General features: G+C 33.2%; 7 protein-coding genes, 1 long non-coding RNA gene, 2 other non-coding genes and 2 pseudogenes across 13 annotated transcripts; 2 read left to right on the plus strand and 10 right to left on the minus strand.

The window, feature by feature from the left end:
• Positions 1-7,466: 7,466 nt before the first annotated feature.
• LOC146949989 (putative BOI-related E3 ubiquitin-protein ligase 3) lies at positions 7,467-8,804 on the minus strand. The gene is made up of 2 exons (XM_085745967.1): positions 8,401-8,804; positions 7,467-8,166 (listed from the first exon to the last, which is right to left on the minus strand). The coding sequence occupies exons 1-2, from the start codon at positions 8,656-8,658 to the stop codon at positions 7,654-7,656; spliced, it is 771 nt and encodes a 256-aa protein (XP_085602093.1). The 5' UTR covers positions 8,659-8,804; the 3' UTR covers positions 7,467-7,653.
• A 7,045-nt stretch (positions 8,805-15,849) lies between these two features.
• G18F (autophagy 18 F-like protein) lies at positions 15,850-22,566 on the minus strand. Of its 3 annotated transcripts, none has more exons than XR_015027411.1 (8): positions 21,560-22,566; positions 19,845-20,312; positions 19,075-19,494; positions 18,443-18,676; positions 17,511-18,338; positions 17,247-17,413; positions 16,640-17,059; positions 15,850-16,123 (listed from the first exon to the last, which is right to left on the minus strand). XR_015027411.1 is itself a non-coding variant. In XM_085745968.1 (8 exons), the coding sequence occupies exons 1-7, from the start codon at positions 21,788-21,790 to the stop codon at positions 16,693-16,695; spliced, it is 2,715 nt and encodes a 904-aa protein (XP_085602094.1). In that variant the 5' UTR covers positions 21,791-22,566; the 3' UTR covers positions 15,850-16,123; positions 16,691-16,692. The 3 variants fall into 3 exon arrangements, 1 of the variants encoding a protein (XP_085602094.1); XR_015027412.1 differs by lacking the exon at positions 21,560-22,566 and adding an exon at positions 20,449-20,627; XM_085745968.1 differs by having other exon boundaries at positions 16,691-17,059.
• Positions 22,567-35,791: 13,225 nt separating this feature from the next.
• Positions 35,792-48,500, minus strand: LOC146949991 (F-box/FBD/LRR-repeat protein At3g14710-like; annotated as a pseudogene).
• Positions 48,501-53,046: 4,546 nt separating this feature from the next.
• On the minus strand, positions 53,047-80,789 carry LOC146949992 (F-box/FBD/LRR-repeat protein At1g78750-like). The gene is made up of 5 exons (XM_085745970.1): positions 80,641-80,789; positions 54,985-55,932; positions 54,350-54,874; positions 53,905-54,051; positions 53,047-53,635 (listed from the first exon to the last, which is right to left on the minus strand). The coding sequence occupies exons 1-5, from the start codon at positions 80,665-80,667 to the stop codon at positions 53,384-53,386; spliced, it is 1,899 nt and encodes a 632-aa protein (XP_085602096.1). The 5' UTR covers positions 80,668-80,789; the 3' UTR covers positions 53,047-53,383.
• Positions 59,250-61,178, minus strand: LOC146949993 (F-box/FBD/LRR-repeat protein At3g14710-like; annotated as a pseudogene).
• Positions 68,979-69,085, minus strand: LOC146949994 (small nucleolar RNA R71). Its single transcript, XR_015029412.1, has one exon. It is a non-coding gene; the product is annotated as a small nucleolar RNA R71 (small nucleolar RNA).
• LOC146949995 (small nucleolar RNA R71) lies at positions 75,643-75,749 on the minus strand. The gene has a single exon (XR_015029399.1). It is a non-coding gene; the product is annotated as a small nucleolar RNA R71 (small nucleolar RNA).
• Positions 80,790-85,684: 4,895 nt separating the features above from the next.
• Positions 85,685-88,731, minus strand: LOC146949996 (uncharacterized). The gene is made up of 4 exons (XR_015025459.1): positions 88,152-88,731; positions 87,837-88,038; positions 86,943-87,136; positions 85,685-86,102 (listed from the first exon to the last, which is right to left on the minus strand). It is a non-coding gene; the product is annotated as an uncharacterized LOC146949996 (long non-coding RNA).
• A 408-nt stretch (positions 88,732-89,139) lies between these two features.
• On the plus strand, positions 89,140-99,845 carry LOC146949997 (uncharacterized). 2 transcript variants are annotated; one of them, XM_085745973.1, is made up of 20 exons: positions 89,140-89,383; positions 89,599-89,687; positions 89,791-89,900; positions 90,477-90,531; positions 91,516-91,604; positions 92,451-92,517; positions 92,595-92,657; positions 92,834-92,989; positions 93,088-93,181; positions 93,276-93,355; positions 93,495-93,570; positions 93,707-93,750; positions 94,024-94,091; positions 94,505-94,590; positions 94,689-94,846; positions 94,952-96,266; positions 96,419-96,705; positions 98,021-98,227; positions 98,308-98,464; positions 99,264-99,845. In XM_085745973.1, exons 1-20 carry the CDS (start codon positions 89,272-89,274, stop codon positions 99,560-99,562), a joined length of 3,612 nt encoding a protein of 1,203 aa, XP_085602099.1. In that variant the 5' UTR covers positions 89,140-89,271; the 3' UTR covers positions 99,563-99,845. The 2 variants fall into 2 exon arrangements, with proteins under 2 accessions (XP_085602099.1, XP_085602100.1); XM_085745974.1 differs by having other exon boundaries at positions 91,523-91,604.
• Positions 99,846-100,856: 1,011 nt separating this feature from the next.
• CRR41 (potassium/sodium hyperpolarization-activated cyclic nucleotide-gated channel protein) lies at positions 100,857-101,814 on the plus strand. Its single transcript, XM_085745975.1, has one exon. The coding sequence runs from the start codon at positions 100,982-100,984 to the stop codon at positions 101,627-101,629; it is 648 nt and encodes a 215-aa protein (XP_085602101.1). The 5' UTR covers positions 100,857-100,981; the 3' UTR covers positions 101,630-101,814.
• Positions 101,815-102,472: 658 nt separating this feature from the next.
• Positions 102,473-108,284, minus strand: LOC146949999 (pentatricopeptide repeat-containing protein At4g04790, mitochondrial-like). Its single transcript, XM_085745976.1, has 9 exons — positions 107,995-108,284; positions 107,743-107,790; positions 106,404-107,030; positions 105,688-105,867; positions 105,307-105,371; positions 104,012-104,119; positions 103,548-103,675; positions 103,376-103,454; positions 102,473-102,855 (listed from the first exon to the last, which is right to left on the minus strand). Exons 1-9 carry the CDS (start codon positions 108,167-108,169, stop codon positions 102,691-102,693), a joined length of 1,575 nt encoding a protein of 524 aa, XP_085602102.1. The 5' UTR covers positions 108,170-108,284; the 3' UTR covers positions 102,473-102,690.
• Positions 108,285-136,481: 28,197 nt separating this feature from the next.
• LOC146950000 (protein NDR1-like) lies at positions 136,482-137,501 on the minus strand. Its single transcript, XM_085745971.1, has one exon. It carries the CDS (start codon positions 137,377-137,379, stop codon positions 136,717-136,719), a length of 663 nt encoding a protein of 220 aa, XP_085602097.1. The 5' UTR covers positions 137,380-137,501; the 3' UTR covers positions 136,482-136,716.
• Positions 137,502-144,179: the final 6,678 nt, after the last annotated feature.

The following is a 144,179-nucleotide window of genomic DNA, read 5'->3' on the forward strand; positions in this document are numbered from 1 at the left end:
ACTAACTCTAAAGATGCTCTAAAGCATAGCATTAGTTTTTTAATACTCCCTCCGTCTCACAATAATAGTCGTTTAAGGTTTGTGCGCGGTAATTAAGGAAATGATTAATTGTGTTGATTTCAATGGTAAAATCAATATTATTTACTAATATACCCTTATTAATTGTAGTTAGTTGAGTAGTTAAGTTAGATGAAATTCAATAAATAAGGGTATGGTAGTGGAAAAAAGTAATAAATGATGCATTGATATTCTAAAGTGACTATTATTTTGAGACAAGGAAAAAATGCTAAAGTGACAATTATTTTGAGACGGAGGGAGTAATCTTATTATTTGTGTTCACATATTTTAAGATCCATTCTCTGACACATTTTAATTTTCCATCGAAATAATGATAGTCACACGTACATATTTTTAGGAAAATCCATTCTTTCTCTCTCTCGAATTTTAACTTGTGTTTTTTAATATCTCGACTAACACTTTCAAAGATAGAAGAAGATTGATCAGTAATATTGAAATAAGACTATAAATTGAAAATGGCAAAAGGAAATAAATTGTAAAAAATGATGATATCTATATTTGTCTCACATATACCACTCTCATTTATATATTATTGGAATTTGAATAATAATCATTTGAAAAGAAAAAAAAATGGACAACAGGAGCTATGAGAATGTCTTCATCTATTCATTTTGTTCTCCTGCTATTGGCACCACCTATATTTGGAGGAAACTATTAATAAAATTATATTACATTAACACAATTTTTTTTGAGAAAAAAAATGAACTTCACTTATATAAATTAAGAAAATGAAGTGTGTATTCCCTAATCTTTTTTACACTTTTTTTATACACACTTAATCTCACTTAAAAACAACAAAATATAGTATATTGGAGGAGCATAGACATAGTTAAACTTTTTTTTAGAGGCAAATATTAGTCAGGGGTTATGATTTTATTTAAGGTGAACTTTATTACTCACTACTGGCTAGCACAAGAAATTCCAAGAGTAGACACAACATATTACAAGAGTGAAATTTTGTAGGCATCTCACCAAACAAAATTGGTCAACTAAATCTATCCAATTCCCTCACATAATGATTATATAACAAAATTTGAAAAGTAAATAAAATTGAAACAAATTTCAAAAGTAAATAAAACATGGGATAATTTAAGGGGAAATTACATTCACCTCCTTGAGGTCTCTTTAAATAACACTTCGACCCCCTCCAAGTGCCGCTAATTGCAGGGTGGCACTCATCTCTCACATATTTAAGTGCCGCTGCAAAAACTAGGTTGAACCATGTAATTGATGTTATTGATACCATGAAACCAAAAACTTACAGTTAATTTTTTTTAATCCGCAATTATGCAATTGATAAGTTACGTGTTTGGATGGGGGAATGTTTTGAGGGAATGTAATGTTATGAGGGAATTCAAATACTTTGAGGTGAATTCCATTGTTTGGATGGGGGAATGTAATGTAATGGTGAGGAAATGTAATGTTATGAGGGAATTCAAATACTTTGAGGTAAATTGCCTAGAATTTTAAATTCTTTAAAATTTCCAAATTACCTCATCCAAACACACTCTTAAATTTCATTGTAAATCCTAAATGTGATCGGTGGTTCTCTATGAAGTTGCACTTTTTTTCGAAATGTCTAGGCATGTAAACCCGGTTACAGATTTTGGCTTAATATTAGGGAAATATCAATGTATTAAGATTGTTAGTATTATTTCTTGCATCATAAGAAAACTTCATGTAATTTGAACCTTCTATAATTACTGTTGGGATGTAACAAAAATTTGAAAATAATCAAATAAAATAAAATAAGTTCACTTATACATATGAAGATAATAGGTAAGGATGAAGATAAATGATCTAAGATTTGTACCTGTTCTATGAAAATATCATCACTTTCTTAGAAGTGAAACATGGGAAAAAGTTGTTGCTGTTTCTAAGGTCAACAAGAGGAACAAAGCTTTGAGTAAACAAAAGTCCTTTCCTATCTAATTCAAGAAACTAAATTGAAGTATACATGTTGCAATTCATGTGTTGTTGTCAAAATCATTTTAATGCAGTTTATAAAGATACTATAATAATGCAATAATAATAAAAAAGGATAAAAATGAATTTGGAATTTCCTCACCTTGGAAAATTGTGTACTCAATTGGCCATGCATGGTATGCTTTTGAGGAGGAAATTATTATTGTTACAAAGCTTGCTAGTTTGCTTAGTCAAACTTTAAAACCATAGAATGTTTGGCTCAAGGAACATCATCCCAGTATTGTTACCACATTCTAAGTACATGTATCTTATAGTATTTGGATCCGGAGATACTAATTTAATGCATCTCAAAGCCACTAACAAAAATTGGAATATATACATATTTCTATATTATGATGGTTGAAAATTCTTGGGAATTTTCACCATAGTATATATCATGACAAAATTTTAATGAGGAACTCGAGTCATCTACATCTACATGATGCAACATTTGTACCTAGGGATTGTTATATTTAATGGGAAAACTTTCTCTCCCTAAAGCAACAGCCCCTATAGTTGTTGCACCATACAATAGTTGTAGAACTATACAACAACCATAGTACAGGTTGATTTGAAAGTCTGTGTGATTAAGAAATTATTGCAGATTCTCTACATCAGCTTCATAGATGTCACGATTGTACAACTGTTGTACAACTATTGAATCCATAACTACTCGATATTACAACCGTTGTAGAGGATTTATGTTAGTGTAGTCACTTCATTCTACTAAAAATCCAAGTTTGCAACACATTTGTATTATATATTTTCTTTGGTGATGCATGTTTAGTCTTCTATAAATTTTCCATCAGAATCTTTAATCTGTTAACTTTTCGATCATCATCTTTTGTCCTTAAAGATGTTACAGAAAAATGTTACATGCACTATGTAATGAGATTTTTTTTAGGGACTAAAACAGAATTCTAGATATTTATTTATAGAAATCATAATTAATCACATATTAAATTATGTGGCGTTAAATATGTTTTTGGTCCTTATAAAATTGGGACCGTTTAATTTTAGTTCTTATTTGATTTTAATAGTTTTTTAGTCCTTATAAAAAATTTCTACACTCAATTCTCGTCCCTTTTAAATCCAAACTTGTTTAATTATGCTTAAACTCTCAAGTTTTTGAACAATTTTTTGTAGCCGTGTTAAGAAAATTACTAAAAGTTCCTTCGCGAAAAAAGAAGCTAACATTTTGATTTCTACATCCAATTTTTGCTACTTTTATCTTGAAATTTTGTCGTTTAAAAAAATTCATATTTATTTCATCTCATGTTAAAAAAATTCTAAATTTTAGTAAATGAACCTTTTATAATATTCTAAACATGTCTCTGGAAAATCGTTCAATAATCTAAGAGTTTAAGGATAATTAAACAAATTTAGTTTTAGAATGAATTAAAATTACAGGCAATTTTTTTTGTAAAGACTAAAAAAACTAGTAAAATTATGTAAGGATTCCAAATTTTATAGGGACCAATTGTGTTGTTCATATTTTAATGTGATTTAATGAAATTTTTAGCTAACCCCTACTTTAAGAACAATGCTAAATGTTGTCTTGGGACATTGGTTAAATAACCAAAACAAGCAAGTTTTTATAGAAAAGTGACATAATTATTTCTTGATCAAAAGTAATAACTTATATTTTCAAGACAAAATTTATATTTATGGATTTCTTAACCAATGACTGGACTATGATTCACTGCAGTCAACAAATTGACACAGTCACACACTCAATCATAGCACAACCATCCAATTAAATCAACAGTTCAAATCCATCTTCTCCAATTTTTCAACTTTAAACCCACAACATAGGAAAGCAAAAAGGAAAAAGCTCATGAAATTCATCATATTTTCATTACTCTATTTTCATTTGTCCACTCTAATTCGTCTTCAATTTTATGACCCAGTCAAAACACATAGTTCAGTTGAGAAAAATTGAAAACTGAAAATTTGAAACAGTTTTGATTATAGTCACCTCAAAAGCTTTAACTTTGGGGTCAACCGCATCGCCAGGTTTGTCACCAGAATCTGAATAAAAAAGTTATGACCTCTCAAACAGTGGTTACTCCGACGCAACCCGCTGAGAGAACTTAACACTCTAAGTAACGAAGTTGGTTACGGGTCAAAGACCAGAATCACGTCAGGGTTTATGACATGGATGCAAGATGAAGAGATGAGATATAACACTGGATTAACAGTCATGTGAATGGGAGAAGGATAAATCTACACTGTTTATTTGGGAATGATTTCAACCATGGAGCTTCTAACCATAGAGGTTCCCCTATTATACCTTTCCTGTGTTGTGGGTCTAGAGTGGAAAAATTAGAGAAGATGATTATTTATTGTTGATTTAATCGGACGGTTGTGCTATGATTGATTGCGTGACTGTATTAATTTGTTGACTATAGTGAATCTCAAATCCCCAATTCCCATTAGATAGGTTAACAAGACCCATACTTTAAATTTCTATTGTAGTGGTGTTTTTCCTATTTCAATGAGATATAACATTTTTACAACTATCTTGGCCAAACCTTTCAAGATGTGAAAGGAGAATTGGTTGTCTACACTAAGATTCCAAAGATCATATTTAACTTCAAACACTTTTATTTTTTATTCTCATTCTACACAACATCATTCAAAAGAGACACACTTCCTCCACCAAATTTGACGTTTATTACTTGTTGTATATCTTCATTGGCAAAATTGTGGATGTAGCCAGAGTTTATATCAAATGAGATACAAGAGATTGCACTTTCTGAGCCAAGTATATATCAAATGCCATGAAACCATTGGTCTTTCCAAGATTGGTCATGGGACTTTTTTGTGCTGCTTGAGTATCAATTCTATCTCAGGTTCACATCAGGATTCCCAGATAGATTGACTAAGACTATGTTGAGAGACATTGCAAAGAGGGTGGAAGATGTCGTTAAGCTGATGCTCCAGTGCCACCACCTCCCACTGCTTCTACCCCTGTATTTTTTTAAAAGGATGATATGCGTAGCTTACAGTTTCAGCTCCAACACACGAGCTCTCAAGACTACCCATTGGTGGACACGAGCTCTCAAGACTACCCATTGGTGGACCCTCAAGCCTGTATAACACATGTTACTTGGACTGTAGTTGGGCCTTTTTAGCAGAGAGGATGAATTTCAACTCTAGATAATTATTGTTGTGATAATTATTATGAAGAAAAGAAAATGTGTATTATTAATATGAAAATCAGTGAGTACAACAGGTATTTATAGCTTTTGATGTTGTACAATAAGAAAGTCTAAGGTGGCAAGCAACAGATCTATGTAAAGTTGATTAAACTAAAGTGAAGTTACTTGTACTCTAAGCTAACTCAGTCAACTGTATTGTTGACTTCATTCATCTTATCATGTAATAGTCTCCCACAAGTTGGAGATTGGTAAAGGTCTGGGAATCCCAACTTGGATAACAAAATGTTGAATGGCTGGGGAAGCAATGACTTAGTGAAAAAATAAGCAACTTGATCCTGAGATGAGATAGGGAGAAGCTTTAAAATGCCTGCTTGAAGTTTTTCTCCGACTATATGATGAATAATTATAAGATGTGATTGATTTTAGAATGTTTCATGCAAAATCTTGATGAAAACTACAATGAAACCTTTAATTTAGTCATAATACTTAAATGTGTTTAATTATACATGACATTGTTGTATGTTGCTACTATGAGTTTGACTGGAATGACCTCGCATATGTATTTGGCACATATAGGGTTTCGTTAATCAAAAGGATGCTAGAAAATTATATAAGTTACAAAATTCATTTAAAAACTAAAAGAACCTTTATGGAGTCGAATTGTTTGTTCTTATAGATAAAGTTTTATGAAAAATTGGAATTATAAAGGAGAAATATAAATATTTTTTTACACATGGAGATTAATGGGAATATTTATATTAATATGGTATAATCTGTGGATGACATATTGATCATCAAAAACAATTTATCTGCACATGTAAGACATGGTTAGGTGATTGTTTCTTAATGAAAGACTTTGGCGAGATTTCCTAAAACGTTAGGAATCAAGATCTATAGAGATAGATTATTGATGGAACTTGACCTTATCCTAGCTAAATATATTGAAGAAATGTTCTAACAACTAATATGCTTAAGTTCATACTGAAATTATTGCATACGTCACATGATGTGTTTTGTTCGAGCGACAATGTTTGGTCTCATTGGATGAGAAGGGGATACATGAAATGTATATCCATATGATTTGGTGATTGGGTCAATCGTGTACACCACAATATGTACTAGACCAAAATCGCTATATGCTATTAACATAAATAGTGAGTTTCAAAATTGGTAAGTGTTCGTTATTAAATCAATACCAATAATATTTGCGGTTGCCTTAAAAGCGTTGATGATTATTTTTTGAAATCTTTCTTGTGTTAGTAGTTTGGTCCAATTGGATATCGTTTGATATTTTAATTAAATTTTCAAATTTAAGGTACGACCATTGAAAAAATTGGATTTTGGGACTGCTTGGGTAAAAACTCTTCCTAATTGTGTTAATTGTTTATCTCCTAGAATTTGCTTAGGATTAACTTTAATTTCACGACTTGAATGATTATTGTGACATGATTTTTAGTGTTAAATAGAAATTAGTAAAAGTGGATGTATAGCAAAGAAAAACAATTTTCATTTGATGGCCAAGACAGTATTTCAATAGATAAAAATTATAGGTTTGATCAATGAATGTGTTGTTGTTGGTCACACTAAGATAAATAATGTTTGTTAAAGAAAGAATCTTGACTATTATAAGTAAATTATATGATTGATCATTAACTACTACATTGTTGGTTAATGTAAAGTTATTGTGATTATGATAAGTGTGTGATTTTGCCTTGATAGGAATAAATTAAGTGTAAATAAAAGACTATTAAAATTTTGTGAGAGAAATACTTCAGGTATAAATTCCACCCGATGTGTTACTTGCAATCAATGAAATCTGGAGTTTAGAATTTTCAATATAAATCTTGTGTGTTACATCTATATGTATATGTATGGGAAATGTTAAGCACAATAGGGCAAACCTGGATGAGTTAAAATATTCAGTTACAAAGGCAAATCCTTTTAGGTATAAGAAGATTTGACGTTAGTCGGAGTCAAATCACAAGAGTCTTAAATTGTATTAAGTTCTAATTCATTCACTTAAATTTTGAGTTTTCAATTATTTCAACAATGAAAAATTTCTTATCGTAAACTTTGAGAATAAAACTACGATCGTTACTATTGTGTTTTACACTTGAGATGCTAGTTCAGTGGTAAGATTCTGACCTTATTATCTTTTTTTTTTTTATGGAATTCTGGCCTTATTATCTAAAAGTCTTATTCAGACAAAAAAGTATTAATTACCATTTTAAATATAAATGGCATCTAAATAAATAGAGATTGAAACAAAATAACATTATTTTATTGATATAAAGTAACAACTTTGACAAAAACCAAAGTAACAACATTAAACAAAATAAAATAAAATATGAAACAAAAGTAATTTTAGAAATATCATATAGATCACCATTACTCTCCTCATACTTTTTCTTAGGATAGATAAGCTAAAATATTGATTTTTCCCAAATCAATATGAAATTGAACTCTGGATCTCAATAACATCCTTCTTTGCCATTCCACATATTGGACAAGTTTGGAGTAAAGCTTCACATTGTTTGCATGAAGATAGATGCCTACATGGAAGAAATAAGACACCAACAGATTTTGTCTTACACTTTGAACAAAACATCAAATTGTCGTCGCGTCTCATGCGCTTTTCAGCTCTTGCTTCTTCACTTTCACCGCAACATGATTCTGCATCATTTAGCACAACCATCCTCGCTCTCTTCTTCTCTTCTTCCAACTTGTTATGCAGAGCTATTGTTGTGGCTCCCCTTTCCTCAGCTATTCTCTTCAAAAATCCTTTCTCTATCTCTAGGCTTCTTAAGAGATTTTCCATCTCTTGATTTTTCTTTACAGCTTTTGCAATTTCTTCATTTGCTTTTGTCATAATTTGCCTTGAATAAATTTCCATGTTTTTTAGTGTAGCCACTTGTAACTCCCTAATTTGATGTTGTAACATGAGTTTTATTTGACCATTCTGTGACAACAAAAATACATTAAAAAGAATCAAGTAAACAACATTTTCAAAATAAATAAATATAGTTAGAAAATTATATATAAATTGGGATCCTCCTAAAGGGCCCACCTTAGAGTGAGTAATACTCGTCAAATAAAAATATATTATTTTAAAATAACATTACTTTATTTTATGAGTCTTTCTATCTTTCGAAATGGACCTTGATTCTAACTCTTGTTACATATGAATTTTTACCTGTATATTGATGAGTTGGTCTGTTTCTTGCCCTTGTTTCTCAAATAGACCAACAAAGGTTGGAGAACTTAAGATGTTTGAAGCATGAATGTGAGGATTGGGAACAGGGACAAAATTTCTTTGCCACTGTTGTTGTTGTTGTAGTTGTTGTTGATTATGTTGTGGATGTTGATGTTGTTGTAACTCGGCGAGTCCAACTGAGAAAAAGTTGTTGGTGGAGGAAGGAAGACCATGATTATCATGAGAGTATGGATTCATGACTATTATTTTCAAACTAATCTTTCTGAACCACTCTTCCTAAAATATATCTTAAAACCTTGATGAAGTGAATGCTCAAATCACATTTCATTAAAGGTCAATTTTTGAAGAATAGATTTTGACATGATAAAAGGAAGAGGTTTTTCTGATAGTGTGTGGATGGTGTGAAACATATGCATATATATACCTAAAAAAATGTCCTAAATAATAAATTCAACTTTTCAATTTTATATTTAAAATAAAAAAATTAATGAGAAAAAATTAATACCTAAATTAAATAATACTATATTTGTTCCTTTAGTAAAAAAAAAATATATTCAATTTGCTCCTTTTTAGTTGTTATTTTAAGGTTATTTATATACCAGGGCAATTAATAATTATATTACTTTTCATAAATTTACCTTCCCCCCCCCCCCTATAATACTCTTAACTGCTTATTATCATATACCACCTATATTTTTTTTACAATAAATATTTAAGGGTATTATCGATAAAATAATAATTAATTTTGTATTAAGATTTAAAAATGAAAACTACATAGAAACAAAAATCTTCCACAAAAATGACAAATAAAAAGGAACGGACATAGTGTTTCAATGAGTCAAGAATAGAAAAAGTTATTTAAAATTTGAAAAGGAGAAGAGAAGCCTAAATATTGATGTTAGGAATTAGGAGTATATCTTCGATTTTTTTTTATATATATTCTTATTTAATCTTTTTAACCTTATATAATATTATATCTTACCTCCGTCTTTAAATATTGGACCCTCTTGGCCATATCACGTACGAGAATTAAAGTTGATAGTGGTATTAAATTTGTTAGTATCAATATTGTTTTTATAATTTATACTTGACGAAAAAACATTGTTTTTATATTTATACTTAACGAAAAAACAATTAGTTTGTGTTTTTAACATCATATATATTGTTAATTGAAGATGAAGATGTAAAATAAATAGGGATATGTTGGTAAAGAAATAATAAATGTAGTTGAAAATTCAAAGAATGTCTTAAGAAAATGGACAAGGAATTTTCTCAACAGGGTCCTATATTTAGGGACATAGGTAGTATTATTTTTAGTATTTCAGTCTACATACATATCCTATAAGCATTAAAGTTGGTGCGTAATACGGTAAACAACAACGCACTACATATATTTTCTATGACTAAATTATCGGGTCAAAGATTTTAAAGGCGCTTTTATGATTTTGAATGAATAAAGTGATTGAATTTAATAGTGAATATCTCATAAACTCAAAGTTTGCGAGTCAAATTTCATTGATTTTCAAAGAAAAATACATTGACTAAGATTTGTCGGTTTTTTTATTTAATGGATTTAATTCAGTGCGTTATTATTTGGTCAAAAAAAGTATTGTCCTAGAATACATTGAACTAGTATGGACACATGTGCCAAGCACGAGTTAAAATGTCATCATACTTGAAGGAAATAATATTATGATGTATCATGTGTTAGTTAAAGTCAAATATTGGATAAAATAGTGGAGGTTTAACAACAAATAAGTGGAAAAAAAAAACTCATATACTTAAGTCTTACAATTTTGAATGAAGATGTGGTATCATTTTCACTTGTATGGTTGTTCTTTCTATAATGTGTCGATCCACACCAGTGATGGCTCCCCTATAAGGTCCAACGATAGTATCATATCTCGGTTCAACATTAATGGGAGTAGTTTTTGGTCGATGACATTGAATGTCTTCAAAACACAAGACAATTGTTTGAATACATAATAACAAATTTGGCAAGTTCACCAAACTCAACAAGTCATAAAGTAATATAGTCTCCACAAGGATTGTCGTCAACTCGACAATTTACTAAACTTATTAAATTATAAAAATAACTAAAAGGGTTTAAGGGTTGCAAGTTTGAATTGATTGCACAATAAGAGTAGTAGTTTGATTGCAGGAAAGTAAATGTTTTGATTCAGATGTTCGACATTGATTAGAATTCTTCAAATTTCCTCTATCTTCTATATTTGATTAATGCAAGGTTCAATATTGAGTATGATTAAGTGCTTGATAAACAATGTTTTGTATTATGAAACCATGATATATCTATATAATTGCTTATGACAACTATGCCTAGACAAGGGCGATACGAAGAAAGTTCTCGAAGGATGAATCATAATCTTACAATCATACTAAAAAACCTTATTTGATTATTATGATTGAGCCATTTTCAATATGTTATTGTTCGGGCTAAAGCAATGTATGTTAGCCTTATATCATAACCTAGGGATCATACATAGACATCTAGGGCTTATTTCTACCTAAGGTCTAATAGATTCGTTTAGGCCTTATCTGTGCCTAGAGTCTAAAATCATTATGTTTGACTGATCTTGTTCCATACTTTCATATTGGAACTTTGGATATTTCTTTCATTGCATTCAGGGGCGGAGCTACCACAGGGGCCAGTGGTGGCCGTGGTCCCCCCAAGATTTCCATTTTTTTTGACACAATGCTTGGTGAAGTAGAGTAGAGACTACATGCTGATTAGTTTCCACATATTTCACTTGTTTTGCATTATTTAGGTAGTAAATTTCGTTTATTATAAACAAGGCAGGGAGGCACATCCAATTTTGTTATGCATTTCTCAATATTCAATCATATATGTTACGTGGTTTTTGATATAATTATGTTTATTTAGCAATGTTATAAAAAAAATTGTATATACTCTTACAATTTTTAGACTTGGCCCCCCCGGCGTGTAATTCCTAGGTCCGCCCCTGATTGCATTGTCTCCAAAAACCTTTTTGAGCTTCATGTATCTTTATTTTCCTTCTTTCAAAACTCCATGTGATGTTGTGATTTGCCGAATTACATGATTTCTCATTAAAATGGCTCAAAACACCTATGTACTTGCTGATTTTGGGAAGAAATATACTTACAAGGCCTCAAATAAAAACAATACAAAATGTCTCTTAAACTATAAGCAACTCCTCTAAAACATCTCTAAAATGACCTCAGACTCTATGACTCAAAAATATAGCTAATATATCATCAACTATCTTGTCATCACATAATTTATTTATCAAATCATTTAAATTCAGTTGACACACTTAAATAAAATGTGATGTTAAACCTTGAAAAACTTGTGCAAAGTAATAGAGTAAGAGAATATAGAATGACATTGTCTGTTTATACTGGTTCACAACTGATATCTAGTCCAATCTACCCCTAACAAAATGATTTGGCTTCCCTTGAGAAGGAATTAACACACTAACCAAGTATTCATTTCTTTTCGTCTCCAGGCACTATGTGAATTGGTACTTGGCCTACGATGAATATACTTCAACAACCTCTCTAGGCCTTATGAGTATTCTTGTTGAAGTATATCCAAGCCAACATTACTAGACATCCTTTCTAGTTTTATCAAAAAAATCATGCCCCCTTATTTGATGAAAACCTAAGTGTTTAGGTTTGTTAACAAAAGGTTGTTCTCACTACTAGGAAAAGTACATGAATCAGTTTGTATCTAAGTGATTCAAAGTCGAATTGGAAGTTAACTCTCTTCGAGATTATATTACAATTCATTTTAGAGATAAACTCTCACAGAGAGGCTAACCATTTTATATCTTAAACAAGTATTGATCTTTTAATGTAAATTTATATCACATGTGTATTTCTTTCTAACATAGAAAAATGTGTTTCTCTAAAAATATGTGATCTTTTCTGAGCATTTCTTGTGCACTTCCTGAGTTTGAATATTTCTTTTGTTCAGTTTGGTTCTTTGCTAAGTGTTGGAGAGCTCCTTATATTCCAAGGATGATTGGACCATTTTCTAAAATTGATTTGAACGCTGCAAAGTATATCCCTAGGAATAAGAGTCATTGCATTAACTTGTACTACCGTTTAAGATCAGTTGTTTAAATCTGTGCCTTGTTGCTACAAAACTATCTTAACAATCTTTTACCATTTGTTGTGCATAACTTTCAATATATGTTGAAGTTGTCACCAAGATCTTGTACAATTTACAAAGGTTGTGGCACATCACTAATCTATCGGACCTTGTGTACTTTTTTTCTAGTTGTCTCTTCACTTGAATTTCAAAATTCTGGTGGGAAAACCATAAAATAACATATTTGTTCATTAGAAAATAAGGTTTGAAGAATCCAAGACGTGGTCACTAGACGATAAGCTTTCATGACATCAAAGTCTTGGTCATTAAACGATAAGTTTTGTCTTGTTGATCTTGTATCAGAGGATGATGGATGATTAACTTTGTGTAGTGTTGACTGGAGGCAGCGCCCTAATGATTGTGTGCAGGCATTACGAACAAATGATTATTTTACTAGAGGTAGAGCCTTAAGGATCGTTTGTAGGTAGTACGAGCAGACGCTTGTTCTTTCAGACGCTTCTAAATGATCAAATTGAAGAAGAGGCTAAATGATCAATTCTGGGCAATATGAACATATGATTCTTTTTATCAAACGTTTCACTCTCCGATTCTAAGCATATATGCACACGCTTTTCAGAGGATAAAAATTCTTAGAATGATTCAATTGACTTTCTATTTCTACGCATGAAACAAATGTTAAAAGGATTTGTTCTCTTATACTTTGTTATCATCAAAACCAAAATTAGAGGTCACTGTTCTTCAAACCACTTTGGTTCAACAATCTCCCAATTTTTTGATGATGACAATCATAAGTATTCTTTGCTTTTTAGGGCTACGGTTTGCTTAATCTGGGTTTGGTTGGTTGCTAATGTACCTAATTGGTTGGTGTTGGCTTGAAATTGTTGATTAGTAGTAATAGCCAATTGATTTTTGTAGAGTCCACATGTGTATCAGGTGTAGTTTCATTAGTATATGCCATATGTGTAACCGAACCATAAGCATTTCTTGTGTGAAGCATAATCTGATTGTTCAAATCAATGTCAACAGGATATGGTTCCTTTAGAGTTGTTTTAGTCAGAAATTTTATGTGATGAGCATTTTGTCCAACTTTGAAGTATTCTTTGCATAAACATTTCCTTTCTTCTTGTTTTCTTCCATCTTGTTATTAACTAATGCTTGAACAACATGCATTGAGAAGAATATCCACTAGGATTTTAATTCTTCATGAAGTTTTTCCATTCTTCTCTGAAATGATAAATCTAAGACATGGCTAATTGAGAAGATTCAGATTGAGGTAGAGACCTTGATGGTGATTTAGAGATGCAAATTGGTCAAGATTGAGAGTTGCCTTGACACTGATGAGATTAAAGAGGACTACAGATAACATCTACAAATTTTTGGAGAATACTATTGTAGGTGATGTTGCATCAATTAAGTCTGATAAAGATGCAACCAAACTCTGGCACTTTTGTTTGGGTCACCTTAGTGAGCTTGAGATGATAGGAATCTATTGAAAGGTGTTCTCAAATAGCCGAGCGTGAGTTAACTCACGCAAATGTATTTTCAGCGTAAGTTAACTCACGCAGGTGTATTTTTCGGCATGAGTTAACTCACGTAGGACGAGAATGAGCAAAAACAGATGGGAGAAGAGCAATTCTCGTTCTCAATTGTAAAATGGATTTATGCAAGTATTGTATACTAGGGAAACAATGTCGTTTTTAGTATAAGCCCAAGAAACACAAAATTGAGATGATCATAGACTATGTGTGGTTGCATTGTGATAGTGAGAGTGTTATCTATTTGAAAACTAATCAAGTATATCATGCCACAACCAAGCATATTGATGTGAGGTTTTACAAGATTAGAGTTACTTGCATATTATTTTGGTACAATTGCAAAAGCACGAAAAAAGAAAGAAAGGGAAACCACTAAGGTCGAGGATGCATCACCCTTGAGGCATCAAATTGAAGTAAAGTCTTCAAATCTTCAGGAGGGTGATTCCAAATCTTCATCTTGATGTCATTTCTAGACCCAAACTTTGCAAGAAAATCTGCACATGCATTCCCTTCTCTAAGAGTGTGAGAAAGATTCACTTCCCAATTCAAATTCAACAACTCTTTGATGTTAGCAATCACAGCAGCATAACAAAGATACTTATTGAAAGGTTTAGTGATGAGATCAATAACAGTTTTTGAATCAGAGTAGCAGCAAAGATAAGTGCAACCATTATTCCTTGCTAGGCTCAAACCATGAAAAATAGCCATAAGGTCAGCATAAGTGTTATTTGCTATCCCAAGAAAGCAGCTGAAACCATTCACCCAAGATCCATCACCCCTTCTAATTAAGCCTCCTGCTCCAGTCCGACCTGGATCACCAAGGCAGCTCCCATCCACATTTAGGACGAAATAATTCTCTCTAGATGGATGCCAAGAAACCTGTCTGGGAGCATTTTGATGAACATTCAAACTAGGGAAGCAAATCGAAATGAGAGTAGCTAGTCTTCTAGCTTCCGCCAAAACTTGAAATAAATGAATGGTGTTATTTCCCACACAAACAATATTCCTTGCTCTCCAATTCCACCAAAGACCTGCTAGGATTACTTGAAAAGGCTCATACTTTAAAGAATGTGTCTGATATGTTGACCAAGCCAATCACTGATAAAAAGTTCGTGTTAATAAGGAGTTGTATCGTTATTTATTTACATCCCGACATTTCTTTTTATCTTTTGTAACTTACACATGTTTCAAAAATACACAACAAAACCAAACATTATATTTAACATCAAAATTTTGATGTGCAGTAATCATTTTGTCCTTTTTGTTATCTAAAAATACATATTTTGAATCATATACAAAGATGGAAGCTCGGTTGTCCTATATATTTGGAGTTACACACCATATAAGCTTTCTCTTTGTACACTTAAAAGAAAATCTGAGAGTACCAATTAAATTTGGCTTTGAAAAATTGTTGACTCTCAATCTCTCATTATTAGAGTAAATGTTATTAGTCAAAAGCATACGACATTTCTGTTAGATAATTTCTCTTCGAACATACTGAAACGCCTCTGCCTCCTGAACTATGCTCACAAGGATTAATTAGGAAGTAGTTAGAAAGTTAACTCAAGCTGTTAGGAGTTAACCAACTAGGATGGTTTAGCCTATGTATAAATTACACAATGTATCACTTTACTCATAAGTAAATATACGAAGTATTTTGACTTTGAACATTTAAGATAAGTTTGATATTGAGTATACATATTACAAGACTATTCTTTTAAAATACTTTTTTTTTTGTTTTCCTATAAACTACAATATCTAATCAACCCAATATGATAATGATAGGGAAATCAATTTAATTAATAGAATAAAAAGAAAAGATACAAAGAAGTGATGATTCTATTATTTACAAATTGAAAACTAATTAATTATTGATATACATCATCTGTCTGTCATTTACAATGTCAAGCAGAAAAGGAAACTCAAAGCAGTATCCACAACTTTGCATAGTAGTCATCAAGCTACTACTCCTCAAGCTTCTCTACCTCTTCAACCATTAATATAAACAGTGTTAATTAAGCCTCTTGTGCCAAATGAAAGAATATTTCCATGCCTGAATCAAAAGGGACCAAAAAAAACATCAAACACAATATAATAGTATATTTACTTATATTTTAAGTAACATGTTATACATTAAAATAAAAGTGCTGCTGTTAATTATTAAGTAGTTTTTTAATTGTATGAAATTTGTTCCCTTGATCTACAGATTCTACTTGATGAAAAATTTGAGGTCAACAATTTTGGAACCGTTTAAGTTGACTTATTTGAGCTTATCTACCGGCATAAACACTTGAGGAACTGGTTGGAATAGCTTACAAAACAATTTATGACGTGTCCATACCCTGTTTTCAGTTTATTCTCATAAGCTCTCCAGAATAGCTTATGAAAACTGTATAGCTTGTATGAAACAGTTTGACAAGTAGCTTATGGATAAGCACTTATACAAGTGCTTTGTTAAATTCTTAATCCAAACAAAGGCCTAACTAGGTTAACTTCATACTCAATTATTCTACTAGATGTCAACAAATCTTTTGTATGACGATTTATAGATCAGAAATGGATAAATTACCTTCAATCAAATTCATCTTAATTTTCTTCAAGATGTTCCTGAGGAGATTACCTTCAATCAAATTCATCTTCATTTTCTTCAAGATGTTCCTCGTTTTCAGGCCTTTTGTCGCTATTTACAAGCATGAGCTGAGCCCCCATGTTTAAGTGCTCTTTTCTATTATTTACAATCTCATGCTGAGTATTTGATTTAAGATTGTCATTGTTATTTACAAAGCCAATAGTTTCTGATGGCATCACATGATTACCCCACTCAGTTCCTTCTATGTGATTTTCATGTTCAGTAATAACTTCACCACCGTAATTATTCATGTACTCGGGAGATTCCGAAACACTCCTTGGTGAGATCCTGCCATTTCCATAGGACTCAGAACGGTGATGTAACACTTGTTCATTTATCTTTCTGTCCATAACAGGAGCCCTGTAAAACAGTCACAGTTATTAATTACATAAATAAGCAAAATTTTACAGGGACTAAAACTAAATTTCATTGTATTCGCATGGACTAAATGAATAATTAAACCTTAAATAAAATATTTAGCACGATGGCCAAGATCGAAATCTTTTGATCTAATTAATCTAATTACTTAATCAATTTGTCATCACACCTTGTTTGTTGTAATTTTGGGGCATGCATATAGTTGAAAATTGGAACCAAGTCTTTTGGTCTAGCCTCAATCATGCAAGTTGGAATCCTTTCAATCTCGAATTCTCCTCCTGAAACATCTTCTTCATCCATTATAGTAGACTCTTTCAACATTGGATTGAAATATATCTGTTTGGAAACAGAATTATGCAGTTCAATATCACAAACTAAAGAGTGTAATAATAAGCACTAAATGCACAATTTCCAATTATGAAATAATATATACCTCTGGCTTCACCCACAACGGAATCTGAGTTTGATGCATTTGTAGTTCAGCTTCTGAAATATACAAATGATGCTCTTCCTTGAGATATGGATTCACTTTTGTGACACCGTTTCTCATTTTCGGGCTAATGACGTCCTCCTCTACAACTTCAGGATATATCTTGTTGCTGTCTGCAATTCCATTTTCGCCATATATATCAACATTATCTTCTCGCTCTCTACGACTATGACTGTGACATATATTCCATTTATGCATGGCCTCAACTACTAATCTTGCTTCGGCCTGTGGAGTGGATTCATAAGCAGGGGATAATCCAGAAACAACAGCTGAATCTTGACCAGTTATTGTCCGAAGAGCATATTGTATCATCGATCCACTAGGTGAAAAGACTAACAAGTGATGATTTGCCTTGGAATTGTTCCCTTCACCGTACACGGCTCCACTTCCTTTGCAGTTACGGAAAGACGAAGCAATAGCACCAGAAAGGGGACTTTTTCTACCAGTTGCAGCTGCAGCAGCACCACTGACAGTGCCTCTCCAACCATTACTTCCATTCCTAATTCTGCTTACTACAGAAAGTGTGATTGGAGGGCCGCCTACATACAGGCTCTGCTGTTTAGGCATTTGTACAGCCAACATAGAAGTCCGGCGGACTGATTGATTAGTCAGAGTGCTTAATCCATTAGTTTTTGTATTAAAATTATCATCATTAGACTGAATATTTACATATCCTCCTTGAGGATTTATGGCAAAGAGATGGCTTGTGCCTCTAGAAGAACTAATCATAATCCACTTGCTGTCGTCACTGAAACTGATATCTTGTATAACCTGAGAAGTCAAAAAATGATTGGTAAAGGTCTCAGCTTCTTGTAAACAAATTGCAAAAATTATATAGCAAATCAAAGGACAAGTGAGAATGAAGATGCACTTACCGCATTTGTAAAACCACGTTGCAGCCTGTATAAATGAACGTGAGAAGGACCGGCATCAGATGCTGATGAATTCTCACGCAGAGGCATTATCTTAAAAACATTTATGTTATGACCCTGAACAGAAGCGGTCACTAATATGGTACCACTAGGATCAAAGCATAAGGCTGAAATTGGACTTTTGTGGGCCCGGAATTGGGCAACAACGTTTTTAGTGACAATATCTTTAACAATGACCTGAAATATAACAATAGCAAAGTTAACTTCACATAAAATATTAGTATGAAATGCCAAAATACCAGTTGACTTATTAAAGAAATATAGTATCATTATCATAGACCAAAATTAAAAACTAAAAAAATAAAAAATTGATATCCTCATAACCTATGATAAAACAAAATGTAAGTGTTAAATTGTGACAAACTATTATGTCCAGAAAGAGATTGCCATGTTCAAAACAAGATTTTGGTTAGTAACAATATAGATATATTTTTATGCACTATCCCAATTCTTAAACCAGCCAATCATGACTAAATTATCACATGCACTTCTCGAGTCAAAATAATATTCAAGTGCAATATATAAAATTCCATTTATAAAGTAACACAATAAAATAAAGAAAGAATAGTATTTACCATTCCAATGTTATCTAAATCTGCTGAATGGCCATTAATGCTTCCATTGACCTTTGATCCGGAATTTACAGATTGTATTGAACCAGTGTTATCAGAGCAGTATCTAGAAAGTTTCTTATATCCCATATCTCCAAGAGTCACAATCCCAGTAGCAAGATGCTTGCTTGATTCTTTGGCATAGTGTGCAATCAAGCTACTATTTGAAGAAAAACCAGGAAAGCTTGCAGAAGGCGTCAAATGCTGCGGACTAACATGGCTGGAAGTGGAGACCGTAACTGGACTTCCACTATAAGCTAGCCATCTTGGACCCACCGCAAGTGGTCCATAGCCTATGCCTCCAGAACCAGGACAACTCAAGGCTATTGGATTGGTAAGTAAAGTATATTCCCTTTCTAATGTGGTAGCATTAAAACAATGTATCTACAAAATAACAACAACTCCATTCAACATTTCAAAAACGAATATAGTAAAAATGAGGTTTAATTTCTCCATAGACCCCAGAACTAAAAAATATTTAAATAATTTCAATCAGGTCCCTGAACTTTTAAATAATGTGTATTTGGGTTAATTATAAATTATTTAAATTTTTTGAGACTCCACTAAAAACTGTTTAGTTTATGGACTTAATTACATACAAATGACTAACACAATCGGTGATCCAAATAGAGATATTTTTAGTTCAGGGACCTATTTAAAAATCTTCAAATAGTTTAGGGACCTACAGAGTAATTAAACCTAAAAATGACAGGCAAAGATATTAGACAGCATACCTGAGTGGATTGAGAAACAGCAATTACTCGAGAACTGCACCGTACAGAATAAACAACAGATCTAAACTTCATTACATGAACATATGAGTGAGATTTCATAGAATAAAACTGAACCGTAGTTGGCATGTAGTTGCCATTCATTTGATCATGGGAGTTTGAAGCGGTTCCATTGGGAGGACCAGTCAACCCATCCTTAATATTATTGCTTCCTCCTCCGAAGAATCCATCGGCACAAACTACCAACAACGGGCGGCTGCTTGCAAACTTGTCTTCTGATTTTTTTGATGCAATTGGATTTGGAACCATTTGCATAAAAGAAACAGGGCCGTCGTGTTTGGAAACCATGTCGCGGACATTATTTGATTCATCAACATGCCAAACCTGGAAGCCAGACCGATAGCCTAGAAGAAGTACTTGTTGAACGATATCACCCTCCCCCTCCAACTTATCAAAACCAGCCCAAATTACCTGTACAAGTTGAGCATTGAAATGAGTAATCACTCCAAACAACAAATTGGAAAATATCAAAGAAAAGGAATGGAAATCACTTCACATACAGAAGTCTTATTAACTCCATTAACATGAAAAATAAACATAAAAGCACCTTATTCTTGCAAATGATTGCGACATTCAACATTTAGCTTCACATCAATAAAATGCATAACATCAAAATTACACATGCAATTTCATTAATGCCTCATTATACATATGAATTCCTAAAAGGTTCATAATCAAAAGATGTTTGTGACCAAAACATAGAAAAGCATTTGTTTCAAACACTTAACAGTTAGCATACATGCCAAGAAATATATAGAGCTTAGCACATCAATACCCATTCAAATGGCTCAAAAGACAAAAAATCCAAATATTTAATACATTACATTAGGCCGTGTGATGTGCCCCTACTTGCATCGAACAAACATTTATTTTTCCTCAATAGAAAGATGCTCAAACACAAATATGCTGATGTAACTATCCAACATAAACAGAATCTTAATTGACAGCTGAAAACTAATGTAACATCAAACAATCACACGGAGCTTGACAAGCGGCGCATATAGTAGCAAAATCATAAATATAAAACCAAAAATGTACCACAAACAACCACCAAGTTCCCTGATTTTAAAGCCGGCTGAGACACCTGAATGTCCATATTGCCAGAATGCATACTTTCTTAAATACAACCTACATTGAAAAATTAGCCACTAGGCATGCTCAAGAAATTCACAAAATGGCAGCTATAAACTGCACCAGAAAGTGCACTCCACAAGCCTACCCTTCCCCGAAAGAAATTGCACATAATATAGCTCAAACTTCACTAAAAACAAATGCACCACACCTTCTCAATTCAAAACTTACATGGAACATATTCAAGCAAAGAAATAAGAATAAAAATTACCAATTACTAAAAGAACTGAAAACCAAAAACACTCATCATGCGTAAAATACTGAACATGAAATGAACAAAGTAACAATAACTACACAGAATTTGCCTTCTACCACCTATCATTTACAATTAAAAGAAACCTAATCCAAGCATCTAGATAAGTAATCAGATTTTATCTCTTCCATAAATGCAATCATGAAATTATATCTAACCAAAAATAAAAAATCATTAAAATCTAAACCAATACACACCACAAATTTACAATGATAACCATGAAAGTTATTATCTTAATATCTCCTAAAATCATATAAAATCTACTCTCACACACCTGATCATGATCAGCAACATCATCCCTATCGACAATCGATGAAGCAACGGATGCAGCAGAGCGCGCAACAGTAGAAGCACCGGATGAAACAATCCTCAAGTAACTCGAGATAGCGCGAAACGAGTTAGGTAAGAAACCATTGGTTCTTCCACCACCACCACCAACAACTCCAACACCAACACCACCTTGTTGAAGAAGCTGTTGTTTTTGTCCATCATTTCTCATCCCCATCACCCAAACAAACCAAAATATCACCAAACCACAACACAAATTTCAATGATTCTTCAAATTCACCTTCAAATTCAATCATAACCCCCCAAAATTCTCTTCCCTTTCAATCCACCACCACAATTTCACCCTCTTCCACCATCAACAACAACATCAATCACCAAAAGTTTCCAAATTTCAATCACAAATTCTTTCCCTTCACCCTAAAGTTTCCAAATTTCAATCAACACCACAAAAATCACAACAAACCCAGATCAAATTTCTTCCCTTTTTTTCACAATTTTTGTTTGGAACCACAAACAAACAAAAAAAAACCACCAAACGACAAAAAAGGGGGATTTTTTTTTCTTTTTGCAATTTTCTTTCAATCAATCAACAACCAATATTTTTTTTTCCTTCGCGTTTTTTCTCTAAAATATAAACAATAATAATTTGATGCTAATAATCACAAATTAAAATTAAACGACAATGATTAAACTAATCACAAAAACAATAAAAATGAAAACTTTATGAAATGAAAACGTATATACGAATCAGAAATGAAACAATCGAGATGATTGAAGAAATGGGTCGAAGCCAAAAATCACAGGTAGAAGAAGAAGATCTGAGGAGAGAGAAAAAGTTAGAGAGAGAGAGAAAGAAAGAGATTAGAATTGGTAAATGGATAACGAAGGAAAATAATAAGAGTCTTCGTTTACGTCTCAAAAACTTTTTTTTTTTTTTGAAAAATTTAATGTTATGATGTTTTTTTTGGTTTGTTTTTTGTTAATGTTGTTGTTGTGTTGTGTTGTGTTGGTGTTTTAATGTTGTTGTTTCTTCCAGTTCAACTTTCTCTCTCTGACACGTTTTGTCCTTTATCATTTTCTTCTGTCAAAACAGTTTTTCTTCTTTTTCATTTTTACCATTTTTATTGGTTTAATAAAATATTCACCAAAAATAATAGCCTTTTTTTTTGTCAAGAAATAATTGCTTTTTAAGGAGTTACTAATAAATGGTCAATGAGAAATTATAAATTATTAATTAATGTGATTAAATTAAATGATGTTGTTTGATAAAAAGTGGAGATTATTGGTCTGTGTTACCATCGTGGTTTACAACTCGCGAAGTAGCTAACAACAATGATGACATATGAGCATCACTTTAACCTTTTTTATGGATTCATCATAAAAATTGTTTGGTATGTTTGTGAGAGTTCGATTGAGCATAATTGTTATGTAATTATTATGGATTCATATTCATATGAGCTAGTACACATTTTGAAAGAAAATGCTAAATTAGTCCACTAAATTAGTACTGAAAGAATCGAACCCAAAAGCTAAGGAGGAACACACTCCCAGGTAGGGATGGCAAAACGGGCCCAGCTCGTCGGGCCAACCCGTTTAACCCGTCATTTTAGGCGGGCTGGGGTGAGATTTTGAGCCCATCTCTCTAGTTGGCCCGCCCCTGTTAAGCCCGCTGAAAAAGCGGGTCATAGCGGGGTGGGGCGGACTGACCCACGGGCTTATTAAACTTTTTTTTTCCTATTAGTGACCGAATTATTAATTTACACACCCCATAAACAATTGGGTCAAATGATACCAACCCAACCTCAAATTGTCCCACTCTCTCTGATAGTGATAAGTGATAACTGATTCACCACTGGTTCACTACCTCTAGAAAAAAACTGATTCACCTCTAGACTTATTTCATGTTGTTGGATTTATTTTGTAATTTGTTTTATGTTGGATGTATGGTGGATTTATTTTGAGATTTGTTTAATGTTAGGTTCTTTAAATTGAATTTATTGTTTTTATATTAGCAGCGTAACAAAAAAAATCGACAAAAAAATATTTAAAAAACTAGACGGGCTAGTCCGCCAGCCCGCTAGTCCGCCTTTAGGCGGGGCGGGGTGTGAGTTTGAGCCCACCCCCTCAAGTTGGCCCGCCCCGCCCCACCCCGTTTTTGGTGGGCTAATAGCGGGCTGGGCCTAAACGGGGCGGGCTGGCCCGTATTGCCATCCCTACTCCCAGGTTCCATGCCAATACCACAAGATCAACCTAAATGAATTTTTTTGTTTTTAGATTTTATAAATAAATAAGTTTCTTAATATTTTAAAAATGTTAATTCCATTGAGCATAATCGCTGTTAGAGCAATGAATGGTATGTTTGAAGGGAGAGTTTTGAAAGGTTAAGTTCACATTTTAAGATGTGTGATATTTTTTTAAAAAAAAATATATGATAAGTGATAGTATAATGTTTCAATTACACTTGATTGGTTTTAAAAAAAAATTATATTGTCCTTTATTTAATAGAGAAAAGTAAATATTTCCCTCCCCCTTCAAAATCCTTCATCTAAATTGTCCTAAGGATTGTTAAAAGTTTAACCAATTGTTTCTTACATTTTTCATAATTAAAGTGTTCTTTTGTGGGAGTCATGATTGCATAAATTCAAGGACAATTACTTATATAAGCAAAAGTTTCTTAACAATAAAAAAATATATCAAATAATAACTAAGAATTAATCATCTCATACGTGGTTTTAACATAAAATGTTAAAACTGTGATCCCTCTTAAAACTCACTTCATTTGAAAGGGAGTTGCTTGAAATTGTAGCATTGAAGATGTTCTTACAACACAGATTAAAGAAGACGTTTTTTCATTAGGAAGTGGAATTTTATATGTGATATATAACCTTGTTATTGTTAAGGTTGATTTTTTTTTAATATACTATTGAATACTTAAGATTTTTGCTTGCTTTGGATTGATCCTACAAATGAAAAACAATAAACATTTTTACCCAATGGGTGTTTACTTAAAAAATAATATAGTTGAAATTAGGCAAACATGGGTGGTTTTGCAATTATAAAATTAAATGAAACTCGTGACTTGCGGAACGGATCAACTACTATATATGAGTTGTGTATGACTTTGCATATAGCTAATTTACAAAGCAACAAATTTTCAACTATGCTATCAACATTTTCAATACCTAGCTAGTTCTTCTTTTCTGCCTCTCTTTCTTCCTTGATTGAGCCATGAATAAGAAAGGAAGTTAATGTTACCAAAAATGGTTGAGTAAAAAATCTCTAGCATGTATTTTATGTTATTATAGCAACATTGTTACAGCATGTTTCCCCTAAAAAATAATGATTATCTAAACCTAGTTATTTCTTAATAAATATGTAATTCCTTGCGTACTTTAATAGCTTAAAGTATCATTTCCTTCTACACAAGAAAGGTGGGGGACCAAAAAATTTAGGCCACCCAATTAAGGGAATAGGACATAACGTGTAAATTATTGGAGAAAACTTACTAATATCAAACAAACTCATCTGTTTCACAGCTTGTGTGTATCAAACAAACTCATCTGTTTCACAGCTTGTGTGTATGATACAAATGCCAAGTCTAAACAAAAACAGACCTCTCAAAATTTGGAATCCTAACGTTTTCGACTTTCATATGATATATACGTAGATATATATATTTTCATCACGAGCCAAAATTAAAGAATAATCACATACAAACAAAAAAATAAATACAATCATATATACCTACCTACACGTTACTTTTCGTTATAAAAATGCTTTGTGATACAAATTCATTTTAAATTAAAAAAAATATGATTTTTTTATTTTTTATTTTTTATAATATGGATAATTTAATTTGAAATTGGTGCATAGTATATAATTTTGTATTTTTCTATTTATACTAAATAACATTGTAAATTTTTTTGAATGGGAGTTGTGTGCATAGTAAAAAAACTATCATGTGGTTGGTATAAGTGCTAATAGACTTGCGCAATTTAAACATGTATCATGAGTTCAAGTTTAAGAAAACTTAATTTTGAGGCCAGGGGATTTAGACGGAGATTAATCACTATTAAAGGTGAAAATAAGTTAGACCGAGTAAGGTTTTGCAAGATCTAAGTCTGATTTAATTAATTTAAGGTAGGACATTTTTTGAAAGTCTTATACGACTTGTTAGTCTACTTAAAAGTTTATTCATATTAATGTTTTAAATAACTCTTAGCATAAATATGGACACTAAAATGTCTCTTTTTCTGTTGTATGATAAAATGGTACTGTAAAAAAGAAGTAAATTAACAAGTCATACTAGACTTATTAGTCTACTTTTTTTGAAGGATTGTTAATTAAATATAATCTTAAAGGGTTATTCACCAGATTGTGTTGTTATGATATTTGCTGGATACAAGCCTTAAAGAGTTCAAACATCTTTAAGGTATATCCTTGAGTCCCAAGTTTCGGCAACAGTTTGCTTCCCGAAGACCGTGCTACCTGTACGCTAATAAAGAGCAACCAAATCTCCTTTCACACAAAAGAAAGAAAGAAAGAAAGAAAGGAAGAAAAATAATCAATTTCATTTCTCATAAATTGTTTGAGATTCCAATCTAATTCCTGATATTTGTATATGGTGGATAATACTAAATTTTCACTCATGTTTAACTATTTTGTTGCTACTGTGTTGGATTAAATCAATTTCATTTCTTATAAATTGTTTAGTTCTGCGGTTACAATAATTGATTTTTAGTGAATTGATTATGTAAAATTGATTTTGACTAAAAATTAGTTGAATGCAAACTAATTTGTGTTTGGAACTAATTAGAACATTTATAGTAGATATTTTTTAATTTAAAAAGAAAACATAGGAGGAACTAATCGACCTCAAAAAATTATGTGTAAGCAATTTTTCTAAGGTGACACTAGTATTTTACCTTCAATTACTTTTAGTTGTAATCAATTCTACAAAATCAATTCATTAAAACTCAATCTCAAAACCAAAATATACACAAGAAAACATATGGGATGAAGAGAGAAAATGCTGGCTTGGAGTACAAGAAATAAAGGAATATAGTTGGCAACTTTAATTTTGCCTTTTGTTATTGTTTTTTAATTTCCCCAAGTTTGAGAAGAGTTATGAATGAGACGCAAACAGACATGTTGACCGTATTACACTTCTCTGCCACGAAGTCATTCCGCAAAAAAACTTTCAAGATATGCATTTTTTTAAAACATCTCCAAACTTCAATCTATACACTTCTTATTTTTCTTCAAAAATAATATAGAAAAGGATTGTGCTTTATTGACTTTCAGTTGGTGCTTTTGAATAATTTAATTTAATATATCAAGGAATACTTTGGTAGAACCAAATTAATTAAAATAAAACTCATAATCATTAATGTTAATATTCTTCAATTGGGTCAAAAAAAAATGTTAATATTCTTCAAAACAAAAAATCAATAATGTTAATAATAAAAAAGAAAAAAAAATGCTAGTAATAGGAAACGCACATGAATTCATGATGACCAATTAATAACACAATTTCACTTAGTCTTTTTCTCTATCACTTTGTGATAATTGTACGTCAACAAAGACAACTACGAAGTACTACTACAAAAAAAAAAAAAAAGACACTAGCTGTTTGGGCCCACGGTGGGAGAGAGCAAAACCACGTTTTCCCCAACTCCACAATTCCCAGCTTCAAGAAAGTCACGGCAAATTATGCATTGGGAAGCGAAAAATGCCACTCCACCGCTATTCCAAACAGGTACTAAGAAGTACATGTGATCTAAAAACCATAACTCATTATTCATAGAACACTAACCAGGGTTATCTATTGATATTTTTATTAAGCACATCATCAAAATCTTTAAAATTTCATTTATAAGTTAATAAATATTATAAATTCCGTTTATAAACTTTAAAAATTATAGCTAAATTTATTTAACCATATGACTGAATGCATTACTATATGATTCAGTGAGCACTCACTTTGAAGGTTTGTCTATAAGTGTCTCTCTTAATCCGCGATTCTTATACATATCTACCGTGATACAAAACATGTCCTTATAATAATCTTCGGGACAAATGGGGGTCTTTCTTTTCTAGGTAGCTTTTCCAAGGTCCTTTTCTCCCATCCTAGACCAACGAACTCACGAGTCTTTTATTGCATGTTATGGGTTTCCTTTGCCATTGGAAGTTGGCTTCCCCTATTGGAAAGATTTGCGAGAGATATGCATCCAAGTAATTAGGATTTTTTTACAATATATTGGTTTCATAAAATATTTTTCCACAAACTTCAGTTCTTTAATCAACTATGGAACTAATGTTCACTCACTCGGATGTTTAGGTCGCAACTTAAATGTCATTTGTGAGGACATATAATCTAGTTTACGCCAATCGTAAGATTTTAATTAAATTGGTTTATCCACAAAATAATTTTAGTCCAACTTTTTCAAAAGGCTTACTTGATTAAAAAAAAAAAAATACAAAATTAGGTCATTAAAGTCTTTGTATACCTTCTAAAAAAAATATAAGCATGCCCAGTAAATTAATTTATGTAAATCTTTTTTTTTTGACAAATAATTTATGTAAATCTAAATAGTATAATAATATTTACAGTGTTCGGAAGAGACTTTCCAACATACTTTCTAGCACAATCTTTTTTATTATTCAAAATTCATATAGGTTTCACAAAATTATGTGGGTTTCATATAAATGTGGTGTGACTCATATGAATTTTAACAAATAAAAAAGAGTGTCTTAAAAATGTTTGATAAAGTGTGTTTTTCTAGCATTATTGCTAATATTTTGGTCGTCACTGTTATTATTATATTAGAGACAGAAAAGTTCTACTTAGGAATAGACTAATGGACTAATACTGTATAAATAATATATAGCAAATAAATCTTCAAAGTAAGTTTTAGACTATACAAGGCTTTTGAGAAAGTTATGTCATTAATAGAATAAATTTGTTTGACTGAATAAATAATAAAAGATGAGTATTAATTCATTTTCCTTGTTTAATATATAAGCATTTTGTCCACTCTTTCAAAAAAAAAAAAAAAAAATACCAAAGATCTAAAGTTTTAAATAATCTATACCCCATTCTCTACATTATCCTTCAAATCAAATAGACCCTGAGAGTATTGCTAATTAATAGGAATCGAAAAGTACTAACAGGTCAAGGAACTTGGAGTGTATCAAGTAACTTCTCAAGATTCAAGAATCAAGTTTTTTTTTTTTTTTAATATGAAAATGTTAGTAAGGATAATGCTAACAATAAATAAATTTGGTAGGACGGACATGAATTTCAACCAATAAAATGAGTGAGTTGAAAAGTTTGTGATACACACTTTAAGTTGGAAGACAACTTTCATGACGACATATTGGTACTTGTGGAAGTGGAGGAATAAAACTATTTTTGAAGCTGATTTTACTAGGCCGAACAACCCAATTTCTTTAATTTGGAGATTTGTCCAAGATATTGAAGATTGTAACCTGGAGCTTGTTCGTAAAGGTCCAAAGTTGAATGAAATCATCTATATAGGTTGGAAGCGGCCTCAAGAAGGTTGGATCAAGCTTAATAGTGATGGTGCTTGCAAGGATATGGGGGTTATTGCTGGTTGTGGCGGCCTTTTTCGTGATTCAGACGGTAGATGGATCAAAGGCTACACTAAGAAGATTGGAGCTTGTGATGCCTTACATGCTGAGATGTGGGGGCTATATTTGGGTTTGGACGTGGCTTGGAGGGAACATTACTCTCATCTTATAGTGGAAAGTGATTCAAAGATTTTGATCGACATGATTTCTGATAATTTCAAGTTCAATGGGAATATTCCTGTTTTAGTTCACCGGATCCGGAAGCTGCTGAAGATGAGTTGGAATGTTCAACTCAACCATACTTGGCGTGAAGGAAATAGGAGTGCTGATTGGCTCGCTAATTTAAGCATTTCTACATATCACTTTAATTTTCTATTGTTGGAGTCTCCTCCTTGTGAGGTCAAAAGAATCCTTTTTGATGATTTATTCGGGGATCGCATGCCTAGGAATGTTCGATTAGCTTCTTAGTTTTGTTCTTTTTTTTGGGCTTTGCCCTCTCTTGTACCAAAAAAAAAAAAAGAAAAGTGTGTGATAGAGAGTGAGATGTAACACTCCTCTAGTAATTATAGTTGTTAGGTTAATTAATATTTTTCTCCTTTGTTAAGTTTTGAAATCAAGTCTTCCAAATCCTTCAATATTTAGGTCAAACTAGCCAGAGCCGGACTAAGGGTAAAGCCACCAAAGCCCTCGTTTTAGGCCTCCCAACAAAAAATTATTTTTCATTAGATTGAAAAGTTATTGATATGGCTTATATTTGTTTCTCTCAACAACAAAAAACTACATGTAGCAATTGCATACATTCTCTCAACAATTTTTTTACATATGAATCAAAATATGAACCAACATTGTATTCCTCTTACTGTCAAACAAAACTGTACTTCATTTATTTTGACAGCTATGGAAATTCTAAAATCACTGAACTAGATCTTTTCTTAAATGAGAGTAGCTTCTTTTGAATTTTCAATGCACATAAGGTAAAACTAATCCTCAACAATATCTGAGCATTTTCTATAAAAAATTTTAGCAAATACTTAATCCATGCTCATGACCAACAAATTTTTCAAACTTGAGCACTTTGATAGTAGATAGCAAACAATGAGGCACAATTGCAGAATTCAGAAGCATTCCATCATAATATATCACCTGGAGATCAGAAAGAGAAAAGTTTCTTATTGTTTGGTAACAACCAAATAAGGACTTGCATTTGAAAAGGGCATTAGATGAAACTGCAAGTTCTTTCTGCAAATCGACACAAAGCTTTTTGATTCTAAAACTTAAAACAACAGATATCAGATTGTTAATATAAGAAGAATCATATGTTCGTGCAAATGCAAGAGAAAAACTTTGGATGTGTGCACTATTCAGATGAAGCAGTACCCTATCGACAAAGTCTACAAAGCTTTTTTTTCGTATCTTCTTCAAAGAAAAATGGTTCATGTCGTCAAAATCTAGTTTGGTGATAAATTTCCAGAGGTACATCCACCGCTTTGAGAAAACGCTGGTACGAACTGCTTCCTTAGTAGGAAGAAAAGAAAGAATGCAACCAATAAAATGTGGTCAGGTAGGTTGCTTATCACCCTTGCTGGATTTTTGCATCTTAGAAAGCTTACCTTACATCTACCCAACACATCAACGGAACTATGGTCCATTTTTGCAGCAAGTTCCTATGAAAACAATTAGATACATTGTAAAGCTCTATATATTTGCAAACATATCATTGCTTAAAAATTAATGAAATTCTCAAAATGCACAATTCTCATTGTTTAAACCTATGTTGTCAATCGCGCCGCTTTAGCAGGCGATCATGGTATCGCAGAGTGGAGGAGGTGTTCACTGCAGGATGCCGTGGTGGCTGCCCTGAATTGCTTCCAAATCTTATGCCGCTATCCGATATTAACAACATAAATAAACACGAGTCTTATCTCAACAATTAGGAACAAAAAGTAATGCAAATTAAATTCCCAATTTGCATAACAAAATAAATCCACCAATTAATATACCCAATTGGTTCATTCTAATCTATAAAATTAATGGTTCCATGAGAGAAAGAAAAAACTTACAGGTGGATTTAATAATGGACGATGCAATACTAAAGCTTGCACCAACCAGGGTCAACCCTACTGTGCGCTGGAGTGGAGTCAGGGGAACCGTCCTAACATATTAGTAGGAAGTACTAAAACTTCAAAGAACAAAACTCAATTTTACTCTATCACAATTTTCTATCAACCAATTTCTCTGTGTTGGAGGGAGGTTGTGAAAATTCGTGATGGAAGAGACGGGGTTGGAGGTGGGTGGTTTGAGGAGAATATTGTGAGAAGGGTTGGTAGTGGCGGGGATACTTTTTTTCATGGACGGATCCGTGGTTGGGAGGTTCTCCCCTGCGTGTAGTATAGACGGCCTTTTTGACTTAGCTGTGAATAAGTTGACTACGGTGGCGGCGGAGATGTGTGACCTAGGATGGGAGGATGGTGGGGCGGCCTGGCAACGTCGTCGTAGATTATGGGCTTGGGAGGAGGATTTGTTAGGGGAGTGTAGGATTTTACTTCACGATATTTCTTTGCAGCATGATTCTACAGATATGTGGCTTTGGCGGATCGATCCGATTGATGATTATTCGGTCAGGGGTGTGTATCAGATGCTTACCAACCAGGAGCCTGCGATCTCTGATGCTACTATAGACTTCATTTGGCACAAGCAAGTTCCCTTGAAGGTTTCGATTTAGGCTTGGAGACTCTTTTGAAACAGGTTACCAACAAAGGATAATTTGGTGGTGTGCGGTATTCTTTCTCATGACAATCAGTTACATGTATGTGACTGGGTGTGGTGGTCTTGCTATTTACAAGATTCATAAGTGAGCCATTTTATTTCTTCTTCTTTGGTATGTATGACTTGCTATGAAGCACAGACACTACTCAGATTAGGTGTGTCTCGGTGTCGGACACACATCAGTTCCAACACCGACTCCTATGATTACACTGGATAATGTCATTTTATCAAATTATTATTTGTGTCGACGTGTAGGTGTTTGTGTTATGTTTATCAAATTATTATTTGTGTCGACGTGTAGGTGTTTGTGTTATGTCCAGTATCTGTGTCTATGTCCGAGCTTCATTGACTCAAATTTTGGACTTCCTTCTGTATTTGAGGAAGCTCTATTCTTTCTTCTCCTTCTTCTACTAATACTAAGCCCTTCAATTTTCTCCTAGTTTCCTTTCCTTGTTATTTTCTCTTAATTTGATTTTTATTAATTAAAGTACAAGGAGTAAAGTTTTCTTTTAGGGTGATGTTAACTTGTGCCCTAAGGGCACAAGTTAAGGAACTTAAAATAGAATTAAGTAATAAATTTTAAGTTAAAAAGATAACTTTTGAAACTTTCAAGACATTGAATGCACAATTTTCAAGAAAAAACTTCTATTTTTGGTTCCTTAACTTATGCCTCAAGGGCACAAGTTAACATTTCCCTTTCTTTTATTATCCCGTTGTTATAACCTAGTGGTGTGATTGTGGGGACATTTTGAATGGAATCCCAGATTCGAAGTTCGAACCTGTGTCACCTCAATCTTCTCTCAACAATTAGTTCATTCTGTATAGGGTTCAGGCCCTTTTCTGATTTATAGTTTTATTTACTTGATCAAAAAAAAAATCAAAAAATGAACCCAGTGTCTTAATAAAATCAAATAAGATTAGTCGACTTTGATTAGTTATTTCATGAGAGATAAAAACTAACAGTTTTAATCATGGGAGCTTGCTACAGCGATGGTCAAGCAGTAGCCACTAGGGCCGAACTTTGATTACTAATTTGTCCTAATGTAAAAATGAAAATGACTAATTTAAGTATTATTTTTTGTCGTAGAATAAATTGGAGCGTGGTCTACAAGTGTTAGCTTGAAAGATAAAAATACGGAAATTGTTAGGTTAGATGCGTAATGCGTTACGATTGAGGTTCAAACTGACCATTGTTATTTTGTCTGTCTATTAAGAAAATGGATTGCGAGAAAATAGTAAGTTGGAATTGGTTCTTCGTTCTATTTAATTTTTTTAAAGAAAGATCATTCTATTTAATATTAGTGTTGCTTTAGATTTTTTTTCCTGTTCACGTGAGCATAACTCAGTTGGTAAGGACAATGCATAATATATTCAAGGTCCGGGGTTCAAATCCCGGACACCACAAAAAAATGAAACTTTTTTTCTTTCTATTTATTTGTCATTTTTTTAAATAATATAATTAATTTTTAATTTCAAAGGGAAAAAATCATAGAATAAGTACAAAGTTTTCACCGTTGTTTTACAATTACTAATCTTTTTCGAGAAACATGTTGGGTATACAAGGTCAAATTTTCTTTCAACCAATTTTTCTCAATACACAAGAGTCAGATATTGAACCCTCAACCATTTGCTTAAGTGAATTAAATCTCTTACAACTTGGATCAATTCATTATATTAGAGCAACGCGTAAATGTTGACAAAATACTTTATAAAATCTCTTCATTTTGAAAATCCTTCAAATTTTCCTTCAAACTAATAAAATTTACATAGAAGAATTTGAACTGGCCTCTTAAATTACATTACATCAAAAAATCATCACATCGAAAGACACTAGGTTAAAAAGTGAACAAATAAATCACTAATTTTATCCTCAAAATTGTAATGACCGATCATTTTTGTATGCAAAAGTTGCGAAATAGCAAGAACGTTCTTAAATTTGAAGAGCATCCATTGAAATCGTCCCTCAATTTTTTTCCTTCTTTTAGAGGATATGCTTATCAAGTCTTGACCCTTGATGGATTTTTGCCTCTTAGAAAGCCTATGCTTACGTCTACCAATCGCATCAACGAAACTGGAGGCCATTTTTACAGCAAGTTCCTACGAAAACAATTAGATACATTGTAAAGCTCTATATATTTGCAAACATATCATTGTTTAAAAATTAATGAAAATCTCTAAAAATTAATGGTGATTGGAAGTCGGTATAAACTATTTTCCACTGACAATGTATGCCTGATTTTACATCGACATCCAATGAGAGATCATACTACCAATTTCAAATCAAAATACCCTTACAAAGGTCGGGGGTGATGTCGCAAAATTGTGGATTTTTATAAGATGTAGGTGTAAAAAAAACTGACAGTGCAGCCCTTAAAAAAAATTGGGGAATGGGAGAATTTCTTTATTATTCTAAATGGCACTAATAGTAATAACTGTCCTCGTGAGCTTAGCTCAGTTGGTAGGGACAATACATATGTTTGGGGTTCAAATCCTAGCCACCACAAAAAAAATGGCACTAATAACTATTTTACAACCCGTAATACTAATACAAAAAGATTCAGAAAACAGTCAATACTAGTACTAGTGGCACACAACACACAGAATAAACCTATGTTGTCAATCACGCCGCTTTAGCGAGCGATCTCGGTATCGCAGAGTGGAGGAGGTGTCCACTGTGGGATGCCGTGGTGGCGGCCGTGAATTGCAACCAAATCTTATGCCGCTATCCGAGATTAACAACATAGATAAACATGAGTCTTATCTCAACAATTAGGAACAAAAAGTAATGCAAATTAAATTCCCAATTTGCATAACAAAATAAATCCACCAATTAATATACCCAATTGGTTCGTTCTAATCTATAAAATTAATGGTTCCATGAGAGAAAGAAAAAACTTACAGGTGGATTTAATAATGGACGATGCAATACTAAAGCTTGCACCAACCAGGGTCAACCCTACTGTGCGCTGCAGTGGAGTCAGGGGAACCGTCCTAACATATTAGTAGGAAGTTCTAAAACTTCAAAGAACAAAACTCAATTTTACTCTATCACAATTTTTCTATCGGACCAATTTAATCGCCTACAAACAAATAATACTCAACTTCGTCTCCGATATCTTTGTACTGAGGATAAATTTGTCTTTCTGTTTTTAGTATTTTGGTGTTTAGCAACATAATATCGCGTCCCTAGGCATATTGAACATGAATTTTAAGAAGCTCAAGATTGTTGCTTCTTGTAGATGTGCGGTGGGAGGGAGATCCACCGCAATTCCAAACAGGCTTATAATAAATCATAAATTTATCTTTTGTATAACTAATTTGGATATTATTTTTAGTTAAAAATTAAATTGGATCTTGAGAAAATTGTGATGTTCAAATTGTTTTTTGCAAAGAGTTTTTACCATATTATAGTTAAAAGTTTTCACCATCCTTTAGAGGCAATGAATCATACGCTGAAGAACCGGTTGGATACACAAGATTGAAATTTCTTCCATACGCAAGAGTTAGTGATTGAACCTTTCAATTAAATTTTCCTTCGCTATTAAAGTTATGTGGGATCTTCAAGGGATGAAAATAGGCCTTTCCCTATTGGAAATATTTACAGCCGAGGATATATATATCCCCCGTAATTAGGGTATTTGACAATTCATTGGCTTCACAAAGTATTTTTTCACAAACTTCTGTCCTTGGACCGACTATGAAACTAAGACTCATTTCATGAGTTTGTATCTCCTCCATGGCCATACTATCAACTATCCAGGATAATAGATATCTTGAAAAAATTCCATGTTCTGTTGTAAGAACTTAGAACATAATTGGAATATATGCAAAATTAGATTAATAAAACTGCATGTAGCAATTACATATATTCTCTAAATAAAATATGAACCAACATTGTATTCCTCTTACTTCAAAAAAGAAAATGGTATTCCTACATTTTAAAATCTTACTAAGATAAAAATTCTATAATTGCTGAGCTAGAACTTTTCTTAAATGATAATAGCTCTTTTTGAAATCTGGAGTCACAACGAATACTGATTCTCTCCAATACCTGACCATTTTCTATGAAAAATTTGCCGACACTTAATCCACACTTGGAGCGACCAAAAATTTCAAACTTCAACGCTTTAAGAGTAGATACCTATTGGAAAATACACCCTCCGATCACTATTATAAGCAAAAATCAACATTATACTTTCATTCATTAAATGATGTATGTGGTCTATAATAAAGACTACATACATCATTTAATGAATGAACCTAGAACGTTGTTTTTTGCTTATAATAATGACCGGAGGGTGTACATCAGTAATTGATTTTCCTATGTTATTGTTCCCTATGATATTATTTTCTAGTCAAGTCTAGAGAATTTCATTGTCATTTTTCCAATGTAACAATTTTCTAGGCTAGTCTAAGTGAACATTAATTGTATTCTCTCTATAAAAACCAACCTTTGGCTGAGAAATAAATCATCTGTTATAAAACTAAGTAAATAGAAACAATAATAGAGAGAAGGAGAAGAAGAGAGAATAGAGAGAAGTATTCTTATTCATTGATGTTTTTCTGAATGTTACAATGAGCTCTATTTATAGGGAAATAGAGTAGCATATGAACCAAGCCCAATAGTCTAGTAGTATGGTCCATTAACCTATTTGCTATATGGACATCCACTTATAATATTCATAACACTCCCCCTTGGATGTCCATCGAGGATATGCCTCATTAAAACCTTACTAGAGAAAAACCCAGTGGGAAAAAAATATCTAGTGGAGGAAAAAGAGTACAATATCCCTTATGTGTGATAATCTGTCTCGTTAAAAACCTTATCAGGAAAACCCAATGGGATAAAACCATGGTTAAGGGAAAAAGAGTGCAGAACACATTTATGTCTCCCCCTCATAAAGACAATCATATATGAGATGAAGAAAGTCAAATAATATATGTTCTAGTTTCTCAAAAGTTTTGCTTGCAACGACTTTGTTGAAAGATCTGATTATCTTCATAGTCTTCTTCGAATTAGTAGTACTTGAGAAGTTTCTTCATATTGATTTGTTGCAAGAGAACCTTTAAGAAATCTACAAGCTTCTTGTATTTGTAAAATCATCATCCGTAATTGAAGATCATTCTTCACTTCCTTGATTATGTTGTTTCTCTAAGATACAAAATGTATGCTTGACTTTGTTCTGATATCTGTATTGATAAAAACAAAATACCACAATACATATAATTAACAAAATATATTAATGTCCTCGTTTGAACTAAGATATGGTACTTCAGGACCAATTCAAGTTGTTTATCATTTTCTTGAGGACATGATCTATACTAACATCAAGTGACATCATAATCATTTTAGTACACAATCAACTAGATTTGTCCATATCAAATACAAGTGCTATATACGTTTCTTGATGCACAAAATCTCATAATAAATATGCCAATCCAAACAAATTTTGCGCATGCAATATATTTAATTTCAATTTTCAAATATTTCTATCATCGATAGATGTTAGAATCTCTTCAGGAGTTCAATAATATTTATACCATCATCATTAAAAATGATTATAACAAATTAATTTACAAATGTTTAGCATGGACATATGATGTCATTTCATCAATGTCTCATGAAAATTAGCTCCTTCATGGAGTTTAATATAATCATCGATTTCAAGTGAGCCATACAAATACATTGTAACATATCTTTCATAAAAATTGAGCCTTTAATGTGCTACTAAACTTAACCAAACAATAATAAGTTCTTGAATTCACTTCAGGTGAATATGTCTCTTGAAAATAAAATGTAGACATTTACCATTCACTTCTGGTGAATATATCAAACTCTATATGTATTTTACAAATATAATTCTCTTTCGCGCGAAACATCATACATATCCAATTAACTTCACATCTTCAAGTGTGCGGATTACAAGTTCAAAAAGTTTAGCTTTACAATGCGAGTTTGATTTCACTGAAATTGTCTCTTTCCATTTGCAGATATTTTCTTTATCTATAATCTTTAATAAACTTTAACTCATGATCCTCATCATTAATTATCACATATAGCGCTATGTTATATACAAAAACACGTCAATGTTGACTTCATTTTGGTTCCATCTCATTCCATTGAGATCTTTCATTAATGACATAATTTATCAATATTTCATAAATTTCAGGTACCTCATCAATTCTTCTGGAACTTAAAATTCAATTTTGTCAAACGACTCTTTTAGAGTTTCCACATCCTCATTTGGGTTATCTTTCTTTTTAACTCCTTTTATTGTTCGAGGATTTTTATATTTGGAACCGATTGGTCTACCACACTTCATGCTTGGTTGACACTCATTTGCAATATTATATTATCCGACTGGGACATCTATTTTGTTTGGAGTATTAGCAGCTGCTATTTTAATTTCTTAACTTTACAAATGAGTTATATCTTGAGGATCAAGAAGAGACAATGATATTTCTTTTCAAATAATTTATTTGAACTTCAGGTTCACATTTTTCAGCTGCTTATTCTCTCCCCCTAATATTGGGAAAACTAATTCATCAATTGATAATCAGTCTACTGCGCTGTAAACAAGTCGGCTCAATATAATTTATAATAGATGAAGATTCATATCGATATATTTTCCCAATATTCTTTCAAGATCTATCTAAGTGCATTATATTGGAGCAATTGTGCTATACACAACACATCCAAAAATTTACTTAGATGAGAATAATAAGTTGTTGACCTCAAATAAATTATAAATTAAGGGGAGGGCTTACATGTAGCTACTTGTTGGCTTGATGCAAAACAATATCTTAACATACAAGAATACATTTTCCCAAAGTAGAATTTAGAAGTTATTCTCTCATAAGTATCATTTACACAATTAACTTTAGACGTCTAAAGAATGGATCTTCAAGTCCATTTTTACGAGCATATGCTAGCACTTGTTCAATATCAATTTCGATTGACAAATGATACTTATCAAATGCTTTCTGAAAAATTCAGAAAATAAACTCTTTGTCAAATTTGTTGACAGAACAATCTCACAAACTTCTCGTTTGTGAGTTAAGAATAATCATACATGTCTTTTAGTTGATCCACACTTTCGGTGTATTGATTCACAAACCTTATATGCATTTACATATATTGAAAGACTAAAATTATCAAGTTTTCTACTTCTTGAAAAAAAAATTAAGACACATTTTTTTTTATTAAAGAATCTTCTGGTTCTTCAACACAAATCCATTAAAATTTAACTATTTTCGCATCATAATGAATCCGGGATAACCCAACCGGTCTTGCCAACGACAAACTTAATATAATATGTAAACTTCTGGTTTACATAATATGTGCTTCCATTGCACTAATATAAGCGTATTACAAATCATAGACAACATCACTTTTCCATTACACTTATTTTCACCAGAGTATATCTCGTAATAGAGATATGTAACATATATTTTTCAATATGATATCCATTTGGATGGATATTTTATAACTCAATAAAATCATATTAATTAGAATGCAATCTCAACGTGTAACTTGGTTACTTTATGTAACAATACATTAGCTCTTCAGGAGCTTCGAGTAATCTTGTAGTTCTTCGGGAATTATATCACAAATAATCAAGAAAAACAATTTTGAGCAATTCTTCTGGAATTGTTATATATTTTTTAAGAATTACCATTTGAAAGATGATTTGTAAACTTCTGGTTTACAATAATATTCGCTTCATTTGTTTTTATCAATTTGAAACAATAATAATAAACAACAACAAAATTCTACCCAAATAAAATTATATAAGGAATATTCTTAAAAACTTGATTTATCTTTTGCATAACCATCATTTTATCAATTATAAAATAAACTAAACACGAAATTTCTCGAAGAAGTAAAAGTTTATAAATCATAAAGCTTTTCTTTCAAGGTAATATTTAGGCAACACAAATTGTCAATAAAATATCCTTTTCAAGTTTGATATCTCCACAATGTAAATTACATGTGAGATCAAGATCAAATAAATGTATTTCATAAGAAAATATACATATCTAACATGTATTGTTTATGAGATAATAATCTTGAAGGATTTAGAAGTAAATAAGAGAACGATAATTCATAGAATATATTTTCAAGAATTATGTAGAGAAAAATGTGTGCTTACCTTGTAATACAAGCCATCTAGAAGTATAAGAAAGAAGAAAATCATAACCAAACTTTGATAATGCAATAAGAAAACAATCTTGCCAGATTCAATCCATATAATAGAAATATGATCGTATCAAGAAAATCTTTGATCAAATAGTAATTTTCTATCTAATCTAAGTTCATACTAAAGGAATTGTATGACCTTGGCATGTATCATATCAATACTAATCTTTAGTAAATCAATTACCATAACCATGATATTAGTTATATAAAACAAATAGTATGAACCATTCACTTCTGGGAATGACATTCAATGTGACTTTTCACTATTTTGATCAAAAACCACTCATTATTCAATTACAAATGTGAGTAACCTTTCAAAAATATTCTTCAAGATATTCACTCATTTTGCTACTTCAGGAGCATATTCGAGTGGTATAAAAACATCTATTGTCTCATATTTTCCTCCTTTTTTTCATGATAAAATAGATCTTATAAATTTGTGTTATGTTATGATTTAAATGTGTAGTTCTTCAAGAACTCAACATCAAATTTACATAAACGGTGACCAAGAAAAATCACCGTTTTTTACGGCCCATAAGGGTGTTTATTAAAGCATTAGTTCTTCAGGAACTGTGCCACAAATCTTCATGAACAATGATTGAGATAATTCATTCCTTAAGTAGTCCTTCAGGGATGCTTTCAATAATATGTTTATTTTAGTTCTTCAAGAACTATATCACAGATGTTCATAACCAATAATCTTTGAAAATTATTCTTCAAGTAATCCTTCAAGGATGCATCACTATTGAATTTTTCAAGAATTCATTGAAAATAAAAATTTGCCTTTTAAATTTTCAGAAACCAACATATTTAAACAAAATTTGAGACTTTTGAGTTCTTCTGAAACTCATAGAGAATAAACTCTAGACTTTTGAATTCTTGTGAAATTCATATAAAATTTGGTTTTTAAGTTCTTCAAGAACTATATAACCGATCCAATCAGTTAATTGTAGGATCCTTCTAGGATGTATCATTACCGAATTCTTCATGAATTCATAGAAAATAAAACCAAGTTTTTAAGTTCTTCAAGAACTATGCAATATATTTAAACAATGAAATCAATTCTCTAAGCAATCCTTTAGAGATTAACACTTTTGAATTCTTCAAAAAAGAGTATAGAATAAATAATCACAGTAACATAAAACAATTCACATAATAATGATTTAATGCAACCATAATGACATAACATTTTAATATGGTAATTATTCGTGAATATTAAAATACTAATGATTACAATATTAAAATACAATAAAATTCACATTAAAGAAAAAAATACAGTTACTACTCTTGCACATTAAGATATTATTCATCAAGTGATTAAAATATACACTAAAGATGATCATACTAAAACAGAGCAAATTTACGATAAAAATAATGAAAATTGTGCTACTTTTGCAATCCTTCAGGGATATTAAAATACTTCTTGAATTCTTTGTGAGTTCTTTCGGAACTATATAATAAATTAAATCTTGATCAAAAATATATAATAACTCTAATTAATTCATTTGTACAATCCTTCAGGGATGCATCTTTGTTGAATTCATTAGGAATTCAGTAAAAAAAATTGTGTTTTTAAGCAATCCTTCAGGGATGCAACATCTTTGAATTCATCAGGAATTCATTGGAAAACAATTTGAGTTTTTAAGCAATCCTTCAGGGATGCAAAACCTTTGAATTCATCAGGAATTCATTAGAAAATAATTCGAGTTTTTAAACAATCCTTCAAGGATGTGTTCCTTTCTGAATATAGTTCTTCAGGAACTATATTATAGATTTGATCAATCTTTTATGCAATCCTTCAGGGATGCTTGAATTTTTAATTAAAAATAAACAAACAGTATATAATTTGCATAATAACGATAAAGTGTATCTATAAGGCATTGATTCCAAATTGATGGAATTACAACAATAGCCTATAATCATCGATACAAAATTACAATCTACTATAATAGATTAAGAAGAGTTATGTACCTTCTTAGTTGATTAGAGCGTGCTGATAACGTGTTATAAAACTAAGTAAATAGAAACAATAATAGAGAGAAGGAGAAGAAGAGAGAATAGAGAGAAGTATTCTTATTCATTGATGTTTTTCTGAATGTTACAATGAGCTCTATTTATAGGGAAATAGAGTAGCATATGAACCAAGCCCAATAGTCTAGTAGTATGGTCCATTAACCTATTTGCTATATGGACATCCACTTATAATATTCATAACATCATCAAAGTATTAACCTATTATCTTTCAATATGGCATCAGAGCTCCCGGTGTTTGGGGGTCTCTCTTCCGCGTAAAAAAAAAAAAAAAACTCTGATTAAGCCACTGTAATTATAGGTACTTGTGTTGTACCTCTATTACCAAGTATATCACCACTGTGTGTCCGATCACCATCCTATGCTAATAACTGGCCAGACCATCAGAACCAGAACAAAAAAAAAACTGAGTCAAACGCCGAAAATCCCGCCGCCGTTCACTGCTACACGCGCCTCCATGCACTTCTTCTATACCGGCGTGTGAGGCTTACTCGCAGCAACGTTGCCGACGCGTGCCTACCACGCACCGCCTTCCAGACTGCCGTTTCTCATCGTATTACATCAGTTTCTTCGTCGGCGCTTTCCTTTTCTATTTGAGCGGTCAAAATTCAGATTGGAGACACTTGGTTTTTTAGTTTTCTTTGGTTCACACTGTTGATTATAGTGTTCCAGCAATTTGACTTTGGTGGCTGTTTGTTTCTCTCTTCTTTTAAAGATGGCAGAGGTTATTCATGATAAAATGTTAAACAATCCTTGGTGTGATTACTGTAAACTTGAATGGCATACGCGTGAAAATTGTTGGAAGCTCAAAGGCAAACCTCCTAACTGGAAGAAGAAAGGTGATTGTGCATTTCAGGCTAGTAATTCTGATCAAGCGCAACAATCCTCTTCAACTCAGCTTCAACTCACTACGGAACAACTAGACAAGTTGTACAAACTCCTCAAGTCTCCAACTCTTTCTTGCTATATAACAACAAAAGGTAATTCTGCTTTTCTTAGTGTCAGTCCTAGTCATGCTTGGATAGTAGATTCAGGTGCCTCTGATCAGATGACAGGTGAGTCCACTTTGTTTTCTTCATATAGTCCATGTGCAGGTAATTAAAAAATAAAAATTGCAGATGGCTCTTTTTCAGCCGTTGCAGGTAAAGGGTCAGTTGTGTTGTCTCTAGAGTTATCTCTTGAAAATGTTCTTCATGTTCCAAAATTATCATGTAATTTACTGTCTGTCAGTAAATTAGCCGAAGATACAAATTGTCAAACAAATTTTTTCCGATCTCACTATGTCTTTCAGGATTTGAACTCGGGGAAGATTATTGGCAATGCTAAGAAGAGTGGAGGACTCTACTACCTTGACGTTGGATCTGCATCACAACTACCTTCAAAACCAATAAGTTCTTGCTTTGAATCTTTTCTTGTTTTGAATAATAATGATGACGACGTTATGTTGTGGCATTTACGATTAGGTCATCCTAGTTTTCGTTACTTAAAACAATTGTTTCCTAAATTATTTCATAATAAGAACTTTTCTTTGTTTAAATGTGAAGCATGTGAATTTGCAAAGCATCATCGTTCCCAATTTCCAATACAGCCTTATAAACCATCAAAACCTTTTTCTATTATTTACAGTGATGTTTGGGGCCCTAACCGCACAAGTACACTTTCTCTCAAAAAATGGTTTATCACATTTATAGATGACCATTCCAGAGTATGTTGGGTGTACTTGTTAAAGGGGAAATCCGATGTTTGTAAAGGATTTTATTACAATGGTGCAAAACCAATTCCAAACAAATATTAAAGTCTTTAGAAATGATAATGGCAAAGAATATTTTAACACTATTTTGGATGATTTTTTTCTTAAAAATGGGATTGTACATCAAAGTTCATGTCCCAATACTCCTCAACAAAATGGAGTTGCTGAAAGAAAAAATAGGCATTTATTGGAGGTTGCTAGAGCCTTACTTTTCTCAAGTAAAGTACCAAACTACTTGTGGGGCGAAGCTGTTTTAACAGCTGCATATTTAATTAATAGAATGCCTTCCAAAGTTCTCAACTTTCAAACCCCAATTAATACTTTCAAAGAATGTTTTCCTAGTACTCGTGTTTCAACTGATTTGATATTAAAAATCTTTGGTTGCACAGCCTTTGTTCATGAACATAAAAATGTTGGAAAACTTGAACCACATGCTATAAAATGTGTTTTTGTTGGATACTCTCCAACCCAAAAGGGATATAAATGTTTTGATCCAAAAAACAAGAAAATGTTTGTCACTATGGACGTTACATTCTTTGAAAATAAACCTTTTTTTGATGACACTCATCTTCAAGGGGGGGATATAAAGGAAGACTCGTTTCAAGATGAGGACATGAGTTTTTCAAATAATTTGTCTTTGCCTATATCACAAAGTTCTAAGACTTATACTTCTGCACCAATAGAAAATGGACATGATTCTTTATCTGATCCTACTCCTGTTATGAGTAAGGAACTTGGTGAATCCGAGCCTACATTTTCTCATGTAGAAAACAATGAGAATCTTGAAGCACTTGATAATGATGATCTAATTGAAATGCCACAAAATAATGAGTCACTTAAAGAGAACATATTTGAACTAGGAAATGGGATTTGGAAAGGGGAGGTTTTTGTGAAAAAGCACCACAAAGAAAGGGATGAGTCCACATCTCAACACTGTCATGAATCTGAACCGGGGAATAATCAACCTCCTAAGAAAAGGAAAGGTAAGTATATCTCTGTTTCTGAGAGTCATATTTTGTATCCTGATATAGATGATCATGTTGCCATTAGAAAACCTGTTAGATCTTGCACTAAACACCCTATGTCCAATTTTATATCATATTCAAATTTGTCTCCATCCTTGTCTGCCTTCACCTCAAAATTGTCTAGGGTAGAAATTCCAAAAAATGTACAGGTTGCTCTAGAAATTCCAAAGTGGAGGGAAGCTGTATTTGAGGAGATGAAAGCTCTTGAAAAGAACAAAACCTGGAGTGTCACGACATTACCAGATGGCAAGAAGACGGTTGGATGCAAATGGATGTTCACTGTGAAGTATAATTCAGATGGGTCAATTGAAAGGTACAAGGTTCGCTTGGTGGCTAAGGGATTTACTCAAACCTATGGTATAGACTACTCTGAGACATTTGCTCCTGTTGCAAAATTGAACACTGTTAGAATTCTCTTGTCTCTTGCTGCTAATCTGGATTGGCCTCTACATCAGTTAGATGTTAAGAATGCCTTTCTCAATGGCAATCTAGAAGAAGAGGTATATATGGACATTCCTCCTGGTTTTGAAAACAAATTTGGATCAAATGTATGCAAACTAAATAAGTCTTTGTATGGATTAAAGCAGTCTCCAAGAGCTTGGTTTGAAAAATTCACTCAATCCATGAAGAGACAAGGGTACATTCAAGGACAGGCTGACCATACCTTGTTCACAAAGTTCTCCCGCGATGGAAAAATCGTTGTCCTAATTGTTTATGTTGATGATATTGTCCTTACTGGAGATGATACAGTAGAAATGGCAAAAGTAAAAGAGAAATTAGCAGCAGACTTTGAAATCAAGGACTTGGGATCCATGAGATATTTTCTTGGTATGGAGGTTGCTCGATCAAAGAAGGGTATTGTGGTTTCACAACAAAAATACATTTTAGACTTATTAAAAGAAACAGGAATGAGTGGATGTCGTCCAGCAGATACCCCTATGGATCCTAATGTTAAACTTTGGGGAGAAGGTAGTGTTTCGGTTGATACTGGAAGATACCAGAGATTGGTTGGGAAATTGATTTATTTGTCACACACCAGACCTGATATTGCTTTCTCAGTTAGTGTAGTAAGTCAGTTCATGCATTCTCCTTTCGAGGAACATCTTGAGGCAGTCTATAGGATACTGAGATATTTGAAGGGAAATCCCGGAAAAGGCTTATTTTTTAAGAAGACTAGTGAAAGAAATGTGTCTATCTTCACCGATGCTGATTGGGCAGGTTCAGTCACAGACAGAAGATCAACCTCGGGATATTGTACCTATGTTTGGGGTAATCTTGTGACATGGAGAAGCAAGAAACAAGGAGTTGTAGCAAGAAGTAGTGCAGAAGCTGAGTTTAGAGCTATGGCTCAAGGTATTTGTGAAGGATTATGGATCCATAGAGTCCTAGAAGAACTTAAGATGAAAATTGAGCTTCCATTAAAGTTATACTCTGACAGTAAAGCTGCTATTTGCATAGCTCATAACCCAGTTCAACATGACAGAACCAAGCATATTGAGATTGATCGACATTTTATAAAGGAGAAGTTAGATGCTGGAATAATATGTCTACCTTTTGTTACTTCGAGTCAACAAACTGCAGATATCTTGACCAAAAGCTTGGCAAGACCCACCTTTGAGCATTTGATAGACAAGTTGGGCATGATAGATATCTATGCACCAACTTGAGGGGGGGTGTTGGAAAATACATCAGGAATTGATTTTTCCTATGTTATTGTTCCCTATGATATTATTTTCTAGTCAAGTCTAGAGAATTCCATTGTCATTTTTCCAATGTAACAATTTTCTAGGCTAGTCTAAGAGAACATTAATTGTATTCTCTCTATAAAAACCAGCCTTTGGCTTAGGAATAAATCATCAAAGTATTAACCTATTATCTTTCAATAATACCAAACAAAGAGGCACAGTTTCTAGGCTCAGCAGCATTCCTTCATGATACTTCTCTTGGAGACCAGAAAAATAAAAGATTTTTATCGTTTGGAAACCTACAAAAAAACTGGATGAATTGTTTAGCAACGTCCAAATAAAATTCGATGAAAATACACAAACAATTAAGGATAATCACTAAAGTCTACACAAATAGAGAAATTGTCAGCGACAAACCTCTAAAATTAGAGTCTCCAGGCAGGGTGACTTTAGGAGTATGCTTAACATATATTCGCAGCCAACAAAGCTTAGTTCCAAATGTCTTAACATTTCAAATGGAGGAATATCTGCAAAAGAATGTTTCCCTCCTGCAAACATGACTAACTACAAAAAATTGTAGTATAATTGTTGCTGTTAGGACAATATATCTAAACTATGTCCATAAGATAAATTTAATGAAAAATTACACAATTCTGAACTGTAAAATGATCAAACTCATGCTCAATGTTTCAAATGACATAGACCTTTATCTATCACACAAATAACACAACTTTTGAAACGTCCACATTTTTAATTTTGCTCACTCATTCATTATGTCGAGACAAAAATTACAAATCACACTTAACTTTGGTAATTATTTACATTGACTTCAATATCGGAAGGTAGAAATACTTGTCAATATATGCATTGAAAATATGCCTGCGAAATGCAATCATGCACATAGTGAAGCAAGAAAAGTAAAAAAAACATACCTGCAAAATGCAACCATGCACACAGCTTTAGACATTCTGGATTAATACTGAGAAGTTTAAAAACAAAAATCCCAATTTCTTGCGCACTCTTCTTCTTATTATTATATAGAGTAATATCAGCAGATGCTACACTACGTGCCTCTAACAAAATTGTATCTGACATATAACCATAATAACAAAATGTTGCAATGCGCGAAGCATGAAACTTAATTTCAGCATGCGACGTGCGATAGAAGGGATGATAGCTTATTGAAACTACTTCAAGCAGAGGTACTTGTAAAGTGACACTCTTCACACCTGACCAAATGCAACCAAATGTCACAAACTTTCTAAGAACTGGGAAATTAAGTGTCAACATTTTGGAGTCATTAGAAGAGCCGCAACTAATTATGATGCAACACAAGTTCAGAACCGTAAGGGATGAAAGACAAACAAAAAGGTAGAAAGTGTGATGGCACACCGACTCAACACCAATTCCTCTAAAGACTGGTATTTTAAAAGAGGATCAGACGAAACTGCGAGGTCATTCTGCAAATAGAGACAAAGCTTTCTGACTCTCAGATTTATAGCCACAGATATCCTCTTGTTAGTATAAGAAGAGTCATACTCCTCTGACATTTTAAGAGAAAAACTTCGGATGTGTGCGCTATTCAGTAGAAGCAGTACCCTATCTACAAAGTCTACAAAGCATGTTTTTCTTATCTCGTTGGAAGAACAATACCCTTTGTCATCAAAATGTAGTTTTGTGAGAAATGTCCATAGGTATATCCACCTCTTTGATAAAACACTGGTAGAAACTGCATCTTTAGTAGGAAGAAAAGCAAGAATGCAACTAATGATGTGGTCAGGTAGGTTGCTTATCAAGTCTTGACCCTTGCTGGATTTTCGCCTCTTAGAAAGCTTATGTTTACGTCTATCAAACGTATCAACGGAATTGGAGTCCATTGTTACAGCAAGTTCCTATAAAAACAATTAGATGCATTGTAAAGCTCTATATATTTGCAAACATACCATTCTTAACATGCGCAATGACATGACTTTGAGGCTTTCACTATCTGAGTTTTTTTTTCTTTTGCAAAAAAAAAAATGAAATAAGGAGGGGGAGTAAACTATATTACATGCTCATTGGTTCAATTCATTCAAAGGTAGAATATTAATCTCAACCAAAATGAAAAATACAAATTAAAGAGTTTTGATTCTACCTCGAATATAGGGCACTTCCCTGAAAGCACATGTACTCAATTAAGGTTTTGAGGAGCAGGGGCTGTCCAATTTTTATGGTTGAATCATGGGCTGTCAACAATGGTAGCTTGAGTGATGGTAGACTACAGCCACCTACAGATGAAGAATGATGACGCGGAACTTGAAGGTCACTTTCAGGTGGTAGCGAAAGGAGGCGGAAGCTGAAATAAAATCAAAACCAATGTCAACATACTTGGATTGACCATCGACTCATTCAATATATTGTCACTGGTCAAACCAATGAGTAACTCAATGAACCGGCAAGTTACCTGTTTAAACGCATGAACAAATATATATCAAAAAGATTTTAATGGGTAGTCGAGCATGCATTATCAGTGTAAAATAGTTTTACACTTTCATCAAATGAGAGATCACCATATTTCCATGTCATACTACGAATTTCAAATCAAAATACCCGTACAAAGGACGTGGTAAAATAGTGGATGTTTATAAGATGTCAGTGTAAAACAAACTGATAGTGGATATCCTTTAACAAAAAATTGGGGAATGACCTAAAGCAAATAAAATAAAAAGGATTTGGCAGTGCATATCCTTTAAATCCAACTAAATAAAGTAAAAAAAAATTACAACAATGTAATATATTTTCCTAAAAATTATAAAAGCTTCACACCACACTTAAAAAAGATTCAGGTAAATTCACTAAACAATTAATACTAGTACTACTGTACTAGTATCACACAACACATAGAATAAACCTATGTTGTCACTTGTATTAAATTATCACAAACATGATGTGAGTGAGAGAGAGAAAATTATCACAAAAGTTGTAAAAAAATGGTTGTATAAATATCATTTCTCTTTTGATTATTTTAAGTGAGCTATTTTATTTTTTCTTTTCGGCCATGTATGATTCGCGATGAAGCATAGACACTCCTTAGATTAGGTGTGTCTCGGTGTTCAAACACGGTTCCGACACCCACACATATGATTACACTGAATAATGTCATTTTCTTACATTATTATTTGTGTCGTTTGTCCGTGTCGTGTCTGGTATCCGTGTCTACGTCTATGCTTCATTGACTCGTATTCTGGAATTCCTCCTGCATTCGAGGAAGCTCTATTCTTTCTTCTCCTTCTTCTACTAATACTAAGCCCTTCATTTTTCTCCTAGTTTCATTTCCTTGTTATTTTCTCTTAATTTGGTTTTTAAGTTTTCTTTTTGTTTCTCTCAACAATTAGTTCATTCTAATATCGAAAAGCGAAACACAAAGTCTTAATAAAATCAAATAAGATTAGTTCACTTTGATTAGTTATTTCATGAGGGGAAAAAAAGAAAACAAACTTACAAGGTTTTAATTATAGATGATGCATTCAGTATTCAGTTGAAATACATGAAGCTTGCTGCAGCGATGGTCAAGCAGTAGCCACCAGGGCTGAACGGCGGTGGAAATCCCCCCGGAGGAACTGATTTAAAGAAGTCAGAACCCTAGTGCCATAAACAATTAATTATTTTTTGAGGAAAACAATTAATTTTTTTAACTAAGAACAAATTAGTTTAGGAGTCAAATATTAATTTGTCCTAATATAAAAATAAAAATGACTAATTTAAGTATTATTTTTGGTCATAGAATAAATTGGATCGTGGTCTACAAGTGTTAGCTCGAAAGATTAAAATACGGAAATTGTTAGGTTAGATGCATTATAAGTGGGGTTCAAACTGACCATTGTCATTTCGTCTATCCATTCAAAAAATGGATCGCAGGAAAATTGTATGTTGAAAATGGTTTTTTTTTTTTTAGGTAAAAAAGGTTCTTCATTCTATTTAATTTTATTATATGAAAGAAAGATCATTCTATTTAATATTAGTGTCGCTTTAGAAGTACTCGTGAGCTTAACTCAGTTGGTTTGGACAATACATAATATATGCAAGGTCCGGGGTTCAAACCCCGGCCACTACAAAAAAAAAAGTGTCGCTTTAGAAACTTTACCATGCAAGGTCTGGGGTTCAAACCCCGGCCACTACCCAAAAAAAAAGTGTCGCTTTAGAAACTTTACCCAAAAAAAAAGTGTCGCTTTAGAAACTTTTTTGCTATTTATTTGTCATTTTTAAATAATATAATGAATTTTTTATTTCAAAGAGAAAAAAACCATAGTATAGATATAAAGTTTTCATCGCCGTTTTACGATTACTAATCATTTTTGAGGAACATGTTGGACACACAAGGCCAATTTTTCTTTCAACCAATTTTTCTCAATACACAAGACAAAGATTGAACCCTAGACCATTTGTTTAAGGGATTTAAATCTCTTACCACTTGTATCAATTCATTATATTGGGTCAATTTATAAAATCTCTTCATTTTGAAAATCATTCAAACCAATAGAATTTACACAGAAGAATTTGAACTGACCTCTAAAATTACATTACGTCAAAAAATCATCTCATTCAAAGGCACTATGTTAAAAAGTGAACAAATAAATCACTAATTTTATCTTCAAAATTGTAATGACCTATCAATTTTGTCTATAAAAGTTGTGATATAGCAAGAGCGTTCTTAAAATCGAAGAGCATCCATAGAAATCGTCCTTCAATTTTTTTTCTTTTAGAGGATATGAGGTGATCGTTTAACTACCTTTAAAAATCACTTTTAAATTAAAAATCACTTTTAAAAAAATAAAAAATCTACCATTTCCCTCTCTCTCTCTTTATCCCTCTCTTATTCCTTTCCATTTACTTTGTTGAAAAAAAATCTTCTTTCCATTTACATCTTCTTCCTCATGATCTTCATTACAGATTTTAGAAACCTCACTATCATTCCTAAACTTTAGAGATTGTTGCTTGAACTCAAGTTTGTTTCAAAGCTAACTTTTTTCCTTGTTTGTTGAAGTAGACTCTCAAACCATAATATTGTATTATGCTTAAACTTCTTCTTGTATACTTATGCTCTCTAGCCCACTCTCTTTTTAAAAATCAACTTCTATTAGAAGAATGAATGTGAGAGAGGATTAAAAGTTAAACTAAATGCTAATTTTGATACAATATAATGTACCATCTACACCAAAAACTATTTTTTGACGGACCTATTAAGCCTTGTAATTATTTTCTCTATTTTCAATTAAGCCTTGTTATTCTTTCTCTAAATCTAAAATGATTTAGCTGCTAAAAGTTTGTTAGTAAATTCCAGTGATAGTTGCAATGATTTAGCTGCTTACTGATAGCTGCAGTGAAAGTTGCTTCTTGAGTTGGATTGTGTGCTGTGAACCCTGATATTTCAAAATGGATGACATATCGTATCCCCTGCGTATCCTGCACCGATACCTGCCCGATACTTCCTGATACGTATCAGAAGAGTATCCAAAGATTAAATTTTATTTTTTTTAAAAATAATTATCCGATACTTCCCGATACGTATCAGGAGAGTATCCGATAATTAGCCTGCACTGATACCTGCGCCGATATTTTCCACTTAATGTTAACTAAAATAACTTAACTCTTGAGTACTAATGTGTTCTTTTTTTTGGATATAGTGCTTCCTTTTTTGATAGATATAGTATAACACTAACAATGTTCATTTTGAATATAATATAGCAGTGATGGTGCTCTTTTTGAGATATATTGTTTATGTAATTGACTAATCATCACTCTTTAATCGTCAATATTATTTATATTTATGTGCTACGAGCCTATGACTGATTTCTTTTGTTTGTTAATATATCTGCATATTAAAAAAATGGTTATAATTATATTGTACATTTAATTATATAAGTTTTTTATTAACGTATCCCAGCCGTATCGTATCTTGATTTTTGAAATTTTTCCGTATCGACGTATCGGTGCAGTATCGTATCCGGGCTTCACAGATTGTGTGGTATTGTTGTACCTCGATTAGGAGTGGAAGTGGTTACTGACAGCGGAATTTGATCTGCAGAAAAAATGTTCATCACACCAAATAGCATTCCGCAACCATTAAATTGGATCCAATGGAGATAGACGACTCCTCTCTTCTCTCATTATAACAATTGTCGAATCTTAAATATCTGAGTGAACGTACTCAAAAGGTCTAGTAGAATGATGCATGTCACCCACAAACTTAACTTTACGTTATTTGACCAAATATTCAATTATCACAAAATTCTAGTTTCTCTAATTTATCTATTCCTAGCAAATCTTGTTAAACTAGTTCAACTAAACCCCTTGAACATGCCCTAACCATGAATGACAGAGTTTGGTTAACATGAGAATCTTGACCAACTACGGTAAAACATTCCAATTACTTCAACAACAAAAAACAAAAAACAGTAGAACCATCCAAAATATATAAACTACGCATCTTGACACCTATAACAATTATCAATGCACCATGCATGTCAAGTACACCTTAAGAGGTTTGCTATTTAACAGTAAGGGAAAAGTACAAACAAAATTATCTATAATATATGAACCAACATTGTATTCCTCTTACTAATAAAATAAAAGATACATGGTATTCCTCTTTTTCACAATCTTAATGAAGATAAAAGTAAAACGAGAAATGTTATGAACACTCTTTTTTTAACACTCTCTTTATCATTCATTTTTTTATTGCGTAATACTCATAATAGAAAGAGAGTGTCCAAAGCACTCCTCAAGGTAAAAACTCTATTATCGCTGAACTGGACCTTTTCTTAATTGAAAGTATCTTCTCTTTATCTATCTTTAGATAGCCAAGCCGAAAACTAATCCTCTCCAAAACCTGACCATTTTCTATAAAAAATTTGGCCATAAATAAGAGATGCTTGTAGTGACAAAAAATTTCAAACTTGAGCACTTTAAGAGTAAATAGCAAACAATGAGGCACAATTGCAGAACTCAGCTCCATTCCATCAATACATAGCTCCTGCATTTTAGATATATAAAACTTTTTTATTGTTTTGCAATGTCCAAACAAGACTTAATGGAAATGCTCAAATTATTAAGGTTAATCACTAAAATGTTTAAAGATACAACTTAAGACAATATCATTATAAGTATGTTGTAATTTCCTGTTTTTATTTTAAAATCACAGAATTAAAGGCATACTTTTTCTTACCAAAGTAGATTTTTTAAAACAAAAATACTCATATATCAACATATTTTTTGAAAATTAGAAATTGTCTCCAGACAAACCTGTAAAATTAGAGTCTCCAAACAGGGTGACTTTAAGAGTATGGCTAACAAATTTTTGCAGCCAACAGAGTTTAGTTCCAAATGTCTCAACATTACAAATGGAGGAATATCTTCAAGAGAATCATCTATTCCTGCAAACATGACAGACTACAAAAGTCGAACAATCGATGTTAGGACAATATATAGAAACCATGTCCATAAGATAAAGTAAATTTAATGAAAAATTACATAGATCTCAACAATAAAAGGATCAAATACATGTTCATAACCATATTATGTGTGAAAATGTTTCGAACGACGTAGACCTTTACCTATCACATAACCATTTTTTGCTCACTCATTATGTTGAGATAAAAATTACAAACCAAAACTTAACACTTGTAAAAAAACTTGTCATGATATTTATTAAAAATAAAGGGTGACGCAAGAAAAATATAAAAGATACCTGCAAAGTGCGACCAAGCATCTTCAACTTTAGACTTTCTGGAATAATACCGAGAAGTTTACAAACAAAAATCCCAATTTCTTGTGCACTATTCTTTTCATTGTTATATAGAATAATATCAGCAGATGCTACACTACATGCCTCTAACAAAATTGTATCTGACATATCACCAGAATAACCAAACTTTGCTAGACGCGAAGCATAAAACTTAATTTTAGCATGCGACGTGTGATAGAAGGGAGTATAGCTTATTGAAACAACTTCAAGCAGAGGTACTTGTAAAGTGACGTTCTTCACACGTGAAAAAGTGCAATCTAATGTCTCATACTTTCTAAGAGCTGGGAAATTAAGTGCCAATGTTTTGGACTCATTAGAAGAGTCACAAAAAATATTGATGCTAGACAACTTCAGGATTGTAAGGGATGAAAGACAAACAAAGCTAGGAAGTGTGAAGGCACATCCATTCAGCACCAATTCCTCTAAGGACTGGTATTTGAAAAGGGCATCAAAGGAAACGAGTTTTTCCTGCAAATGGACACAAAGATTTCTGACTCCCAAATTTATAACCACAGATATCCACTTGTCATGATATTTATTGAAAATAAAGGGTGACGCAAGAAAAATATAAAAGATACCTGCAAAGTGCGACCAAACATCTGCAACTTTAGACTTTCTGGATTAATACCGAGAAGTTTACAAATAAAAATCCCAATTTCTTGCGCACTCTTCTCTTTATTATTATATAGAATAATATCAGCAGATGCTACACTACGTGCCTCAAACAAAATTGTATCTGACATATCACCAGAATAACCAAACTTTGCTAGACGCGAAGCATAAAACTTAATTTCAGCATGCGATGTGTGATAGAAGGGAGTATAGCTTATTGAAACAACTTCAAGCAGAGGCACTTGTAAAGTGACACTCTTCACACATGAAAAAGTGCAATCTACTGTCTCATACTTTCTAAGAGCTGGGAAATTAAGTGCCAATGTTTTGGACTCATTAGAAGAGTCACAAAAAATATTGATGCTAGACAACTTCAGGATTGTAAGGGATGAAAGACAAACAAAGCTAGGAAGTGTGAAAGCACATCCATTCAGCACCAATTCCTCTAAGGACTGGCATTTAAAAAGGGTATCAAAGGAAACTAATTGGATATCTAGTTCTTTCTTCAAATAGACACAAAGATTTCTGACTCTCAAATTTATAACCACGGATATCCACTTGTTAAGATAAGAAGAGTCATACTCAGACATTTTAAGAGAAAAACTTTGGATGTGTGCACTATTCAGATGAAGCAGTACCCTATCGACAAAGTCTACAAAGCCTTTTTTTCTTATCTTGTTCGAAAAATGGTCCATGTCGTCAAAATTTAGTCGGGTGATGAATTTCCAGTGATAAATCCACCTCTTTGATAAAACACTGGTAGAAACTGCATCCTTAGTAGGAAGAAAAGAAAGAATGCAGCCAATGATGTGGTCAGGTAGGTTGCTTATCAGGTCTTGATCCTTGCTGGAAAGCTTATGCTTACGTCTACCAATCGCATCAACGGAACTGGAGGCCATTTTTACAGCAAGTTCCTGTGAAAGCAATTAAATACATTGTAAGGATCTATTAATACCAATACTAGTATCACACAACAAAAAGAATAAACCTCAAACTTCTCAATAATTAAAAACCCATTAATGTTTTCTATGTGATTGAGTACTGAGTAGGACTATGGTTGTTTCCACGAGAGGTTCTTTTCAGCACTTGAATTCGTGACCTTTCAGTCACATGACAACAAGTTTACAAACCAGCAAAGTCAAATAATCCATAAAATTAATTGTGGGATGAGAAGAAGAAAAAAACTTACAGGTTGATTTAATTCTTAATTCTGATGCGGCAGATGGCTGTGAGAGAGGTAGAGAAAAAAGAACCAAGGCACAAATCAATAGTATATATATAAAGTAAGGTTTTTTATGCCACGTGTCGCTTCCACATTTATTCTCAATATTTTTATATTTTTTTCTATATTTTATTTGACATGAAAATCTCAGCAAACTTTTGATCTTATCCACTAAATATTTTATTTAATTTTATATTTAATTCCTAATATTTTGTGTAGCCAAAATATCTCAACAAACTATATATAATACTTTCAATACTATCCATTAAATCTTCCTTTATTTTTTTCTTTCTTTTTTTTAGGAAAAGAAGTTTCAATTAGTTTTTTTCATTGAGGAAAAAATGGCTTCGATTTGTTTTTTTTTAACTATAAATAAAGGAGAATTTTTTAATCACGTAAACACATATTTTGAGCAGAAACTGAAACTCAAACCTTCTTTTGATCTAAGCTTTTTCTTTCTTCAGGTTTGACGAACACCTATATTATTGTTTCTTTTACTTATGCTTAGATTTTTATTTTTATATATAATATGAGAGGGAACTAACACCTACGAGTGAGTTTACCGATTGTTTTTTTTTTACTTTCAGGTCCTTGAACTAATGTTGCTAGCATCCATTACAAACATCTACGAGTTTCAGGTCCTTGAACTAACACCTATACTATTGTTTCTGTTTCAAGTCCTTGAACTAACACCTATACTATTTTTTTTCCTTTTCGTTTCAATAGAAGCGTTTTAATATTATTAATCACCTATACTATTATCACCTATACTATTTTTTCAGGTCCTTTTCGTTTTAATATTATTAATCAGTAGCGTTTTGATTTTAATAATAATATTTCAGGACCTGAAATATTTTTATTTAATTTTATATTTAATTCCTAATATTTTATGTAGCCAAAATGTCTCAACAAACTATATATAATACTTTCAATACTATCCATTAAATATTTCTTTTTTTTAGGAAAAGAAGTTTCAATTAGTTACTATCTCTTTTAGCACTATATTATTCAATTAGTTTTTTTCATTGAGGAAAAAAAGGCTTCGGGGTTTTTTTTTAATTATAAATAAAGGAGAATTTTTTAATCACGTAATCACATATTTTGAGCAGAAACTGAAACTCAAACCTTCTTTTGATCTAAGCTTTTTCTTTCTTCAGGTTTGACAAACACCTATACTATTGTTTCTTTTACTTTTACTTATGCTTAGATTTTTATTTTTATATATAATATATGAGGGAACTAACACCTACGATTGAGTTTACCGATTATTTTTTTCCAGGTCCTTGAACTATTATTGTTGGCATCCATTACAAACACCTACGAGTTTCAGGTGCTTGAACTAACACTTATACTATTGTTTCTGTTTCACGTCCTTGAACTAACACCTATACTATTTTTTTTCTCTTTTCTCTTTTGTATATCTAAACTAGTCTAGTACCCGTGCGCATACGCACGGGGTGGATATCGTTGATGATTTACAACTCAATACATCAACACATGATTAGCTTCAAACTACCCAAGACAATAGAACAAATTACATAAGCTAAGGACAAAATGGTGTCAAAGATATGATTGCATTAGTTTGACATTGACCATTTATGTTTGGAATGTTTTTTTTGTCAGTATTTGATTATTAGTTAGACATTGGGTAGTCGGTCATTCAGTGAACCATTTATAGCTGTTTTATTACGACTTATTATTTGATTCGTTTGATGGTTTCTGTGATAAATTAGTCTTTCTGATATACTTCCTCCGGTCCTATTTATAAGAAAAAGTTGACTTTTTAGATTCATTGATTAATTGATGTATCTTGTTTAGGATATAGACCAAATACATCATTTATACAATGAACCAAAAAAGTCAAATGTTTCTTATAAATAGGACCGGAGGGAGTAGTAATAAATCATAGAGTAATTTATCTTTTGTATAACTAATTTGGATATTATTTTTAGTTTTTGGATAAATTGGATCATGAAAAAATCTTGATGATCAAATTGGTTCTTCACTTTATTTCGTGTCGATTTAATACAAAATTTATTTCCTGTTTTATTTTTTAGTTTTTTCTATAATGCAATTAATTGTTTATTGCAAAGAGTTTTTACCATGTTATAGTTAAAAGTTTTCGAGGCAATAAATTTTAACTGAAGGACATGTTGGATACACAAGACTGGATTTTCTTTCATATGCAAGAGTCGGTGATCGTGCCTTTCAATTAAATTTTCCTTTGCTATTAAAGTTACGTGGGAGTCTTCAAGGCATGAAAGTTTGCCTTTCCCTATTGGAAATATTTAAACCCGAGGATATATATCCACCGTAATTTGGGTATTTGACAATTATTCACAAAGTATTTTCACAAATTACCGACTATGAAACTAAGGCTTTGTTTGGGAGTTTGGAGGGGAGGGGAGGGGAGGGTTTTGGAAAAAAGGAAGGAGCAAGTGGAAGAAATAGAAGACATTGAGAGGAGAGGGCTTTGGAGGTTAATTTTTTACTCATAATAAAAAATCCCCCTCATTTGGGGGAACTCAAAAATTGTATTGGGGGAAGGTTTTGGGGGTTTATGGAGGGTTTATATGAATTTTTCAAATCCAATCTATGTTGTTATTATATTCTTAAAATTAAAAGTATATTAATCATAAGTATTAGTTTATCATTCTCTAAAAAACTGTTCTTTCAAAAAATGTGAATTTTTTTTGTCCATTTTTCTATATATTTCCAACCCCCCAAAAGTCCTCCCCTCCCTTCCCCTCCAAACTCCCAAACAAAGCCTAAGACTCATTTCAGGAGTTTGTATCTCCTCCATGGCCATATTATCCAGGATAATAGATATCTTAAAAAAAAATGTCCCAGTTCTGTTGTTAGAACTTAAAACACCACTGCAAAAAGTCTCTTCTGTTCATAAAAATGTCGAAGAGTATGAAATAATTGGAATATATGCAAAATTAGATTAATAATTAAAACGGCATGTAGCAATTACATACATATATTCTCTAAATAAAATATGAACCAACATTGTATTCCTCTTACTTCAAAAATGAAAATGGTATTCCTAAATTTTAAAATCTTACTAAGATAAAAATTCTATAATTGCTGAGCTAGAACTTTTCTTAAATGATAATAGCTCTTTTTGAAATCTGGAGTCACAACGAATACTAATTCTCTCCAATACCTGACCATTTTCTATAAAAAATTTGGCAACGCTTAATCCATCCTCGGAGCGACCAAAAATTTCAAACTTCAACACTTTAAGAGTAGATACCAAACAAAGAGGCACAGTCGCTAGGCTCAGCAGCATACTTTCATAATAATACGTCTCCTGGAGACCAGAAAAATAAAAGATTTTTATCGTTTGGCAACCTCCAAATAAAACTCGATGAAAATGCTCAAATTATTAAAGTTAATACTAACGTCCACACAACTTTAAAGACAAAAATACCTCAAATATTTAAAAAAAAAAATTTGAAATTTAGAAATTGTCAGCGACAGACCTTTAAAATTAGAGTCTCCAGACAGGGTGATTTTAGGAGTATGGCTAACAAATTATCGCAGCCAACAAAGCCTAATTCCAAATGACTTAACATTCCAAATGGAGGAATATCTGCAAAAGAATGTTTCATTCCTTCAAACATGACAAACTACAAAAGTCGAAAAATTGTTGGTGTTAGGACAATATATAGAGACCATGTCCATAAGATAAAGTAAATTTAATGAAAAATTGCACAATTCTGAACTATAAAATGATCAAATTCATGCTCATAAGCCATAACCATATTATCTGTGAAAATGATTAGAATGACATAGACCTTTACCTATCACACAAATAACAACATTTGAAACGTCCACCTTTCTAATTTTGCTCACTCATTATAATAAGATAAAAATTACAAATCACTAACTTGGGTGCATAGTAAAGGTAGAAACACTGGTCAATATATGCATTGAAAATATGCCTGCGAAATGCAATCATGCACATAGTGAAGCAAGAAAAGTAAAAATACATACCAGCGAAACGCAATCATGCACACACAGCTTTAGACATTCTAGATTAATACTGAGAAGTTTACAAACAAAAATCCCAATTTCTCGCGGACTCTTCTCGTTATCATCATATAGAGCAATATCAGCAAATGCTACACTATGCGCCTCTAACATAATTGTATCTGACATATAGCCAGAATAACAATATTTTGCAAGGCGCGAAGCATAAAACTTAATTTCAGCATACGACTTGTGAAAGTAGCGAGTGTAGCGTATTGAAACAACTTCAAGCAGAGGCACTTGTAAAGTGACGCTCTTCACACGTGAAAAAGTGCAATCTAATGTCTCATACTTTCTAAGAGCTGGGAAATTAAGTGCCAATGTTTTGGACTCATTAGAAGAGTCACAAAAAATATTGATGCTAGACAACTTCAGGATTGTAAGGGATGAAAGACAAACAAAGCTAGGAAGTGTGAAGGCACATCCATTCAGCACCAATTCCTCTAAGGACTGGTATTTGAAAAGGGCATCAAAGGAAACGAGTTCTTCCTCCAAATGGACGCAAAGATTTCTGACTCCCAAATTTATAACCACAGATATCCACTTGTCAATATAAGAAGAATTATATTTCTCTAACATTGAAAGAGAAAAACTTTCGATGTGTGCACTATTCAGATCAAGCAGTACCCTATCGACAAAGTCTACAAAGCTTCTTTTTCTTATCTTCTTCAAAGAAAAATGGTCCATGTCGTCAAAATTTAGTCGGGTGATGAATTTCCAGAGGTTTATCCACCTCTTTGATAAAACAATGGTAGAAACTGCACCCTTAGTAGGAAGAAAAGAAAGAATGCAGCCAATGATGTGGTCAGGTAGGTTGCTTATCAAGTCTTGACCCTTGCTGGAAAGCTTATGCTTACGTCTACCAATCGTATCAACGGAACTGGAGGCCATTTTTACAGCAAGTTCCTGTGAAAGCAATTAAATACATTGTAAGGATCTATTAATACCAATACTAGTATCACACAACAAAAAGAATAAACCTCAAACTTCTCAACAATTAGGAACAAAAACTAATGCAAATCTTCTCGATCTGCTTAACCAAACATAGAAACCCATTAATGTGCCCAATTAGTTCATTCTAATATGTGATTGAGTACTGAGTAGGACTATGATTGTTTTCTAGCATAAATCATATTAGAATTAAAACAAAACACCCCATCAAGCAGCTGATGCAATTACTCTGTTTCCACAAGAGGTTCTTTCCAGGACTTGAATTCGTGACCTTTCAGTCACATGACAAGAAGTTTACAAACCAGCAAAGTCAGATAATCCATAAAATTAATTGTGGGATTAGAAGAAGAAAAAAACTTACAGGTTGATTTAATTCTTAAGATTTAATTCTTAATTCTGATGCGGCAGATGGCTGTGAGAGAGGTAGAGAAAAACGAACCAAGGCGCAAACAAAGAATCGTGAGAACCCTACTTTATCTTTTTTCAAAAGGAGAACCCTACTTTTTTTTTTTTGTTTTTGAGGAAAAAAAGGAGAACCCTACTTAGTTCTGCTAACAAATTTTTTGTAAAATATTTTAGGTTCAAATATCTATACTATCTATACTATATATAAATAAAACTATCCATTTTAGCACATTTTTGGGTTGGAATTTTCTTTCCAAAAATACCCTTAATCTTAATTTTAATTTTAAATACAAATAACACATGTAACAAATAGATAAGAATAAATTTAATTTAAGGAGAAAACTTACGCACAATTCCTTATGAACTGTTTTTACTGTTAGCTAATTATAAAATAACACGTGGATTATTAATCTATGTCACTAATCGTCCCCGTTAACTCTCTTTTACCTCCGTTAACCACATATCAAACTCACAAAAAACTAATACAAAACAAAAACTCATGTTACTTTTTTATCAGTCGATTTTGTGTTGTACATCTGTGTTGTTCCCCTCAATACAACTGACAAAGATTTCCAAGTATTTTCATATCTCTTCCACAAAAAACAGTATTTCCATATTATTTTATTTACTTCCGCAAAAAACAGTATTTCCATATTATTTTATTAATTTATTAATATAAGTTACTCTTCCTTAGCTTTTGATCAATTGTAACAAACGTGAGCAAAAAATAATGGTAAAGATTGGACTTTAAATCCACTAAAAAAAGATTAGTAACAAACATGAGCAAAAAATAATGTTAAAGATTGGACTTTAAATCCTCTAAAAAAAAAGATTAGTAACAAACGTGAACAAAAAATAATGTTAAAGATTAGACTTTAAATCCTCTAAAAATATATTAGGACTCAAAATATTTTAGAAACAGATTTGTTAGCACTATATTAAATATTAATAAGCAAGGTTCTCACATTTAATAGTTTGTTCCCGCATTGTTTTGTTTTTCTCAACCTCTCTCAACCCTCTGCATTAGAATTCAGACTTAATCTGTTTAGTTTTTTTCTTTTTCTTTCATGTTACAACTAATCAAAGTCGATTAATATTGTGGATTATATATCTGACTTTGCTGGTTTATAAGCGATTATGATTCAAATTGTTTACGATTAATTTTAAGAATTATTTGACTTTACTGGTTTATAATTGCTTATACAAACTATGATAATGTCATTTTTTTTATATAAAGAGAACCGTGGTTTTTTTTTAAAATTATTAAATAATGGGAAAATAAGCAATAACATTCCATGTCGTTAAGCTCCTTCCATTGCCATTTAAAGGAATACAAGCATTGCTTTTTTCTTTGTGATTCCAAACGTTTTGCATGTATACAATTGATAAACTGCTCCCATGGCTCAAATCCAATATCCAACAAAATACAATGAAATCAAAGTGTTAAAACCATTTAAACAATTCAAAATTGTTAAATGATAATCACACTCATTTTACCAACAACTAAAAACTGAAACACTAGAAAGATTCAAACCATCATCTTTTGTTTTTGATTACATTCAAAGCACCATCTGAGAGGCCATAAAAAGAGAGGACCGCTAAGAAGTATGGATACGAACACTGACACCAGATACAACACGGATACTGACACGCCAATAACGTTGATAATTTGAGAAAATCATATAATTTAGGGTAATTATATTCGTCGATGCGGATGCAACACGTGTTCAGACACATCTAATACGAGGAGTGTTTGTGATTCATAGGCGAGGAGTAATATCATAATTCATATATGGTCGAAAGAGCCATAATCACACCTACAAATGATGATGTTTAAAAATTGAATGACATAATTATCAATTAGTTTCCAGGAGAATAACATAATTTGTTGTCATTTAACGAGGTTGAAGGGGATACTCATAACTTATATAAACAGGAATTCCTAAACTCAACTGCTCAAGGAAGTATCCCACCACATATTTTAAAGGTAAAAAAAGGTGCACCTTTGATGTTGTTGCGAAACATAGACCCTATATATGGCCTGTGTAATGATGTTGTTGTGAAACATAGACCCTATATATGGCCTGTGTAATGGAACATGATTGTTATATCGTGGTTTATTTAAGAATATGTTGGATGTGGAAATCCTAATACGAAGCAATGCTGGAAAAAGAACATTCTTGCCCATAATTAAATTAAAAACAAATGCGAGTTCATGACTTCCCTTTGTGCTTAGTAGAAAACAGTTTTCCGTTAGACTAAGTTTTGCTATTACCATAAATAAGTCACAAGGGCCGACCATTTCCAATGTCGGAATCTATCTTCCATTACATGTTTCAGCCATGGTCAATTATATGTAGCTTTATCAAGAGGAGTTTCTCAAAATTCAACAAAAGTTCTCTTTAAAGAAGCAAAAATAGAAGGAGAAGATGCAGACTTTACGAAAAAATTTAAAGATATTCTTTTATCGCAATCATAGCATTGTTTCTTTTACATAACATGCCATTTATACATTTATTTATGATGTTTCTTTTACACAACACACACATTTATGTTATGATGTAACTTATTACTATTAGAATAAACAATAAATGATCATTATTTTATCTTAATTATATATGCAAGCAAACTAAAATATGTTGAGTTCAAAAATAATTTTGTTATATGCCTTGACAATATTTTGTCTATAAATCAATACATCAATAATGTCCATAATATTTTAAAATTTTAATCAAAATTATACAAACAAACATAATAAAATAATCACATGCGTTAGCGCAGTAGAAAGAGCGGATAGACGGGCACGATAGTGCCCGTCTTTCCGCTAGTAATTAGAGAAAGATAATAGATTGTAAATTGTTTTTAACTCCTTAGATATTTAGAAGTTGAATTATAGAAAAATTTATTTTGATTGAGATTAAGATTAAGTTTGTTTGTTCTTTTAATAAAGATTAAGTTAGAATCAAGTGTGTTTGTTTTAATTTGTTTTTAAGAGAGAAAATATTGGAGGAGGTTGAAGCAAAAGACACAAAAGGATATAATTTTGATAACGACTCAAAAAATTAAGAAGGGGTAAGATTGTATTTTTGTACACATTAAGTTTCATAATTAGAGAATAGATAATTAGAAAATAAAAGATTAAGTTTGTTTGTTATTTAAAAAAAGATTAAGTTGTCCCGTGGGCATAACACAATTGGTAGGACAATGCATTATTATATGCAGGGGCCGTGGTTCGAACCTCGGACACCCCACTTATTCTCCTTATAAGGTGAATTCTAGCCACTAGGCTACCCGACCAAAAAAAAAAAAAAAAACTAAGTTAGTGTGTTTTATTGAATGAGTTTGTTTTAATTTGTTTTTAAAAGAGAAAAAATAGAGGAAGGTTGAAGCAAAAGACACAAAAGGATATAATTTTGATGACGTGTCAAAAAGTTAAAAAGGAGTAAGATTGTATTTTTGGTAGACATTAAGTTTTATAATCAGAGAATAGAAATAGATAGAGAATAGATAGAAGAGAATAGATTGCTGACGGTTTTGGAAAAATATATTTATTCATAATTATTTGTTTTTTTAGGGGTGCAAGGATTCCTAATTATTTGTTACTTTTATCAAGATTGTGCTCGTCTATCCACAATTTTATTGTAGTTGTGCATGTATTTTATCTTTTTTTTTTTAACGAGTGTACTGTATCCTATTTTGTTGTAATATAGCTTTAAATTTAAATATGAACAAATTTGAGTTGTTAATAGTAATTTTGTCTAGAAAAAGGTCTCACCTTGTTAAACACAAATGGCTCTTTTTCCGTTGGTAATGAAAAGAGTAGTTTCTATTTTATTTAATTTATATTGATGTGTGAGGTCTCTCTAATATTCCAAATATATCATGTGGTTGATGTTGGTAACATTCATTGATGAATGTACTCACAACACTTGTGTTTACTTACTAAAACAAAGGCCTATAGTTAACTTTGTGTTACTACATTTGTTCTTAATGGTAAAAAGATCAGTTTGGAGTGATTATTAAGAGGGTTAGGCCAAGTAATGTCAAAGATTACTTTAATCATGGGTGCAAGAAAATAAGCTATTATTCATGATTCTTCTTGGGTCAAAATCCCCTAACAAATTGGGATCGGTGCGAGAAAAAGTACACTTACTAGATCAAAATAAGGTTTTCAAAAAAATTTTAGGGAGGAGGTTTACCTTATAGTGTCCTTGCTATGGAGGTTTTGTCCTTGTTCTATTCTGATGTGTCCTCTAACAATTTTACTTTTAGGTTTTAGGCTTTATTTTACCTTATAAGGTTATATGCATTATTCAAATTTAATCAATGTTGTTATATTATTTTTAAAATTAAAAATATAGTAATCATATGCATTAATTTATCATTTTCTAAGAAACTACTCTTTCGCTCAAAGCCTTCCTCTCCAAACTCGCAAACAAAGTCTTAGGGTGTGTTTGGATTGAGGGGGGGGGGGGGGGGGGGGGGGGGGCGGGGGCTAATAAAGTTTCTAGAGTCGTAGCGTTCCCAAACTCCCTTGAACTTTATTCTTTTGTTTTGTTTTTATAGCAAGAGGCACGACTAAGTAGCTTGTTTTTAATGTAAAATATGGCATAAATTTTTTTTTTGTCTCTTCTTTAAAGGTTGTTTCTTGTACATAAAAGTAGTTTCTTTTGTTTTTGCTATACTCATATTATGTTTTATTGTGAAAATCTCCAATGAGAAAAGCACCCGGTTGCAATCCTTGAGTAAATGTATGAATAGGTATTTTAAGGAGCACGTTCTGTCTTTAGTGTTAACTTAGACCCTTTAAAGTCTTAAGAGTAAAAGTAGTATAAGTTTGTGTGGGAAAATAATAAATTGCTCTTAATTGTTATATTCTTCTTAATTTGTCAATGATAAATGGGGCGGGAGAATGGCACCAACATGTGGGGGGAAGGATAATCCCTAACTTCCTAATTGTGGTGGTGACTCCCTAATTTGAACTTAAAGTGAAACAAACTCATCAATGCTAGGGGGAAAGGACAATTACATCCAAAAAGACTTCCTATGCGGAGATGAAACAAATAAATAATTTTGCAGCACTGTTTAGGGTGATTTTGAATCTAGGAGGAAAGGACAATTACATCCGAGAAGACTTCCTATGAGGATAGATAGCCCCTAAGCATCTGCAGCCCCTTGTGCTTAATTGTTAAATTAATTTAATCTTAACTTAAATTCCCATCACTCTTATATGAAATGAAGAAAGGACTTTTCTCGGTTACTTTAGCATTAAGGATAGAACCTGTTCCTCATAATATCTGTCTTATACAGGAGCAAGAAAAGGGTTGGACTGCACACACACACACACACTCACTTGAGACTTGATGTTGGGTAGAATAGGTTCATGAGAAATGTTTGAAATTGTAATTAGTGTACTTGAAGCAAAACCTTTCTTTTGAGGCATGTGTTCTTAACATTGCCATGATTAATCTTTTGTTGCTGCTATGTCTATTGCCTTTTGCTTGAGGACAAGCAAAGATTCAAGTGTGGGGGAGTTTGATGAGTCATAGATTAGTCTAATTTAATGCTTTATTTAGTTTAGTTTTATTAAAGATTTAGTTTTATTTTATTGCATTTTATTTCCTTTTAGAATATTTTACTTTAAATTGCTTTTTATTATATTTTAGGAACGAATATATGGTGGAAGGTGTCTTGGAGCAAAAGAAAGAGGACTGGAGCAAATACGGTGCAGAAATACGAAGATACGTGACAAAAATATGCTCCCACCAAGTCAGAAGCTTGGCACGGCCAGTGCCAACATGTGGCACGGCCGTGCCACCTCCAGAAGCCACTTTTGCTGCTTTTCTTCAAGCCCAAGTTACCATGTTGCAGCTTTACTGTTTTGCCCTTTTAGTTGCTTAGTTTCTAAGTCAATTGTAAAGCTATAAATAGAGTAGCTCTCCACCATAAACATTCACCTTTTACTTTGCATATTTTTAGTATTATTTCAATAAAGTCTTTATTTCATTTTACTTTCTTTTCTCGCAATTTACTTTATCGCATTCTCTCTTCTTCCCCCATGTCTACGATGAACATGAGTGAGTAGACTTCTTTGTCTTAGGATCGTTGGATAAGTTTAATGACGTAATACGGATCATGCCAAGCCTTAAACCATAACTATTTGTTACCTTAATTCCTAATCTAAATTCACCGTTTTAACATGAATTAATTATTATCAAACTGTGGAAGCGAACGCGGAGGGTTTGATAATGGTTAATTCATCATCACAGATATCAATTCATAAAGCGAATGCGGAGCTTTGATATCCGAACAAGTGAATTTAGACAAGGTTTGCGAAACATGAGAATAGTCTAGCAAACCTTGGGACACATAAAGTTTCGATCTTCAAGGGTCCCAAAGGCAATCACCCATGAGAATAGGTGTGGTTGTTGGAGGGATACACTCACTGACTTCGAGAGGAGCTGTGATATGCTAAAGAGAAACTTGTCCTTAGTAATTAAGATTAACGCATAATTATAAGTTTAAGGCTTGCTTGTGAAAAGATTCGTTGTTATGATGAACCAATGATCCCAAGGCTTTTTATTAATATTGTTATTTACCTTCAGCAAACAAACCTCCCTTTTACTAAACTTTTTCCTCCTCTAATCATTTTCTAAAAGTTAATTAGATTGACCAACTCCCTAGCGGAACGATACTCTACTTACTACTATTAATTCGATAGGCCGTGCACTTGCGGTTTGACCCTATCAAGTTTTTGGCGCCGTTGCCGGGGAGTTAACTAATTTAATTAGCTTTTCTTTAGTGATTAGAATCCTCTCTCCTCTTCTCTCTCTTTTTCTTTTTCTCTTTTTATTTTTCTGTTATCACTAACTTCTTGGGTTCTCAATTTTTTATGCGAAAAACTAGAAATCGAGTTGTAATAATCAACGAGATCGAAATGTATTTGCATAAACGAAAGAGAGACGCACAAAATAATAGCATCATGGCCAATCGCACTCTCAAAGAGTATGCAACGCCGTCTACTGCTGAGCCACAAGCTGTTATTGTGTACCCAACGGTTGAGGATGACAACTTTGAAATAAAGCCTGCCCTACTTAACTTGGTGCAGCAAAACCAATTCTCGGGATCCCCCACTGAGGATCCCAATCTTCACATCTCTGTTTTCCTACGAATTAGTGGAACCAAGAAGAAGAACCAAGAAGTCGTAAGACTTCATCTCTTTCCCTTTTCCTTAAGGGATAGAGCTAGCGCTTGGTTCCATTCCCTCGAAGTCGGTTCCATAACTTCATGGGATCAGATGAGGCAAGCATTCCTTGCCCGATTTTTCCCCCATCCAAAACTGCTAAACTTAGGGACCAAATTACTCGGTTCAATCAAAAAGATGGGGAATCTCTCTATGAGGCGTGGGAGTGTTTCAAAGAAATGCTAAGACTTTGTCCCCACCATGGCCTAGAGAAGTGGCTTATAGTCCACACATTTTATAATGGCTTGTCTTATACCACTAAGATGTCTGTTGATGCAGCTGCAGGTGGAGCACTTATGAACAAGAACTATACGGAGGCTTACGCCTTGATTGAAGACATGGCTCAAAATCACTACAAATGGACCGACGAGAGAGTCATCACTAGTTCTTCACCCTCCAAAAACGAGGCAGGTATACACGAAGTCTCTACCTATGATCACCTTGCTTCTAAAATTGATACACTAACTGAAAAACTTGAAAAACTCAATGTTAGTGCTATCAATTCTGCGTCTACTCCTTCTTGTGAAATATGTGGTATAACTGGTCATGCTTGTGTTGATTGCCAACTAGGTAGTGCTATTAATGGTGTTGAGCAAATGAACTATGCTCAATACAACCAAGGGATGAGACAAAATCAAAATTTTTATAAAAACCAAAATCCCTATGGACAAGTAGCACCACCCGGTTATGCAAACAACCAAAGATTCACTCAGAAATCCAATTTGGAAATTTTGTTGGAAAATTCTATTGCCAACCAAAACAAACAACTTCAAGAACTTAAAAATCAAACCGGATTTCTGAATGATTCTCTTTCCAAGCTCAATACCAAGGTCAATTCTATTGCTACTCACTCTAAAATGCTTGAAACTCAAATCGCCCAAATAGCCCAATAAGTGGCTACCTCTTCCCAAACACCGGGAGTCTATCCTGGTCAAACCGAAGCCAATCCCAAAACCCAAGTTAATGTCATATCTTTTGGGGGTAGTAAGTTAGGCGAAACTTTTGCTAAGGTTAAAAATATTGGGAAAGAAAATGTCAAGCCTTTAGGTGATAAAGTGGTGATAGAAGAAGCAAAACCACTTGAAGAAAACAAAACTCCATCCCCCTTAAATCTTGATAAGCTTAAACTAGAGGGTAAGTTTGAAAAATTTGTTAACATACTTAGAAAGATTTGCATTAAACTTCCCTTTGCTGAAGCTTTGTCTAGGATGCCTCTATATGCCAAGTTTTTAAAGGAAATTTTTTCAAAGAAAAGGGCTATAGAGCATAATGAGACAATAGCTTTGGCTAAGGAAACTAGTGAAATCATTCAAGAGACACCCCCTAAGCTTAGAGATCCAGGTAGCTTTGCCATACCATGTGAAATTGGGAATGAAACCATAAACAAAACCTTATGTGACTTAGGAGCTAGTGTTAGTTTGCTGCCTTTGTCTCTTCTTAAAAGGATAGGGATAGGAGAGTTGAAACCTACCGAAATAGAATTAAAGTTAGCTGATCGTTCTACCATGAAACTTGTAGGATTTATCGAGGACATACCTGTTAAGATAGAGGGGATATACATCCCCACTGATTTTGTAGTCGTTGACATTAAAGAAGACGAAGACGTCCCGATAATCCTAGGTTGACCTTTCTTAGCCACTGCAGGAGCTCTTATAGATGTTAAACTTGGTAGGATTGTCTTTCAAGTGAGTGATACTATGGTAGGATACGAGTTGGAAGGTGTTATGAAAGGTCCCGCTCTCTACTCTTGTTGCATGCTTAACGATCATGTTGTGAAAGAACGTTTTATAGCGTCATCTACACAATATGATATCTTTGATCCATTCTAAGGACTCTTTCTAACCGTCAAACTAATGACACTAAAAGAGCGCTTCGTGGGAGGCAACCCACGCATTTATTTGCTTTATTTTGTTTGTTTTCCTTTGTTTTAAGTGTTTTGTAGGTAATTGTCCGAGTGTGATTCGAGAAAAGTTGAAAATTTTGAAGCCCCTATGTCCAGAAGGTTGGCACAGCCCGTGCCACGGGTGGCACGGCCGTGCCCGACCTCTAGCCCCTATATACTCACCTTTTTTCTCTTGTTCTCCCTCATTCACAAACCACAACCTTCTTTCATCTTCTAAACCTCTCTCTAAACCTCCATAACTATCAAACCTCAAACCTTCATATCTCCATCAAATCTCCACCAAATCACTCCATTCTTTCACTAAAACAATCACAAACTTCATTCCCAACACAAACCACCAATCAAAAACAACTTTCATCCGATCAAACACACAATTCACCAAAACCCTAATCTTTCAAAACCTAACCCAAACACCACAAAATCCTACCCAATCTCCACATCTAAACCCATAAACCTTACTAAAACATTAACCCCAATCCTAAACCAATCTGTTCCACCACAAATCTTCACAAACCCTAAACCTTCATATCACCCACAACCAAGGTCAAATGGCTTCACGAAGAAGAAGTGGAAAGGAACCAGCAAGCTCTTCCGGTCCTCCCCCAAAGAAGCAAGCACAAGTTAAGAATCATGGAATCCAATTCAGAGACAATAAGCAAAGGGACATGTATAAAATTCTCATCTCTAAAACCTTGCATCCTTCTCGGTATCCTGATTCTCATACTTTAGATGTGCTAGAGCTTTTAGATAATGTTTCTAGGTTGATAGGAAAGTTAGGTTGGACTGATATATTGAAACTTATGAAGGGTTATGAAAACTTCACTTATGAATCTTAAGCTCAATTGTTTTTACAAAAGATAAGTTGAATTTTGATAACCCCAACCATAGAGTTTCTTTCCGGTTAATGAATGTCAATTATGATATGTCTCTTCAACACTTTTGTGAGGCCTTAGGTTTTGCAAATGAGGGGTATATTCATGATCATTGGGATCCTAGTCTAAAACCAGATAACTATGAACCAGCTGAATTTTGGAAACAAATCACCGGTCTTTACAAATACGAACCTAGGGCAAACAAAGCTAGCAACATCCACAACCCCGCACTTAGGTACCTTCAGAGGGTAATGGCTTGCACTATTTGAGGTAGAACCGAGCTAGGAAACACTAGAACTGATGAGTTGTTCATGTTATGGGCAATGCTCTACAACCACCCCGTCAATACTTGTTTTTATTTGATTAATTACCTAGTCTTCGTCGGTACTAGACCGGCCGGTAGAGGAGACATAGTGGTGGGTGGCATCATTACATACATAGCTAGGTGTTTTGGAGTAGGTGAAGATGAGGGGATCAAACCAATTGAGGGAAACAATAGGCTTAACGTGGAAACCCTCATTGCTATGAATTTCATTAAACATCGTCCGCCTCTCCATTACCAACTCAAGCTAAATATACCAAAATCATGTTTTTACTTCCTAACCCATCTCGGACTACCACCGAGGTGGAAGAAAATTGGTTGTATGTTGATAATGTGCAGGTTCTTGGTGAGCAAGATGATGAGAGAGATGGTGCTAACTTGCACCATGAAGAAGGAGAAGGTGCTAATTTGCACCAAGAGGAAGAATACCATGGCCATGAAGCCGGTGAGCTTAATGAAGACCAAAGATGGGCATGGATTCATACTGAGATCGAGAGGATGAGCACCGAGCAACAAAGGCAAGGTGTAAAAATCTCTGGCCTTCGCAATGAAGTTCAAAGGGGCAACCGTGTTAACGATGAAAATAATGAGATGCTCCGTCGGATGATGCACCACCTTCACCTCCAAGGTCCTCCTTATGGACCTCAATGAGAACATGTGAGCTTTCCTCTTCCTCTCTTCCCTTCTCTCTTCTCTCTTTTCTCCTACTCTTCTTCTACTCCTTCTTTCTTCTTCTTCTACTTCTTCTTCTGTTTTTAATTTCTTTTTGAACCATTGAGGACAATGCTTCCCCAAAGTGTGGGGGGGGGGGGCCTAATAAAGTGTCTAGAGTCGTAGTGTTCCCAAACTCCCTTGAACTTTATTCTTTTGTTTTGTTTTTATAGCAAGAGGCACGACTAAGTAGCTTGTTTTTAATGTAAAATGTGGCATAAAATTTTTTGTTTTGTCTCTTCTTTAAAGGTTGTTTCTTGTACATAAAAGTAGTTTCTTGTGTTTCTTTTGTTCTTGCTATACCCATATCATGTTTTATTGTGAAAATCTCCAATGAGAAAAGCACCCGGTTGCAATCCTTGAATAAATGTATGAATAGGTATTTTAAGGAGCACGTTCTGTCTTTAGTGTTAACTTAGACCCTTTAAAGTCTTAAGAGTAAAATTAGTATAAGTTTGTGTGGGAAAATAATAAATTGCTCTTAATTGTTATATTCTTCTTAATTTGTTAATGATAAATGGGGCGGGAGAATGGCACCAACATGTGGGGGGAAGGATAATCCCTAACTTCCTAATTGTGGTGGTGACTCCCTAATTTGAACTTAAAGTGAAACAAACTCATCAATGCTAGGGGGAAAGGACAATTACATCCAAAAAGACTTCCTATGTGGAGATGAAACAAATAAATAATTTTGCAGCACTGTTTAGGGTGATTTTGAATCTAGGAGTAAAGGACAATTACATCCGAGAAGACTTCCTATGAGGATAGATAGCCCCTAAGCATCTGCAACCCCTTGTGCTTAATTGTTAAATTAATTTAATCTTAACTTGAATTCCCATCACTCTTATATGAAATGAAGAAAGGACTTTTCTCGGTTACTTTAGCATTAAGGATAGAACCTGTTCCTCATAATATCTGTCTTATACAGGAGCAAGAAAAGGGTTGGACTGCACACACACACTCACTTGAGACTTGATGTTGGGTAGAATAGGTTCATGAGAAATGTTTGAAATTGTAATTAGTGTACTTGAAGCAAAACCTTTCTTTTGAGGCATGTGTTCTTAATATTGCCATGATTAATCTTTTGTTGCTGCTATGTCTATTGCCTTTTGCTTGAGGACAAGCAAAGATTCAAGTATGGGGGAGTTTGATGAATCATAGATTAGTCTAATTTAATGCTTTATTTAGTTTAGTTTTATTAAAGATTTAGTTTTATTTTATTGCATTTTATTTCATTTTAGAATATTTTACTTTAAATTGCTTTTTATTATATTTTAGGAACGAATATATGGTGGAAGGTGTCTTGGAGCAAAAGAAAGAGGACTGGAGCAAATACGGTGCAGAAATACGAAGATACGGGACAAAAATATGCTCCCACCAAGTCAGAAGCTTGGCACGGCCAGTGCCAACATGTGGCACGGCCGTGCCACCTCCAGAAGCCACTTTTGCTGCTTTTCTTCAAGCCCAAGTTACCCTGTTGCAGCTTTACTGTTTTGCCCTTTTAGTTGCTTAGTTTCTAAGTCAATTGTAAAGCTATAAATAGAGTAGCTCTCCACCATAAACATTCACCTTTTACTTTGCATATTTTCAGTATTATTTCAATAAAGTCTTTATTTCCTTTTACTTTCTTTTCTCGCAATTTACTTTATCGCATTCTCTCTTCTTCCCCCATGTCTACGATGAACATGAGTGAGTAGACTTCTTTGTCTTGGGATCGTTGGATAAGTCTAATGACGTAATCCGGATCATGCCAAGCCTTAAACCCTAACTATTTGTTACCTTAATTCCTAATCTAAATTCACCGTTTTAACATGAATTAATTATTATCAAACTGTGGAAGCGAACGCGGAGGGTTTGATAATGGTTAATTCATCATCACAGATATCAATTCATAAAGCGAACGCGGAGCTTTGATATCCGAACAAGTGAATTTAGACAAGGTTTGCGAAACATGAGAATAGTCTAGCAAACCTTGGGACACATAAAGTTTCGATCTTCAAGGGTCCCAAAGGCAATCACCCATGAGAATAGGTGTGGTTGTTGGAGGGATACACTCACTGACTTCGAGAGGAGCTGTGATATGCTAAAGAGAAACTTGTCCTTAGTAATTAAGATTAACGCATAATTATAAGTTTAAGGCTTGCTTGTGAAAAGATTCGTTGTTATGATGAACCAATGATCCCAAGGCTTTTTATTAATATTGTTATTTACCTTCAGCAAACAAACCTCCCTTTTACTAAACTTTTTCCTCCTCTAATCATTTTCTAAAAGTTAATTAGATTGACCAACTCCCTAGCGGAACGATACTCTACTTACTACTATTACTTCGATAGGCCATGCACTTGCGGTTTGGCCCTATCAAGTTTTTGGCGCCGTTGCCGGGGAGTTAACTAATTTAATTAGCTTTTCTTTAGTGATTAGAATCCTCTCTCCTCTTCTCTCTCTTTTTCTTTTTCTCTTTTTATTTTTCTGTTATCACTAACTTCTTGGGTTCTCAATTTTTTATGCGAAAAACCAGAAATCGAGTTGTAATAATCAACGAGATCAAAATGTATTTGCATAAATGAAAGAGAGACGCACAAAATAATAGCATCATGGCCAATCGCACTCTCAAAGAGTATGCAACGCCGTCTACGGCTGAGCCACAAGCTGTTATTGTATACCCAACGGTTGAGGATGACAACTTTGAAATAAAGCCTGCCCTACTTAACTTGGTGCAGCAAAACCAATTCTCGGGATCCCCCACTGAGGATCCCAATCTTCACATCTCTGTTTTCCTACGAATTAGTGGAACCATGAAGGAGAACCAAGAAGCCGTAAGACTTCATCTCTTTCCCTTTTCCTTAAGGGATAGAGCTAGCGCTTGGTTCCATTCCCTCGAAGTCGGTTCCATAACTTCATGGGATCAGATGAGGCAAGCATTCCTTGCCCGATTTTTCCCCCCATCCAAAACTGCTAAACTTAGGGACCAAATTACTCGGTTCAATCAAAAAGATGGGGAATCTCTCTATGAGGCGTGGGAGCGTTTCAAAGAAATGCTAAGACTTTGTCCCCACCATGGCCTAGAGAAGTGGCTTATAGTCCACACATTTTATAATGGCTTGTCTTATACCACTAAGATGTCTGTTGATGTAGCTGCAGGTGGAGCACTTATGAACAAGAACTATACGGAGGCTTACGCCCTGATTGAAGACATGGCTCAAAATCACTACAAATGGACCGACGAGAGAGCCATCACTAGTTCTTCACCCTCCAAAAAGGAGGCAGGTATACACGAAGTCTCTACCTATGATCACCTTGCTTCTAAAATTGATACACTAACTGAAAAACTTGAAAAACTCAATGTTAGTGCTATCAATTCTGCGTCTACTCCTTCTTGTGAAATATGTGGTATAACTGGTCATGCTTGTGTTGATTGCCAACTAGGTAGTGCTATTAATGGTGTTGAGCAAATGAACTATGCTCAACACAACCAAGGGATGAGACAAAATCAAAATTTTTATAAAAACCAAAATCCCTATGGACAAGTAGCACCACCCGGTTATGCAAACAACCAAAGATTCACTCAGAAATCCAATTTGGAAATTTTGTTGGAAAATTCTATTGCCAACCAAAACAAACAACTTCAAGAACTTAAAAATCAAACCGGATTTCTGAATGATTCTCTTTCCAAGCTCAATACCAAGGTCGATTCTATTGCTACTCACTCTAAAATGCTTGAAACTCAAATCGCCCAAATAGCCCAACAAGTGGCTACCTCTTCCCAAACACCGGGAGTCTTTCCTGGTCAAACCGAAGCCAATCCCAAAGCCCAAGTTAATGTCATATCTTTTGGGGGTAGTAAGTTAGGCGAAACTTTTGCTAAGGTTAAAAACATTGGGAAAGAAAATGTCAAGCCTTTAGGTGATAAAGTGGTGATAGAAGAAGCAAAACCACTTGAAGAAAACAAAACTTCATCCCCCTTAAATCTTGATAAGCTTAAACTAGAGGGTAAGTTTGAAAAATTTGTTAACATACTTAGGAAGATTTGCATTAAACTTCCCTTTGCTGAAGCTTTGTCTAGGATGCCTCTATATGCCAAGTTTTTAAAGGAAATTTTTTCAAAGAAAAAGGCTATAGAGCATAATGAAACAATAGCTTTGGCTAAGGAAACTAGTGAAATCATTCAAGAGACACCCCCTAAGCTTAGAGATCCAGGTAGCTTTGCCATACCATGTGAAATTGGGAATGAAACCATAAACAAAACCTTATGTGACTTAGGAGCTAGTGTTAGTTTGCTGCCTTTGTCTCTTCTTAAAAGGATAGGGATAGGAGAGTTGAAACCTACCAAAATAGAATTAAAGTTAGCTGATCGTTCTACCATGAAACTTGTAGGATTTATCGAGGACATACCTGTTAAGATAGAGGGGATATACATCCCCACTGATTTTGTAGTCGTTGCCATTAAAGAAGACGAAGACGTCCCGATAATCCTAGGTTGACCTTTCTTAGCCACTGCAGGAGCTCTTATAGATGTTAAACTTGGTAGGATTGTCTTTCAAGTGAGTGATACTATGGTAGGATACGAGTTGGAAGGTGTTATGAAAGGTCCCGCTCTCTACTCTTGTTGCATGCTTAACGATCATGTTGTGAAAGAACGTTTTATAGTGTCATCTACACAATATGATATCTTTGATCCATTCTAAGGACTCTTTCTAACCGTCAAGCTAATGACACTAAAAGAGCGCTTCGTGGGAGGCAACCCACGCATTTATTTGCTTTATTTTGTTTGTTTTCCTTTGTTTTAAGTGTTTTGTAGGTAATTGTCCGAGTGTGATTCGAGAAAAGTTGAAAATTTTGAAGCCCCTATGTCCAGAAGGTTGGCACGGCCCGTGCCCGACCTCTAGCCCCTATATACTCACCTTTTTTCTCTTCTTCTCCCTCATTCACAAACCACAACCTTCTTTCATCTTCTAAACCTCTCTCTAAACCTCCATAACTATCAAACCTCAAACCTTCATATCTCCATCAAATCTCCACCAAATCACTCCATTCTTTCACTAAAACAATCACAAACTTCATTCCCAACACAAACCACCAATCAAAAACAACTTTCATCCGATCAAACACACAATTCACCAAAACCCTAATCTTTCAAAACCTAACCCAAACACCACAAAATCCTACCCAATCTCCACATCTAAACCCATAAACCTTACTAAAACATTAACCCCAATCCTAAACCAATCCTTTCCACCACAAATCTTCACAAACCCTAAACCTTCATATCACCCACAACCAAGGTCAAATGGCTTCACGAAGAAGAAGTGGAAAGGAACCAGCAAGCTCTTCCGGTCCTCCCCCAAAGAAGCAAGCACAAGTTAAGAATCATGGAATCCAATTCAGAGACAACAAGCAAAGGGACATGTATAAAATTCTCATCTCTAAAACCTTGCATCCTTCTCGGTATCCTGATTCTCATACTTTAGATGTGCTAGATCTTTTAGATGATGTTTCTAGGTTGATAGGAAAGTTAGGTTGGACTGATATATTAAAACCTATGAGGGGTTATGAAAACTTCACTTATGTCCTTAAGATATAGAGACTATGTCCTTAATATAAAGTAAAACACTTGTCAATATATTCATTGAAAATAAAGGGAGACGCAAGAAAAATATAAAAAGGAATGCTAGCAACACTCTCTTTTGGACACTCTCTCTAACACTCACTCTTTTATTGGATAAAATTAATGTATGTCCCACCACTTTATGTGGGTTCCATTTTCAAAATGTGTGACCCACATTGATTTAACCCAATGAGATAGTAAGTGTTAGAGAGAGTGTCCAAAAGAGAGTGTTGCTAGCATTCCTCAAATATAAAACATACCTGGGAACTATGCATGTGCAGCTTTAAAGTTTCTGGATTAATACAGAGAAGTTTAGTAACGAAAATCCCAATTTCTTGCAGACTCTTCTCGTTATCATCATATAGAGCAATATCAGCAAATGCTACACTATGCACCTCTAACAAAATTGTATCTGACATATAGCCAGAATAACAAAATTTTGCAAGGCGCGAAGCATAAAACTTAATTTCAGCATGCGACGTGTGATAGTAGCGAGTATAGCTTATTGAAACAACTTCAAGCAGAGGCACTTGTAAAGTGACGCTCTTCACACGTGAAAAAGTGCAATCTAATGTCTCGTACTTTCTAAGAGCTGGGAAACTAAGTGCCAAAGTTTTGGACTTTTTAGAAGAGTCACAAAAAATATTGATGCTAGACAACTTCAGGATTGTAAGGGATGAAAGACAAACAAAGCTAGGAAGTGTGAAGGCACAACCATTCAGCACCAATTCCTCTAAGGACTGGTATTTGAAAAGGGCATCAAAGGAAACGAGTTCTTCCTCCAAATGGACGCAAAGATTTCTGACTCCCAAATTTATAACCACAGATATCCACTTGTCAATATAAGAAGAATTATATTTCTCTAACATTGAAAGAGAAAAACTTTCGATGTGTGCACTATTCAGATCAAGCAGTACCCTATCGACAAAGTCTGCAAAGCTTCTTTTTCTTATCTTCTTCAAAGAAAAATGGTCCATGTCGTCAAAATTTAGTCGGGTGATAAATTTCCAGAGGTGTATCCACCTCTTTGATAAAACAATGGTAGAAACTGCACCCTTAGTAGGAAGAAAAGAAAGAATGCAGCCAATGATGTGGTCAGGTAGGTTGCTTATCAGGTCTTGACCGTTGCTGGATTTTCGCCTCTTGGAAAGCTTATGCTTACGTCTACCAATCGGATCAACGGAACTGGAGGCCATTTTTACAGCAAGTTCCTGTGAAAGCAATTAGATACATTGTAAAGCTCAATATATTTCCATTCATGTCACATAGAACACATTGTAAAGTTCTATTAATACTAGTTCTGGTGCCACACAACACATAGAATAAGTGTCAGACTTCTCAACAATTAGGAACAAAAACTAATATAAATCTTCCCAATTTGCTTAACCGAATATAGAAACTCGTTAATGTGCCCGATTAGTTCATTCTAATATATCCGTGAGTAGGATTATGGTTGCTTTTCAGTACAATTCATAGACTGATTATTAACCCATCCATTATTCTCTTTTTACTCAATAATAAGCAAAAGTAACAAACTAAAGACCAATTAAGAACATTGGTTGTCCTACAAGTAGTAAAAGGCTGCAAAGATATTTGATATACTTGGTCACGGGTTGAACCTGCAATTCCCCACTTCTTAGTACTTGGAGTTTGACCGATAGGCTCTTAAGAATAATAGTATTAAATAGGGTGAAGAGTATTCAATTTTTGTTCACCAAATATGAATACTTTTTTATTACTATATTTTTATTCAAATATTATGTTCACCAAATTTATTTTTTATTATATTATATTTTGTATTTTGAATTAAAATATAAATTTGTTAACTTTTTCAGTAATTTAAGCTTATTAGTATAGATGTTCATATGGTATAGGCTTTTAAATAGGCTAGTAGACCGAATCAAACATTCAGATAGTCAGGCTCAGGCCTAAAAAGTAAGCCTCGACAAACCGCAGACCAAACATAGGCCTTAAAAAATTATGTTCATATGGTATAGGCTTTTAAATAGGCTAGCAGACTGAATCAGACTTTCAGATAGTCAAGCTAAGGCCTAAAAAGTAAGCCTCGACAAGCCGCATGCCAGACTTAGGCCTTAAAAAATTTGACAGACTAGGTTTAGGTCTTCCAAAGCCTAACTTGGCCTAGCCTATTCTCACCCCTAAAAACTGGTAACACTATGGAAAACATTAGGAAAGTGCAAAGCAGGTTATTAATCACACGAACTTAAAGTCTGGAATTATTATTACGTTAAAAAATCGATTCATAATCACTTACGGGATAACAAAATCAAATAATATGTAAAATCATTGACTTTGATCAGTTGTTTAATGAAAAAAGATTAAAGCTTACAGGTTTGAATTCTGATGCAGTAACCATCAGGCGGTAGAGTGGTGAGAGAACTAGAGAAACAGAATAAGGCGCGAAATCCAACCGGAAAGAAGTGAGAAAGTGCGAACCCTCTCCTTAATAATTGTGGTAAGTGGAAACGGGCTGACAAACTTCAAATCTTTAATTTAATATTTGAACCCTACTTATTTACTCCTATTTTCTTAGTGGTCTTTTTCTTTTCAATTTTTTTTATCAAGTAACATAGTGGCTAAATTCACACACATTATGTGTGGAGAAGTGAAAAATATGGGGTTCAAACCCCGGCCCCTACACAAATTATCTCTAGTAACTACCAACTGAACTACACTTACGGGACTCTTTTCACTTTCTTGTTTGTTATCAAAAATTTAGGTCGAAGAGAAAGGCATAGGAGATTTTTATAAGTATTTATATTTTTTATTTACCTCTCTTGAAAGCCTAACGTAGTTAGAATGTATAACTTTTGTGTGTAAAATATGTTTTTTTTACTATTATATAAAACTTTTAGAGTTGTTAGTATTATAAACAAGGGAAAAAAGCTAATAAACATTTTTTCAATGATAAAAAGCAATTAATTCATCAAAAAGATAATAATTAAAGATATTATTGAAAAACAAAACATGATATATATATATAGTAGTCTCTTAAATGAATTGTATGCAAAACATTTTTTTTTTGAAGGAAATATAAGTAAAATATTAATTTTTTTGCTATTTAATGATGTTATCTCTAAAATGCACATAATTTAACTTTTTTTTTTTTTGAGAAAATGTTAGTAGTTTCTCTTTCAACCTAAGATGATCTACTTTAGCTATGACTTAGCTTTTAGACTTTCTTCATTGGTTTATATGATCATATCTTAGAAGCAGCGGCGAAGCTAGCAAAAAATTTATGCAGGGGCCAAATATAAAGGAACAATAAAATGTTTTTAAAAAGAATATATTAAATTTAAGGATAAAAATGTTTTTAGTCCCATAGATTATAATTATTTAGGTTTAGTCCTTACAAAATAATTTATTCAATTTTTGTCTCAATTTTTTAAAATTTTACAAAAAAAAAAAGTGTTTTTAGTCTTGTATTTAATCTCTAACGAAAAATTAAGGACTAAAATCAAACAAAATCTTAGAAACATAACTCAAAAATCGCAAGTGTTGTAAAGACTAAAAAAAATTAATCCGAAAATTAATCAATAGATGAAAAAAATGACAATAATTTTTACTTATATGAAATGTAAATTAAACCAACAACAAAGGATAAAAATTGACAATAGCTATTTAAAAAAGTTGGGTAAAATGCATTTCAAGAAGCCAATTCTATCCATAATTGACCGTTTACTAAATTGATTAATAATGTGTTTTCCAATGTAAACAAATAAGTTATTTGCAAGAAACTCAATGTTCATTTAATTTGTTTATGCTAGTTTTCGACAACTGAATTTGCTTGGGGTAGCTCAATGTTTATTATTTGGGGTAGCCAAATATAAATTTATACCAATCAATTAACGATTAATATATTTTTTGGGGTAGCCAAGGCTACCCCTTGCCAATGAAGGGCTACGCCCCTGCTTAGAAGACTCACAACCTTCATTTGTTCCTCTCGCTTCATGAAGCTTTATAATTGAATAAGTTAAAATTATGAGATCAAACATATTTACAAAGAAGCCAATCACTTTTGTGGATCGTTTTGCAAATCTAAGAGCATCCACAATGGAGACACTCGTTTTTGGGTTCTTAAACGGGTCTCACGTGTACACATCACTTATTTATAATTTTTTAATAGTAGTACCTAATAAGCACTCAATCACTCCAACCCAGATCTCACACAAAGTTCTTAAATGGGACCCACTAATCAACTATCAATAATTTTATATCATTATATTTCAATTTTTAATATTAAAAGAGTGCGGGTCCCGCTTAAAAGTGGGGGTCTTAAGAGCATCCACAATGGAGACACCCATTTTTGGGTACTTAAATGGGTCTCACACGTACACATCACTTTTTTTTATCATTTTTTAATAGTAGTACCTAATAAGCACTCAATCCCTCCAACCCAGATCTCACACAAAGTTCTTAAATGGGACCCACTAATCAACTATCAATAACTTTATATCACTACATTTCAATTTTTTAATATTAAAAGCGTGCGGATCCAGTTTAAAGTTGGGGGTCTTAAATAAGACCCCGGGTCTTAAGAGACCCCCAAAAAAAAATTCTCCAATGGGGGTACCTATTAGGTACGGTGTCTTAATTGGTAAAGACACCACCATTGGGGATGGTCTAAGTAAGACCCCGGATCTTATAAGACACTGAAAAAGATTTTTTCCATTGAGGGTACCTAATAGGTACTGGGTCTTAAATAGTTATGGCCCTCCCTATGAAGATGATCTAAATCATGTGGCGAGCTTTATATGATTGAATTCTCAACTTTTCATCCTTATATATTTATTTATTTATTTTTAATGATCATACAAGGATTTCGTCTTTTTTATTATTTCTTTACCAACATATATTCATTTATTTTACATTTTTTGTTCGATCAACAATAAATATTATATTGAAAACATAAACTAACTATCACTTAAATTATAAAATTGTATAAATAATATTAATTACAAACAAATTTAATATTATTACCAACTTTCTTAATTCTCACCTCTAAAAAAATTCTTAATTCCTGTAATTTGATCAAAATGGTTAGATATTTAAGGACGAATGTAATATTAAGTAGAGTAATTTAAGTAATGAAAATAATCTTTAATAACAACAACACATGGTTAAATCATTTAGAATTATACTAATAGAGTGGACATAGTTAATCTTAAATAAAAAATGATATATGTACAACCATTTTTGTAACAACTTTATCTTTTAAACTTACGTTACGTTTTTATTTATCAATACTTATTTTTCTTTATCTTTATAAATATATAATTATCTAAAAAATTATTACATAAATAATTGTTTAAATAACACACTCCGCTATCAACTCTTATGAACCATCCATGAAATGAAATATTGAAACCGACAACTTTGTATATCTCCTGAAATAAATGTTGAGCCAAGTAAAAAAATAAGAGAAATGATATTTATACATCCATTTTTTAACAACTTTTTGACAACTTTCTCTCTTATACTCACATTATATTCTTATTCTCTCTCTTCCTTTTTGTCTCTCCATTGTTTTGAACAAACTAGATTGTCTACCCGCGCTGTCGCACGGGTCATATATAGTTTAAAACATTAATTCATTAAAATATCACACATGAAACTATTAGAAACATTGTGACAAAGCAATGTCTCGCCTCATTAAATACGATTGTATCTTAATGGGTTTTTTAAATAAAAGTATTTCGTTGTCTATAAGGTTAATTGCACTTGGAAAATATTATACATACGTATACATTTTGGAAACACATCCTACTGCAACTTCCATCTAATGATATCAATTCGACATCCTTGTTGTTTCTATTAGGTATTGATAGAATGATCACAACAAAGTTTGCCAACTTAGCTTCCAAATCACTTGCGGACCGTCATAAAATGTAAGCAACTGTAAGCTATTAGCGAAGGCGTTAACATGCATAAATAATAATCCACCTTTCGAAAACACAGACGTTGTCGGATAGTATATTCTAACATGTTTAAGTGCTTACCCTTGACTCCTATTAATATGCATTGCAAATTAAACGTCTAAAGAAAATTGTCTCTATTGACACTTGAAAGGAATTCTTACGTAATAGGTATTAGAGGTAACCTCAGTATACTTGAAGTATAATACTTGTTGCAGTTTGAAAACTTGTTTATATGATAAACATAAATCCTCATTATTTGAAGGAATTCAGAAGTCTAACTCAACTGGCAATCATATTGAACATATTGAGTCGATTTCAAACCCAGTATCTTACAATTATGTGTGTCGCCTTCAAGTGGTGCTTACATTCTCTTCTATATATCAAAAATATGTTTAAAAAATTCATAAAAAGAATAAGCTTGCAATAATACTTAGAAGCACAGATGTCTGTCTCGTGGACTTATGCAATGTACTATAATTTTTAAGTGGAAATAAGACGTTAAGATTATCTTTTGGATAAGAATATTAAGAAATTTTTAAAATTATAGTAGCGTCAAATAATAGCATATGCATGTCACCCATTAGACAATTATAAATCTCCAGCTTCCATTCAAAGTCGTGCTTGTTGATTTCAGAGACATGTGCCATGACTGTTTCTAAAAGCTTCTGATATTGAATATTAAACCACCAAGAAGCTACCAAAACAAATCAATTGGGTGAGTGAAAGCAAATATAGAAATACGAAGAAATTGTGACTATTGAAGAAAACCTTTTATCTCTAATGCTGCAACAAACTAATTATGAGTTTTCTCAGTTAGATTGGATCACACACTTAATGAAATAAATAATCTTTTTAATAAACAAAGTAAGCCTCCCATGGTGAACACAAACATCCTTTACATTTTTTTTGAAAGGACAGACATCCTTTACACGAATATCCATATCCTTGACAAAGAAATCTATATCATGAGTTTTTTTTTTTGAAATCTATATCATGAGTTTTTTTTTGTTTGAACGATGTTTAGGTAAAATAGGAGCATGTTTTTAGCATAATAATGAAATAATTCTCACCATAGATATTTTAATCAGGGGACAAATAATGATACTCTTTTATTTTTAAGGAATTGATAATTGTAGATCTGCACACTTATGATCTCTGTGCAGGTGTGCTTAAACAAATGATAGAAAGATGACTATATCAGTTACAGATTTTTTAAGCCCAGATAAAAAGATCCTTTGTTGAAATATGTTACTATCAAACGTCAGGAATTGGAAATATAGTTAGTGAGATTTTGTAACCATAAAGTGTTGGAATTGTGACTACTTTCATCTTCCAGGTATATGATTGATCAAACAAAAGAGCTTTTGGAATTGTGAATGAAACTTAACTAACAGCTATACACAAAAAAGTTTGTCTTTAATTTTCATTCATAAAGAAAAAAAGCCATTAGCCATATGTACTGAGTGAACCATTTTATTACAGGATACTATTCGGATATTCCTAGCACCCTTGACTTTGCACAACTTAAGCAATAAACCAGATAATAAATCATTATATAGTCAGATGATTTTTTTTTTAAAACTACTCAAATCAGGACACTACAACCTATAGGTGTACTCAACAACACTTTATTTCTTCTCATGACAGCTCTTTCATTACAACCTCTATTCTTGAATGACAGCTCCATCAATATTAATTTCAATTATTAATACCAAAAACTATACTACATTCCAATCACAAAACCTTCACTCCAGCTCCACCAAAAATAATATACTTCAAAAAACAGTCACTGCCAAATCAGACAAAACAAATAAGCAAAGGCACCTCTGTAATCAGCAGAAGAGGCAACAACATCTACAACAAACTTCCAAGCCTGCACCAAACCATCAATAAACGTATAAAAAACAGAAAATTCTAAGATAATATCCAGCTGATACGCACAAAACAGGATTTCATCACATTTTTTAAAAAAATGAATACGTTGGTAACTATTAAGTCAGGGAGGCACAACATCCAAGCACGCTGAAAGGAGGTACAATGTTCTATAAGTACCATTTTAAATCACCTATCACAAAATTATATATAGCTAACTCAAATACTATGAATGCAACAGAACCTACAACCAAAAATTTGGATATGTTAAATTATGGTTTAATTGCTTTGTCATTGATATCCTCTAACTGTTAAAATTGCAATAATGACCTGTTATTTTTTCTTACAATTTCTTAGCAACCTGATCTATAGGCATTAAACATGGTTATGTCAGAGAAGACAGACTTGCTTATGGGCTGGAAAATTTTCTTGCTTAATATTATGTATTAGATATGACTTTATTTTTGAACTCTAAAATGTAGGTCATGCATTGCATTTGCCATAACAAATGCTTTGAAAAAAGTAAAATCCTCCTACACAAAAAAAATCAAGAATCAAGTCATATAGACCAAATGAAACTCTTATCAGCGTAACCCAGAACTAAGTTTAAAAAAGAAAAAGGAAAAAAACTGAACTTGCAAAGGTCTCATTAAAGGAAATGCTCTTTTACTCGGCCAACATTATCAAAAAACCATAATATGAAACTAAAAGTCCTCTTGTAAAATTTATTTTACATATAAACATTAAGCATTAGCAACCCAACACCTCAAAGCAGATATAGCTCAAATTCATGTTCAAGACAAACCAATAGAATGATCTTAAAGAGCAAGAATTATAGTACCTATATATAGTAGATGTTATTGTGATCCTTCTACCTATATGTTGTAGATGTTATTGTCAAAATAAGTTTCCAACGAAACCAAAAATAAATAAATATAAAGCAAGAGTCGCACAACAAAGAAAAGAGAAAAAAAAAAACTTCCCCTTAATCTTCCTTTCTTCAAATCGAACCCCAGAAGCATCTTAGAGCCGTAGCTTTTTCAAAATTCAAAACCAAAAATAAAAACGTTAGGAAAATCATCATTGATAGCTTAAGTAAAAGAAACCTTCTAAACCTTGGGTTTATCTTTGAATACTACAAAAATTGAATAAAATAAACATGCATTTGCTTACTCATATGAAAGATTCATATAATTCTGATATCATCCCTAATATTGATACAAACTGATCAATTCTCAATCGACTGGAGGATAATGCTGAATTTTTGCTGCAATTGCAAACCTTAATAGCTTTGGAATAGAATATGCGGTGTTGTAAAAATGTTTAGTCCTTTTGGAAAAGTCTTTCGTAAGAAGCTATTCGATCCAAAGCAAGGAAGATTTTAGGAAAATGTATTCAACATGATCCAATTGCTTCAGCAAATTGAAAGCGTTTTACTTGATAGCCGGAGTGAAAACAGTCATTAAAGATTTAAGATTGAGTTAAGAGCTAAAAAAACCACCAACAACATCTATTTGCAGAAACAAACCACGAATCCACAACATCTATATAGTCTAAAAATTTAAAACATTCAATGAACAATGTAATGCTCGATTGTTCTAACAATTTTTTGACATCTAGCAAATAAATTTTCAATGGCTCAGATTAAGAGTTTAAAATAAATATTTTTAAAATTAAAAATTAAATAACAGAAAACACGTTGCAGTTTTCACTCCAGAAAAAAAAAAGTTGTCACCTTGATCCACCGCTCCGCGGCTTTGAAGGCACACAGTTCCTACACTCCGCCGTAGTGCCGCCATACCATTATAATTCTCCTTCCAGATTAATTTCTGAGTTACATGTTCTTTATGAGCTAATCACGATACAACCCATTTCTGATGGTCGTTCTTCTCTTCGGTGACGCGATTTCAAGACGGCTAGGTAGGACGATTTCAATTCTGGGTCACAAATAGAAGATATTTTAATTACAAATTTATGATTTAAAAGAAACACGAATTTAAAATTCAATAAAAAGAAAACCTAATTGGAAGGGTGATTGTAAGAATAATACCTCTCTGCAGATTCCTGATCTTCTTCAGCGGCCTTAAAAAGGAACCTTTTCCATATCAAAACTCAATGCAACGTTGAGAAGAAACTGTAGAAAAATAGTGTGGAAGGATGAAGGAGAAGAAAAAGAGAAAATAAGATGGAAAAGTACTGCAAGGAAAAGACGGCGAAAACAGAGAAGGCGGCGAGGGAGAGAAGGCGGAGAGAAGAAAGAGCGTATCAATGAGAGAAGTGAAATAAAGGATGAATATAAGAGTTCTTCCTGCTAGCTGAGGAAGTTTCTGGAGATTGACGGGAGAAGGTTTGGAAACGATGACATTTTGGGGAATGAAGAGTGCATATGGGGTTCAAAGAGAGTAGATGGGAAGGAAAGGTGGATTGGGAAATTGAGAAGGGGAAAAAATTACAGTAAAGAAGGATGAAGAATTTGTTTTTTGAAGAAGAAGAAGAAGGAAGGATGAAGGTTTGAGAGGGAGAGGGAGAGGGTTTGATGGAAAAGTGCAGTTCTAGACATGTTACCAATACCCATGCTTTCTTTTTCCAATGTTAGAAGACGATGGAGTGCTTTGTTGGGAATATGCCGGTATTGGAATTAGGGAAATTATTATTTGAATTAAGCAACATAGATTAATCTAATGGCTGAAATGATTTGGAGCCAAAAAATTAGGATTAGGGTTAGGGAATTAGGGTAAGCATGTTTGCTAAGATTAGATATAAAGGATGAAAAGAGAGAAAATAAAAGTTGTCATTAAAGTTGTCCAAAATAGTTGTACATATATCACTACTCAAAAAATAAATACCGTACTGTATTGCAAAATTATTACACACTCATTCACAAGAAAAAGTAGCAGTAGTCGTAAACTACTACTCTAGTACGCAGTGCAGCACATAGAGATCCAACCAACCATCCCAATGCTGTCAAGCACGTGCCAAAAGTGTCCTCGCCGCAATCGAGATTCCATTTTCCTCTCACACTCAACTCAGTCGTGATTATTGACACAACATAGACATAAAACAAAACTAGAAACAAAAAAGCTTCCATTCATTCATTTCATCTTCAACACTTCACAAATCTAAACTAAACCCGACCCGAATTCATCGATCCAAACCTGTGATCTCAGGCAATGGAATCGATACTGGGTCGGGCTCTCGAATACACTCTCAAATATTGGCTCAAATCTTTCACTAGAGATCAATTCAAATTGCATGGCCACACCGTTCACCTTTCCAATTTAGGTAAACCTTCTTCCATAACACTGACACTTCTGATTAAAGACGTATCCGGGGTGTCAGTGTCAAACACTGACACATCTGATTACATTCAATTACGCAAATTTTATAAATTAGAACCGGTGTCAAAGTGTTAGTGTCGTGTGTCAGTGGTTTGTAGAAATGTTCAAATCTAAATTGAAATTCAGATTTGAGTTAGTTACGATTCGATTTGTTTTCAGATATCGACGGTGATGCTTTGCATTCCAGTGTTGGATTACCAGCGGCGTTGAATGTTGCATCTGCGAAAGTTGGAAAACTTGAGATAACGGTTGAGTTTTTGAGTTTGAGTTACTTAGCTGATAGCTTTTTTTTTTTTTTTTTAAGCGCTTTTGTTGTGTTGTTGATTGATTGTGAATTTTGATTTTGTGTAGCTTCCGTCAGTGAGTAATGTGCAAACGGAACCGATTGTTGTGCAAATTGATAAACTTGATCTTGTTCTTGAGGAGAATTCTGATTTTGATGCATCTTCAACTTCGAACAGGTAAATGTGAAACAAAATTTGGCTTTGGAATGATACTCTAGTTGTATTTGGATAAATAGCTTAATTAAGTGATTATGTATAAGGTATGAAACTGTTTGGATGAACAACTTAATTATGAGGTTATAATACAAATGCTTATCATATAATGTACTATATTTTATGACTATGTTTCTATAAACAACTTAATTATGTGTTTATAGTACAAGTGCTTATCATATAAATGCTTTTGTATAACTTATGACTCTGTCTGGATAAAATTTAATTTACTGCTTATAGCATAAGTGCTGACCATATAAGTGCTTATGTTTAAGCTATTTCAATGAAAAATGATAAAATAATGTCAAACTGTTTTCATATAAGCTATAAGTTGTTTTCATGAGCTATTTTGGAGAGCTTATAAAAGTCATAAGCTGTTTATGGACATGTTATATGATGTTTTATAAGCTCTCCTAAAAAGTCTCTTAAGTGTTTATGCCACTTTGTAAGCTCAAATTAATCAAACCAAATATGTCAATCCTTTTGCTTTTGCTATTGATTTATTGATTTTCTTGGTTGTATTCTTCTGTTTATGTGCAGTTCCACCTCTTCGGCTGCGCCTGCCAAGGGTAGCGGTTATGGTTTTGCTGATAAGGTTTCAGTTTGAATCTGATATTTTTTAAGACAGTTTTTATATGCATGATGAATGATAAAGTGTGATATTCTAATAATACCTGCCATGGTTTTTTTTTTTGTAGTTAGTTTTAAACACTGGGAAATGGGGACGTGGTTTGGGGATTTGAATGGTTATGTTCTAAGTGACATAGATAAAGGTGTAGGCAAAGATTAATTTTTGACCGTAGGCAGAGGTTACTGGATCTTTAACAAATATCGAGTGGAACAGGATGATAAGGATTAAGTGAACAGGAACCGTAGGATAGTTAGTTAATAACTTCTATTAGTTGGTAAATTGGTGAGTTAGTTACAGTTACGAACCCTGTTATCAACATTGTTACACGTAGTTAAGTTTTTATCCTATGTTGCCTTGTATATAGGATGTAATACTAATAGTAATATACTACTATGCACTTTTGTAAATCAAATCATTAATTTTTTTTAAGAATCCAATCAAATCATTCAGTTAATCAGTTGTTTTTACAAATCTCAATAGGGAAACAAATCACATGCAGTGTTGTCAAATATCGGTCATGGCGGATATCAGTGGCGGGTTTTTGGCTTTTTGCCATGGCCAATTTTGTGAAGGATGGCGGCGCCACATGTTGACCGGTATGGCGGGTTTTTGGCTCTCTTCCATGGCTCGCCATCTGCCATCGACAGCACTGATCACACGTCTCCGTTGCACATCCCTTTTCGTGTCCTTTCAATTAAAAGATAAAACCTCACTCAAATTAATTACTAAGATAGAAAATGCTTATATTTAATAAAGGAAGGGACAAACAGGGTAAAGGTTAGTTCATTCCTAGTGGAAATATGGTTTGCTGCAATGCCTTTCAGCCTAACTCATTCATTTCATTTAGATTAGGTAGTTCCTAGCAAATGCCAATCACTTGTCCACAAACACAAATATCGTTTTTGGATGCTATTTGATTTGATCATACTGATTGTGGGCTATCATTAGATTGCAGATGGCATGACTATACAAATTCAAACAGTTAATCTATTGCTAGAAACTCGCGGTGGTTCTCGTCGACAAGCGGGAGCAACATGGTAAGTTCCTGTTATCAGCTGATAGAACTTTTGTATGGTTGTGTATCATATGTGATAGCACATGTTTAGTTTTCCAGTTAATTGTGGCAGCTGTATGCATTCTGTTAGAGCTGTTTATAAGTAGTTGATAACTGTTCCTTTTCTCTGTATTCTTTAAATACAGAGTTGTGTACTATTCTATTGTGGATAATGAAGATTTAATTAAATATACTTTTAGTCCTCCAAAGTAAAATAAAGTATTATTACACTCGGTCCGTCAAAAAAAAAAAGAAATTTGTCAGCTTTTGGCACTTCTTTTCTGAAAATAATTACAATTGGTTTCTCTCTGTACTCTTTTGGTCAGCCTTTAGTTCCTCTTTTTTTGACAGAGAGGAGCAAATTGTGATCATTTTCAGAAAAGAGAAACCAAAAGGTGGCAATTTATTTCAAGGGACCAAAAACATTGATTACTTACTTGAGGGACTAAAAAATATTTAAGCCTATAATGGATTACAAAATTATGGATTTTATGCAATTTTCAATTTCTCTACATCTATCACCAGCACTCCTAAATTTGATTTCTTCAATTTTTTTAATGCTTTACCAACACTGCCAAGTATTATGAATCTCCACAAATTGAATTTGATTTTAGTATATTATTCTCTGCTTGAGTTGCAGTATCTAACTACAACTTGTAAATTGTAATGGAATAAAAAATACAATAGTTAATTCTGTAGGGTAACTTTAAGCATAAATACGAGGAGTGATGACTGATGAGTTTTACTTTGGTTTTAGCTCAAAGATATGCTATAAGTTTTATCTTGAATTTTATATATAAGAATCTCCATTAATTATCTCTGGCTGCAGGGCACCGCCTATGGCATCTATGACCATACGCAACCTTATGCTGTATACCACAAACGAAAATTGGCAGGTAATTAATTTTGAAACTCGGTTCAATCATTTTCTGAATCTTGATTGGTGTAGCATTTTACTGATTTTTTTTAACAGGTTGTAAATCTTAAGGAAGCACGGGAGTTCTCCAGTAACAAAAAGTACATATATGTCTTCAAAGTAATATATCCCTCTTCCCTAGTTTTAGTATGTAGGTGTAAATTGCTCTTATGTATTATTTCTCTCCTTTTCTTGCAAGTTTTTATAATAAAAAAATATTCTGTTCTCGGTGATGAGGATAATGTCTTTCTTTTTGCTTTACCATCTATTAGTTCTCACTTTTTTGTCCTGTCCAGAAACTGGAATGGCAATCTTTGTCCATTGATCTTTTGCCGCATCCAGACATGTTCGCAGATGTGGAAGAGGGATCAAACCAGAGGGATGATGATGGCGCAAAGAGAGTATTCTTTGGAGGAGAGCGTTTTATAGAAGGAATATCAGGAGAAGCATATGTAATAATTGCAGTTCCTCCAAGTTATTTTATAAATATTCTTTTTATTATAGAATGTCAGGAGTCATGAAATATAGGTTGGATGTGTATGATTACCAGATCACAATTCAGAGAACTGAATTGAACAGTCCACTTGGACTTGAGGTTCAGTTGCACATCAATGAAGCTGTTTGCCCTGCGTTAAGTGAACCAGGTACGTAAAAGTGCTCAATTTTTTTACTGTATCAATATTGAATTTGATACAATGCCTGGATATAGCACGGGGTTAATACAGCATATGTGAGCAGGACTTCGTGCACTTCTACGCTTCATGACCGGAGTATATGTTTGTCTAAACAGGGGTGACATTGATTCAAAGGCTCAGAAGGTTTGTTATTGTCTTAACATTTTATTTCCTTTGAGAAGACTAAGTCTCAATAGTATTTACCTTTTTTGTACAAAATCTTGTTGTTGCTGTTGCTTCGTTATGGTTTTTTCTGAGTCCCTCTGTAATTGAATTGTAACAGCGCTCCACTGAAGCAGCCGGATGCTCTCTCGTTTCAATTGTTGTAGATCATATATTTCTTTGCATTAAAGATGCTGGTTTGTCTTTGGCCTGTGCATAATTCTTTTTATGTTGATCTTTATCTCCTTCAATTATTATTGAATATCGTAGGGATACTAGTGTTATGTATAAACTCACCTGAAAAATGATCCAACAATTGACATTAACTTGCAGAATTCCAGCTTGAGTTTTTGATGCAGTCCCTCTTCTTCTCTAGGGTAAGTTTTTTGATATTTTCTCTGTTGACATCATAAATTCTTGCACTCATTCTTTCCTTCATCTTTCTTGGGTACTTGTCCATACTACTCTCAATACTGTTGGTGACACTACCTTAACCTTATAGAACTGGATGTATTTTAAGCCAAACTTAAGCCAATACTGTTCTTGGCGACACTACTGTCAATACATTTTTTTGCATGATATGTTTTCTTCTTTTAATAATCAGGCTTTTAGTGGCAGTAGACTCAGTGTTTGATTGACTATCCTTGTAGGCCAGTCTTTCTGAAGTGGATAACGACAAGAACTTGACCAAGATTACAATTGGTGGATTATTTTTGAGGTTTGTATCTTTCAGCTCATTTTGAACAACAACTATCAAAAAAATTAAGTGAGCTGTGTGTGTACGCATGGTCGTGGGTGTTTATGTCAGTGTATATGGAAAACAGGAGCCAAGTTTGTGTCAATGTATTCTGTGCTCATAGGGTTTGATGGAAACCGGTAGACAACTAATCTGAATATATTGGTAATAGGTTATGAACCACTGCTGTTTTAGTTAGATATTCTGGACTGGAATGGGAGAAACTAATGCAATTGAAAAGGGGGGAAGGAAAAGAACATGAATTGCTTATATTCTTTAGTATTAATATCCTTAAATAATTAATCATTTTGGTGGCTCTTGATAATTGAAATGACACAATCTTCTTCCAGTACTTCAATGAAACTAAATTATAGTTTCCGTTTATTGGAATGCAGGGACACCTTTTCTTCCCCTCCATGTACTTTAGTGCAACCATCAATGCAAGCTGTCACGGGAGAGGCTTTTCATGTGCCAAGATTTGGTATTAAGTTATTAACGCACTTGAGCAATTTTGATGTATTGTTATTTTCCTTTTTTACCAGATGTATCATTTGTTAATTATTTGTTTACTTTTGACAGCTAGAAGTTTTTGCCCTCCAATATATCCTCTAGGAGAACACCAATGGCAGTTGACCGAGGGTACCCCACTAATATGCCTCCATGCTCTCCAGATCATACCTTCTCCACTTCCACCATTCTTTGCTTCCCAAACTGTTATTGACTGCCAGCCTCTTATGGTATGTGCAGGTTTTTAGAATAAATGCTCTGTTATGGAATTATAATGCACCATTTTTATTTATTTTTCTCAATCATATTATTTGAAGCTTTTTTTCTTCTTCCAGATTCATCTCCAAGAAGAGTCATGCCTGAGGATATCCTCTTTTTTAGCTGACGGTATTGTTGTCAGTCCTGGTGACATTTTACCGGACTTCTCAGTGAAATCTTTTATTTTTACTCTCAAGGGACTGGATCTTACAGTTCCTTTTGACAAGGACAAATTGGAAATTTCTAGAAGTGTCATGGACAATACAACCAATACCTCCTTTACTGGAGCAAGGCTTCATATTGAAAACCTTTCATTTTTAGATTCACCTTCACTGAAACTAAGAATACTGAACCTTGACAAGGATCCTGCTTGCTTCTGTCTTTGGGAAGGTCAACCAGTTGATGCTACCCAGAAGAAATGGACTGTCAGAGCATCCCAGCTTACATTGTCTCTGGAAGCATGCACGGGTACAACTGGACGTCAGACTGCAGGATTGTGGAGATGTGTTGATCTGACAGAAGCTTGCATTGAAGTAGCCATGGCAACAGTCGATGGAAGCCCGTTGTTAAAAATTCCTCCTCCAGGGGGTATTGTCAGGGTTGGAGTTGCTTGCGAACAGTATGTGTCCAACACTTCTGTTGAGCAATTATTTTTCGTACTAGATCTCTACGGTTATTTTGGAAAAGTTAGTGAAATGATGTCAATTGCTGGAAAAAGAAAACAACTGGAGGACATTGGGGACAAATCTTTCAGCGGAAAGCTTATGGACAAGGTTCCAAGCGACACTGCTGTGAGTTTAGCAGTGAAAGACCTCCAACTTCGATTCCTGGAGTCTTCATCAATGAACGTTGAGGGACTGCCATTAGTGCAATTTGTTGGAGATGATCTGTTTACCAGTGCCACTCACAGAACCCTTGGCGGGGCTATTGTTGTTTCATCTTCTCTACGCTGGGAGAGTGTTGAGATAAGTTGTGTGGATGCTGAGGGGAAGTTGGCATGTGAATCTTTGAGTTCTAGCATAAATGCTCCTTCACCGAGTGATAATGGATATCCTCATCTCAGAGCTGTATTCTGGGTGCATAAGAACGAGAGACATCTTGTGGATAGAAATGCACGTTCTTTCCCTTTTCTGGACATAAGCACGGTTCATGTCATACCATTACACGAACAAGACCCGGAGTCTCATAGTTTGAATGTCTCAGCTTTTGTATCTGGTGTTCGTCTTGGTGGGGGAATGAACTATACTGAAGTCCTACTGCATAGATTTGGAATACTTGAGCCTGATGGTGCTCCTGGGAAGGGTCTTTGTAAAGGGTTGGAAAACTTACAAAAGGGACCATTGTCAAAACTTTTCAAGTCAAATCCTCTGATTGTTGATAATTCAGAAAATGGTATGTAACAATGTCACCTGATTTTCCTTGGTTGATCAATTTGATCAATACATAATATATTTATTCTAAGTTCATATTCCTTATGTTCATATGTCCATATCTTCATATACTTAGTTTAAATTCAGTTTTCTTTGTGAATAACTTCTTACCAGTTGAAAGCACGGGCGATGGGAAAGAAACAGGTTTTCCCCAATTGAAGAAGCCAGATGATGTGGATGTAACTATAGAATTGAGAGACTGGTTATTTGCTCTCGAAGGTGCAGAGGATACGGCTGAAAAGTGGTGGTTCTCCAATCACGAAGATGAAGGAAGAGAAGAGAGATGTTGGCACACATCTTTCCATAGTTTACAAGTAAATGCAAAAGGTAGCCCGAATAATGTTACCGGTGAAAAAGGACAAATACATAGAATACGGCATCATCCAGTAGAACTGGTTAAGGTAAATTAATGCTTCTTTCTGATTTTTTCTAAATTTATGTTCCAAACTACTGCAGAATCAAACATTTACTATCTGCTTTCAAGATTGAAATTATGTTGTGTTACACTATAATAGAAAAGTAACAAGATTAACTATTCCGGGAAAAAAAAAAAGCCCGACATCATGCATTATATCGGCAGGAATAGCAAAACACAAAATGCCATATTTGTAGAGAAACAATTCATTTATTTATTTTTTTTGACGAAAGAAACAATTCATTTATGATAACTGAAAAATAACCAACCTCTGCTTGCGAACATATATAGTCTCTTTCTTTTAATAAAATAACCTTTAAAGCTTACTTCTCATGCTTGAAGTTTTTTTTTTTTTTGAATTTCTCATGCTTGAAGTTTTAAAGCTTACTTCTCATGCTTGAAGTTTATTGAAATATTATAAATATGATTGGTAACGGTTTATGATAGTGTGTTATTATGCATTGATTATATTTATTTAGCTTTCATTTCTCAGTGGTCTCTTTCCCTAATTCTTGGGATTGATTAAGAGATTCATGTGGCTATATATTTGTACATTTCCCTTACATAATATAGACTATATATTCAGTCTCAAGTAAATTCATAAGTTTTCAGTACACTCTCTTTTCTGAACTACCTTTCCTAATTAATTTTTTTCCTTTACAGTTTATAATTAATAATACATCTATTTGGATTTTGTTAGCTTTAGAATCCAGTTATCATAATTTGTATAAAATACATGCACATGGACTATAAGTCTATGATTAGTCCCGCATGAAAGCACCAAACGGGGAACCCAGTTTTTTAGATCAGATCTTTGGAGAATGGTCGAAAGCATAGACGAATTCTCTCGTCAACAAAATTGGTATTACAGTTTTAAGGTGGTCCACTTTTCAATTAAGTATCTAAGAGCTCGCCTGTACACAACCTTTGACTGACAAGAATTTGCAGTTTGGTGCTGCTTATTCATAGTTGTCAAAGTCAGAAGAGAAAGTTTTCTTACATGGATTGAATGGATAAACATGAGGCTAGAAGATTTTATTGTCACATTTTAAATGAATTATATGATTATTCTTTATGACTGTGCATAATGATCAAAATACATTTGTTATATATCTCTGAAAATGTTAAATGTAATCTATTATGGATTATATCTGATTTATTTGCTCTTGGGTTGAACATGTTAATACTAAATATCCTTATTTAAGGTTTTCCTTATTCTATCATCTCATTTCTGTTGTCTGTATTTTAATATATGTCCTACACCTATCATACGATCTTACATACTGAGCCTGAACATGCAGGTTGGAGTTCAAGGGCTAAAAATCCTGAAGCCTCGTTTCCAAAAAAACATTCCGTCATCACTGGTAATAGGCAATGGGGTTAAGGAATTTACTGATGCAGTTGGAGGAGTTGGTCTTGAAGTTCGCTTGATATTATGTGAGGAGGATGTTGATGATGAAACAACTAACTGGGAAGTGGAAAATCTAAAATTTTCTGTACAACAGCCGGTAATGAGAATTATGGATTTAAGTATGGGTTGTCTCTCTTTTATTAGATGGCTGTGTGTAATGTTGATTTTACCTTGCAGGTGGAGGCAGTTGTAACAAAGGATGAGCTTCAGCATCTTACTTTTTTGTGTAAATCTGAAATTGATTCAATTGGCCGGATAACTGCTGGAATTATACGGTTGCTTAAGTTAGAAGGCTCTGTTGGTCAGTCTGTAATAGATCAACTAGGTAACCTAGGTATGTTTCCAAAGTTTCTTATTCATTGAATTATTTGTTTACGTAAAATTGGTAGAACCTATTGCCTTACCTTAAAGTTGGGAAGTGATAGCTGTTTTATCTTTAGATCATAGGACAGAAGATGGATTTTATGAGGTCTAGCATTCTTGACTTGTGGTAGCATATAGATCAAAGAGAGGTGCACAAGACTAATCACTAGCCGCTAGGATTTTATTAGTTTTTTTTTTCTCTTTCAAAAATCAAAGCTATAGGAAATGGATATTGCTTCAAAACAAGGTATCTAGAGTCCAAGTAACTGTAAAATTGATAAGTAACTCAGCTGGATGCCATATAATAATACTTCAAATTAGCAGTATAAACCTTGTATTGGCTATGCTGAATTTACTCTTGAATTCATAGATAACAAGCACCTTGCAATGTGTTAGGAAAAACCAAGTCCCACATAGAAAATATATAAGGCCTGATAAGAGTTTATAAAGAGAGGCACCCTTCACCTTGCAAACTGGTTTTGTAAGGACAAGTTAGACCCAATATAAAAACCTAATATGGTATCAGAGCCTATTGATTGGGCTGCCCACCATTTATATACACTCACCAAGCTCAATAATGTTGGGCGTGAAGGGGTGTATTGGAAACGACCCGGTTTTATAAGAATATGAGTTAGGCCCAATATAACCTAATACAGCGGTATAAATAAATTCTAATTCTCTGGAACTGGAAATGTCATGCTAATGCACTCTTGTTATCCCTTTTGTCAACTGTTGTCATCATCATCTAATAATGGCCCCGTGATTTACAGGAAGCGAAGGCATTGATAAGATGTTCTCTGGTGAAAAGGTTAGTAGAGACGGTAGTATTGGTAGTAGAGGACTTTCTCCATTACCAAACCTGATAAGCGAAGAACCAAACAAAACTCCGGAACAGACATTAGCTTTGCTTGATGAAGCAATTGTGGATTCGCAGGCTAAAATTAATGATTTAATCAATGACATTGGTACTTCAGATTCTTCTTCCTCCCAACACCTTACCATCGTCAAACTGAGTCAAAAGATAGAAGCTATGCAGGGCTTATTAATGCAATTGCGGAATCAACTTTAAGGTTCTTCTGCCATTTTTGTTGTACAAATATATAGTCAATTGATTTTGAATTACATAGGTTATATACATATATTAATGTATAGAGGATACAAGTCCTTGTTGAGTGTTTTTCGAGCATGGCAGACGTCAAGGCTCCCATTGTAACAGGAAATTTTGTTCCCTTGAGCGAAAATTGCAAAATATTTTCCGACCATGTAATTAAGCACCGAAAGGGATATCATTTTGACAATTTCGGTGACTTGTTTTGGTAAAATATATAGTAATTTTTTTTTTTTGGACGCAATATATACCAAGGTTGAGAAGGATATTTGTTTCTATCATAATGAGTTGGGAATGGCTTTGGCTATTGATGAATTATTATATTGGGGGCTGTCGTCATTGTCTTGAAAATGAAGAAGGTACTGGTAGAAATATCTCAATTTCTTAAACAAAAAATAACTAAATGCTGTATAAATTTTGTTATATAATATCTTGAATAAAAATGATATTTGTACACCCATTTTGGGATAATATTTTCTTCCATCTTCTTCTGGGACATAAACAATAGAGATATGATAAATCATTGAACATTCAATTTGATCCTTTAGAATTTTATCGCAACCTATTTATTATTGGACAAAAAATAATATTCCCTTCATCTCATTATATGCAATTTTTTACCTTTTAAGTTTATTGAATAAATGATGTATATCAAAATGTACTTTTTTGTTGTTAAAACAAACAATATGACATTGATAAGTTAGAGAACTTGGGTCTCTAGGAACTCTGGCGCCGTTTCCGGTAGGAGACTTGAATAGGTCTCCAACGGTAGGAGACATTATAAAAGACCGACACAAACTTGAACTAGTGAATTGTTTCTCACCAGATATTTTGGGATACTTTTTGCTCACTGGATATAAAGAAAATTGAGAAATAGAGACTTTTATTAATTAAATTGACATTAATAATTTTTCTTTTGGGTAAACTAATATATCCCTGTGTACAACTGCAAAGACTATTTTTTTAAGATATCATTCAAGGGATTGACATCCCCCAATATATGTTTTTTCATACACATCAATCAAAGATTAAACTTGTGACCAAATTGTGTGACTAATGAACATTGTATAATCCCCAAAGAAATTTAAACCTCTCAGTTAAAAAGTCAAACTCTTACCAAGTTACCATTCACCCAACTCTTTATTTACAACATTTAAGTATCATTTAGATTAATTACTTTTTGTAAGAAAATATAAACAAAAATAAATAAAAAAATTGATATATTTGACTCAAATTTTAGATCAGATACATCAACTTTATTTGTCTCGCTTATGTTTATGATGAAAAGTGAGAGAGACCTAATGCATATTACCAAATCAACCATAAAACGAAAAAGCCTTATCCTTCATTCACTTTGCTAATGCTTCCAAACTAGCAACCATGGCTTCAACATTCCTCACATATCCTACACCTCATCATCTACACAATCTCTTTCAAACCAACACATCTTCACACCTTTCAACTCACAACAACAAAACCAAAAAGCACTTTTTCATAAAATGCACTACTCCATTAAATTCCACATCTTCTGAGCAAGAATTTCCCACACCAGACCCTACAAACACTACAATGAACAGTCCAGAAACATTTCCTATAGAGAAAAGAAGAAGATCAGAGATAATCAGACAAAGAAGGCCGAAAACCGACCTTGCAAATGCCGAGCCACCAAATTTTGAAATAGGTTGGAAAAGGACAAAAGAGATTAACCTTGAGAAGCCAGTAGGGTATGTGGTAGCTGATTTTTTGGAGAAGTTGGAGGAACTTATGAAGAAGGAATATGGTTCAACAGAACTGTTGGCAAAAGTTGGTGAAATTGTTGCTGAAAGAGCAAGAGAAGAAGCAGAAATTTTGAGAGATGAAGGAAAAGTTGAGGAGAGAATGGTTGTTGAACTCTTTAGAGTTTTGAGGTTGATGGAAATGGATTTGGCTATGGTGAAAGCTTCTGTTAAGGAAGATACTTTGAATGAGAGGCTTGATCAAGCTAAGGCTAGGTGCAGGCAAGCTATACTTGTTTGTTATTCCTTTTGAATTTTAACTCTTCATGGGAATGTTGTAATAAGAAGTTGACATTACCAATGAATATTTTGTTTTAGTGACTGATTGATATATTTCAATAATCATAAGACACTACACTACCTCTGTATCTTATTATAAGCTGATTATTTTTTTGTCATTTTCATGTATATTAAGAAAAATTGTTACTTTTATGTGTACACTAATTGTTGTGTTGGAAGAAGTATTCCAAAGTTTTTTATGACATTTTGTAATGTTCTTGCTTTGGTGATTTTAATGAATGATATGAAAGAGACCATTAATGCATCACTCATAATTGACTTAATTTCACACACACAGAATAAAGTTGAACAGATAAGTTGATCCTTGAATTTAGTTAAAAACTAATTTGTACCAGTCCTTATAAATTGCAAAGTGATACAGCCCCTATTTGTTGGTTCCTAAAGTGGATTGAAGTTACAAGAGCCTAATGAGGGCTATTTTGCATTGTTTGATACTTACTTGAATCCTTAGAAAGAATTTTGAATTGCAGGGACTAAATTGAATTTGTGAAAATTGTACCCAAGAGAATAGTTGAATTTGAATTGAATTATGAGATTATAAGTAACAGGTGTATTAAATAGTGATAAATCATTCACAACATAGGGGTAAAAGGCTGTTGCAAAAACTAGTATTTGTTGAGGCAAAACATGCAAGTGTTCTTAAATCAACCACTAGTATCTAAGTGTTCTTCAGCATTTTTTATGCAATCAACCACTTTTTTGTTATTGTAAAAAAACACTTTTAGCTACGAATTTATCTTTCAGAGCTTTTTTTTTATTTAATTCATTATTAAGAGTAAGAGGGAGTTCAAATAAGTTATAACATCATCTTAAACTATAAGATGGGGAATTTCTCAAATAGCAATTCTAAAAATGACATTTTTCTTTCTTTCAAGAGGGTGAAGGGAATTGATTATGTAGCATAATTCGTAGAAATTGTTGTTTGTGGGACCAATTTGTATGTACACCAGCACCTATTGTTGGTAGTAGCAAAGTTATGAAGAGCACTATATATACCCCTCTTATTAAGGAGCCTCATTCAGCATTATGTGAATTATCATTGGCATTTGCAGAAGGAACGAACAGAGAATCGTAACATTTTTGTGAAGGCCAAAGACCAAGCTTATCCTTCATTTCTAAAAACAACTCCATGCAAGTTTGCCGATGATTGGTTTCTGACTCTTCAATTCGAGAAAATACCTATAATCATGCAGACAAAAATTTATTGTCAAAACAAGTCAACTTGTATGCTATGGAACAAAAATCATAATGTAACAATATTTAAAAATATTTTATGATACAGTGTTGTCAATTGTGGAATGCGGAAAATAACAATTTTGTTAAAATTCCATTACGCCAGCACTAAAGCACTACTATAGCTGGCTATTTGACAACATTTTGTAGTGTATCGTGAAACAATAATTTGTTAAAATTGCTATGCTATAGCGCTATTACACAACTACAGCTGCTGTGTGAAAACATTGGTTTCATATACCACATATAAGTTTGATCGTGTTTTTGATTTGCACAAAAACTACAGAATTTGGGAGCGGGCCTAACTCAATTCCAAAAGTTAGCTCAAGAGGTGAAGATTGCCTAATCCTTATAAAGACTGGACATACTTCCAATTGATGTAGGATCACAAAAATAGCCATGCTTCTTGTCAACATTGAATTGAAAGTTCATACAATTTGCATAAAAAGGGAGCATGATCTATAACCTTATCAAAGAGAACATTCATAACCAGTTCATCAATTTGTAACTTATCCTTGAGAAGCTTACACAAATCAATAGCAGAACTGTCCAAAATCAAAATCAACATAAGCAAATATAAGAATACATTTTTTGTGCACGTAAACCAATGTTAGTGTAAAATAAAAATAAAAACAAACCTTAAACGCTTATTCCAAATACAACACAAGATGATTCTGCAGCAAGCATCATTCCAATAGGATGTATCATTTAGTTCCTCAAGTAGCAGAAGCAATTGATCGAACTCTCCATCGGAACAAGTGTGCTCCTATGAGGCATAGCATTCAGATTCATATTTGTATACAATTGAGTAAACAGAACAGTGACTTTGTTATGGAAGGGTTCTTTGAGGAAAATTTGCTTTCTATCAAGAATACATTTTTGACAAGGAAGATAAAGTAAATTTATGGGGAACAAATTATTTCTCAAGTCCCAACTTAAATATACACAACTTACTTTAATGGCTCAAAATCTGTTTGTCATGTTTTTGGATGAAAAAGTTCTTTTGTTTTTCATTTTCATCCGAGTACTAGATTATCTTTCTTTTTATAGACAAGGTTCTGGAAGTAACTTGGTAATCGTGAAAACACAGAAAATAGTGTACCTTGAGCAATGCACAGTTACGTGAAATGAGCTTCTCATATGACGAGGAAGAAGGTAAAACTTCTAGTTTTTCATGCAAATCCTTGAATTTATTTATGCCTCCCTCAACCTTCAAGAACACCAACAATACATCAGATGAAACACACAAAACACGATATTTTGTCCAAACACACGATTAGTGACAGGTATCATGCCAAAGAACATGCATGAATAAAAAAACCTTTGACAAATTTGATTGTGGCCAAATGTTCACATGGAACTATGCACTTTTTAGCGTACAAACACAATGTAGCAATACTTTAATGCAGTTAAGTATTATGTAGTTTCTACTCAATATAAATCAGGAAAAAATATTCATCTCTGAATGCTTCCAACATAAATCTACAATACAAGCCATTTTGAATAATCTTGCGCTATCCACCAATTCTGCTCTAGGTTTCTTAGAACGAAATCAACAGAATAACAACAAAATGTAAAATGTAAAAGATAAAGAACTGCGTCTATCAAAAGGCAATGATGATAAGTATCCAAGCCCTTAGGAAACTGTCCCTTAAAAGCTAGCTATCGAGGGGGAAGAACCAAGCCACTTAAACTTTCCACCAAACATCCTATGCTACTTGACATGAGACTTGGACACCCCAAAATATCCAAGTCCCTATCATAGCTCTGCCCGAGAGCCGATGTCCCCGGAAGCTACACTCTTTGATGCTTTGTTCGGCCATTGCGGTCAACCCCTCCATAGGTACCCTTTCCCAACCTCTCTTAGAAGCTAGATATCGAAAGGGGAGAACCAAGCTACTTAAAATACTCTACCGAAAATCTCATACTACTTGATGTAGGACTTGGCACCCCCATAGTACTTAAGTCCCATCAAATGATGACTACCCACATGGTGTTGGGAGAGTTGGTAACATAACTCTCCTCTAGAAAAAGAACTCGAGTTCAATTCTTGAAGTCCCCGTTTTTAGGATACATCCCAGTTCTGTGTAAAAAATCGAATGTCCTACTGCAGACTCAGGGTTTAATTTGAGAATAGGTCCAAACTTTAAAGGACCTGCGCTTATGTTATTGGTAATTATCACTAAAGTATGCTGATTGAAACTAGCAAACTGCGTTTCATGCAACATCAATCATGATTAAAGTCTTTTTTTGATCAAGTCTCATGATTAAAGTCTGAAGTAACACAAAAATGTGAAACTGGTGATATAGTTCTAGGATAAAGCAAACTGCATAAAGTAAGTACTTCAGGGTATCACATCATTACAGAAACTATATCATGCACGAGGATTTCCTTACCGATAAATCTGGAATGCTGACTGTGTAACTAGCAATGAAGGTTGTAATATTATCTTCATCATAATCTGTAAAATGTAAGAAATCTCACTAAAATATGTACAAGGTAAAAAATTATAGAGAAAGGGAACGCCTAATCCCTCCATACCATCATAATAAACTCTAAAAACACACTGGTAATAAGTTAGAATATTTATTATTTAGTTCAGTACATTTACAGTTACCAAAGAAATATATTTGCAGCCTTAATTTATGTCAATTAATGCATATCAAACATAAAAGTACAGATTTCAAAAGATACAGAAGCTCATATGTCATAAGAAAAGTGCATTATTCTTTTCCAAACCGAAGGTTACAACAAGAAGATAAAAATCATGATCATACCACTTGCTTTGAAGTCTAAAAGGAGCTCCTCTGCAACAGGTTCCAATAGTAGTCTTCCCAATGCCTGAAATACCTTCGCTATAGAGCCAACAGATGAAAGCTTTTTTATGTCCATGATTTCCAACACCTCCAAAATATTCTCCTTCCGTTCACTCTCACAAAGAGCCAATAAATAATTTTCTGCAACATAAATTGGATAAAATCAATTTTAAAGCACTCCTTGAAACAAAATATCTGTTAATGTTGAACATCAATGTACAGAAAAGGCAGCATCATGTTAATATTTATGTCTCCAAACCAGACAGTGGATGCACCAATTTTGAAACATGCATGTTTGGCATTAAGACTTTTAATAATGAGCTGCATAACGTAAGTGTACTTATATACAATTTAGTTCAATTTATGTTGTCTCAACATGTTTTTGATTGAGCGCATACATGAATTCTCACAGATATATTAATTTTCTTACAAATGTAATGGCATAAACATTCATATTAGAATAATCTGATCCAATTAGCCACACAAAACACGGACAAAATAGTTCAAAAGATAAAAAAAAAATTATAAGACATCAATTACGTCTGTGTACAAACAAAGATGAACTTGCGAGTATATGTTACGGTCAAAATCCAATGATAGAAGTTTGAGCATAGCTTCCAAGAAATAAATTATGACAAACAAATGCATGTCAAAAAAAAAAAAAAAGATTCACCCACCTCGTAAATCAAAAGTGTCGTCAGCATCATTCTCTGCAATATAATTACACAGATCCTGAATTTTTTCTTCATTATTAACTTTTAACCACAGCATCATTTCATAGTAACCCAGTCTTGCAGTTGAATTGGGAACCTCTTCTTTGATAATATGACAGAAAAACTGAAACTCTTCAACCATACCCATGTCAATTGTATACAAAAGAAGTGGGCGATATGTTTGCTCTTCTGGCTTTAAACCTTGTTCCTTCATTAAATCAAAAAGGTGAAAAACCTTCCCCATTTCTTCAATTGCAATGTCTTCATTCTCAGCTTCCCTAGCTTTACCCATGCAAATTTCTACCAATGCATTGTATCCTTTCACGCCTGGTTTTCGTCCCACTTTATCAAACAACTCAAGGGTAGCCTCAGTTCCTAGTATCTTTGCACAACTTTCAATTAAGCGGCGAAAACGGTTTTCTTGAGCAATTTTGAACAAGCATTTTCTTTTCTTTTCGCGAGAAACTTCTTTCCTTCGCAATGATATATTACTCTGAGGTACGTTTGGCAACTGTGATACATTCAGTATTCTTTCAAACTCATTTGCAGCATCAACTTTCTCGGTATCAGGTCTCTTGACTGACTCGCCACCTGAAATAAGTAAGAACAATACACTAATAGTAGTTCAAGTGGCCAAGCGAGGTCCAATGTTGTCAATAGATCGCGGAAAATAGCGATTTGTTCAAATTCACTATGCTAAAGTGCTATAGCGTTGTAATAGCCTCTATGTGACAACACTATGTACTAAATAGTGTATCACAAAACAATAGCAGTTTGTTCAAGATTCACTACGCTATAGCACTGCTATTTAACAACATTGCTGAGTTACTCTAAGGGTTGGAGAATCAGCTCCAAGGTTCAAACCCTAACCACTAACATGACGCTAACAATTAACATTTGCGATCAAAACAAGACCTTTCAGACAACAAGAAAACAGAATAAAAATTATAGTTAATTTATTCATAGGAGGTGAAAAAAGGGGGAAAAGAATTGTCAATAAAAAGTTGAAATTATGAGTTAAACTCTGAAAAACTGCACTGACACTAGTAAAAATTTGAGAAAAGTAACCACGTGTGTCGGCGCCGGACAAGACAGTGACACAGACACGTCGACACTGATGAAAATTTGAAAAAAAAAAAATGAACTAATTGAACATAATCACATGTGTCGCACGCTTTCCATTAGAAGTGACACTGCTACAGAGGTACTTAAACTACATAACTCAAACATTCTTTGAGTTTTCTTCCATATCCTAATCAAAACAGAAACATACATTCTCATAGACATTTTAACAAACACTTACCGTAGAAAATAGAGGAAATCTGATGAAAGACCGCTTCAGACAATTCATCTGCAACAACAAAATATCACAACAGAAAAAATAAAAATGAGATTTTTATACTCAAATATTCAAACAAAAATAAACCCAGATTTTTTTTCTTCAATATAACAATAACCATTAACGTAATTGGTCAAAATAAAAAATACCCAAAAAAAATTCAGTTTTTATTCATTTTCCTGGCATGAACTGTAATTAATATAGTGGAAAATGTACCTGAATCAGAGTTTCGATGAAGGTTGAGGCTTGCGAGGATAGAATCAACATCAAGTTTGGAATGGGTGGTTGTAGAAGATGATGAAAAAGGAGAAGAAGAATGAAGGTTGAATTTGGTTGGTGAATGTGTACGAAAGGGGGTGCAAATAGTTCTAATAACGTGGAAATAACGCATTTGAATTTGAATGAATATATGATATGATAAATTATTATGATGAAGATGAAGTGATGCTGTTTCTGTAATGTAGAAATGGAATAACGCAATGAGCTCAATTTGCGAGTGATGAGAAATGAGAATGATCAATCTTTCTGCTTTTATGAACTTCATATACTTACTATACTCCTAATTTTATTATTTTGATTAATAATAATATAATTAATTCTTTCAAAAAAAAATATATAATTAATTTAAAATTTGTTAACTTATTTTAGTAACCCATCTTACTTGTCCCACAAGTTTTTCGATGGAGAATAGTCAATTTTAAAGGGTGGTTGAAATTTTACACCGATAACTTTGTACGAAAAAGTTGTTAACTTATTACTATATTTATTTCACGAATAGTGATTCCATTTAACAATAAAGACAAATTGTAGCATATATCATCCTTCTCTCTATAAATGCACGCTCATGTAACCAATGTTTGTCTAGAGAATAGTATCACTTATGACCCAGTTAGGTTTACGGTGATTTTTGCTATAAGAAAGCATTTGCAACTTTATTTGAGACAAATTTGAGATGAGTTAGATTTTTATCTTATTAAAATAATGAATGACATATGACACCTCTTAAATTTTTGGATTAGAATTTACTTGAATCATATCAACGGATTCCTTACCATTGTAGTGACTTCTCATCGACTTATCAATCTTCTGGGTTATGATGTCTTCTTCATCTTCTCAACCTCATGCATCTTTTGTTATTTTCCCCTTCAATTTGCTACTTTTTTTACTCAAGAATCATTTGGTTAGATCCTTCATTATACGTGGAAGCAACTAAATCCACATCAATTAATCATTATACATGGATTACAGACTTGATTAAAAAACATCACCAAATCACATTTAGGTTTCAAATTTTGGGGCATGTGGACCGTGAAATATGCAGGGAGAAGAATCGAATCCTAGTTGTATGTATAAAATTGATATCAACATATTTTAGCAACATTTTAACAATAGTGTATATTCTCCATCTTTGTTGTTTGTTATAGAAAATCTAATAACAAAATAAAATTATGTATCAATCACTCAAAATTGATTCACCTTATTCCTACTTATAACAAGAGTTCTAGTAATAGGTAACATAGATGCATTGGTCATGGTAATATCACATTTGATAAATAATCAGCTGAAGTAGAGATTTAGTTGATTATTCATAAATCAGCATGGGAGACATTCGTGAATACTTAAATCTATGATTGTTTAATTCAATGAAATTGAAAATCATTTCCTTGGTTTGTTGTGGATGGCCATTTTGGATCGTTACAATAACTCTTTCTAGCGTGGTTGCTAAACATTTTTACTTAGCTCTCTTTTCTTTTCTTTTTTGAAGAATTTACTTAGCTTTCTTAATTCCAATATTTTTATATATATACCTTCAAATAATCAAGATATCAATACATGGTTAGTCTAAGAACACTAGTACCTGTTTTTATTTTGCTAGTTGCTACAAATTCAAAGTGAAAAACAATGCAATGCAAAGTGAAAAACTCAAATTCTAAAATAGAGCAAATAAGAGCATTCCAAATAATTTGTAACATCTTTACATCATAGACAACCTAACACCAAACCAATTCAACAAGAATCAGTTTTGGACATATTTTCTCATCTAATTTGCTTCCTAATCATGCTCATCTTTAAAGCTATAATCATGTGGTGGCCTACTTTCTTTTTTACAATAGAAAATAATGAATTGTCAAATACAAACTAAAGTTTTCTAGAATTTCTCTTAACTATTATGGTGAAATCCATCCTCTCAAAACAGAAACTCAAGATAATTTCATATATCACAAACCGAGCATGATCTCATGAGCCAGAAAATCGCAAATAGCAATAAAACATTAACTCAGCATAATCAAAATGACAAAAAATAAAAAGCGCGACATATATCATATCATATCATATATATTAAAAAGCTAAAAACAAAACGAGGAAAAACGACAACCCCGTTAGGTTACGATGAAGGAGAAGAAGAACGAAATTTGATAACGTTTTTTTTTAGTGGAATGAAGTTTTTTTTTTTTGAGAGATAGTGGAATGAAGTTTGATAACTTCTAATTTTTTTAGGTGATTTAAATTAAAGAATAATTATTTCATAAAGTCGTAAAGTGCAAAACTCAAAAGTTTGGTGGTGTTAAATCCTATAATCTAGTCAAACTGATTCATCGCCATTTATAGGCTGTTTATTCTGGCAGATGATAAAAAAAAAAAATCAATATTGTTCAATTGATTTTATAGTACCGATCATAGTGTGATAACCCAGACCAACTGGTTGAATCGGGATCCAAACACTTAGTCGGTCCGGTCAAGCTACCAGACCGCTTATGGTGTGGGTCCAGTGCATAACTGATTGAACCAGTAAATTAAACAAGCAATTCACATAGAGAAATACCAGAAAAGGAAAATAACCATTATTATATTGATAAAAATGGCGTTTACAAAACCGTAATTTCAAGTGGCATAGGGCAAACCTACGGAGAGCTTTTGTGTTGTTTCCTATGACAGAACAATTAATGTTAACCAAGGAACACGACTCTGGTCACGTATTACCCTATCGTTGTTATCAAACATATGGGATAAAAAGAAGACACAACTATTTACCATCGCACTCTTGATCCTTCGCTTCATGCCTACCTATTAAATGTTTATATCCAAACGCCGCCTGAAAAGAGAAAGTCTTGATGAACATCTTCTTTGAGTTGATCCTCATGATATTTTCTGCTGTTTCTGTAATGTAGAAATGGAATAACGCAATGAGCTCAATTTATGAGTGATGATAATGATCAATCTTTCTGCTTTTGTAAACTTCATATACTTACTACTCCCAATTTTATTATTTTTTATTAAAATACTAATTAATTTAGAATTTGTTAACTTATTTTAGTAACTCACTTTAGGTGTCCCATAAGTTTTTCGATGGAGAATAGTCAATTTTAAACGCGGTTGAAATTTTATACCGACAACATGGTAACTGAACTTCGTACAAAAAAGTTGTTAAATTATTACTACCTTTATTCTATGATAAGTGATTCCATTCGACTATAAAGACAAACTATTGTAGGATATCTCGTCATTCTCTCTTGAAATGCACCCTCATTCTTCTCTCTAGAAAACAACCTTCAGCCGCCACCCTTCCCCTCGTCCCCAAATCCAAACCATCGGGGAAATGGTTGTATTTACCTTCAAGGTTGCACCACCCTCTAACCCCCGATGAGGTTTCTTAGTCGTAGGCGTCGTGTTTGGACCAAAGATAAAAGGGTAAAAACTCATTTGGACCAAAGATAAAAGTATGTGGTTCGATTCGGTTTTGGATGACTCGTTTAAAAAATTTAATCTAAACCGATCTAATTTAATGTGTTTTATTTTGGATCGGTTTTTAGATATGCAAATTATAAATTGTAACTTTTTTTATTAATACTATAAAGATATGGTAAAATAATATGTTTAATGCAAAATATAACATATAATATATTAAAAAAATTAATATTACATGATGAAAATCATAGATTATGTTTGAAACATATAAAATTGCAAAAATAAAATATAATAAAACAAACTAATAAGTAGTATTAAAAATTTATACATCAACGAAAAAAATATTAATGTAAAATATCCTACTAATTAAAAATAAAAAAATAAAAGTATCAATATATATGTATATATAATAATTTTTATTTAGTTTGGTTTGGTTTGGTTTTGAAAATTCAATCCGATCCGAGTGATTTTCACAAAACCACATCCAATAATATTCGGTTTTGTGCGTTTTCAATTCTTTGGATCGGTTTGCGGTTTTAATTTGGACCTGTATAGATTTGAACACCCCTAGCCACTGCGACATGCCTCTCTTCACTGTTCTCTCACGCTCACCATAATATGTTGATGGCTCGCCACTGGAATTGTGTTCACAAGCTTCTGGTTTCGTCGTTGAGGCTTTGTTGTCGGTGGTTCCTCGTGGTTACCCACCGCACATGACTCCTTACACGGCATCTGTTTGTTGGGTATGTTGTTTTGTTGTCGGAGATCTAGGAGTGCACCTTCTCGGTTAATGGTTAGTTAAGTCTCGCAATCTGGAGGTTATGCCCCAAAGTTGTTTTGGTTATGTTTGATTCGCATGGCCTCTATATCGCGATGTTCGATACATCAAACGACATTGACTGATTCGATATTGGACCGACACTGCGTTCCAATGGTTCGATCTACCCCATTTAGGATTGTCTTTATTTACCCTTTGGGTTGTTTCCGAAACTACATATATTGTAGTTTGTTTGTTTGTAATACTTGTTAAGGCTGATTCTTGCACTTTTGTGTGGTTCGACTAGGTCGTGTTTATGCCCCTCGGTCTTTTGTAATCTTTTTTCATTTTAATCGATCTAGGGTGTTGCAGACGGTTCACCGTTTGCACCCTATTTCCTTACAAAAATCGTAGTGTATAAGATGTTGTCGAATTTGTCTCGATGGTTATTTTCAAAATATCACAACTTTTTATGTTTTTTTGCAAATAGATGATTAAAGATAAATGTCAAAATTATGCATTGACATATATTAAATGGTCAGTTGAACTATTTATTGTGGGATGGATAGAGTAACAAATTATTATGCTCAATTTGTCTTACACTAAATTCTAGGATGTCTTTGAAAAAATTTGGGTAGCTAAATTAGGATATCTTTGAAAAAATTTGGGTAAGTTACTCACAAATATTTTAGAATCCGAAGTTTGTTTGTACCAACAAAAAAATAATAAACTTGTGTTTGATATTGTTTAAACCTAAAATAATTACACTATTAGCCGAAACCGGCACATATGTGATTTAAAGATTTACGAGTTTCCCTCAGCTGATAGCAAATTCCACGACACTATTACAACCCAATAAGGGTAAATCAATTCTTTCTCGAGTATCCTGAGTATGTGGGTCTTGAAGACATCAAACTTGATCAAATCTCAGTGGAACCTAACAATAAGGTAACCAACTCATGCTTCATGTTATAGTGCCACGAACCAAAAGGAGTGATGGACATGAACAGACGTTTCAAGGGAGGGTGCACATATTGTCTCTGTGAATGAATTACGTCATGAAATGGTGAGCTACCAGCCGAATGTGGAAATGCCACGTGCCCCATTAGGAAAGAAAACTTGCGCACTACCCGCGGAAATAGCCGAGTAAGGGTAAACACCGTAGATCATGTCATTTGGCTAGTAGGAATATTTGTGCACATAAATACTTATCTTGTATAATTTCATAACACAAAAAATCAATCAAATTAACTATTTATGCATTTTTATCTCTTTACTTTTCAGCCTTTAACTTTACTATTATGCATTTCTTAGTTCAATACTGAAAAAACCCCCCAAAAATCACCTCACTTAACACTATACTATAGTAGTTAAGGAATTCATAGATGAGGGACAAAGTTTCATCCTCATCTTAATTACTTGAAGAAATGGAATTACAATTGAGGACTATCAGTCGATACCTCGATTAAATCTCTAGTTCGACAACAAATTTGCTTTGTCTGTTGCGACAATACAAATTTTTACCACTGATACAGAAAGAGTCTTGGTAGAATGGTGGATCAATTGTCGTAATCAGCATCAACATGGTCATACCAACAAAGATTGAATGAAACATCACAAACGTTAAGTCCTGAAGTGTCGCAACAACTTGCTCAAATTGTTAAGCTCATGGTTTATAGCGAGATTCAATAAGCCAAGAAGTTGGAGGCCAAACTAGAAAATTCTGGTGACAATTCTATATATCACCTCCACCACACAAGGAGTTCAAGCAAACCAAGGCCGGTCAAGTGTTGTTATAAGAGGAATGTGAAAGAGAAAAGACATGAAGAATATAAAAGGAAAAGAAAAAAGAAACACAGAGGAGTAAAAAAACACCATTTGTCTAGCTTAGATAATTTTCTAGTGGAAGAGATTGAAGAAGAGTGCTTCCAAAGGCTCCAACACACGAATCATTGCAATACCTTGAATTGCAGAGTAAAGAGAAAGATAAGGACAAGATTGAAAGTCTCTTGAAACAAAAGAGTGAGGTGCATGAAGCATTGATGGCTACTCCAAAGGATGTTTGCAAATCAATTATTGATGTGTCCTCTTGCCTCTTTGAAGTTTCTACTAATTTACTTGATGGATCTCTTGTTAAATTGAAGTATAAACTTCTCCTTGCCTTAAAAATGAATGTGTTAGATTCTTGAATGAAAATGGTGAAAATGTGCGTCATCTACTTGGTACGTTTGATGTTTTTCGTTGATTTGGGTTCTTTCTTCATGGAGGATATTAGAGGAAAGCATTGAAGAGAAGCAGAAGACAATACATAATAGAAATAATATAGAAGTTGCTTAGCGTGCAAGTTTCATTTAAGCCTTTGTAATTTCACTTTCATTTACATTTCATTTATGTTGCATGTAGTTAGTTAGAAGCTTCAACTTCTATATATAGCTATTCCTGTAACCGTTTTCAGATCAATGAATAAGAATCACTTTCTTCTTTCTCCAAAAGCTTGAAGCTTTATCCATGGCGGATTTATTCTTAGATGGTATCAGAGCAAGATTCTCTTGCTCTGCTTCCGCACAATGAAGATTGAACACTGCTTTTGTTCATCTTTCTCTTCTGTTCTTTCTGTTCAATTTCATTGATTCGCTTTTCATTGCGTTTTGATTACTTCGTTCTTTCTTGAGATTTATTCTCCTGTTTTTCTTCGATTCAGTGAATTTCTCTCTCAAATTTTTGATTGAAATCTTGATCACACTATGGTGAGAAACAACAACAACAATAACAATCAGGATCAAAGTCTTGATCCTTACTTTGTTCATTCTTCAGAGAACTCTTTAACAGTTACGGTTACGCCGCAAATAACTGGGGAAAATTATCATTCTTGGTCCATGAAGATGCGAAGAGCTCTTGCTATGAAAAACAAATTCAAGTTTGTTGATGGATCTATACCAGTACCGGAAGAAGATGATTTGAACTACGCGGCTTGGGAAAGGTGCAATAATCTTGTTCATACTTGGATAATCAATTCTATCTCACCTTTAATTGCACAAAGTGTTGTGTTTATAAAAAATCTTATTGATATGTGGAATGATCTTAAGGATAGATTCATGAGAGGAGATAGAATTCATGTTGCTCAGTTGCAAGAAGAAATAGCTAATTTGAAACAAGGCAGTAAGAAAGTTACTGAATTTTTCACTGATTTGAGAGGTTTGTGGGAGGAATTGAACCAATACAGGTCAATGCCTCAATGTACTTGTCCTATTCAATGTACTTGTTTGGCTATGAGAAATAACAAAAGCTTTAGAGCAGAAGATAGAATCAACAAATTTTTGATGGGTTTGAATGAAGATTATCAAGGTGTCACATCACAAGTCTTGTTGATGGATCCTTTACCTCAAATCAACAGAGTTTTCTCTATGGTAATGCAGCAAGAGTGGAAGTTGCAGTACAATGTTGTGTCATCACCTGTTACTGCTATAGATGATGCAACCTCTGGTCTTGTGAATGCCATGGATGGACAGAGACGATTTGGAAGAGGTAGAGGAAACGGTTCTCAAGGAAGAGGAAGAGGAACTCTTACAGTGTGCAGTTTCTGTAATAGAACTAATCACACTGTGGCAACTTGTTATAAGAATCATGGTTACCCTCCTAATTGGGGAAGAGGAGGAGGAAATTCTTTTGCAAATGCTAACTTTGTGGAAAGTGAAGATAATGAAGTCAAGGGAAGCACTTCCAGTGGGAAAAGTGATGAAAATGGAATGATGTTGACTAAAGATCAGTATCAAAGTCTGATAGCATTGTTGGAAAGAAGTAACATCGAAGCTAAAGGCTCAGCAAATGTGATGAGGGGCAGCAGTTCAGTTGCTAATATTGGAGGTAAACTCTTTATCAATAATGCTAGTTGCAAATTTGATGACACTAGCTGGATAGTTGACACTGGTGCCACACATCACACTTGTCATGATTTGAGTTGGTTTACTACTTATTATGTAATCAATCCTATTAGTGTTACTCTGCAAAATAAGAACATTGTGGAGGCTTGTTACAGAGGAAATGTGAAATTGTCAGATACTTTACACATTTGCAATGTGTTATTTTTACCAGAATTTGCTGTTAACCTCATATCTGTCTCAAAACTGTGCAAAGAACAAGATTGCATTGTGAATTTTGAGGCTAATCTCTGTGTTATACAGGAAAAGAAGGATATGAGGAGGATTGGTTTGGCTGAAGAAGTGGATGGTCTATATTACTTGAAGGCCAAGAAAGAACCACAAAAACTAGCCAAAATTTCAAGTATTTATGTTTCTAATAACAAGTCTAGTAGTGTAGTGCCCCCTGGAATTTTATGGCATCTTAGGCTTGGGCATCTATCTCATGATAGAATGTAGCGCATGAATAAAATGTATAGTTACATTTCTGCTAGTACACATGTAGCATGTGATGTTTGTCAAATGTCATGACAAAAGAAATTACCCTTTACTATTAGTCAGAATAATCCACATAACCTGTTTGATCTTGTGCATGTTTATTTTTGGGGTCCATTCCATACAGCTTTTGTTCATGGTTTTAGATATTTTTTAACCATTTTAGATGATTATAGTAGACATGTTTGGGTTGTTATGATAAAGTCCAAATCAGAAGTTTCAGCAAAAGTTAAAAGTTTTGTTCAATTGGTGGAAAACCAATTTGAAAGGAAAGTTAAATCCATTAGGAGTGATAATGGACCTGAGTTTCTCCTGTAAGAATTTTATGCTGAGAAAGGTATTTTACATCAAAGGAGTTGTGTGTATACACCACAACAAAATGGAAGAGTTGAAAGAAGACATCAACACATACTGAATATTAGCAGAGCTTTAATGTTTCAGTCAAAACTACCTAAGAAGTTTTGGTCTTATGTTGTATTGCACTCTGTGTACCTTTTGAACAGAATACCAACAAAACTTTTACACAATAAATCATCTTATGAAGTTTTATATGGTCATGCACCTGATTTGAGTCAGCTCAAAGTGTTTGGGTGCTTGAGTTATGCTTCTACTTTACCTGTTAACAGGCACAAGTTTGATCCTAGAGCACAAAAGTGTGCCTTTTTGGGTTATAAATCAGGAATGAAAGGCTATATTTTGGTTGATGTTCATACTTCTGAGATTTTGGTCTCTAGGAATGTGAAGTTCTTTGATCTAGAATTCCCATTCCATTCCCTATCTCTAAATCCTCTTCCAAACACTCACATTTACATAGACAGTAATTGTGATTTATCTGGCAAGTTATCTGCTGATACAGAAGAGCCTATTCAAAATACTAATTTTTTTGAAGATAATGCTGACCATGATATTGTTACTACTGATGTTGAACATCTGAATAAAGATGTTGAAGATGTTCAATCTTTACCTCTTAGAAAATCTCAGAGAATCAGTAAAACACCTTCTCACTTGCAATACTATGTTTGTCACTCTTCTGGTTACCCTATGACTAACTATGTTTCCTACTCTCATCTTGCACCACAACATCAAGCTTATACTCTCTCTATTTCACATGATGTTGAACCTTCCACTTTCCATCAAGCCAATCAAGACTCTAGATGGTAAATTGCTATGCAAACTGAAATTGAGGCTCTCAATGCTAACCATACTTGGGAGTTTGTGGATTTACCCTCTAATGCAGTTGCTACTAGCAGTAAATAGGTATATAAAATTAAAAGACATGCTGATGGGATTATTGAAAGGTTCAAAGCACGACTTGTGGCACAAGGATATACCCAAACTAAAGGTTTGGATTACTTTGAAACTTTTTCACCTGTTGCAAAGTTGTCCACTATTAGAGTTTTATTAGCTCTGGCATCCATTCATGGTTGGCACCTTCACCAACTGGATGTCAATAATGCTTTTCTCCATGGTGATTTGAATGAAGCTGTGTACATAAAGGTACCTCAGGGAGTTTCTTCTCCTAAAACAGGACAAGTCTGTAAGCATCTTAAGTCTCTCTATGGTCTTAAGCAAGCTAGCAGGCGGTGGTTTGAGAAACTTACTCAATTTCTCTATGCACATGGTTTTGTCCAATCATCTTCAGATCACACTTTGTTCACTAAATCCAATGCTTCTTCCTTCACTGCACTTTTAGTGTATGTAGATGATATTATTCTTGCTGGTACCTCTCTCACTGTTTTTGATGAATTAAAACTTGCTTTGCATCAAAAGTTTAAAATCAAAAACCTTGGGCAGCTCAAATTCTTCCTTGGTCTTGTAGTAGCACGATCCTCTAGAGGTATCACATTGTGTCATAGAAAATATTGTCTGGAACTTTTGGAGGATGCTAAGCTCACTAGTTGCAAACCCGTTAGCACTCCTCTGGAGCCTTCTTCACATTTACATCAAGATGGAGGTTCTCTTCACCCTGATGTTTCTGCTTATAGAAGACTAGTAGGAAGATTATTGTATCTCACTACTACCAGACCTGATATTGCTTATGCCACCCAACAATTGAGTCAGTTTATGGCTTCACCCACTATTCTTCATCATCAAGCTGCTCTTAGAGTTCTCAGATATCTCAAGAGGTCTCCTAGTCGTGGCTTGTTTTTCCCTCAATCATCTGATTTACAACTATTTGGTTTTAGTGATGCTGATTGGGGAGGGTGCATAGACACCAGAAAGTCTATTTCTGGATATTGTTTCTTTATTGGGAAATCCCTTGTGTCCTGGAAATCAAAGAAACAAAATATTGTCTCATGTTCTTCTGCTGAAGCAAAATATAGGGTGTTGGCTTCAGCAACCCGTGAACTGCAATGGATGTGCTTTCTCCTTCATGACTTACAGCAATCACCATCTCGTTTGCCAGTCCTCTATTGTGATAATCAGAGTGCCTTGCACATCTCAGCTAACCCTGTGTTTCATAAGCGCACCAAACATTTAGATATTGATTGTCATCTTGTACGTGAGAAATTGCAAGCTGGGGTTATGAGATTACTACCCATTTCTTCACACAATCAAACTGCAGATGTGTTTACCAAGGCTTCAGGACCTCGCCAATTTTATGAGTGTATCAACAAACTGGGTATGATTGACATTTACCAACCTCCATCTTGTGGGGGGTATTAGAGGAAAGCATTGAAGGGAAGCAGAAGACAATACATAATAGAAATAATATAGAAGTTACTTAGCGCGCAAGTTTCATTTAAGCCTTTGTAATTTCACTTTCATTTACATTTCATTTAGGTTGCATGTAGTTAGTTAGAAGCTTCAGCTTTTATATATAGCTATTCCTGTAACCGTTTTCAGATCAATGAATAAGAATCACTTTCTTCTTTCTCCAAAAGCTTGAAGCTTTATCTATGGCGGATTTATTCTTAGAGAGGATATAATGAAGATGCTTAATTTTGTGGTCGAATTTCATCAAGAAGGAGGGAATGAACAGGACCAATAAAAAAAACGAAGAGAATCCATATTTTAATAAAGGTTAAATTGCATGATGATCGTTTATGTTTATTTTAAGTTTATCTTAGTACTTATGTTTTAAAAGTTTTAAGCTGATCGTCCCCGTAAGTTTAGCTCAATTGATAAGGACAATGTATAATACATGCAAAATCCAGAGTTCGAACCTCAACACCACAAAAAAAGTTTCAAGTTGAAACTTTTAAAACATAATGACCAACTTGAAACTTAAAACAAACATAAGGGACCAATTATGCAATTAAGCTGTTAATAAACAAACTATGATGAAATTTATTTTAATTTAGTTTGCAATAATTCTTAGTTTGCTTTAATTTGGGATTTGTAACAGTGTTTTAAAATTTCAATCGGTCTTGGCTTGTCTTTTTTATGAGATCATAGCCATGGTTTTTGTCATACCATGGCCGTGTGTCAGATGCAGATAGGCTTCACGCGATTTTGCACGAAAATTAGCAGCACCGCAAAAAACTTTTGTAGATATTATGGGAGTGAAATCTGCAGGTTCTGATGTCCAACTTCCTACACCAATTATCAAGGGAGATAAACTTTGCACTGTGAAGGATTTATACTCGAAGCTTTCTAAGTTGTGGAAGGTTGTTGCCCCATGGAGGAAGGTTTCACTTGCACGCGACTTCTATGAATTTCAATTTTCCTCTAATGAGGATCTTGGTCTCATTTGGGCTACCGGCGCCACTAGTTTGAAACCGAGAATTTTACGTCTCTCATAATGGACGAAAGATTTCACACCTTCAACACACTCCAAATGCATGCCCAAGTGTGGATTCGGCCCATGGAGTTACTGATGAAATATTGGATGGAGCATGCAATCTTTGAGATTGTTGGTGCGATAGGCACACCTTTAGTCATTGATGTTGTTGGATATTTGTATGTTGACCTCATTTTTGCTAAAACAAATATTCATGAAAGATGTTGGATACGATGTTTCAACATGTTGGTCTGATTTTGTGCCTTGTATCGCCTTCTTGAATGTTTTATTTTTGCGTGAGATCATTGAATATTCTCTTAAGATTTGATTCACGTGGATTGCTACCCAAGAAGCGTGTTCCTAGAAGCAAGGAAAGATGGTTTATACTTAGCTTAATTCTTAAGAATGTTGTTGCGACATTTAAGGAAATAATATATTTGCTTCTAGAATATTGTAGAGACTGAATATATGATTTGGTCTGCTGATTTTCAGCATGTGACGAAAAAACCCATGCTGCTGAATGACTATATAAGGAAGACTCATACCCTAGTTTTATTCACCAATTCAATGCTAATGAATTGAGTCTTTTATGGTTTCATTGTTAAGCCTTGTGCTTTATTTTGTGAGCCTCTCTTTGTATCATCTTGATGCACTGAGCAGGACCTGTAGTTGAGTTGTATCAAAACCATCGATTGATAAAAAAGTCATTTTTAGGGTTTTGATTGTAATATTGTGAACTTCTCCTAAGCTTTGAAGCACATAGTTAGTTTGTGTTTGAAGGTGTCTTCATCATTTTGTTTGTAATCACATAATCACAGGGGCTGTAATTGATTGAGTGGAAGTGAGATGGGATCTCAGATCTAGGAGTTCCTAGGTTAAAATCAATACGGGTAGGTCGTAGGTCTTAAGTTGTAAACTTGGAGTTTTCTGAGAACTTAGAATAAGGACTACACTAGTGGATTTCCTTCCTAGCTTGGTAGCCCCCAAAGTAGGTGTGTTTGTCACTGAACTGGGTTAACAAACCTCATGTGCAATTTATGTTTCTGTCTTTTATATTTTCCTTGATCTGTTTGTTTACTACTAGCTCAATGTTGAAACATTTTACTCAACATTCTGTTTGTGTCTGATGTTGAAACATCGTATAAAACATCTGAAAGCTAGCGCGCCGGAATTTCAGATGCGGCATCGAAAAACAGAACCTTTGGCCATTTTTCTCGTGTGTTGGTTGACATGGATCTATATAAAAGGATATTTGATGAAGTTCTATTTGAAAGGGAAGGATATGCTTTCAAGGTGGAAGTGGTTTATGAGAGGATGTCGTTGTTTTGCTCTCATTCTCATATAATTGGGCATAACATTTCGAATTTCAGATGGTTGCATCCCACAAAGAATGATCAATTGGGAGGTACGAAACAACCTGAACATGAAGCGCCAAAGAAGAGCACGCAACAGTGGGTAAAACGTAGCACGCAGGGCCATATTGGTACCTCTGCAGCTGACGCTGACATAGTTGGAACAGGGACTACTACAGTTGCTATTGTGGAGCCTTCCATTGATAAATGTACTAATTTACAGAAAGACTCTCCCCATACTGTCACGGAATGCATCTAGGAGCATATCCAAGTGACGGAAGTGAAAAATGGGAACACAGATGTTGTTAAGCAGTCAGGTACTTCCTTCTGTTTTCTGTTACAAAATGTTATTGATGTTGTGGAGTGTAATACAATTGATACGGAGGGTATGGTTCATCAACTAGAAGACAATTCTCCTATTCTTCACCCGGTTCAGCAATTGAATTCCTCCATTGGTGCGACATCGCGTTCACTAGCTTCTACCGCATCTTCATCACATGAAACAATGGACGAAACTCAGCAGGTTCAGCAACACCCTATGTGTTGGTTCCGACAATGGAAGATCCTAATGAACAATTTACATCGCTTCTCACTAAAAAGCAGAAAAAAGAAATTCGTGCAGCCTATAAAACCCAATGCAAGGGTGCTATAACTCCTCTGAATCAATGAAGATTTTCTATTATTCATTGTGTCGCCTGTTTTTGAAGCAGAATTGCACGACTTTAATATTGGTCTTGAAAATGCTTTGCAACATGGTTGGTTTTATGTTTGGGTGGAGGATGATTCTACTTCCCCTCTTTTGGCTTTTAGGAAGCCTCTTCTTTTTCCTTTCGGGCTTTGAAACCATTGGCACAACTGTTTACATGCTGGAATTCACATCTTATCATCACATATCTATAGAGAAGGAAATACTTGTGCAGATAAGCTGTCTAAGCAGGGGGCATATTATTACTAATATTGTTTGGTAGGATTCCTTATCTAGTTTCCTTAGGTAGGATTTTTTTCAAGGACATACATGGTCTTCCGAATATTCGTGTCCCTTAGTCTGTTCTTTGTTTTGTTTTCGCTTTTGAGGGGTTTGGCATAGTCCCTCCTCTTGTATAGTTTTTCCTTTTTTTAATAAAATTTTAGAGCAGGTGGTAGAGGACGGGAGCAACTATGGGGTACCAACCTAATTGGAATGTCTAGTTGCTTCCTAACGCCTTCCTCCCTCTCTTAAAAATATTGTGTGAGTGAAGGTAATTTGCTTCCTTACATTTATTACACGAAAAATCATGTAACCCAATGTTGGCCTAGAGAATAGTGTCACTTATGACCCAATTAGATTTAGGGTCATGTTAACTTGTGCCCTTAAGACACAAGTTAAGGAGCTTGAAAAGGAAATTAAAAATAAATTTTATATTGAAAGTATAACTTTTGTAACTTTTAAGATATTGAATGCACAAGTTTCAAAAAAAACTTTCTCCATTTGCTTTCTTAACTTATGCCCCAAGGGCACAAGTTAACATTTCTCTTAGATTTATGGTGAATTTTGCTATAAGTAAGCATTTGTAAACTTCATTTGAGACAAAATTGAAATGAATGAAGTTTTTATCTTATGAGAATGGTTAGTGACCTATGAAACCTCTAAAATTTTTACAATAGAAAATAATGAATTGTCAAATACAAACCAATATTTTCTAGAATTTCTTTTAACTATTGTCGTGAAATCCATCCTCTCAAAACATAAACTCGAGATAATTTCATATAGGTTGTTTAATTGATCATTTGGTTCCTTAACTTAATTCTTTTTAAAAATGCAAAACTCAAAAGTTAGGTGGTGTTAAATCTATAATCTTGTCAAACTAGTTTATAACACTGGTTATAGTTTGAAAACCCAGACCGACCAGTTGAACCGGGATCCTAACACCTAGCCAGTCCGACCAAGCAATCAGACCACTTATGTTGTGGATCCAATGCATAATTGATTGAACAAGTGAAACTGATACGAACTAGTAAATTTCAAAGAGACAAAAGGATTATTTTATTATTAATTGAAAGGTAATTTACATAGTAATTTCAACTGTCACGCCAAAGTCTTCTAAAAAGCATAACTATCACGTTTAACTCGATATATATCTCTCTCGATATACATATCCAATCATTTTCATAATATAAACCTATTCTCATGAGGATCTTTTTTTGACATGGCTTCACTTTTTTTATACCAAGAAAAAATATTTCTGACCCGGTTATACACAATGTCAAAGTTATACCACAGTAATTTAGCCATCCATTTTTGCCGATCTCATTCCACATTTAATTGGAAGAATACTATATATTCATTGAGTTTTTAATTTATATTTGAAAATCATGTTATACCCTTTATTAAAAAGTATTTTATACCTTTATTACTTTGAGTTTTTTTAGTATGATATTACTTTTATTACTTTTCATTTAATCCACATATAGCTGTTGTAATTTTACCATAAATTTTTTAAAAAAATCACTTTTACTAAATTAATAGTTTCTTTGCAAAAATCTTTCAAACTCAATCCACCTCATCTCGAGTTTGAGGTCAGTGAAATGAAATTTAGCAGTATATTTTACTTTATCCCAATCAATAATTGTATTTTTTTACTCTCAATCTAAATATCTAAGGAAATTAAAACTAAATAATTATTATTTGATTTTCTAATATTTTTGTTTGCTTTGAAAAAAACATAGTTAAATTCACACAAAAAAAGAAATTAAAATTGACTTTATTTTACCATAAAAATATTAAAACAATTTATCCATACAAATTTACGAGCCGCCTTAGGCCACAAACTTGTACGTTTAATTTTTTTAATACCATAAATTTTATTAGTATCATTTTTTTTTTGTTTTCATAGTATAAAATTATTCACTAATTTCTCTAACAAAAAGAATCGTTCACTAATTTTTTTACTAATTAATTCAATAAAAAAATTAATCAATCATATTAATAATTTTTTTTAATATAATAATATTTATTAGTATGTTGTTTAATATTGTATAAAATAATTAGGCTTAAAAACCTTCAACTTTTTTATTGGTAATTTCTAAAAGGCTCCACTTTCAATTTCGTTTTGGTTATCTAAATTTATAATGCCGATTGTAGGATGATGATGGTTCGGGGCAGCAACAATGTGACACAACATAGGCGCAATTGGTTTTGTTGCTTCTTGCCTCAACAATGTGACACAACATAGGCAATTGGTTTTGTTGCTTCTTGCCTCACGCACGGTGATGGAGTTCTAAAACATGAATTAGAGATAGTGATATATATATATATATATATATATATATATATATATATATATATATATATATATATATATACATACCTATGGTATGTATAATTATTTAGAGTACTGTAATACTATTTTATTTTATTTTACAAACGAATGAATAAAGACAAATGAAAAATCAAAAGAAATGATTAATGTTGTTGATATTTATCATCTAATTATAAAATGATAACTTATGTACTTTACAAATTTTCCATAAAATAATAGAACATTACAAAGTTTTATGCGGTTATTTAAATATTATTTGATATATAATAGATACATAATACATAAATATAATAGGAGTTAAAATTTAGAATCATTTTGTATTTCTAACATATATAATATTCAATCTCACATGACACGCATTGTTCAAACAGTCATATTTAATATATGAAAAATGATAAATATATGTATTATGTATAGGATATATTGGTGGTTCTTGGAAGTAGTCAGGGGTGTTTGTGATATTGAAATACATGACTCCAAGAGTCATATTTAACTCATGACTAGAAAAAATCAATCATGTGTGATTTATCTAATATTCAAAACTGATTTTTTAATTTAAAGTCTATGATATATATATATATATATATATATATATATATATATATATATATATATATTGTGTTTTTATAGCTTTTTTTAATTAATAGAACATACATTCAAAATTGTCTAGTATGTTTCTAAAATGCTCACCTTTCTTAATTGATTCAAGCAAGTCGAGATTCATTTCACAATATTAAATATTGTAATGGCTAATTTCTTAGAAGGATTTTATCAACAAAACAAAAAATCTTAACATGATTTAAGCTATTTAATATTTTAGATCATTTCATATCAAAAAAACTGATAGTTTTAAGGAGATTTATCAAATCCGGTTCGCTAGACGAGCAATGATTCACTAGAGGAACTAAGGTGGCTTCGAAAAATATCAGAAGACAGTTGGTTTTTTCCTTCGTTGAAGAAAGCTCGATTCGCTAGGCGAGCACCACTTCATCTAGCGAATAAGAACTTCCAGAAACTCTATATAAATATATGTGTAATCATAATTTTTGAGTTATTACTTGTAATATAACATTTATAGAGAGAAATAGAGCGCAAGGCATGAGAAACACCATAAGAGGGCTAGGGAGTTTGGATTCAAGCTTGTTGATGCTTCTCCAACATATATCAACATTCTCTTGTTATTTATGCTCTCCATGAGAAACTGAACTCTCTTTTGTGTTGCGATTAGATAGATGTAAATATATAGGATTATATGTGGTGTACCCTTAATCTAACTAGTTGTATAAGATTTATGCATTCAATATAATCTTTGGTTTAAATTCATTCTAAATGCTTTTGTCGACAAGCACTCCGTAAATGAACATTTGATTTAGTTTGAGCAAGGAATTGCCTTATTATCTAAGGGATCTAGTTTAAATCATGTATAGGTTCTATCGCTCTAGGAATAGCGGGTAGGCCTATATTCATGTATGACTTTTAGGGAATAGAAGTTTTGGCTTGTTAAGTCGGGTTTTGGGTTGACTTAATAAATATGGCTAGGTAGGTTATATGGGAGCTGAGTTAGGGCATATTTACTTGTCCTAAGAAAGTACTCCCTCTGTCCCATAATACATGACACAGTTGACCCTATTACGCATGTCAACGCATAATTTTGAGCTTAAATATCTTGAATAATATGTTAGAAAAAATTATGAAAATTTGATATTTTGAAAATACTCATCGAGACGAATCTAACGACATCTTATATGATACTCCTTCCGTTTCAAAATAAGTGTCGCTTTAGCCAAAAAAAATTGTTTCAAAATGAATATCACTTTCAGTTTCCAATGCAATAGTAACTTTTTCTTTTCAATTGTACCCTCCAATTAATACTCAGCACACTACTTTCAAAGTATTACTTTTAAAACTAACCAATAGTTAATAAGGATAATTTGGTAAAATAATCATTCTCTTTCTTTTAATCATTGCATTTCTTAATATGTGTGTAAACACCTAAAACGACACTCATTTTGAAACAGAGGGAGTATTATTTATCTTTGTATATTAGTAGAAAAATATGGTCAAAGTAAGCTATGTCAAAATTGCAAATTTTCAAATGGGTCATCTATTGCGGGACGGAGGGAGTAATTGCTTAAGTTGACTAAATTTTAACCGACTTAAGAAGTTTAGTTTTTTTCCTACATATATGAAAAATTTGCATCGTATTTCTTTTCCTGCATATATGTAGAATATCCCATGCCATTAAGTTGTACTAATCAAAAGATACATGTAAGAGTTGGATCAAAAATACATGTACTAGTCAAAAGAAGGACCAAAATACACATGTACTAATCAAACAAAATTATATGACAATAATATCATACCAAAGTAAACATAGCCACTGCACTAGCAAGGTAAAGTTATGACCAAAATGGAAATAGATAAAATAACAAAAACTCAAAACAGGGCCAACACTATGCTAAATTCCCAGCTGCTAAAAAAATCAGTCTCACGCCAAGTTGAATCCCCACCTACTCCAAAAACCAGTCTCACACTAAGATGAACCTGCACTTGTTTCAATAAGTTCCGTAATCATATTTGCACAATGTTCTTGAACATTATTAACTTTATCCTTATGAAAGGGACTTGAATTTACAAATAACTAAATAAATAGATGTTGACATAATATTAGATTACCATATAAACATGTAAAAGTAAAATAAAATAATTTATACAATTTGTTAAAATAATCCAATTAAGTACTTGCATCCATGAATCCACAACACTACCGGATACAATGTTCAACATATCTAGCATGACAAAGTAGTCGCTCCTGTAACAAACTGATTGCTTTTGACTCTGAAATTGATTATGATCAAATGTAATAGTTTAGTCGGTAAATACTATTAAAAAAAGGGTAAATACGTTTTTACCCCCTGTAATATAGGCGAGTTCCAGTTTTCCCCCCTGTAAAAAAGATTCTTTCGATTCCAACCCTGTAATATAAAGATGTCGAAAACTCCCCTGAGCACATTTGAGACACCCCCAGCAGATGACGTGGCATGACGTGGCGCGCTGACTGTATAATTAATTTTTTTTTTATTTTTTTTTATAGGGACACGTGGCATTTGTTTTTTTTTAAAATCTAAAAACCGAAAATAATTCAGAAAAAATAAAAAATTTCCGAAATTCTTTTTAAAAATTGGAAAAATTAATAAAAATGAAAAAAAAAATCTGGAAAATTTTAAAAATTAAAAATAAAATCTTGGAAATTTTAAAAATTAATAATTTAAATTCTGGAAAAATAAATAAAAATTGAAAATTATGAAAAAATTCGGAAAAAAAATTAAAAAAATTAATAAAAATGTAAACAAAAATCTGGAAAATTTTAAAATAATAATAATTTTTTAAAAAAAATTATGGAAAAATAAATAAAAATTGAAATAATGGAAAAAATAAATAAAAATGGAAAAATAGATTTTTTTTTAAATTTAAAAAATTAGAAAAAAGTTCGGATTTTTTTCGAAATTTAGAAGATATTTAAAAAAACTGGAATTTAATTTTCAAATTAAAAAAAGTTTAGATTTTTTCGAAATAAAAAAACTGGAATATATTTAAAATTTTAAAAATCTGGATATATATTTTTTAAAACCCAATTACAATATGAAAATTAAAAAAATTCTCATCTAAAACTTCTTGCCTATGTAAATTTTTTAATTTTCATATTGTAATTGGATTTTAAAAAAATATATATCCAGATTTTAAAAATTTTAAATATTTTCCTGTTTTTTTATTTCGCAAAAAAATCTAAACTTTTTTATTTTGAAAATTAAATTCCAGTATTTTTAAATATCTTCTAAATTTCAAAAAAAATCCGAACTTTTTTCCAATTTTTTAAATTTTGATAAAAAATCTAAATGTCTTTTCTGCTTTTTTATTTTATTTTTCGAAAAAAATAATCTGATTTTTTGTTATTTTTAAAATTTTAAAAAAATCAATCTTTTATTTTTTTAAAAAAATAATCTGATTTTTTGTTTTTTTTTTGTAGAAGCTAAAATGAAATTTATTCAAAACGTAAAGAATCCCATCTAGCACAAGGAATGCTAGGCTAGGATACTTAAAAGCAACATACAAAGGAAAAGTGTGCCGTATATACACGGAACACTCAAACAAACACTCATACATCAAATGCAAATTTCTAAAAACAAACCAAAAACAACCTCCACTGAGGGCCCCCAAAACCAATAAAAACTAAAACCCCAAAACCACAAGTCTACCCGCCCTCCAAAATAACCATCAAACCTACCAAAAAACTGTGCAACCGCACCTTGCTTCTCTTCTGCAGCTCAACGCATTTAAGCACATGTAAAATCACCACCTAGAAAACACATAGCTCAATTCTTGAAACAAGCTACACTGATTTTTTGTTATTTTTAAAAGATTTTCAGTTTTTAATTTTTATTATTAAAATGATTTAATGATGTGGTATGTATATACACACATCTCATGCGAATTTTTTTTTTTTCCAGATTTTTAATTTTTTAAAATTTTTTCAGTATTTTTTTCATTATTTTCAATTTTTATTAATTTTCCAACATTTTTTTTAAAAATAATTATTTTTTTAAATTTTCCAGATTTTATTTTTTATTTTTAAAATTTTTACAGGGGGAAAACTGGAACTCACCTAAATTACAGGGGGGTAAAGACATGAAAAAATGACAAATGCCACGTGTACCCTATAAAAAAATAAAAAATAAAATTAATTATACAGTCAGCATGCCACGTCAGCTGATAAGGGTGACTCAGCGTGCCACGTCACGCCATGTCATCAGCTGGGGGTCCAATATTCGACCAGGGGGGTTTTCGACGGAATCTTTATATTACAGGGTTGGAATCGAAAGAATCTTTTTTACAGGGGGGAAAACCGGAACTCGCCTATATTACAGGGGGGTAAAAACGTATTAACCCTAAAAAAAATATATAATAAAAAAACACCACAAAAAAGGGAAAGTTTAAACTGTAAAAGGTAAAAAAAAAAAAATAATGTTAAGTCAGTTAGTCAACAAACGACTTAAGGAAAATCTTAAAATAAAAATGCTAAGGTCGGGTGGTCAGCAAACAGATTTGAAAAAATTACTTCTTAATTATGTTGGTCAACCTAACGACTTAAGAAATTTAATTTAAATTTTTTTCTTTTGATTATTCTATCAATGTTAAGTCGGGTAAGTTTATAATCGACTTAAACAAGATTGAAAGAATTGCAAAATTGTCAGTGCGTCACTTGATAAGTTGGGTGGCAGGATGAACCGACTTAAGTAGCAAATCTAAAAAAGATTTTTTGGTTCTAGCGATTGAATTTTATTTTTATTTTCTTCTCCATGCCATATTTATACGTTAACTAGTATGGATACACATATCAGCACACGGACTAGAATTTCATCATACTTAGAGTATTGAATGGAGACGTGGTATCAATCTCAGTTACCTGGTTGCTTTCTGTCCAATGGATCGACGCACACAAGTGTTGGCTCCCCCATAAGGTCCAACGATGGTATCATAGATGTTACTCTTTGTGGGGCTTGAGGAAGCATGAGTTGTTCATGTTGGTAGATCTCGGATGTGCGAGTCTCATACTTGATGGAGAGATGTTAATGTGTCAATTGTGAGTTAAAGTTCCACATTTGTTGCAAGAGTATATGTTGAGTAATATATAAGTGATACAAGGTCATAACAATATGATGAACGGATTTTTTAATTTTTATATGTCATTTGTTTAACTTTTTTATCTTAAAATTGAATTTTTAGATGTTATTATCTTTCATGTGAATTTTTTTCATTCAACCTCTATTATTAATTATTAATTCATTCATTTTTGAACTTTGGTGTGAGTGAAAATGGAAACTTTTAGATGTATTATGCCGAGTTGATAAAATACATGTTTATTAAATGGTTAAAGTTATGTGGCGTTTTTTGAATTGAATCAAATTTTTATGGAAAAATGATTACCCAAAAATCTTCAACTCCTTCAACAATTCGATAAAATTTTCGCAAACTAACACTATTTTCTATACTCTCACGAATGAAACGCACAATAAATTTTTCTCCCGTACCTTCTCTCTTGTTCAAATTCCTTTTCCAAATTTGTTTTTTTCCTTCTAATTTCTTTTTTTTATGCAACCTCCATTATTTCAAATTTGTTCACTTTTGGTCGTTGGTGAGATCTCACAGTGGCAAAAGATGACGTGTTATGTTGGGTTAACAAAATACATGTTTATTAATCATTTAAGTGAAAAGGCGGTATCAATCTCACTTGTGTGATTGCTCTTAGCATAAAAATTAATGCTATATGTTGCGTTAACAAAATACATATTTATTAGTCATTAAAGTGAAGGTATGGTATCAATCTCACCTGGCGTTGCATTAACCATTATTTTTTAGGCTTAATTGCATGTTTGATCCCTTATGTTTATTTTAGTTTTCAAGTTCGTCCCTTATGTTTTAAAAGTTTCATGTTGGTCCCTTACGTTTTAAAAGTTTCAAGTTGGTCCAAAACGTTAGTCACGTTGGAATAAGTTTGTCCCTTCAGTCACTTAATGTTTAAAGATTCGGGTTGACAATATGGGTGATGGAACTTAACTTATTTAGAAAATTAGTTTTAAAACATTTTTTTTGTACTAAACTAAATATCATGTCGCGGAAGGGACTAACTTATTCCAATGTGAGTAACGTTTTGGACTAACTTGAAACATCTAAAACGTAAGGGACCAACTTGAAACTTTTAAAACATAAATGACCAACTTGAAAACTAAAATAAACATAAGAGATGAAACATACAATTAAGCTTATTTTTTAAATAATTTAATGGTTGAACTCACACATCTTGATAGTAAAAAATATGTGGTTCAAACCTCTTTTGGAGTTATCCTTACCACTGTGTTTAATAGAGGAGAATTAGGGGGGAGAGAAGTTGAGGGGAAAGAGATAGAAGGGAAGTTGAAAATTTCTCTTGTTTGGAAACCAAAGAAATAAGGAGAGAGAGAGTCAAAATGCGTGGGACCCACATGTTTTTTTTTATTTCGCTTCACATCAGCGAAGAAAGGGTTGAGACATGGGTGATTTTTTCAAGTTTCCATATTTACCCTTGTCTTCCAAATCTTCTTTCTTGTTTTTTTTGAAGGCGTGAGTTCTTTTTTTTTTTTATTAAAACATTAAATTTCTCAAATTAATTAAAATAACTAAATTATTTAAACTTATAATTAATAAGTAATATAATAGGTAGTTAAATTAACCTAGTATTTAAACTACTCAATTAAATTCTTTTTGAGATTTTATATTTCAAGGGTATTTTTGTATTTTTTTTGATATAATCAAAACTTCTCTCTTATCTATTTCTTCTATCTTTCTTTTATATCAAACAACCCTTCAAATCCACTCTATGCCAGCCCTAACTCCTCCATGCGCCCCCAATTTTGGAATTACCTGATGAACATAAACCAAAAGATCAATGTCCCGTGGATGCTCATAGGTGATTTCAATGAAACTCTTCTCCCCAGTGAACAAAGAGGAGGCATCTTCCAGCACAACCGAGCTGCCATCTTCTCAAACTTCTTGAATAATTGCAACCTGCTTGATCTTACTACAATAGGTGGTCGCTTTACTTGGCACAGAAATAATAATGGTATCCGTATACTCTCTAAAAAGCTAGACAGAGGCCTGGCCAATGTTGAATGGCGCATTTCCTTCCCTGAAGCTTTTGTTGAAATCCTTTGTAGATTGCATTCGGACCACAATCCCCTCCTTCTCCGTTTTGGAGGCCTCCCTCTTGCTAGAGGGCCAAGGCCTTTCCGTTTTGAAGCAGCATGGATTGATCACAATGATTATATGGATGTGGTTAAAAGATCCTGGAAGACCTATATCAACAACACAACCGCATCTTTAATCAAAGTCAGGGAGAACTCTATCATTTTCAACCAAGAGGTCTTCGGAAACATTTTCCAACGCAAAAAACGTGTGGAAAGAAGGCTCAAAGGCATTCAACTTTACTTAGAGAGAGTTGATTCTCTCCGACATACTCTTCTTGAAAAGGAATTGCAACAAGAATACAACCATATCCTCTTCCAAGAAGAAATGTTGTGGTACCAAAAGTCTAGAGAACAATGGGTGAAGTTTGGAGATAAAAACACTTCTTTCTTTCATGCTCAAACTATCATCAGAAGAAAGAGAAACAAAATACACAGGCTGCAACTACCAAATGGTATCACAACTTCTGACAGCACTATACTTCAAGAAGAAGCCCAAAAATATTTCAAGAGATTTTTCTGCGAAAACCAGCCCCCCCACAACCGCATTTTCCATGAAGGGAACCACCCCATCCTTGATGAGATTGGCAAGAACTCTCTCACCGCCCCCATTACCAAACATGAAGTTTTTGCTGCCCTAAACTCTATGAAACCATACAAAGCCCCTGGACCGGATGGCTTCCACTGCATCTTCAATATTGGCACATTGTAGGTGATGATATCTTCCATTTGGTCCACTCCACCTTCCTAACAGGTCATTTTGATCCGGAAATCTCAAACACTCTCATTGCACTCATTCCTAAAATTGATCCTCCGAACACTTACAAAGATTTCAGACCCATTAGCCTTTGCAACATAATTTACAAAATCATCACAAAGGTTTTAGTGCACCGTCTGAGACCACTGCTTGATAATATTATTGGCCCCTATCAAAGTAGTTTTCTGCCTGGTAGGGGCACATCTGACAACTCTATTGTTTTGCAGGAAATTGTTCATTTCATGAAGCGATCCAAAAGAAAAAAGGGCTATGTTGCTTTCAAGCTTGATTTGGAAAAGGCGTTTGATAATGTTAATTGGGAGTTCCTCAACTCTTGTCTCCATGACTTTGGTTTTCCAGACATCACAATCAAGCTCATCATGCACTGTGTCTCCTCAGCAAATTACTCTATCTTATGGAATGGAAACAAGATGCCCCCCTTTAAACCTACAAAAGGCCTTAGACAAGGTGACCCTCTCTCACTGTACCTCTTTATCATGTGTATGGAGAAGCTTTCAGTTGCTATCAATAATGCTGTTCACCAGGGGAGTTGGCATCCAATTCACATCACAAATGACGGGCCAAAGATATCTCACCTTCTTTTTGCTGACGACGTTCTTCTTTTCACGAAGGCTAAAAGCTCCCAACTTCATTTCATCTCTAGTCTTCTGAATAGGTTCAGCCAAGCTTCAGGTTTGAAAATCAATTTTTCAAAGTCTAGGGCCTATTACTCTGCTGGAATTCCAAATGGAAAAATCAATACCCTCACTGCAATCTCAGGTATTCAAAGCACAACTTCTCTTGGCAAGTACCTAGGATTTCCCATGCTCCATGGTCGCCCTAAAAGAAGTGATTTTAATTTCATTGTTGAGAAAATGCAAACTAGACTGGCATCCTGGAAGAACCGACTCTTGAATAGAACAGGTAGACTGACTCTTGCAACCTCTGTTTTATCATCTATTCCTACTTATTATATGCAGATCAATTGGCTGCCTCAAAACATTTGTGATAGCATTGATCAAACAACCCGCAATTTTATCTGGAAGGGTACGAATAATAAAGGGATCCATTTAGTCAATTGGAAGACGGTTTCTAGTCCTAAATATCTTGGAGGTTTGGGTATCCGTTCCGCAAGAGATGCAAATACTTGTCTTCTTGGGAAACTTGTTTGGGACATGGTTCAGTCCACAAATATACTATGGGTTCACCTTCTCTCTAATAAGTATTCGGCAGGCCTAAAATCCTTGATGCAAGCTTGACCAGCAGCAGCTCCCCTTCGTGGTCTTCAATTATTCGAGCAAAGAACATCCTCAAAACAGGGTATCATTGGCGTCCAGGTGCGGGCAATTCCTCGTTTTGGTTCAGCAACTGGAGTCATCATGGTTACCTTGGTTCCCTTGTCCCTATCATCGACATACACGACCTTCATCTCACTGTTAAAGATGTCTTCACCACTGCCGGTCAGCACACTGATGTCCTCTATACCACTCTGCCGCAACACATAGCTGACACCATTAATATTTCCCACTTCAGGTTTAATGAAAATGTTGCAGACACTTTTATTTGGAGACATAACAAGAGTGGAATTTACACCGCCAAAAACGGGTACTCCTGGCTGCTCTCTCTCTCGGAAACGACACAATACGTTAGCTCCTAGTCGTGGATTTGGCGTTTGAAAATCCCTGAAAAGTACAAGTTTTTGATATGGCTTGCTTGTCACAATGTTGCGCCTGCTCTTTCATTGCTGCACCACAGAAATATTGCAAACTCTGCTACTTGTTTGCGATGTGGAGAAAATGATGAAACCTTTTTGCATTGTGTCAGGGACTGCAGGTTCTCCACAGCCATATGGAATGGAATTGGCTTCGCTGACACTACCTTCTTCTCTGAAACTTGCGCACAAGTCTGGCTTAAGAGCAACTCCAATGGCCCTTGTGCAATCAGCTTCCTCGCAGGTCTTTGGTGGTCATGGAGACACCGAAACATAATGATTCTAAGCAATGAAACCTGGCCGTTATCGCGGATTTGTTTCCAGATTCAGGACTCAATTAATATCATAGAAACCAGCTTTCAGAAGACTAATGGCAGCAATCTGGATCGTATGGTAAAGTGGAACCAAGACAACCACCAATGCCACATACTTAACGTCGACGGCAGTTGCATGGGCTCTCCAGTCCGTGCTGGTTTTGGGGGAGTACTTCGAAACAATGCTGGTTTCTACCTATCCGGCTTTACTGGCTTCATCCCTGACTCTACAGACATACTACTTGCTGAGCTCACTGCTGTTCATCGAGGATATCAAATGGCAACAACCATGGGAATTCAAGAGCTGGTCTGCTACTCGGACTCTCTTCTCTCCATAAACCTTATTACGGGCCAGGCATCTAGTTACCATGTCTACGCTGTTTTGATTCAAGATATTAAAGATCTCATGTCTGCTCACAACTTCACATTACGCCATTGTCTCCGGGAAGGAAACCAATGCGCAGACTTTATGGCCAAGTTGGGAGCGTCGTCTAATGAAGGTTTTCAGATTCATGCTTCTCCCCCCAATGATCTCCTTGATTATATCAGGAATGATGCTATAGGAACCCTCTATCCTAGGGCTTAGGCTTCAGCTTCTTTCTCTTTTTCTTTTTTTGTTTTGTTATCCCTTTGTAACAAAAAAAAAAAATCCACTCTACTTCTCACCTTTTTCTCTCTTACCTATTTCTCTCTTCACAACTTCTCTTCTAAACCAAACATACCCTACATGTAAGAATTGAATTGCAACGTAAAGAATATCATCTACCTTCTTTTTATGATTGAAAGTTTGGTAATTAAATTTTTGTTAGTACTAACATTTAAAAAATATAAAATAAGTGATTGTAGGCACATGACCAACACAAAATCCACTAACAAAGCACTTTAAGATGACTATTATAGTGGACACTTCTGTAGATCTAGAAATTGAATATCATTTTTCCCTTCTTCTCGAATCCATACATAAATAAAATCAATACACTAATCATAAATCATATCTTAATACAATAACAACAACAACAAAACTACATAAGAATACAAGATTCAAACAAAAAAAATAAACAAAAACACTACACCTATTAAATCAAATCAAATAATAAAAATACAACTAAAATCCAGCAAACTCACTGATAAACAAACTCAGTCAAAGTCAAGTAAACCCAAGACCAATAAACAAGACCCAAAACACAAGAAGCGCACGATAGCCTCCATACACTTTCCATGCGCCGGACACTATCACCCTTGGTTCATTCCCTCCAAGCCTCACACTTTTCTTTCCCATTTTCTCCCCAGAATCTCCAATTTCCACATTTGCCCCTCCCCATACCCGATCTCTTTTCGTATACCAAACCAAAATCTTATACTTAACCGCAGTAAAATAATCCACCCTTAGATAAACTTTACCATCAACAACACCCTTAACACTCGCAGTTAAATTCTTAACACCAGCTTCCACCACTCCATTCTTCTTAGCTTTTTTCTCATGCCCTTGATAGAATCCATTTACAGTAGCATTAACAAGTGGAAGAGTAGTGTTGAGAGTATTGTAAAAGGTGAAGTTAAGATGAATAGGGTCATATTGAATACCTTTATCTTTATTAGGGTTAACAAGTTTTAACGTGAAGGTGATAGTGGTGTTTGATCTTGCTGTTGTGTTTAGGGTTTTGTTGAGGGCAGGAAGGTAAATTTTGTCTATGTAAAGCTTTGGTTCATCGACACGTATGCTTAGCCATATGAATAGGGCCATTAAGCCTATGGTTATGATGAAACCTGAACAGCATGAACAACAGCTGTTGGGTTTTGATGATGCCATTTGATTTGAGGCTGTTGGATTTTGGAAAGAGAAAATGTTTTGTGTGTGTGTTGTGTTGTTCACTTTTGTTTGTGGTTGTTTAGTTTCTATAAAGAGATTTTGAGATTATGGGTTTGTTTTTATTTCTAGTTTTGGGATGTGGAATGGGAAGGTTCCATGTTTTTGGTGCGTTATTTACTCGAAGGTTCATTTCATTTTTTGGAGTAAATAAACAACTAAATTAAACTAGAATTTTGTACTATGCTTTCAAATAGATTTGTAAGTAAAAAACCTAGTGTTAAGTTGATCTCAATATTTTTTTTTGAGGGAAAGTTGATCTCAATATTTAGCCACTATTAATTAATTAGGTCTTTATATTTTAACAACTTATTATCGTGTTGATTTTTATAGAATTAAATAAACCTTTTGTCTTTAAAAATATAACAAATTTTGATTTTAGTATAAAAAAAATATGATTTTTGTGCTTAAGAGATAAAATTTTGAATGGTTTTGATATTTCCTAAACATGATATGGCATAATGAAGTTGGACATAAGAAATGAACATAAAATAGACATATCTTAAACATAAAAGGGTCGTAAACCAAAACCAAAATAATTTTTTTGAAAGGTAAAAACATCCTGTTATATTTATTAGGGATTATAATAAAAAAAATCATTATATTCTTTATTTGTCAAAAAAAATAAAAAAAATTCGTTATATTCTTTAGAATAAAGACCCTTATATTTAGCTGGATATTTGCATAAAAATTATATATTATCAATTTAATTTTTAACATATTTTCAAAAAGGTTAATATAAATAAAATTTTGACGGAATCATAGAAATTTTTAAATATTAAAAAATTTAACAACCCATCCAAAAGCATGTTATAAATTTAAAGACTAATCCAATGATCATCCAAAAGCATGTTATAAATTTAAAGACTAATCCAATGATTTATTCTATATTTTTTCATGTGATTATTATGAAATTGAGAAATGATGAATAGAATCTTTGTTTAGATATTTTCATTTATGTTGCATTAAATGAGAATTATGCAAGTAGATGATTGGTGGATGTAGCTTTTTTTTGCCGTGGACAGCTTTGCCGTGTGGTCCCTACTTTTCCTACTAGAATCCCTTGGCCCAAAGAATGCGCCTACGCCTCTACGCGTAAGAAATTAGGCCCAATATTGTCTTCATAATTTGAGAATTATACCTCATACCCCCCAATTATTCTCCTACCCTCAAACACATGAACTTTCTCAAATCCTACATACCGCAACAAAGTTTGGAGAATCGATTTTAGAGGAAAAAAAATCCATCGATTTGTACCGAAAAAATGACTTCTAGTGACTGTTTTTTCCCCTGCTCCATGGAGAATCGATCTTGGTCCACAAAATTGATTTAATAAAGGAAATCCAAACACCTTTGCAAGATAGAAAAGATAATTGCTCTTCAACCATCAGTTTGTGTTCATTTCCGCCCTACGTGAGTTAACTCACGCTGAAAAATACACTTACGTAAGTTAACTCAGGGACTAAAGTGACTAACGGAGTCTACATTCAGGGACTAAATTGACTAACAAAGTTTGCATTCAGGGACTAAATTGACTAACAAAGTCTACATTCAGGGACTATTTTGCAATTTATCTGCATTCAGGGACTAAAGTGACGAATCCCTTCCGATTCAGGGACTAAAGTGACTAATTCCCTTTATGTTTTTACTTTCTCTCTCTATTGTTTTGGTTTTTGTGTCAATACTTTTTTTTTCTTTGTAAAATTATAGTTGTCCTAAAAATTGTCAATCAAATAGTTGTCCAAATAACACAACTCTAAAAGGAAATAGTAAGTCAAACTCAGTGGAATAGGGTAATCCATAAATGTAACCAAATTGTACATCATAAATATAACTTTTGGTTTTTTTATTTATATTTACTCTCTTTTTGAATGATAATAAAAAAAGACGGTAGTAATCTACTTGGATTAATTTTGTGATATTGGTTTGTGACTTTGAAGTGTGCTATTCAGTCTCAGATAAACGGTGTCAATTTTTGTTGCCCATACAACAGTTATGAATACATATACATCTCTTTCTAATAAACTCATTAATAATTTTAAAAACTAAACTACCTAATGCAATGCCATTCAAAATTCAAATGACAACCAACTTACTATTATGAATTTGGGACTCAAAATCTCATCAATAAATTTAGATATATGTAGCAAGTATCAATGACAACAAAATAACCAAAACTGTCGTAAACAACAACATATCTATATGTAATTTAACAACTAAGTGTAAAACAAAACCACAATCAAATAAAAGAACAACAAGATAAAGAGAGTAGAAAACAGAGAACAACACACCAAGAATTTGTTTACTCAGTTCAGCTCAATAATGACCTACATCAAGAGGAGAGAGGTCTTCATTTCATTATCAATGAGTGTCTTACAAAGAGATATAAAAGAGTTACAAGAAATTAGCTTCAACAAGCTCTCTAAGAGCAATCTTAATTTCTACCATTTTCCCAAATATCTTTCCATGGCCAAGATCCTTAATGATTTCCCCACCGATATGTGCTTTTAAGGATCTAACCCCAAAAGGAACAAACCATTAGCATTTGATTTTCTAAGGATATGTGCTTTTAGTTTTCAAAGATTCACCTAAGCTGCTCATAAAAACTAAACCTCTCATGTGTTTCCTATCTTTCCCAAGCTATGAATATCTTCCTAAAAGGCACCAACCTTTTTCCAAGAGCCCTCTCTTTTGGTTCTCTAAGATTCACATATTGGGAATTTGAATCTCACTAAAATATCCTCAACCTTTAGCCTATAAGTTCCCTAAAAGTTTCTTCATTTGATTTCATGAGATTCCCCGACAAATGAGTTAAAAAAAATGCTCATATAATGTACAAACACGATTTGTCCAAATCATGTCACGGTTTCAAGTCATACACAATACAGCTGCATCCAGTAGGCAAAATCGTGCCACAGTTTCTCCAAATTGTGCTACAATTTTTGACGATTCAACAACACCAATTTTTCCATCATCACCAACCGTGTCACGATTTCTCCAAATCGTGCGACAATTTTTTAGGAAGTTCAAGATTCAATTTTGAGCTACATTTCAACATTTACGAAGTATACATTTATATATATATATTTTTTTTTTTTGTAATTTTAATATATTCGGTAACCAAACAACAACTTCAATTACATTTAAGTTTCAAATACCAACATGGTCATGTCTAGTGAATGGATCGGTCTCCTACAATGTCACAAACTAAAGTTAGAATCTCAATTAAAAGATATGTTCGCATTTAATATTCGACAATATCTCAAATATGAATACTTCCGCTAAAAGAAATATGTGAAAACCAAAGTTCAAGATTTAAAATGGCTCTTTACTCGTTTTTAATTCAAAATTATTCACAATATAATGCAGTAAGTACTCTTCCAACTACTAAGTTGAGAATTGTTCATTTTCTAAATGACACCACAAGAACAATTGGTTAGTTTCGTTATAGTATTGCTGGTATGACAACGGGGCAACGCAAAGAGCATATTTTGCCTCCCCATCATAACACCCTGCATAGAATCCACACATGCACAAGAACAATTGGTTAGTTTCGTTTTTCTCTAGGGTTAGAATTTAAATCCCCTTCCCTACCTTCGATATAAATTATATTTTCCATATAGTGGAGATTAAATTTATAATATATAATTAGATATCAATAAAAAGAATAAACATATTTATAATAAGAATTAGTTTTTACAATTGCATGCAAGTAATATATTAGTGTGCAAAAAACTACGATAAGTATTACTAGTATTTAACAGTTTTTACTGTTGTTCTAGATTTTAAAACTATGAAAGAATGATGTAAGCATTAGTATATAACAGTTTCAGTCACTACGAAATAAGTAACAACCCTGGTTTTCTAATGCATTGTCAAAAGTGCTGCTATATAACGCGATAAAATCTATCCCGAGAAATCACTAAGGCACGTGTCATATTCAGAGTGGATTGTTAAAATACAGGAGGCGGTTTGCAAAAGGAATTGTGTAGAAATCACGGGTGGCTAGCCAATAGGAATAAATTCGGGATAACGTCAGGATAAGCAATTCGCTTGATCTATCATTATTCATAGTCAAAACTATCTTTAAGAAAATAAAAAGGTACTTGACATAGAATCGTTGTTAAGGAGTTCAACTAGTGTTTAGAGCTAGGATTGATTAAATGAGTTGAAGGATTTATTTAATGAATCGCGAGATTCAAACTACTAATATAACAATCAATATACTAACATTGATATATATTTTTCTTCTATAGTAGTAAGGTTCCATTGCTATGCAATTGTGTGATGAAAATACCATAGAAGGTTTTTTGTTGGTCACATGATAAATGAGTCCAACACTAAAGTACATTGCTGAAGTTAGTCCTTAGTTTGTCAATTGAAGGATCCCACATATAGTACAAGATAGAACATGTCTCCTTATTGATAGAAGGTTTTGGTTGGTCACAAGATAAATGAGTCCAACACTAAAGTACATTGCTGAAGTTAGTCCTTAGTTTGTAAATTGAAGGATCCCACATATAGTACAAGATAGAACATGTCTCCTTATTGATAGAAAAATAGATATCAAAGGTTGTAATTGTACCAAGTTTCAGTTTCGGAGTTTGCATTGGTTTAGCAATCCTTTCAACTGTACTTACAATTTTAGATTTATTTCTGTGTCTGCTAGAAATAATTGGACGGTGGCTGTGGTGACAAGGTGTATATATATCTACCACATTATCTTTAACATAATTTCAATTAGAAAAGTGGCAAGGTGTTGTTTTTTTTATCAATTTGAAAAGTGGCAAAATGTATACATTTCTACCACAATTTTTTTTATTTATTATTTTTTTTGATTTTTTTTAAGAAGTTAAATTAACCCACACAGATTAAAACCGTGGAAAATTGAACCTGAGACGTTGAAGAGGAACACACTCGTCCAAGATTTCAAGCTAACATCATCAGGTCAACCCAAGTGGGTTGAATAAAGTGATCATTTTTTGTTGAATTAATGATCATTTTACAATTATTTCCGATGAAATTTGTTATAAGACTAGCTCTTACCGCTAAACTACCACCTCAAACGCAAAACTACTACCTCAAGTGTTATATCTACCACATTATCTTTAAGCATAATGTCAAATTTGAAGATAGTTCTTTATGTATGGGTCGCATAAGATAAATAAGTTCAATACTAAAACACATTGCTGAAGTTAGTCCTTAGTTTGTCAATTGAAGGATCCCACGCATATCTTAAAAGATAGAATATGTCTCCTTATAGGTAGAAAATAGATATCTAAGATCCAAAGAGAGGATGAAATTGTACCAAGTTTCACTTTAGGAGTTTAATTATTTTAGCAATCCTTTCAAATGTACCAAGTTTTGGATTCATCTCTCTGGCTGCATGAAGTAAATTGGAAGGTGGATGAGTTGACAAGGTGTATATGTATATATCTACTACTTATTTTCAATTAGAAAAGTGGCACGGTGTCGCTTTTTGATTGGATTCCATTGGTCATTTGAATTTAAATTTTAGATGAATTTGTCTTATGAGAACTGTATTCATATTTTTTTTTCTTCCATAAAATAAAAAAGTTTGTGTTGAACAGACTAGACACATATTTGGATTCAACCAATAAAATTGTCCGATTTACAATTTGGATCACTAATTTTATTTATTTTCCTTTCTATTAGAAGCTTTGATGCAATATCTATGAAGTACACTTATACAAATTTAAGGTTGGTGACTGGTGAGCGATGCAAGTCACAACGCATGTATTGTTTTTCTCTTAGGTTTCCTAAAGTTTCATCCACATGAGCTAATTTTATTGAGGTGTATTAAGCATTGAATGTGAATCTTTCTTTATGCCGGAATTTGAATATTGATTTGTCATGTTGTAATAATCTATTTTCTTCGGGCTAAACCAAACATATGTTAATATATTTTTGTTTTTTTTAAGGATATATTTTTGTTTATATCGTGAGGGATTAAATAATCTTCAATCACGTATTTGTAATTGTCAACTGATTGGTAAATTGAATTTGAAGTTTGAACGGTTTTATTCTAATTAAAAACAAATTTATATACAATTCAGTGTAATTTTACGTAACAACTATGCTTTATAACTTCCCTAAAAAAAAAAAACTACGCTTTATAACTATTATTGTTACAAGCGAAAAGACGGACACGTATTGCTCTAACACTTGTAGATTATCAATGATATTTTATAGAAATTTTGCGTGTAAATTACAAACGATATCTTATATAACTTTTTTGATATAGATAAAAAATTATAAGTATATATATTTGTGACTTTTAAATATAACAAACTCAACAAATCATATTTATATTTTTCAATGACAGCAATAAAATAACAAATACAACAATTTTTTTTATCTTTTTTAATAACACTAACAATATAATATTATTATATAAAAATTTGTTTAAGAGTATAATTGAAATAACAAAAAAGACAGCTCAAAACCTTCCCAAAACTCCCTATTTTATATATATATATATATATATATATATATATATATATATATATATATATATATATATATATATAGACACACACACACACATACTGAAAGCAAGGTTTGATACAAAATTAATCTCCCCCTCAAAGCCTCAAAATAGTCATTGATTGTTTTATTGGCAAATTCATCCATAAACTTTTTTTTTTTTACACAGAATTCATCCATAAACTTATATAGGGTTGATGCGAGATCAACATGAAAAATGCATATACATTTAACAT

Source organism: Medicago sativa, chromosome 2, assembly GCF_051527215.1.
Source record: "Medicago sativa cultivar Bolivia chromosome 2, Bolivia_mono, whole genome shotgun sequence".
Taxonomy (NCBI): Eukaryota; Viridiplantae; Streptophyta; class Magnoliopsida; order Fabales; family Fabaceae; genus Medicago; species Medicago sativa.

Excerpts from the sequence above, each read along its gene's own strand:
- LOC146949992 (XM_085745970.1), bottom strand. The coding sequence starts at position 80,667 with ATGGTTACTGCATCAGAATTCAAACCT. Across the intron at positions 54,875-54,984 it reads TGTTTGGTCGCACTTTGCAG|GAAAAACTCGTTTCCTTTGA; the intron begins GTATCTTTTATA and ends GTCCATTTGCAG. Across the intron at positions 54,052-54,349 it reads TGCTTGGTCGCACTTTGCAG|TCTGTCATGTTTGCAGGAAT; the intron begins GTATCTTTTATA and ends CGACTTTTGTAG.
- G18F (XM_085745968.1), bottom strand. The coding sequence starts at position 21,790 with ATGGGGATGAGAAATGATGGACAAAAACAACAGCTTCTTCAACAAGGT. Across the intron at positions 18,677-19,074 it reads ATTTAGATAACATTGGAATG|GTCATTGTTAAAGATATTGT; the intron begins GTAAATACTATT and ends GTTATATTTCAG. Across the intron at positions 17,060-17,246 it reads CCAAAATTACAACAAACAAG|GGCTCCTGTTATGGACAGAA; the intron begins GTGTGATGACAA and ends ACTGTTTTACAG.
- LOC146949989 (XM_085745967.1), bottom strand. The coding sequence starts at position 8,658 with ATGAATCCATACTCTCATGATAATCATGGTCTTCCTTCCTCCACCAAC. Across the intron at positions 8,167-8,400 it reads ACCAACTCATCAATATACAG|AATGGTCAAATAAAACTCAT; the intron begins GTAAAAATTCAT and ends TTGTTGTCACAG.
- LOC146950000 (XM_085745971.1), bottom strand. The coding sequence starts at position 137,379 with ATGGCATCATCAAAACCCAACAGCTGTTGTTCATGCTGTTCAGGTTTC.
- LOC146949997 (XM_085745973.1), top strand. The coding sequence starts at position 89,272 with ATGGAATCGATACTGGGTCGGGCTCTCGAATACACTCTCAAATATTGG. Across the intron at positions 92,518-92,594 it reads CCACAAACGAAAATTGGCAG|GTTGTAAATCTTAAGGAAGC; the intron begins GTAATTAATTTT and ends TTTTTTTAACAG. Across the intron at positions 96,267-96,418 it reads TGTTGATAATTCAGAAAATG|TTGAAAGCACGGGCGATGGG; the intron begins GTATGTAACAAT and ends ACTTCTTACCAG.
- CRR41 (XM_085745975.1), top strand. The coding sequence starts at position 100,982 with ATGGCTTCAACATTCCTCACATATCCTACACCTCATCATCTACACAAT.
- LOC146949999 (XM_085745976.1), bottom strand. The coding sequence starts at position 108,169 with ATGCGTTATTTCCACGTTATTAGAACTATTTGCACCCCCTTTCGTACA. Across the intron at positions 103,455-103,547 it reads ATTTGGAATAAGCGTTTAAG|TTCTGCTATTGATTTGTGTA; the intron begins GTTTGTTTTTAT and ends GATTTTGGACAG. Across the intron at positions 102,856-103,375 it reads TGAATGTTCTCTTTGATAAG|GTATTTTCTCGAATTGAAGA; the intron begins GTTATAGATCAT and ends GCATGATTATAG.